The 144179-nt window shown below is 46.1% G+C and overlaps 2 protein-coding genes and 3 pseudogenes across 7 annotated transcripts; 3 read left to right on the forward strand and 2 right to left on the reverse strand.

The window, feature by feature from the left end:
* Positions 1 to 45762: 45762 nt before the first annotated feature.
* On the reverse strand, positions 45763 to 45859 carry LOC141581701 (small nucleolar RNA U13; annotated as a pseudogene).
* Positions 45860 to 51116: 5257 nt separating this feature from the next.
* Positions 51117 to 111946, reverse strand: LOC120363164 (uncharacterized). The gene is made up of 11 exons (XM_074387349.1): positions 111941 to 111946; positions 110577 to 110874; positions 110078 to 110205; positions 109833 to 109906; positions 108669 to 108706; positions 107996 to 108145; positions 103018 to 103079; positions 101581 to 101709; positions 98577 to 98738; positions 65926 to 66016; positions 51117 to 63635 (listed from the first exon to the last, which is right to left on the reverse strand). Exons 1-6 carry the CDS (start codon positions 111944 to 111946, stop codon positions 108018 to 108020), a joined length of 672 nt encoding a protein of 223 aa, XP_074243450.1. The 3' UTR covers positions 51117 to 63635; positions 65926 to 66016; positions 98577 to 98738; positions 101581 to 101709; positions 103018 to 103079; positions 107996 to 108017.
* On the forward strand, positions 59718 to 73439 carry LOC141581633 (apolipophorins-like). Of its 6 annotated transcripts, none has more exons than XM_074387722.1 (4): positions 59718 to 60108; positions 60588 to 60697; positions 60903 to 61025; positions 72825 to 73439. In XM_074387722.1, exons 1-4 carry the CDS (start codon positions 59718 to 59720, stop codon positions 72960 to 72962), a joined length of 762 nt encoding a protein of 253 aa, XP_074243823.1. In that variant the 3' UTR covers positions 72963 to 73439. The 6 variants fall into 6 exon arrangements, with proteins under 6 accessions (XP_074243823.1, XP_074243824.1, XP_074243825.1 ...); XM_074387723.1 differs by having other exon boundaries at positions 72751 to 72950; XM_074387724.1 differs by having other exon boundaries at positions 60903 to 61019; positions 72751 to 72950.
* On the forward strand, positions 92348 to 92439 carry LOC120363165 (small nucleolar RNA U13; annotated as a pseudogene).
* Positions 111947 to 115205: 3259 nt separating the features above from the next.
* On the forward strand, positions 115206 to 115302 carry LOC120361020 (small nucleolar RNA U13; annotated as a pseudogene).
* The last annotated feature ends 28877 nt before the right edge of the window (positions 115303 to 144179 follow it).

Raw genomic sequence — 144179 nt, forward strand, 5'->3', positions numbered from 1 at the left:
CAGTCTCACTGTATGTTGAGGAGCATCTATACTCAAAGTGGTGTCCGGGAACAGGATCTCGAAGCCTTCTCTCCAGGGAAGATCATAGTCTTTTCTCCCTTGGTTGATCCTAGATACACCCTAAGCTTCTTTACTTCCTTTTGGGCACATCAACCCACTGCTGCTCAAATTATTAACAGTATTTATGGCCGGGCGCGGTGGCTCAAGCCTGTAATCCCAGCACTTTGGGAGGCCGAGGCGGGTGGATCATGAGGTCAAGAGATCGAGGCCATCCTGGTCAACATGGTGAAACCCCGTCTCTACTAAAAATACAAAAAATTAGCTGGGCATGGTGGCGCATGCCTTTCATCCCAGCCACTCAGGAGGCTGAGGTAGGAGAATTGCCTGAACCCAGGAGGCAGAGGTTGCGGTGAGCCGAGATTGCGCCATTGCACTCCAGCCTGGGTAACAAGAGCGAAACTCCGTCTCAAAAACAAACAAACAAACAACAACAACAAAAAAACAGTATTTATCCCGTTGTAAGCTGTCAGTACATTTGTCAGGCTCTGTGTTAAGTGCGTTAAAGACATGGCATTCCATTCTCTCAAGGAGCCTTTGGGGCATGAGGATTTTGTGTGCGCTTACACTGCATGAGTGCTCATTTGGAGACGAGGGAATTGCAGTGTAGAAAGAGGCACCTGCACCCACTTGCTGAGGGCACACAGCCGCAGGGCATCAGAGCTGTCTTGACTTAGAACCTATGCACATGACTCCTCATTCTCTTCCTGCCACCTCTTTGCTTCCAAAGTAATCATCCTCACACACTGCACCGACCCCACTAGCCCAGACCATGTCTCTCTGTGCTTCCTATTCCTGCCATGAACCCTGCAATTGATTCAGCTCTGCAGACTGCAAGGCACACTCCAAACACCATACTCTTTCACTCCGCCCCACTCTTGCACATCCTACTCTCCTTACAGGAATCATTGTCCATGCCAGACTCAAGTCCAGACACCCAGCATCTTCCCATAGGGAAACTCCCCCGCAGCCAGCAGGAGCCCCTCAGAACTTCACTCCTCCCTGAAGTCCACCTGACTTCCCACTCACTCCTGTCTTCTTTCATAGCTGTGCGTTTCTTGGTTACAGTACCTAACACATATCACCCTCAGAGGGCTGTGCATGTGCTTTGAGACAATTTGTCTGCCTGTCTGGTGCTCTCACCAGCCTGCAAGCTTCCTGAGGAAAGGATGATTTCATCTGTGTCTTCAGGGCATGGCACAGGAGTGTCTCAACAGGTGTTTATTCAAGATAGATTAGATGTGCACGGGTTATAGTGATATGACTGCCATTACTAACATTTATTTGATGCTTCTGCAGCCTTTGGAAAGTCCAAATTTGTGCCTTTGCTGGTTTCTTAAGACAGGTTCAGTTCTCATCTTTACAATTCAGTGGGTGCAGGATTTCTGCTTTTGTGCTCTGTATGGACTGTGAAAATGCCCTTTAATGAGTGAAAGAGAATGAGAAAGCACTTTGTCTGTCTCAATTATAGAGTCTTGGGAAAGGTCTCAGTTGGCTCAATTCTGACACAAGAAAGATCACCACCAGCGATCACATTATTTTAATGTGACTGCCTTCATAACAACCATGTCATTGGGAGGAAGAGGCAATTCCATTATGTGAGGTGGGGGGCTGAGCAAACGAAACAACAAATGTCTGCTCAGGCCACTAATATCAAGCAGTGGAAAGAAATCCTATTAGTGGGGTTAGCAAAACGTTGCTTCTGCAGTCACCCTTCTCAATTACCTAGACATTTCAATAAGGACCTCTTAAAGACCAAAAGGTCACCAAAACTCGGAGACATGCTTTTCTGATGGAGGAATTGCAGACACTGATGGATGAGATATTTACAGGCATAAAGCCTTGTCCAGATTCTTCAAATTAATCCAGGTAGATAACTATGCAGTTCCTTTACTCATAAAGCCAGAGAGCTCTGCTTATTGACACAGACACTTGGGCCACTGGTAGCAGTGACTGGGCATTAGGTTCTAAAAGTAAAACTGTGTCAGCACCAACGTATGGAAAGTAAGTGGAATCTAGAAGCACGGGAAATGCTGGGCTCAGGTCATCATGCTGTAGCTTGCTTACTCTCTGAACTTCTCTGTCCTCAACTGTGAAAAGGGTAAAACCCAAAGCTATTTTAACTGATTGGCAGAATCCCGTGAAACGGCGAAAGCCTAAAGTTATACAAATGTTATTTACTTGTTCTACTGTATGGGGAATATGGAACATAATTGATATACTTATTTAGAAGGAGATGTTAAATAAGTTGTGTATACCGTAGATCTCCCTTATCCATGGGAGATATGTTCCAAGATTTCCAATGAATGCTTGAAACCACAGATAGTACCAAACCCTGTAGAGACTAGGTTTACTCCTATACATACATACATACATACATGCATGTTGGAAATAGATGCTCTGTGCTGCAAAGAAAAATTAGCACTGAGACAAAGGTTTTTTCAGCAACGCAATTTTTACTTCCTGGACTGCAGGAAGGGCACTCTCACTAGCCATTGTGCCATAAGAGTACAAAGAACAAAGGAAAATACACAAATATGTTCCTTGCACATTTGGGGGCATCCTTACTGCGGTGTCTGATCTCCACTGGCTGGAGCCAGACCTCACAATTTAAACTAAAACCCAATTAGCTAATAACTTAAAACTTTTCTAAAGAGGTAAAAGCAATGGAGAGCTGGGCCATGCTTGTGAGCACATCCAGCGCAGATACCTTGGTTAAAGTACAAGGACACAGAATGTACTACGCGCCTGTGAGCGTGTCTAACGGCACCATAGGATAGGGCTTAGCAAAGTTATTAGCACACTTATTCTTTAACAAGAAAGGAAACTTTAAAAAGGAACTTTACTACTTCCCACAATGTAACAAAGTTTAATTTATAAATTATGCACAGTAAGAGATTGACAAGAACAGTAATTTAAATAGAATAATTATAATACTATATTAGGTTGGTGTAAATGTAACTGCGACTTTTACCATTACTTTCAGTGGTAAAAACTATGATTACATTTGCACCAACCTAATACTATCATAAAAGTGATGTGAACGTGGGCTCTATCTTTCTCTCGGAATATCGTATTGCACTTTACCCACCTATTTTTGGACAGTGGTTGGCTGCGGGTAACGAAAGCTGCAGAAAGTGAAATCATGGCTAAGGAGGGATGACCGAAACTACTTATATTTTGACATTGCATTTTTTGCACTAATTAAAATGAAAATGATCGACAAAGACACTGTGGGGAAATATCTGTAATACAGTTTAAATCTTCTAATATTAACTAGTTACAATACTAACACTAATAATTATTAAGAAGAATATTAATAAGATTTGATTCTACTATAATTTCATAAGCAATATGAATGCATATGCAAAAGAACTAGAAGGGAAGTCAAACAAAAACAATTTGGTGTTTTGGAGGTGGTAGGATTGACTGAAATATTTTTGCTTCTGGTTTAATTTCTGAAAATGTTGTCTGTGATTACCATTGTATTTTTAGGCTGGGCGTGGTGGCTCATGCCTGTAATCTCAGCAATTTAGGAGGCAGAGGAGGGCAGATTACCTGAGGTCAGGAATTTGAGACCAGTCTGGCAAACATGGTGAAACCCCATCTCTACTAAAAATTAAAAAAAATTAGCCGGGCATAATGGCACGTGACTGTAATCCCAGTTACTCAGGAGACTAAAGCAGGAGAATCCCTTGAACCAGGGAGGCAGAGGATTCAGTGAGCCGAGATTGCACCACTGCACTCCAACCTAGGTGACAGAGTGAAACCCTGTCTCAAACAAACAAAAATACATAAATAAATAAAATGAAAGAAATTAAGTTTTGAGTGTCATCCCTCATAGGAATTCTTCTCTTAGATGGTCTGTGGTGGCCGTGGGATCCTTGGCACTTTGCCTGGGTCCTAAGGAATTCTGTTAGTCTTCATGGGGTCCTGGGCCCAGTGAACACAAGTGAAGGTGAAATTGGATTAAGAGGTACTGCATCTTTGTTTAACAGATAGTGCACAGGAGGGTCATATCAAATTGGCATAATTCCCATTTCCTTCCCCCCCACTTTCTATGTGCCCTTCTGGGATCTGTGAATCCTCTTCTGCAAAGCACCTCCTTCCCTCCGCAGTCAGTGTGTTCCTGATGGAGTTGAGTTGGAGCAAGGGATGGCGTAAGTCCATCAGTGTATCTCTCAAGAGCTCTGAAAAGTCTGAGATGTTACTCTCCCTGCAAAATAGCAATGTGGCCTGCCACTCTTTCAGGGATGCTGACAGATCATGTAAGACTCCCTGACAGAGACAGACACACAAAATGTAGTACAGCAAAAGCAGGCACCAAACTGTCTGTGTATTTGTGCTAGGACCTCAAGCTCCAATTCCACAGGGTGACACAGAGGATCAGAGGGCATTTGCTCATACCCTGGGCTGTGTTGCAGGAGGAAACTCGGGGCTTAGGACTCAGGACATTTTGAGCAAGCAGAGAACGTTTCGGTCAGCAATAAATCAGTCAGTCTCCCCTCCTCCCCAACCCGCCCACCATGCAAGCTGCGGTCTGGTTGTTCCCTTGACCTGCTCAGTTACCTGTGTGAGGAGCTGCGGAGGTGCTCAGTATCAGGGGAGGGAGGCCCTGCAGCCTGGCACAGCCAGCAGGTGCTTGCAAGGTGCCCAGGGCCATGCACTCCCAACAACATCACATGTGACCTGATCAGAACTACTGAGATAAAATGAAACCCTTTGCTTCAGGTGAGGGCATCTTATTTCCCCGAATGAGAATCTAGAAGATTCATATTGTGACCAACAGAGAAAAGCCTGTGCAAGAACGGAGTCAACCCAAAGAAAGCAGAATTGAGAAATGGAGAGAGCAGGAAAGTGGAATCAGTGTCGTCATCTGATCCACTGTATGGAGCCAGGTGGAAGACTAAGCCATCCCCCTCCAGAATAGCCATTTGTGGGTGGTGATTTGTCATGTGTCACTCATAGAGTCTTACTGAGCACAAATATCAATGTATACCAGTAATAGTCAAGGTTTTCCAGGGAAACAGAACCAATAGGATTTATATGTGTCTCTGTTCGTATCTGTATAAGAAATCAGCTCACATGGTTATGGAGGCTGACAATATGTGCAATTGGCAAACTGGAGACCCAGGAGAGCTTGACGGAGGCGTTCCAGCCTGAGTCTGAAGGCCTGAGAAACAGGAGGGCTGATCGCGTAGTTCCAGTCTGAAGGCCAGCAGCCCCAAGACCCGGGAAGAGCTGATGTTTCCATTTGAGTCTCAAGGCAGGAAAACACTGATGTTGCAGCTCAAGACAGTTAGGCAGGAGGAAATTCTCTTACCCAAGGGAGAATCAGCCTTTCTGTTTTATTCAGACTTTCAACAGCTTGTATAAAGCCCACCCACATTATGGAGGACAATGTGCTCAGTCTACCCATTCAGATGTTAATCTCATCCAGAAACAACCTCACAGACACACCCAGAATAATGTTAGCCCAAATGTGTGGGCATCTAGTGACCCAGTCAAGTTGACACATAAAATAACCATCACAAAAAATGTGTTATTAAATTACAGGCATCAAATGTTATGAATGTGCTTACGTCTTTTTCTTGGCGAGTGTTTCAAGTCCCTAACTGATTCAACTCTGCAGTGTTTATTCTTTCAGACTTGTAAAAGTTGGGCTCTTTGATGAATCATCTGTGGATTCATTTCATCCAAGGTTCAATCAGTGGTTTGAAGAACTCAGAGCTGTATTTTCATGGTTCTGTTGTTCCTTGGACCTAACCTAATATGGGGTAGACCCTTTCCCTTTGTTATGTGTGTTATTCCCCATACACAGCTCTCCTCTCCTCTTCCTAAAATAATGACAGGGAAAGAGAGAGAGAGAGAGAGAGAGAGAGAGAGAGAGAGAGAGAGAGAGAGAGAGAATATTTCAAGATAAAAATCTCTTTGGATTTTCTCATGCTATTTTAAGTTCACAATCCTATTCATTTGATATTCATTTTACTCCCCGGCTTTCATCACCATCATTACCCATTTAACTACATTTTGGCTGAAACCTAGGGGAAACAGCCAGCTCGAATTTCAGTGAAATTATCAGAGGGAAGACTGAGCCTCACTTCCTGGCTTTTCTGAATCATTATATTTCTCTGTGTTAACTTTAAATCAGCCTTTAAGAAAAAAGCAACAATGTAGATAATTAACCTTCTAAAAGTGTCAGGTACATTAAAAAATGGCTTGATTTAATTTCGGCTCCAGATTAAGTATTTATATTATACATAATTCATCTAAAAAAAATTCCCTCTTTTTAAGAATTTCCTTCTCATGGAGGTCCACAATCCATCTGCCAGGGAACCAATTAGTCAGGAAGCAAAGCATAGGAATGACTCCCAGGAAGTGCAAACTCCTTGCCTCACCAGAAGATGCTTCTGCCCTGTTGATGCAGTACTGGGTGGACATACCCACTCTCCCTCACTCTTCATCGCAAGGGAGAGATCCGTGAGAATGGTTTGATTATGGCTCAGCCGTGCGCCCTCTTCGCCCTCCCTTTCTGCCAACAATCAGAGAAGGTCTCTTCCCTACTTCCTCCTCTACCTGGGTAAGCTCACCAGAGAGATTTTCCACCAGAGAGGTTTTCCACCTGAGTCCTCTGCTGTTCAGTTACTGACTGGCTGGTTGGTCAGGAAGAATAGGAAGCTCTGGTCCAGGCTTGAGTCAAGCTGCATTCTCTAACCCACTAACTTTACCTTAAACAAAGCTGATATTGTATTACATCTATATGTGGCTTCTTCTGTCTGTTTTAGATTGGCTCCGAATCTGGAAGGGAAGATGGATACAATCACCTCCTTTTAAATCTCCATACACCAAGGACTTGAGAGAAATGGTCAAGTAGGTTCCTGTAATAACATGATCCCAAATTCCCAAGAAAATACGTGCTTGGAAGATTATAGCTGTATGGAGTCTGAGATACCTTTTTCTCCTCCATCCTATCAAACATATAAAGTAGTTCTGGCTGCAAGATACTATAGACAGCATAAATTGGAAATGTTTTAGTCAGAAGACGGACCTTGAAGTGTCTCTTTACCTCTAGCATCTGTGGTCCAACTGTAAACGAGTAAGCAAAAACCACACATACAGTGTCTGTTTGCAAAGTAAGTTACTTTCATTTTGTGTTACTACTAACCTTATGAATATGGTACCCATTATTACAGAAATCTAAAAATATTTTACTAAGAGATATAAAAGAACACTTGAGTAGAGAAACGTGGATGGAAAGAAACACTCAATTTCATAGGCATGTTAATTATTTCCAGTTAACTTATTGCTTTAATGCAGTTCAAATCAAAATCTCAATGCATTATTTTGGAAACTTCACAAAATGTTTTCACTTTTTCCCCTCAACATTTTATTCTAAAAAGTGTGTGTGTGTGTGTGTGTGTGTGTGTGTGTGTGTGTGTGGTTTATTTATTTATTTATTTATTTTGAGTCTCAGTTTTGCTCTTGTCATCCAGGCTGGAGTGTGATGGTATGATACAGGTTCACTGTACCCTCTGCCTCTGGGATTCAAGCAATTCTCCTTCCTCAGCCTCCTCAGTAGCTGGGAACACAAGCATGAGCTACTGTTGGGGTTCATGGGCTCAGGGGTGCCCTCAGCTCCCCTGAGAGGACGTTTCTCCAAGGTTCTTGGTCTCCTGCTCACTCAAGAGTAAGAGAGTGGACCAGGTGTGCTCGCAAAGTAAATACTAGACCCCAAACAGAGTATTTGCAGAAAGTGAATTTATTTAGGTAGAGAAAAAGGAGAAGAAGAGAGGAAATGTCCATGAAGAGTGTGGAAGGGGACTCCAGAGGGGAAATCCAGGAGAGAGAGAGATGGCTTCCACGGAGTGTTTGTGGAAGGGGACTCAAACATGGAGTCCAACGGGGTGAGGAAGAAGGAGACTTTTAACCTGGGAGGAACCCCAACCTTCTCCAAGACCCCTGGCCAATGGAAGGAGTTCCTTAGGACTTCCACTGGAGTGATTGATTTTTGGTTCTCCTCATACCCAGGAAAATCAAAACAGAGACCATTAAATCTCCCAGATGGAGAGAGATGGGAGAGGGCATGGTGCTGGGAAGTTCTTGCCCTTTAAACACCCTCTTGTGCACCCAGAAAGAGAACACATTCCCTCATTGGCCCCTTCTGAACAGGAAAGCCCAACTTCTGTTGGAACACGGGCGTTGATTCTCTTTAACTACTTCCTGCTGAAATGGAGCATAGAAGGGGTCTTGCAGGTGAGGTTCCCTCCAGAGGGGAGCCTTTCAGGGGTGCAGGCTGATCCTGAGGTCCACGATAGAGCGCACAAGCCAAGGACATCTGGGGTTCCAGCGGCAGGATTATCTGTGACCTTAGAGTTCTAGAAGAAACAAATGTGACAAAAGGGTTAAAGATGCGAGGCCCAGAGGCCAATAAATATAGAATGGTTATAAACGACCCCAGGAGAAAATAGAGCCAGGTCCTTGAAGGTCTTTAGTTCTGTGTTTGATTGATTCCTGAGTCCTTTAACTAGGTTTAAAGCCATACTTAAGGGGTTTGGAAAGTAGCATCATTTCCTCCTGCATTTTCCTAGAAAGAGGCAGTTTTCTTTCCCACTATGAAAAGGATAATCAGAGTTTGAGAGAGAGCAAATTTGAGGGCTATAGTCGTATTAATACCAGGATATAAATTAGACTTATGTATGGTTAATTCCCTGAGCATCTTACTGGAAAAGCAGATGTAGATCTTCTAAGGGCTCGCAGGGATATGAAGGGTTGTCTCCTGGAACTTCAGGCTCTGGAGCGGAGGGTTTATGACTCTCTTCAGGAAGTGTCCAAGGCTTCAGCCGAGTGTGATGAATCCATGAGTCAGTTTCCATGACCTTAACTGCCGTTGGGGTAGACAGAATGACCGAAAATGGCCCTTCCCAGGATGGGCCTAGAGAGGGAGAGTCTGAGGGGGGATACTTAACAAGCACCAAGTCTCCAGGGCAGAAGAGAAATACTGAGAGGTCCATGCCAGTGTTCAGAAGATGGACTTCCTGGACCTCTGTGGTCAACTTTACCTGGGGCTCTGTGAGGGTGATGGCTCGTGCTGGCACTTGCCCCAGGCACCCTCAGTCCTGTCATTGTGTCATCTGGTCAGGCACCTCAGGCCCTGGGAACCTTCATCCCCTGGGACAGTGTGCTTTCCAGTGATTCCCTTGGCACAGCGGGCAAGGACGAGATGGTGGGCCATTCCTCTGGGGACAATTTCTTACAACGTCCTTTTAGACCACACTGGTAATAAGCTCTGCCAGCCTTTTCCTCCTTTGAGCCCCTGGGGTCTGCTTGCCTGAAGGCCGTGACCAAGGCTGCTGCCTTTCTCCGAGCTCTCTGTTCCTTTCAGCCTGTTCTTCCTGGTCTCTATTATAAAGCATCGAGGTTGCCTGGTTCAGTAATGATTCGAGACTCTGTTCTGGCCCCAAGGCCCATTTCTAAAGCTTCCTCATGATATCTGCTGCTTACTGAGTAATGAACTTGTCCTTTAGTATTAACTGATCCTCAGTGGAGTTTGGTAACAGGGACATGTACCTTCTTAAGACCTCCCACAATAGCTCTAGGAAAGCTGTTTTCTTCCCTTCCCTTTAGGGGCTAGGTTTTCTACTGGGCAGAGGGTAATTTGGCCATGCTGTGCGAAAGAGAAAATTGAGCTGCTGCTTCTTTAAAGACTGTGTGTCAAATTGGTCCCAGTTTTCCGGGATACATTTTAATGAGGACTTTAGCTTGGGAATAGAAGCCCCCATCTGAAATTAAACACAAGGGATGCCCACACCCCAGTTAAAGAAATTACAGCCTCTTTGACCTAAGGCATTCCTTAGGTAAAACGGGTACTGAAATGAAACATTTTTCAGTCAGTACTCCGAAATTTTGTGTGCCCACGATGCGTGATCCATCTTATCAGAGGGCCTCGCACGTAACGGATTTGAATCACGCCCTAGCAGCATCACAGGACCACTCTCACTGTCGGCATGACCTCCAGTGACTACCAGTGAGGGAAAAGGGGTCCCAGGGAAGGACTGGGGTTGGGGAGAAGGGGTCCCAGAGGAGCACTGGGGGGAATAGGGGTCCCAGGTATGGACTAGGGTTCGGGGAAGGGGTCCCAGGGTGGAAAGTGGTGGAAGGAGGGGTCCCAGAAAGGACTGGGGTTGAGGGGAGAGGTTCCAGAGGAGAAATGGAGAGAAGGGAGGGGTCCAAAGAAGAACTGGGGTTGGGGGAAGGGGTCCCAGGGGAGGATGTGGAGGGGGAGGGAAGGTTCCTGGGATGGACTGGGGTTGGGGGGTCCCAGAGGAGAAATGGGGGGGAAAAGGGGGTCCCAGGGAAGAACTGGGGTTGGGGGAAGGAGTCTCAGGGGAGGAATGGGGGAAAGAGGGGTCCAGGGATGGACTGGTGTTGGGGAAGGGGTCCCAGGGGAGGATGTGGGGGGAAAGGGAAGGGTCCTGGGATGGACTGGGGTTGGGGGGGTCCCAGAGGAGAAATGGGGGGAAGAGGGGTCCAGGGATGGGCTCGTGTTGGGGAAGGGGTCCCAGGGGAGGAATCGGGGGAAGGAGGGATCCCAGGGAAGGAGGGGTCCAGGGAAGAACTGGGGTTGGGGGAAGGGGTCCCAGGGGAGGATCTGTGGGGGAAGGAGGGGTCCAGATAAGGACTGGAGTTTGGGGTAGGGGTCCCAGGGGAGAAACCGGGGGAAGGAGGGGTCCCAGGGAAGGACCACGGTTGGAGGAAGGGGTCCCAGGAGAGGACTCCACGGGGCAAGAGCGTGCAGGGAAGGACCAGGCTTGGGCAGAGAGTGGTCTCTGGACAGCACAGGGGCTGAGTCAGGGTCAGCAGCTCACAGTGAGGCCAGCCACCAGCGCCCCCTGCAGGAGGCCAGCAAGGATGTCTCTCCAGTGGTGCTTGTGATCAGACACGCGGTTGTAGCCCACATAGAGGGCAAAGGCCACCAGGAAGAACTGGACCATGGGCCGCAGCAGCCACGCCCACTTCCAGCAGAGCCGCCTGCAGGTAGAGCTGGGACGGGAGAGGACGCCTCAGCCTGTGCCCTGCCAGGCCCTCCCGCGCCCACTGCACAGATGGCAGCTCCGAGGCCGGGGGCACAAAACCGGCCAGCCCAGGGCCTCCTGTCTTTACAAAGTCAGTGAGCGCCCCCATGACCACCAGGAACCACCCATTTTACAGCTGGAAAAACCGAGGTCCAGGGAAGGGAGTGACTGGACGGGCGAGCCCCAGAAAAAAGGAGGCACCGCCAGGAACACCACGCAGTACATCCCAAAGGAGGCGTGTCCCGAGTAGAAAGACAACCTGGGGAAGGAGAGGCAGCAGGTCGGAGGGCAGGCGGTTCAGTCGGCATCTTCCAATCTGCCCTTGCCCCGCTCCTCCCGCAGAAGGGAGGGTTCAACACCGGAGCTGCCGACGTTACAGGCCACCAAATCCCAGGAGCACAGGCTGCTCCCTCTGTCCTTTCCAGTGATCTGATGATGGAATCAGAGTCTCCAGTTGGGGCTGCGGCATGAGACGCCTCACCCGTGAAGACTCTGAACCCAACGCCCGGGGTGGATGGTAGTGTCCAGCAAGCAGGCAACACCGGTTTCGTTTTCACTGCGTTTCTTTTCAGGATTTTCTCCCATCTGTGGAAGTGAGGGAAGATTTCTTTTTATACAAATTCGAGATCCCGTGAAGGACATGAATGAAACACAGAAAATAGGAAACAACAAAAAACTGGCAAAAAAGTCACAATCAACGTTTTTGGACCTAATCAAAAGCTTGCAGGCACCAGAGGAGCACTTCATTAATATAATCCAGTTGAGGCCGGGCATGGTGGCTCACGCCTGTAATCTCTGCACTTTGGGGGGCTGAGGCAGGTGGATCACGAGGTCAGGAGATCAAGACCAGCTGACCAACATGGTGAAACCCTGTCTCTACTAAAAATACAAAAATTAGGCAGGCATGGTGCCACATGCCTAAAATCTGAGCTACTCGGGAGGCTGAGGCAGGAGAATCACTTGAACCCAGGAGGCCGAGGTTGCACTGAGCCAAGATCATGCCACTGTACACTGCACTCCAGCCTGAATGACAGAGTGAGATTCTGTCTCAAAAAATAAAATAAAAATAATAATAATGAAAATACAAAAATGAACCAGGTGTGGTTGTACACACCTGTAATTCCAGCTACTGGGGAGGCTCAGACAGGAGAATTGCTTGAACTCAGGAAGTGGAGGTTGCAGGAAGCTGAGATTGAACCACTGCATTCCAGCCTGGGCAACAGAGCCAGACTCTGTCTCAACAAAAAAAAAAAAAAAAAAAAGAAAAAAAGAGAGAAAAAGATGATTTAGCCTGAATGGGCTCAGGAGCTCACGCCTGTAATCCCAGCACTTTGGGAGGCCGAGGAGGAAGGACTGCTTGAGACCAGGCATTCTAGACCAGCCTAGGCAACATAGTGAGACCCTATTTCTAAAAAAAAAAAAAGTAAAAACCAGCCAGATGTGGTAATGTATGCCTGTAGTCCCAGCTACTTGGAAGGCAGAGATGGTTTGAGCCCAGGAGTTCAAGCCCTGGGCAAGATAGCAAGACCCTCATCACTAAAAGAAAAAAAAAAAATTAAAGGCAAATAAATAAATAAATAAATAAAGACATTGACAAGGAACTCAAAAAGGAAGACATAACCTAGGCCTCAGCATCCCAAAGTGCAGGGATTACAGGCGTGAACCACCTAGCATGGCCTAATTTTTTGATTTGTCATAGAGACGGGGTTTTGCCATGTTACCCATGCAGAGGTCTGCCTCGAAGGGCAGAAAAGGCAGAGGGACTGCAGAACAGAACGGGCAGGGCAGGGGCCCAGAGCCAGGAGGGTGCCTGGAGAGGCGAGCGCTGGGGCAGAGGGGGCTGGGGTGCAGGGGCGGCTGGCGCCTCTGTGAGTGAGGGCAGAGACCAGGGAGGAGGCTTTTGCAATTGCCGTGCCTGGACTCCAGTCGCTCCCCACGTCTCTCAGCAGGCAGAGGCTCACACCGGTTGGCCTCTGTTTCCGACCTCCCTGCCCCAGTAACTCCAGCTAGAGACTCAGACCCCCCCATGACTACCGGCCCCGGGCTTCCCTCTGCCTGGAAAGCTCCCCCTGGGATCCCCGGAAGAGGCACCTTCTCTTCATTTGACCCCCTACAGCACTGTGACGGGCCGGAGCTCCCAGATGGAGGTGCCCTCGGCCTGGCTGCCACCCCTGGCACGCAGCAGCCACACCCAACCCCACCCCTGCGGCACCTCCCAGCTGTGTGCCCTCCTGCAGGCGACTCCGTGCGGCTGCTCCTCCCTCACAGGCCATTTAAGGGAACTGTTTCGGTTATCTGCATGCTGCTGAGCGCCTGGCAGCCAGAAAGTGCCACACACATGTTTAAGTGACAGCACAGCTGCTCAGGACATGGCACCCAGGGCTGGCAGACACCCACGGGGACCTCGTGCTGTCCCCTGCCGCCCCCCAGGAGAGTCTACTTCGGAGGTCAGAGGGCTTGACCAGAGAACCAGGGCTTGAACAGAGAACGTGCTGGGGAGGGGTGCACCCCCGCCCCCTGCGGTGACAGAACTGCGGGGGCGGGGGGGGGGCGGCCATTGTCCCTTCAGCCACAGAGCAAACAGTTGGCCTTTGTTCCCGGGACCCTGGCGGGCGGCCCCTTCCACCATCCGGCCCGAAAACTTGAAGGACAGGTTTGGGTCTCCCGAGGCCCCGAAGCCTGGGACCCAGCTTTTCTCTCCAAGTGTCTCCCCTGCCTGAGGCGCAGGGGTTCGAATCCCACCTATGCGTAGGGCCTATGCCTATCTATTATTATTATTATTATTATTTTTTTTTTTTTGAGATGGAGTTTCGCTCTTGTTACCCAGGCTGGAGTGCAATGGCGCGATCTCGGCTTACCCCAACCTCCGCCTCCTGGGTTCAGGCAGTTCTCCTGCCTCAGCCTCCTGAGTAGCTGGGATTACAGGCATGCTCCACCATGCCCAGCTAATTTTTTGTATTTTTAGTAGAGATGGGGTTTCACCATGTTGACCAGGATGGTCTCGATCTCTTGACCTCGTGATCCACCCACCTCGGCCTCCCACAGGGCTGGGATTACAGGCGTGAGCCACTGTGCCCGGCTTATTATTATTATTATTATTATTATTTTGAGACGGAGTTTCCCTCTTGTTACCCAGGCTGGAGTGCAATGGCACGATCTCGACTCACTGCAACCTCCGCCTCCTGGTTCAGGCAATTCTCCTGCCTCAGCCTCCTGAGTAGCTGGGATTACAGGCACGTACCACCATACCCAGCTAATTTTTTGTATTTTTAGTAGAGATGGGGTTTCACCATGTTGACCAGGATGGTCTCGATCTCTTGACCTCGTGATCCACCCACCTTGGCCTCCCAAAGTGCTGGGATTACAGGCGTGAGCCACCGCGCCCAGCCCCAATTATTATTATTTTTGAGACAGGGTTTCCTTCTTGTTGTCCATGCTGGAGTGCAGTCTTGGCTCACTGCAACCTCTGCTTCCCAGGTTGAAGCAATTCTCCTCCCTCAGCCTCCCAAGTAGCTGGGATTACAGGCACATGCTTGGCTAATTTTGTATTTTTAGTAGAGGTGGGGTTTCTGCATTTTGGTCAGGCTGGTCTTGAACTCCTGACCTCAGGTGATCCATTCAACTCGGCCTCCCAAAGTGCTGAGATTACAGGAATGAGCCACACACTGGGTTTTGTTTTTTTGTTTGTTTGTTTGTTTGTTTTTTGTTTGTTTTTTGAGATGGAGTCTTGCTTTGTCTCCCAGGCTGGAGTGCAGTGGGATGATCTCGGCTCACTACAACCTCCACCTCCCAGGTTTAAGCAATTCTCCTGCCTCAGCTTCCCGAGTACCTGAGACTGTAGGCACATGCCACCACGCTGGGCTAATTTTTGTAGTTTTAGTGGAGTCAAGGTTTCACCATGTTGGCCAGGCTGGTCTTGAACTCCTGACCTCAGGTGATCCACCCGCCTCAGCCTCCCAAAGTGCTGGGATTACAGGCATGAGCCACCTCACCTGTCCACTATGCCTATCTCATTGTATTTCTAAAAGGAGAGGGAAAAGAAATAATTGCATTTCCATCCTCACAGTAACTCCATAAAGGAGATAATATCATTTACCTTTTACAAATGCGAAACAATAGCACCAGCTTTTTTTTTTCTGAGACAGTGTCTCACTTTGAAGCCCAAGCTTGAGTGCAGTGGCATGACCTTGGCTCACTGCAGTCTTGACCTCTGGGACTCAAGTGATCCTCCCACTTTAGCCTCCTGAGTAGCTGGGACTACAGGGGGGACACTGCCACACCTGGAAAAATTTTTGAAATTTTTTGTAGAGATGGGGTCTTGCTAGTTGCCCACGCTGCTCTCAAACTCCTGGGCTCAAGCAATCCTCCCACATCGACCTCCCAATGTGCTGGGATTACAGGCATGGTCGCTCCAGCTTTTTTTTTTTTTTTTTCCCAAGGCCACATTAAGTTGTTAGCGGCTGAGTCAAGAGAGTCCTGGGGTCTGCTGACTCCTACTTCAGTGTTTCTTCAGCTAGACTACAGCCACTGTCATTCCTGGAAGTTGTCTGACAGTGGACTGAGATGGATTATTTGGGTGTGTAGCACAAACAGAGGAACATCTCTTAGGAGACTGAACCCTGAAGTTCTGATGGGGTCAGCATGTATTCTGGGGAAAGGTTCCATAACTCCCATCCGTGACCAGTAAATAGGAATTAGGTACCAGGCGTGGTGGCTCACGCCTGGAATCCCAGCACTTTGGGAGGCTGAGGTGGGTGGATCACTAGGTCAGTTCAAGACCAGCCTGGCCAATATGGTGAAACCCCGTCTCTACTAAAAATACAAAAAATTAGCTGGGCGTGGTGGCGCATGCCTGTAGTCCCAGCTACTCAGGAGGCTGAGGCAGGAGAATTGCCTGAACCCAGGAGGCGGAGATTGCGGTGAGCCGAGATCGCGCCATTGTACTCCAGCCTGGGTAACAAGAGCGAAACTCCGTCTCAAAAAAAAAAAAGAGAAAAAGAAAAAGAAAAGCCTCTGCTGCATATTTTCCAGGCACCAAATAGCATAAAAGGTCAGTATGATACTACAAACTTTGGCTAATAAAACAAAGTGACACAATTAAATGACTATTGAAAATAAACATTGTGGTTTCAAAGATTCATTGATGATTTAGGGTGAAGTTTTTATATTATGCACTGTCTTAATGTGGGACGATTCCCTTTCTTTTTGTTTAATAAATATTTGTGAAGCACCTGAATCCACTAGGCACTATTTTAGGTGCTGGTGCTTCAGTGGTAGACAGAGCCCCTGCACTCATACAGTTATCACTTTGTGCGTCAAGTTGCAGACAGCAAATCAGTAAACACACACAAATACATGACACAATTTCAAATGCCGGGTGTTTAAAGCATTCCACCTGATTTTTCTGAAGGAGGGGGCAAATAACTTTCTGCTGGCTTAGATTTGTGCTGACTAGGACACAGACCTACACAGATCTTACAAACTATGATGTGTAAGAAACTATGGTTACTCAGAAATATACAGGAGTATTTATATCTTTATGACACATATACAATCAATAAGGGCTTTTGCGAGGAAGACAAAAGTCTAGTGGCAACGTCAGCTCTGGAGGTAGGTTACTTGAATTCCAACCTACTTAGTTGTGTGTTCTTGGACAAATTACGTAACTTTTCTGTGCCTCAATTTATTTGAAAGATGGTGTATAATAGTATCTATCTCACAGCGTAATTGTAGGATTATTGAGCTATTCTACGAAAAGTATTAAAACATGTGGTTAAACTCCCAGTAAACACTATTTTTACCCGAATTACAAACTGCCAAACCCTTAAGTCTTGAGCTACAAAGGGGGATTAGGAACCCTCCCGTGCCATTCCTCTTCTAAAAGTCTGCTGAACAAAAGTTGATGTTGCATTTTCAAAGAGCTCAAATGGACAACTTTTATGAAGTTTGGGGCAAATGAATTATACGTATATATCACCCTCCCTCAACACCCAGAAGGTATGTGGACATGCAGAATTCAAAAGTCTGAGCGTGACTGTGCTCAGGCGGTGAAGGGACGCTTAGAAACTGACCCTTTGAGGAGGAAGGCAGGACGTTCAATAAGAGCGGCTGGTGACCAAAGAACTAAACTTTATAACAAAGGTGAGTTGGTCTCCCTGCGACCACAGGCGTCCAACCCAGGAACACCTTCCAGCTGGAAGGCCCAGGTGAGGCTGGAGGGGGACTGAAAGGGTCAGACCACGGGATTGTTCTCAACTTTGGGCTTTTTTTTTTTTTTTTTGAGACGGGGATTCGCTCTTGTTACACAGGCTGGAGTGCAATGGCGCGATCTCGGCTCACCACAGCCTCCGCCTCCTGGGTTCAGGCAATTCTCCTGAGTAGTTGGGATTACAGGCACGCGCCACCATGCCCAGCTAATTTTTTGTGTTTTTAGTAGAGACGGGGTTTCACCATGTTGACCAGGATGGTCTCGATCTCTTGACCTCGTGATCCACCCGCGTCAGCCTCCCAAAGTGCTGGGATTACAGGCTTGAGCCACCGCGCCCGGCAACTTTGGGCTTTTACACAGCAGTTTCGAAGACAAAGGGGCTTTTCAGCTAGGATTGGTTCACTGTCCTCCTCCTCCCAGGCCCAAGCTTGGTCCCCAATGTCAGCAGCAATGCTTGGGACGTCCCTCACTTTGCTCCTTTTTCTTGGGGCCACTGCCCACCCCTACGTTGCCTGCTGTCCCTCCTAGAGAGAGGTGGATGGCGGTAACATTCCTGGGAGGACAAAGGGAAGGCTGAGGGGGCAAAGACGCCCTTCTAAAGCCCCACCCCGGAAAGGCATCCCACCACACCGGTGAGGCGCCCTCAGGCTACAGCCTCCACCTGAACCTCCTTCCCTCGCCCCGCCCCTTGGCACGGGGCACGGGCGCTGTGCGGCCGGCGCTCTCTGATTGGCTGCCGCGTCAGGGTCCCCCGCCGTGATGGTGCCGTGGGAGGCCGTCGGCCCTCTCTGATTGGCTGCCGGGTCAGGGTCCCACGCTGTGCTGGTGCCCTGGGCTGCCGCCGGCGCCTCCGTGCACAAGGTGGGGAAGCTGCGTTGGGAGTTGCTGGAAGTCGGAGGCGGGGAAGCGGTCACTGGCAGCGAGCGCAGGCAGCGGCAGGGCGCAAAGTTGAGAGCAGTCCCTAGTCTAAGCCTTTCTGTCGCCCTCTAGCACCGCCAGGACCACGGACTCCACCCTGCCGCGGCCCCTTGACCAGGTGGGTTCAGGTACCGCAAGGCACCCAGGCGTCAGGCACACGCCTTCGCCGCCCAATGCGGCCGTGGTGCCGCCAGACCGGGGCCCTGGGAGAGGGGTGGTGACTGGGACCCGCTGCCCCTGGAAGGGAGGGGAAGGCAAGCCTGTCCCGGTGACCTCTGCTCCCACCGGCCTCCTCTCTGCCTCTCCGGTGTGCCCCCCAGACCCGCATCCGCCGCCCAGGGCGGTGGTGGTCCCAGCGTTGGTGCCGGCGACAGCCCCGGGGAGGGTCTTTATGTAGACTTGAGGGTGTGCGTGCTGGTCCCTGCCCTCCGCTGCAGCGGGGCTGGACTCAGCGGTTGGGTTCCTTCGGGTGCACAGGCTGTGTTTCGGAGAGGCTGGCGTGGTGGTGCCTGCCCCGCAGGTGGCTCTGAACGACCCCCGGAAGGTGATGCGTGGGTCTAGGTGTGAACGGTGCATTAGAGATGGCGCTGATGGGTGCGAGGGGCACAGAGAAGCTTAAGTGCTGCTGCACTTTGGGGACAGTTTGCATTGGAGTGTGGTTTAAGGGAGACAAAGGCAACAGTTTTGGGGGAAGGCAGAGGTTATGAAGAAAAGTGAGAGGGAGTTATCCCCAGGATTCTAGCTGAGAAAGTTGCAGCCTTGTAGATAGAAGCGGCCACCCTTACCTCCTGGCCCAACCCTCAAAAAAGCACTTGGCAGTGTTCAGGGAAGGGTGGCATTTAAATGAGGCCAATTGCGGTTGATGGTTAAAGGCTCTAAGGATTACTGAGAAATCAACAATATTGGGATGGGAAAAGCAGCGCCATTTTTATTCAGCAAAGAAAGCTTGGAAGTAGCATAAGATTTAAGGAACTTGTTGATGCCAGCTGTGGGAGGTAGAGTTAAGTGATTGCTCTAGCCCCAAGCTAAAGATAGTTGACTTTGGAAATTTTGCTTACAATTGTTTTAACCTAGAAGTAAGTGTTTGCACTTTGCAGGGGATACTGGTTCACTGTCCTTAGCTGGAATGTGCGCATGTTTAGTCTTAGGGGATTTCACTTATACTACAGATTCTCTCTTACCCAGACTGCTTTTCCTAGCAGCAAGCTGGAAACATGACATTAGGGTACAGGCTGCCTTGCACTTTACTCTTTTAAATAAACTTATGTGGAACGAGTGTCAACTAAAAAATAATTAAATAGAAAAAAAATAAATAATTCTGCCTTCTCTTAAAATCTCATTGCGGTCATCTCCACCTATCTTTAACAGCAGTTATAATGTGTATCCTGCGAATAAAGTATTGGTAGTGAAATTCATCGTGTATTTGAAGAAAACACTATTCTCTGTTTATTAATCAATTGATCAGAATTTAGTGTTTTTCATCTTCTCAGCCGTGTGGAAGATCATCGCTGTTTACCACCCTGACATGCAGTGTAACATGTCACACTTGCTGCCGCCCGTGTATCAGCAAATGCAGGGTAGGTGTCTGTAAAAAAAAAAAAACATACTGCTGATGAGGATCAAGGGAGATACCCATATACATTTACATTTCTTTTAGGGAGACCGGCATGTGTTCACATTCTCTTTCTCTTCCCTCTTTCTTTCCTTTCTCTGAACCCCGCCTCTGCTATAGGCTTACCCCTCCCTCTCATGCCAAAATATTTTCTTTGTTATGCTAATAATACCTTTTAATTTACATAATGCTTATAACTTTTTAGAAGTGATTTCATAGTAATGAACTCATTTAAACATCTCAGCAACCAGAGAAAGTTCTGTTCAGTACTGAAATAATCAGGAGAACCATGGGAAGGAGACAGGACTTCAAACTTTTTGACATGTCTTTTTTTGTTTAGCTGAAGGTCTTGAGTTTGTAGCTTGGGACTACTATAAATTGGTACAGCCACGTATATACTACACCTAATTTGTGTAGTACAGTTATGTACTGCATAGTGCCAATGAGGTCATCAGAGCTCATATATGATTTTGGTCTCATGGAGTATAAGGGAGCTAAAAAATTCCCATTGCCTAGTGAAGCTGTAATATTCAAAATTTCTTAATGACTCATGTTTTTGTGGTGCTGCTGGTATAAAAAAACTCACTGTGCAGCCAGTCCCTGTAAAAGTGTAGCAACTTTTAGTCCTGCAGTCTCCATTCACGGTGAGTGCCCTATATATGTATACCATTTTTTATCTTTTATGCTGGTTTTTTTTTTTTTTTTTTTTTTTTTTTTTTTTTTTGAGACGGAGTTTCGCTCGTTACCCAGGCTGGAGTGCAATGGCGCGATCTCGGCTCACCGCAACCTCCGCCTCCTGGGTTCAGGCAATTCTCCTGCCTCAGCCTCCTGAGTAGCTGGGATTACAGGCACGTGCCACCATGCCCGGCTAATTTTTTGTATTTTTAGTAGAGACGGGGTTTCACCATGTTGACCAGGATGGTCTCGATCTCTCGACCTCGTGATCCACCCGCCTCGGCCTCCCGAAGTGCTGGGATTACAGGCTTGAGCCACCGCGCCCGGCCTTTATGCTGTATTTTTACAGTTATCTTTTCTATGTTTAGATACACACATACTATTGTATTCATTACAGTAAGCTGCTGTATAGGTCTGTAACCTAGGAGTAATAGACTGTACCATCTAGACACATGTGTAGTAGGCTAGACTGTCTAGGTTTGTATAAGTCCACTGTGATGTCCACAGTGAATTGCCTAATGATGCATTTTTAAGAACGTACCCCCATTATTAAGCAACACATGAGTATATATTTACAGTTGTTTTCTATTTGAGCAAGTCTCAAGAATATTTAATTAATACAACGTACGCCTTAACTTTTCTTTCTTTCTTTTTTTTTTTTTTTAGAGACAGAGTTTCGCTCTTGTTACCCAGGCTGGAGTGCAATGGCGCGATCTCGGCTCACCGCAACCTCCGCCTCCTGGGTTCAGGCAATTCTCCTGCCTCAGCCTCCTGAGTAGCTGGGATTACAGGCATGCGCCACCATGCCCAGCTAATTTTTTGTATTTCTATTAGAGACGAGGTTTCACCATGTTGACCAGGATGGTCTCGATCTCTTGACCTCGTGATCCACCCACCTCGGCCTCCCGAAGTGCTGGGATTACAGGCTTGAGCCACCGCGCCCGGCCTGACCTGTATTTTTAAATGTCAGACTGGTAATGTGCTGCTGCTGTAGAAAGGTTCACGCAGGTTTGAGTGTGGAAACCCAATTGTCACACTTGGGAATAAAAAAGAACTAAAATAGACTTTAAAAAAAAATGCACATGGGTACTTTTTAACCAGTAGTACCAGGCACCCAGAAATGAATGCTTTCAAGTGAAATAAGCAAAGATCACAGTTCTTATTTGGGTAATGCTTCTGATAGGCATAGCAGGAATGAATGAATGAATCAATGAATCAATGAATTTTATTAGCATATATAATAAATAAAGAACTTTACAAGATAATTTTCGATAGTGATGAGTACCGTAACATCAGTATAGTGGGGTCTATGATAAGTGAATTAAATATTCACTTGAATACCTAATACATTTCTAAACTTATTGTGGCCAAAGGGCTCCTGATTCATTCCCCTCACCACCAGCTTCTCATCAGAGGATGCTTCTGTAGATTGTGAGGTCTGGGAAGCTTTTGAAGATGTTATTTGAGTTGAGATATGAATGGTGAAGTATATGTGTGCATTCCAGGTATGGAGGTGGGAAAGCGTTGGCTTTGGGGTGGAAATAAGTTTAGTGTGTTGGAGACGGTCAGTATGAAATGTTGGAATGTATCCAGAGAAGAAATAGTGGTAGATGAGGCTAGAGAGGTGGAAAGGGCCTTGATCTTTTAGGGCAGAATAAGGAGTTAGGATGTCACTTGAATGACGGCAGCAAGTCTGTAGAGTGTTCTAGGTCTGGGGATTGATGGCCTTGTTACTATGGCTACTGTGTAGTGACTGACTGGTAGAGGCAGAAGAAGACGTGGGGACCTTTCAGAGCTGTTGTCTGGGTAAAAAGACATCGTAGCTGTGTAGATAGAGCCTGGGCCAGCTTTGGCAATATACTTTGCAGACAGAGCTAAGAACTGAAGTGTGGATTCTATGTGGAAGGCAGGAGATGAGTAGTCAAGAGTTGATTTCTAGGCTTTAGTTGAACAACTGAATGTGTGAGGGTTCAATTACTAAGATGGGGAAAATTGGAGGAGAAGTTGGTGGTGAGGGGAATCAGAAGACAACATTTTGGCCACAATTGGTTTTATATACTTATGAGATAGTGAAGTGACGTGATTTAGTGGGCAGTGGAATAAATGTCTGTAGTTCAGTGGGGAGGTCAAGATTAAAATGACAAATGTTGGTGTCGGCAACATAAAGCTGACTTCAAAGCCATGAGACTGGATGAACTCCCTATAAGGGGAGGGGCTAAGTTTACTTCCTTAAATTGAGAAAGTTAGACAGGATGGTGTTTAAGGTCCCGTCTTTTCCAAAAAGTTAAATGTTTGTTGAATTTCAGAGTCTCTCTAAGAAACTTGAAGTGATGGGAATTTTTTATGAAATGCTTTAGCTCCTTTTAAATCATGAAAAGGATGAATGGGAAGAAATCGAGACATTTAAGTCTTTGACATCTGTATTTATTCTGAAATTGCTTGTCCACAAAGCATGATATGTAACTGCGATCAGATATCCTTCTGAAAGTGAAAATAATCTTCATTTTGTAAGGTTTCAGTTAATCCCGATTGGTGGTCAATGTGAACTTATTTTTTTTTTTTTTTTTTTTTTTTTTTTGAGACGGAGTTTTGCTCTTGTTACCCAGGCTGGAGTGCAATGGCGCGATCTCGGCTCACCGCAACCTCCGCCTCCTGGGTTCAAGCAATTCTCCTGCCCCAGCCTCCTGAGTAGCTGGGATTACAGGCATGCACCACCATGCCCAGCTAATTTTTTGTATTTTTAGTAGAGACGGGGTTTCACCATGTTGACCAGGATGGTCTTGATCTCTCGACCTTGTGATCCACCCGCCTCGGCCTCCCAAAGTGCTGGGATTACAGGCTTGAGCCACCGCGCCCGGCCTAATGTGAACTTATTTTTATCAAGAAATTTTAGACAGCTTTATTGAGGAGACAAGTGACACCCAAGCTGCACATATTAGAAGTGTAAAGTTAGATGTTTTCACACAGGTATCCAGCCATAGAGCTGTCACCACTAGAGATAGTAGATGTACTTGTCATCCCAACGGTTTCCTTGTACCCTTCAGTACTGTCTCCCTCCTGCCTCTGATCCACAGGCAACCACTGATAAGCTTTTTGTAACTGCAGATTAGTTTTCATTTTCTAACATATAAATAGAATCATACAGTAGGTATTCTTTTTTTCTGGCTTTTTTCATTCAACATTATTATTTCGAGATTTATCTGTGGTGTTTTTTGTGTCAGTAGTTCTTTTCCTTTTATTTGCTAAGTAATATCCTACTGTATGGATATCCCAGATTCATTTTCGTAGTCATAATGAAGTTAGACTACCTTCTTTTTCCCTTCAGCGGGTCTACTGATTTGCTGGTATTATTTGTAACCCTGAAAATTTGAGACAAGTTTCAGTTAATTTGGAAAGTTTATTTTGCCAAGTTTGAAGATGCGCGCTCTTGAGACAGCCTCAGGAAGTCCTGATGACATGTGCCCAGGGTGATCGGGGCACAGCTTAGTCTTACACATTTTAGGGAGACGTGAGACATCAGCCAACATATGTAAGAAGTACAATGGTTGTGTCTGCAAAGGCAGAACAGCTTGAAGGAGACTTGAAGCTGGAAGGAGCTTCTGGGTCACAGATAGGTGAGAGAGGGGAATGCTTGCATTCTTTGAGTTTTTGATTAGCCTTTCCAAAGGAGGCAATCAGCTATGCATCTATCTCAGTGACAGGCAGGTTGTCCCTAAGCAGTTCCCAGCTTGGTTTTTCCCTTTAGCTTAATGATTTAGGGGCCCCAAGATTTATTTGTCCTTCACACACCTAAGAGACTAAAACTGTGAGTACATATACACACAGAGACACACTCCAAACTCTCTTCATGGAAGGGCTTCCTTGTTCTTGTATTCATCCCCCTTCATCCTGTTCAGGGATGAGCTTCCTGGCTTTCATTTACCAGAGCAAGCTTGACAGTGTTGTGGATAGGAAGCAGGCCCACCTTTCTATGTGTTGGTGTTCTGTGTAATTTTCTGGGGATGTGTGTATGTTGTTGAGCTTTATTTTTTTATTTTTTTATTTTTATTTTTTGCCCGGCCAAATTTTTATTTTTTATTTATTTGTTTATTTTTGAGACGGAGTTTCGCTTGTTACCCAGGCTGGAGTGCAATGGCGCGATCTCGGCTCACCACAACCTCCGCCTCCTGGGTTCAGGCAATTCTCCTGCCTCAGCCTCCCAAGTAGCTGGGATTACAGGCACGTGCCACCATGCCCAGCTAAGTTGAGCTTTATTTTTTATCTAGATTGTGTTTATGTCAGGAGGTTGCCTGATATAAAACTGAAGCTTCATAATTTAGCCTTTAGTTGTGTTTCATAGTTTAGCAGTTATGGATTCAGTTAATCTAATACCTCTGATTTCACAAGGGAGTATAATAAATCTTTTCTCAGTTCATAGGAATTTTGTATAGTTGGTTAAGACAGAGATAAATACGAGACAAACACTCATTCACGTGGTAAGTAGATGCTTACCTTGAATCTCTGTGGTGTCTTGATTAAATCACTTGCTTTCTGCTTCTGTTTCTGTGCACTTGGAAAAGTTCACTGCTTTTTGGTTCCTGTGGATGATCTGAGAACACACTTGGGGATTCGTGAGTTAATCACCCTCTGGCTGTTTTTTAACATCATGAGCTTACAGGGAGTTTAAGGATGTCTGAGCTCTCTGGGGTTGTCTGAGGAGGAAAAGAAGCAGATTTGGTAGGATGATGAGACAGGTTAGCGTGCAAGTGCAGTAAAGAATTCCATTTTGGATGTTCTGCATTACCTTACCAAAGATGATTCTACCAGCAGTGAAGCCAACAAGGAAAAAGATCTGCTGCTCTGGGTATCTAAAAGATCACTTCGTCTTGGTACTGACAGGACTGCCTCATTCTTTGCGATGGCTGTAGAGCATTCACTCCATCCACTGAATGTAACATGCCTTAGGAGTCCCCACCACTCTTCCTGTTTATATCAGTGCTGAAGGACATAATACTTACATGTACATACATCATCTCCCACATTTCCAAATTGTTCTCCATTAACATTTTATCGGTATGTACTTCCACCAACAAGGTTTTAGTGTGTCTGTTTCCTTATGCACTTAACAGTACAGAGTGCTACTAGAGTTTATCTGATTGGTGAAAATGTTATTCTGATTTTTAACTTATATATCTCTTATTACAGACTTTGGGCATCTTTTCGTGTGAACGAGTCATTTGTAATTCTTTCTCTGAGAGCTCACTGTTCCTATATGCTACCTATTTTTCTATTATATGTTACTGTTTTATTATTGATATGTAGGAGCTTTAGCTGTATTAAGCAAATTAGCTCTTGGAGATATGACTTATACTGTTGCTTTTAAGTTTGTTGTTTGTCCTTTGACTTTGCTTACCGTGTTTTGCCATGAGGGAATTTTTTATATTGATGTAATGGAATTACATCTAATTTTAAAATTTGCTTTCAAATTTTGTGTTACCCTCAAAACATTTCAGATATTATGTTTATCATATTCTGAATACCCACCTCAGCCTCTCAAAGTGCTAGGATTACAGATCCAACAATGGCTGGAGCCACTGCGCCCAGCTACTCAAGGCAAATATTGAGCCAATGTACTTGGCCATCCAAGCTTCCACCCTAGGTAGGGGAGCTCTGAGCACTGGCGTCAGAGGCAGCACAGCTTCTCGGCTGAACTCTGGGATAGACACATTTCCTGATGGGCAGAGCATTCCAAGGCTTCTCACTCACATCTTCTACAACTCCAAGTCTTGGGATGCTGCAAACCCATACTCTACATGGGCCAGCCTTCATTGAGCAGCTAGTGTGAGACAGACAGGCCAGGGTGGGCACGCAAGAGGAAGGAGACCCAGACTTTGCCTCAAGGAGACCACATTCAAGCAGGGACAGAATTACTCCAGAATGTGGCAGACTAAGGGACCAAAGCCTCTGATTTTCTTCCTTTCTTTCTTTCTTTCTCTCTCTCTCTCTTTCTTCTCTCTTTCGCTCTCTTCCTCTCTTCTTTCTTCCTTCCTTTCTCTCTTTGTTTCTCTCTTTCTTTTTTTCAAGACAGAGTTTTACTCTTGTTGTCCAGGCTGGAGTGCAATAGCCTCAGGTGATCCACCCACCTAGGCCTCTCAAATGCTGTTGCATGTGTGAGCCACTGTATCTTGCCACCTCCAATTTTCACAGAAGGAGGCACAGAGAAGTTTGGCACCCAAGAGAAATGAGTTCAAATATCAATTTCCCTGGTTCTTGGCTCAAGCTTTTCTGGTTCTCAGTGACTTCCTATGAAAGGGAATGAGAGGGGTCTGTGGTGACAAAATGATGCCAGGCAAGGTGACACTCACCTGTAATCTCAGCAACTCAGTAGGCTGAGGTGGGAGGATCACTTGAGGTCCTACCTGGGAAACATAGGGAGATCCCAAATTAAAAAAAAACAAAAACAAAAACAAAAAAAAACGGGCATGGTGGTATATGCTTGGAATCCTAGCACTTTGGGAGGCAGGGCAGGTGGATCACTGGAGGTCAGGAGTTCGAGACTATCCTGACCAATATGGTGAAACCCCATCCCTACTAAAAATACAAAAATTAGGCAGGCATGGTGATGCATGCCTGTAGTCCCAGCTACTTGGGAGGTTGAGGCAGAAGAATCGCTTAAACCCAGGAGGTGAAGGTTGCAGTGAGCCAAGATCACACTGCGGCACTTCCAGCCTGGGAAGCTTCAGAGAGCGAGACTCCATCTCCAAAACAAAAAGAGAGAGAGAGAGAGGAAGAGACATCAACAAATATTGGTGATGAATGGGATAGGTGTGGCACTGCCTGGCTAAAATATATATACATATATATGTATGTATGTATGTACATGTATATATCTATATATATGCATATATTTGTATATGTATCTATTTGTATTTTTAGGAGAAACTAGGTTTTTTCATGTTGACTAGGCTCGTCTCAAACTCCTGACCTCAGGCGATCCACCCACTTAGGGCTCCCAAAGTACTGAGATTACAGGTGTAAGTCACCACACCTCGCCCTCTCTTTTTTTTTTTTTTTTTTTTTGAGAGGGAGTTTCACTGTGTCTCCCAGGCTAGAGGGCAGTGGAAAAATCTCAACTCACTTCAACCTCCCCCTTCCAGGTTCAGACATTTCTCCAGCTCAGCCTTTCCTCGAAAGAGTAGCTGGGATTACAGGAGTGTGCCACCATGCCAGGCTGTTTGTATTTTTGATAGAAATGGGGTTTTGTCCTGTTGACCAGTCTGGTCTCAGACCCCTGACCTCAGGTAATCCACCGGCATTGGGCTCCCAAAGTGCTGGAATTACACACGGGAGCTCACCCCACCCCCATCCAAATAAATTTCTTGATTGCGCAGAATGTATGGTGATATTGGTGGACTTACAGACATCCTCTCCAGCACTGAGTGTTGTGTTTTGGGTGTGCTGTGCTTTTTTTTTGTTTTTTTGAGACAGAATCTCACTCTGTTGCCAGGCTGGAGTGCAATGGCATGATCTTGTCTCACTGCAACTTCCACCTCCCAGGATCAAATGATTCTCCTGCCTCAACCTCCTGAGTAGCTGGGAATACAGGCCCATGCCACCATGCCCAGCTAATTTTTTTAAAAAGTATTTTTAGTAGAGATGGGGTTTCACCATGTTGGCCAGGATAGTGTCAATCTTTTGACCTCATGATCCAACTGCCTTGGCCTCCCAAAGTGCTGGAATTACAGGCATGAGCCACTGTGCCTGGCATGTGCTCTGCTTTTAAACTCTTTTCTTTTTAATGTGGGGCAGATTGGAAAGTGTGCCCTGTTTTCATGGCCCTCATGCAGCTTGTTGTGAACTGTTTTATGTTCACAGTCTGGGATATTTGAGGCAATATTGCTGAGCTGTCCTGTCAACCTGAATTTGAGCCCTTTATCTGCCACTAACTTTTCCATGTGACTGTGAGCAAGGTACCTAGTATATCTGTTTTTCAGTTTCTTTATCTGTAAAATGCAGATTATGCCCAGCTCAAAGCACTAGTGTGAGGAATAAATGAAGATATGTGTCGATCATTTTTACATGGTATGTGACACTTGGTAGGCACCAAATCATTATTGCTGGGAGCATCAGTACATTCTTGCTTGTCTACACACACACACACACACACACACACACACACACACACACACACACACAGAAAGAGAGAGAGAGAGAAATTGCAGAGATCAAAGAGTTCCCATGTACCTGTACCCAGCTTCCCCTATTATTAACATCTTACATTAGTATGGAGCATTTGTTAAAATTAATGAACAAATATTGAGATGCTTTTATTAACCCAAGTCTGTACTTCATTCAGATTTCTTGGGGTTATTCCTAATGTCCTTTCCTGTTCTAGGGTCCCATCTGAGACACAGCATTCCATTTCATCATCATTTCTCCTTAGGCACTCTCCCTGACTGGGTCACTCGATGAGTTTCTTTTGATTACATTGAAATTAAATTTTGGTGCAGACAATGAGATCTCTGCTACATAATTCTTAGGTTAAATTTAGTCACAGTGGCTGGGTGCAGTGGCTCCTATCTGTAATCCTAACACTTTGGGAGGTCAGGCAGACTAATCACTGGAGGCCAGGAGTTTGAGACCAGCTTAGGCAACATACTGAGACCCTATCTCTACTAAAAATAGAAAAATGTTTGCCAGGCATGATGGCACACATCTGTAATCTCAGCTACTCTGAAGGCTGAGGCATGAGAATTTCTTGAACTCAGGTGGCGGAGGTTTCCGTGAGCTGAGATCGTGTGACCCTACGCCTGCCTGGAAGATGAAGCCAGATTCTGTCTCAGAATAAATAATAATAATAAAAGGCAAACGTTATTCACAAAATTATTATAGGGCACCTGGTAGTATATGAGCTGGATGTGTAGTAGACTCCTGAGATCTTAACCTGAAGTCTGCCCTACTGTGGTGAACCCTGCTTGTATGCCAGAAAGCAGACCCAAGCTGCCGAAAACCACCTGCACCATATCCTGCCCCACTCGTCCTCCCCCAACGTCTGGTAAATAATGTCCATTGAAAAGTGCTGGTTGGGCTGACGTGGTGGCCTGAGTGATAACACATCTCAGGAATGTGGGGCGGGGGGAAGGAAAAGGGGGCCACTGTGTTTTTTTCTGACAGTCACCCCAAAACTGCTGGTGGCTTGGTGCTGGAAGGGTGTCACCCCAGCATGTTAGCTGAGCTGTGTGGTTTCTCTGAATGTTAATAACTTTCACTGCTTTGGCTTGTGTTTCCTCCTTGATATCACCAACTGAAAATATAGGTCAGAAGTTTTTGGTTTCTGGTGCCGAATCCAAGGTGGTTTATCAGCAAACAGCCCCCGCCAGACCATGGAGTCTGTGTGCTGGGGCAGAGCTGCTTTCCCTTCGACACTGGCTCTTTTCTACGAACTGAAAATAAACTGTAGAGGCTGTGACTTCACTTTTCTTGGAACTGCTTTACATTACCCCCCAAAACTGCAGAAAACCCTCATTTAGCAGCTTTTGGATTACTGAGTTCTCTAATTCTTTCTGTTGCATATTCTTGCAATGCTTAAGTTTGACTGACAAACTATTCCGCATCAGGCGAAGAGAGAGGGGGAAGGAATGACCGTGTGAAGGAACTGGGTGCTTTGTCACTTGGCCTGTTTGTGGTTTAATGGTTGATGAGAAACAGCACCTAGAAGAGACACTGTGTAGAATGGCTTCCAATTCCAAGGGTCACAACCCTGCGATCTGTTTGCCAGCAGTTGGCTAGGACTGGGGTAGATGAACATCAGGCCACAGCCCAAGCTTACAGAGCAGCTGCAAGGACAAGGGGAAAAAATGCATTTTCAGCCCTAATGACCCACATTTAGTAGATACTTCGGAGCTTGTGCAGAAGGACATCTTCAAGGGGCCTCTGCCTCCTTGCGATAAGGGAGATAGTGATGTCAGCAGAACCTGGGGTCCGGTCCTTGTCCTGCCAGTTTCTGTTTGACTTTGGCCTTGAAAGTAAGTCTGTGAAGTGGAGACCACTCTTCCTTTGAAGGGTGGTATCTGGTAGGTTCTTGGGAACTGAATTAGGTTTCCCCTCCTGAGAGTGGGTGTCTGTCAACAGGCACATACGCTGTTCTGAAATCATCTGTTGCTATCTCTGTCTCTGTTGGAGGTGCTTCCAGGTGATGTGTGATTGTGTCTTATCTCAGTATCCCTGCCCAGCATGGGGTCTTATGTAACATACATGGCAGTCAGTCAATGTTAGGACTGGCTGGGTTTTAGGCTGGAAGACAGTGGAAATATACAAGCAACGGCAGTGTCTTGAATTTACACGTGGCCTGCAGCAGTTTTCAAATGAAAAGAGCACCCTGCTTAGGAGGGTCTTTTGAATTGGGCCCCCTGTATAGTTTATAGTAAACCTGAGGGTGATGGCTAGACTGTTGGGGAGTGCTCTTTAAGTACAGAGGGAAGAATTGGTAAAGACATAAAAGTGTGGAGAAAAAGGAGATAGCCAGCTGAGTCCAAAAAATGATTCATGTGGTTTGGGCAGAATCTGAAATGAGAGTCCTTTGAGATTGACTCTTGATAAAGAATGCAAATTCAGCTGCGCTCAGTGGCTCACACCTGTAACCCCAGGACTTTGGGAGGCTGAGGTGGGCAGATCAACTGGAGTCAGGAATTCAAGACCAGACTGGCCAACATGGCAAAACCATGTCTCTCATAAAAGTGCAAAAATTAACCAGGCATGGTGTGTGTGTGTGTGTGTGTGTGTGTGTTGGGGTGGTGCCTGTAATCCCAGCTACTCAGGAGGTTGACACAGAAGAATCACTTGAACCCAGGAGGCAGAGGTTGCAATGAGCTGAGACTGTGCCACTGCACTCCAGCCTGTGCAACAGAGCAACACTGTGTCTCAAAAAACAAAACAAAAAGAATAGAAGTTCAACAAAGAATTAAGTGCCAAGGACTGTGCTAGAAGCTGTCTCATGAGTTGCTTCATTTTACTGTCCCAGTACCCCTGGGAGGTCTGTTTCCCCTGTCCCCTTTCACAGCTGTGAAAACTGCAGCCATGGAGATGAAGTCCTTTGTCTAGGGGCTCTGTCTAGCCACAGAGCCAGGTTATGAACCAGTAGGTGCCCCTCATTATTAAGGACACTTGTGGGTGGTCAGGAGCAGGCCCTTCCCTACAGCAGCTCTTCTGCACGGCAGCTCCTGAAGGTGTCTGCATGGGCACTGGCACCCTCTGCTGGTCTGTGCTCACGAAATGGGATGACAACCAGTCACCAGAAAACAAAGGCACAGAATGAAGCAAAGGAACAATGGGGCCGTGAGAAGCTTCACTCCTGTTTACCCGGGAGTTCTGCCCATTGTAGCCAGGCCGAGGTGGGGGTCGGGGGCTGCTGGATTTGTCAACCAGAAGGGTTCCAAAGGGCTTACAGTGGGGCCAGCCTCACTGTTCATTCATTGGATAACATTGGTTGGTTTATTTCACTGCCTTTCTGATATCCATAGAAACGGGATGACAGGGGGTCAGAGAGGTTAAATAAGTCACCCACATGGCTGCTAGCTGGAATCCAGTGCTTGAAAGTTCACTTTAGTGGCTCACACCTGTAATCCCAGCACTTTGGGAGGCTGAGGTGGGTGGATCAGCTGAGGTCAGGAGTTCGAGACCAGCCTGGCTAACATGGTGAAACCCCATGTCTATTAAAAATACAAAAAATTATCCAGGCGTGGTGGCACATGCTACTGGAGAGGCTTAGGAGAATTGCCTGAATCCAGGAGGCAGAGGTTGCAGTGAGCCAAGACTGCACCATTGCACTACAGCTTGGGCCACAAGAGCAAAACTCCATGTCAGAAACAAAAAGAAACCACAAAAGTTCACTTTATCTGGACTTTCTGTGGCTAAACACCTGCTTGGTTCCAGGCTCTGGGGATACACGAGGTGAACAAGACTCATGGTTGCTCCCTGTGTGGCATGGTGACTTCTCGGACTTCCCATTCCTCCTTATCATTCCTGTTTAAGCCCAAGAAAGTCCTGTGCTTTTAAGAACATATGTGGTTAGATTGGGCTCACCTGGGTATCCAGGCCAATCTCCTCATCTCAAACCCATTGCTAATTTCACGTGCAAAGTCCCTTTGGCTACATAAGGTGACATATTCAGAGGTTCTTGGAGATTAGGGCATGGACATCATTGTGTGGGGAGAGACAGTCTGCCTATCTAGTCAGCGCTCTAGACCCCAAAGATGTATGTTCAGTCCAAATACAAAATACATTCACCCTGCCCCAAGGCCTCATCCCATTGTAACATCAACTCGGGAGTCCAAAATCTGCTCTAAATCTTGTCACCTGAATCACCTCAATCTGGCATGGGGGAGGCTCTGGGAATAACCTATCCTGAGCAGTTCCTCTCCCTCTGTGAACCTGGAACTCCCTAAACCAGTTACCTGGCCCTAAAGTGTAGTGAGCGGCCACCCAGAGGGGTACAATCTAGTTCTGTCCCTGATCCAAGGGACCTGATATGTGATATGGGCAAGAAAGATAAGGAAGAAACAAGGAGGCTGCACACCCAGAAATACCAGACCACTAAGCCTCCTTTCCTCCTGGTCACAGAGGACAGGGAAAGGCGTTTCTCTGAAGGGTCTGTCGGCACCTCATTCCATGTCCTGTGAGCTTGGGAGAAGGCTGAGCTAGACACTCCTTCCACGGGTACTGCTCATTTTAGAAAGTGAGTCAAGCTGGGTGCGGTGGCTCACATCTATTATCCCAACACTTTGGGTGGCCAAGGCGGGCAGATATGCTGAAGCCAGGAGTTCAAGACCAGCCTGCCCAACATGGCAAAACCCTGTCTCTACCACAAATACAAAAATTAGCCAGGTGTGGTGGTACACGCCTGTGGTTCCAGCTATTCAGGAGGCTGAAGCAGGAGAATCACTTGAACCCAGGAGGTGGAGGTTGCAGTGAGACGAGGTTGTGAACCTGCACTCCAGCTTAGGTCACAGAATGAGACTCTGTCTCAAGAAAAAAGAGAGTTGGAGTCAGGGCCTGCCCTGGGGTCTTCCATCAGACAGCTGTGTATTACTTGCAGGTGAAAATTTTGCCAGAGCACAGCTGAGCCTGGTTGTCCTGCTTGTAGGACTCTGGCAGATAGCTAATTATCAGCTCCACCTGGGCTGTCTTTACCTGGTCTCTATCCATACCTTCAATTAGGATCCTCGTGCTGGGGGCTCAAGAAGGTCTAAGCTTTTAGAAACCTCTCCGGTGAGTCTCATCATCAACCAGGTTTGGCAGACACGGATCTACAGCTTTGTGGCCCAGAGACACCTGGGGCGCAGGAGGGCTCAGAGCTGCCCGTGATGCTGGTTGTGAACTGGTGAAGGCTCCCTCGAGTGGGGACCCTGGAGCCCAGGGGACCAGAGCCAAGGGGTCCCTGCCTGCCCCAGGCTCCTGAGGAGGAGAGGAAAGGAAGGCTGGCAAAGCCCCTGTGGAGGAATAGAGCTGCTCTAGCTCCTAGACGTCCAGGGCCATCCTTGATACTGGGCCGTTGCAAGGTAGTGATATCAAGTTCCATTTTGAAAAAGCTCTGTGACTGGGTGCAGTGGCTCACACCTGTGATCTCAGCACTTTGGGAGGCCAAAGCGGGCAGATCCCCTGAGGTCAGGTGTTCGAGACCAGCCTGGCCAACATGGCGAAACCCTGTCTCTACTAAAAATAGAAAAATTAGCTGGATGTGGTGGTGTGTGCGTATATTCCCAGCTACTTGTGAGGCTGAGGCAGAAGAGTCGCTTGAACCCAGAAGGCATAGGTTGCAGTGAGCTGAGATCACTCCATTGCATTCCAGCCTGAGTGTCACAGTGAGATTCCATCTCAAAAAAAAAAAAAAAAAAAAAAAAAAGTGAGCCCTTTTACAGAAAACTATTAAGTAAACAATAGTACAGTGGTACCTGAGAGACTGATGTGTGGCTACTTGCGTTCCCTTGATGTTCTAGAGTAGAGCTGCACTGTCTAATGTGATTGTCAGCAGCCTCATGGATATATGGAGTACTTGGAATGTGCTGGTGTGACAGGCAGAGTTGCCAAACTCAGTAAATAAAAATTGAGGGTGCCTCCTCCATCAGTGTGGGCTGTGCACAGTGACTTTCTTCCAGAACGGAAAGGGGGATAAAAGAGTAACTTTACAGTGGCAAAACCTGACAGACTGCCCCAGCCAGCCAGCCAAGGTTAACGTCAAGTGATACACCACGTTAACAGCACACCTGGGTAAGACACCTGAGGCCCTGGGGGGCCAGGACTTAGAAGCTTCAAATTCAACAGCCACTCCTCTCCTCACTGCTCTCACGTGGCTCCTGCAGAGAGTAGTGACAGTGCCCTAAGGGGCCTTTAGGAGGCTAATGGGACCACAGGAAGTCTCTTGGAGGCCTGGAGAGGCATATGAGGACTTGGCATTTTCAACAGGTATGACCGCTGGGGTTGGTGCTTGAGACCTCTGGTCAGAGCTGGCAATGCTTCCTAATGAATTGCCACAAACTTAGGAGCTTAAAAACACAAATGTATTGGCCGGGTGCAGTGGCTCACAACTGTAATCCCAACACTTTGGGAGGCCGAGGCAGGCGTATCACCTGAGGTCGGGAGTTCAAGACTAGCCTGACCAACATGGAGAAATCTTGTCTCTACTAAAAATACAAAAACTTAGTGGGTCATGGTGGTGCATGCCTTTAATCCCACCAATTTAGGAGGCTGAGCAAGGAGAATCGCTTGAACCAAGGAGGCAGAAGTTGCAGTAAGCCAATATTGCACTACTGCCCTTCAGCCTGGGTAACAAAGCAAGACTCCATCACAAAAAAAGAACAGCTTTGTTAAATTCCTCCCATGTGTGGATGTACTTGCTGTAATATTTATTCCTGCTATTATGAGTCACGTGCTCCCAGGGCGGCCCTGGCCATTGGGAGACCTCTTCTGTCTTCCTAAGTGTGAGACAGTGTTTTCCCTGCCTTTACCACATTGTCTGCCTCTCTGGCTGGTGTCACAGCCCTTTAAGGAGAATGAGCACATTGGCTCTGGGATCTTGGTCTCCCCAGTTTGCCAGCAGGCCCCGACTTGGCATGAGAAATAAATGTCAGTGGAAAAAAATCTATTTTTTGAGATGGAGTCTTCCTCTGTTGCCAGGCTGGAGTGCAATGACACAATCCCGGCTCACTGCAACTTCTGCCTTCCAGGTTGAAGTGATTCTCCTGCCTCAGCTTCCTGAGTAGCTGGGACTACAGGCACGTGCCACCATTCCCAGCTAATTTTTGTATTTTTTAGTAGAGATGGGCTTTCACCATGTTGGCCAGGATGGTATTGATCTCTTGAGCTTGTGATCTGCCCACCTCAGCCTCCCAAAGTGCTGGGATTGCAGGTGTGAGCCACCGGGTCCAGCTAGAAAAGTCTTTTAAAGATGCACGTATATAGTAAAATGCATATCCCAAGACAAAAGGTGTTGCACCTGTTGATGTGTGTCTTAAGAAGCCTGAGGAGCCGGGAGCGGTGGCTCAAGCCTGTAATCCCAGCAGTTTGGGAGGTCGAGGCGGGTGGATCACGAGGTCAAGAGATTGAGATCATCCTGGTCAACATGGTGAAATCCCGTCTCTACTAAAAATACAAAACATTAGCTGGGCATAGTGGTGGGTGCCTGTAATCCCAGCTTCTAAGGAGGCTGAGGCAGGAGGATTGCTTGAACCCGGAAGGTGGAGGTTAGAGTGAGCCAAGATCACGCCATTGCATTCTAGCCTAGGTGACAGTGAGAGACTATGTCTCAAGAAAAAAAGAAAGAAAGAAAAAAAAAAGATTAAAGCAGCAGAGCATTCAAGCAAGCGTTAGGGACACTTTTGAGCACAGGGCCCTGGCTGTGTACTTTGTACACTGGCCCAGGTCTGGAGACAGTGCAAGGCAGGCAGCTGGCCTGCACCATGTGGGTCAACTGTGTCACCCTGCCCTTTGCGGGGGCCGATGGGAATCTTTTCTAGGCCATTGGCCTAGGCAAGGCTGATGATATGAGTGGGGCTTACCCTGGTCTGGGCTGAATATGATACACTGGGACAAGTTGAAGGGAGGGGGATTGGCACGGGGTGCTCCAGAGAGCATCATCTGTGTACAACGGGAAGCCCCTGAGCTTGGACACATGACTTAATCATCTATCACGAGGTTCAGAGCAAAACCCAGAAGACCAGGTAATGATGCATTGAAACTGTCACTACCCAAGTGAGCATTTTCCTGTATCATTAAAAAATGTTTTATAGACGAGGTCTCATTGTGTTGGCCAGGATGGTCTCAAACCCTTGGTCTCAAGTGATCCTCCTGCCTTGGCCCCCCAAGGTGTTGGGATTATACTCATGAGCCACTGCCCCTGGCCTCCAACACTGTTTTAAAGTTTTTGATATATCTGTGATTTTTTGGTCATACCTATTTTGTTATTTCCATTGGAGGAAATTGACCTGGCCAGGTGAGGTGGCTCACACCTGTAATCCCAGTATTTTGGGAGGTTGAGGTGGGCAGATCACATGATGTTTCTCCTGTGAGCGTTTGAGACCAGTTTGGACAACATGTTGAAACTCTGCCTGTACTAAAAACACACAAATTAGCCAGGCATGGTGATGGGTGTTTGTAATTCCAGCTCCTCAGGAGGCCGAAGCAGGAGAATCTCTTGAACCCATGAGATGGAGATTGCAGTGAGCTGAGATTGTGCCACTGCCCTTCTGCCTGGGCTACAGAACAAGACTAAAACAACTGCAAAAGCAGATTTTTGTCACTGCACTAATCACTAACCATGGGCATATAAGGACAAATGAAATAAGAGCAAAATAATTTATGCCTTGTTTTGCCTTTGACCTTCAGCCCCATGCGTTCCCGCAAATGCTTTGCCCACAGCAAACCCTTGAAAACCTTAACTTTTCTGTTTTAAGTGAGATTTCCAAGTGAATTGATGTTGTCTGGAAAGACAGTCCCTTTACTGGAGAGCAATTGGTATTTGAAGAGAATGAGATCAGGTTGCTAAGGACACCCTTGTTTGCAATTTGGTTTATATAAATTATTGGTGAGTAAGAAAAATAAGTTTATTCTTTCTTTCAGATGGTAAACCAGAGGAGAGGCATGTTATGGGGTAAAGTGAGTCATGGGGCGTGGGAGGCTCAGATGGAACAGGGCTCTGGAATGCCTCTCTTTCTTGACTTGGGACTTCTAATTTACCTACCAGGCCTCAAATTAAAGGACAAACAAAGGCTTCTAATCTGGTTGGGTGGGAACAGATAAAAGTTCCTCTGGGTGGATGGATAGGGGAGGGAAGGAGAAAGTTTGCAGCAACTGAAAGGGGACATTTTGGGGGGAGAAAGGAAGAAACCTGTTGTTTAATTACAAAACCAAAATATAATTTTCAGTGCCTTCCTTCTCCTACCAGTCGTTTAAGAAATTGACATGTAATTCACCTACCACAAAAAGCAGCAGTTTAAGGTGTACCATTCTCTGGTATTTGTTTGTTTGTTTTTGAGATGGCGTCTTGCTCTGTCACCCAGGCTGGAGTATGTGGTATAATCTCGATTGACTGCAACTTGTGCCTCCCAGATTCAAGCCATTCTCCCATGGCAGGCTCTCAAGTATCTGGGGTTAAAGACACCTGCCATCGTGCCTGGCTAAGTTTTGTATTTTTAGTAGAGACAAGGTTTCACCATGCTGGCCAGGCTGGTCTTGAACTCCTGACCTCAGGTGATCTGCCCACCTTAGCCTCCCAAAGTGCTGGGATTACAGGCCTGAGCCACTGCACCAACCTCATATTCTGTTTTTAATTGTTCCGTGAAAGAAGTAGGAAGCCCACATATTACTTATCTATTTATCTAATGTTAATAGAGCTTTCTTATAACTAATGTTTACGTAGATATCTTTTTTCATCCTGTTGTTTTCATCTTATCTGTGTTTTTGTATTTAAAGGGTGCCTCCTCTACACATTTGATAGATGGGTCATGTTTTTGTTTGTGTTTCTTAAAATTCAATCTCACTATCTCACTTTAATTTGGAGTGTTTAGTTCACTTACAGTTCAATAAAATTTCTAACTTACACTATTTTTGTTCATTTTTTTTTTTTTTTTTTTTTTTTTTTCCTTTTGAGGCAGTCTTGTTCTGTTGCCCAGGCTGGAGCACAGTGATGTGATCTCGGCTTATTGCAATCTCTGTCTCCAAGATTCAGGCGATTCTCTTGCTTCAGCCTCCCAAGTAGCTGGGATTACAGGTGTGCGCCACTGTGCCTGGCTAATTTTTTTTTTTTTTTTTTTTGTATTTTGAGTAGTGAGCCAGTGTGCCTGGCCTATTTCTCTTTTGTTTTTTGTTCCTCCTTTCCTCACACAAGCCTCCCCCATTTTCAGCATGATTACAGATGCTCCTTGACTCATGACGGGGTCATATCCCCATAAATCTATCAAAAATTGGTAATAGCAGCCAAGTGGAGTATCTCAGGTCCATAATCCCAATACTTTGGGAGGTCAAGGTGGGAAGATGGCTTGATCCCAGGAGTTCAAGACCAGTCTGGGCAACACAGCGAGATCCTGTGTCTCCAAAAAAAAAAAAAAAAAAAAAAAAAAAAGTTGAAAATATACTAAGTTGAAAATGCATTTATTATTTTTTGAGACAGTCTCACAGTGTCATCTAGGCTGGAGTGTGGTGGGGCAATCTTGGCTCACTGCAACCTCTGCCTATCAGGTTCCAGTGATTCTCCTGCCTCAGCCTCCCGAGTAGCTGGGATTACAGGCGTGAGCACTAGCTAAATTTTGTATTTTTAGTAGAGACAGGGTTTCACCATGTTGGTCATGCTGGTCTTGAACTCCTGACCTTGTCATGATCCACCCATCTCAGCCTCCCAAAGTTCTGGGATTACACGTGTAAGCCACTACACCTGGCCAAAATTTTTAATTTTTTTGAGAGATGAGGTCCTGCTCTGTTACCCAGGCTGGAGTGCAGTGGCATGATTATAGTTCACTGCAGCTTCAGCCTCCTGGGCTTAAGTGATCCCTGCTGCCTCAGCCTCCCAAGTAGATGGGATTACAGGTGCACATGACTGCACGTGGCTAATTTTTATCTTCTTTATAGAGACAGGGTCTCACTATGTTTCCCAGGCTGATCGCTAACTCCTGGGTTCAAGTGATCCTCCCACCTGAGCCTCCTGAAGTACTGGGATTAAAGGCACGAGCCACTGCACCTGGCCATCATCCAACTTATTGAATATTATACTAACAGTAAAAATGGAAAGGTTGTATTAGTACTGGAAGCACAGTTTCTACTGAATGTGATCATTTTTGTGCCATTGTAAAGTCAAAAAATTGTGTGACCATCTGTACTTGCGACTAATGCTAGGCTTAGACACTTGGATTTTAGATCCAGAAACATCCAAACACTTCCTACTGCGTGGAGGAAGGTCATAGGGGTCAGAGCTCTTAGCTGCTAGCAAGAAAAGCCCACTCAAGCTGAGTTTAAAAACTGAGGCCGGGCACTTTGGTTTATACCTGTAATCCCAGCACTTTGGGAGGTTGAAGTGGGGTGGATCACTTGAGATCAGGACTTTGAGACCAGCCTGACCAACATGGTGAAGCCCTATCTTACTAAAAATACAGAAATTAGCCAGGTGTGGTGGCACGTGTCTGTAATCCCAGCTAGTTGGGAAGCTGAGGCAGGAAAATTGCTGGAAAATGGGAGGCAGAGGTTGCAATGAGCCAAAATCATGCCACTGCACTCCTGCCTGGGTGACAGAGCAAAATTCCATCTGAAAGAAAAAAAAAGAAAAGAAAATGAATTTATGGGCAGCTGAGAAGGATAGAGGAGGCACAGAGACAGCATTAAAGATGACAGGCAGCCAGCTGGACAGTCACAGCCTCATCGAGCCCAAACATGCAGAGGCTGGCCTAGGGGGATGACACAGAAATGGCCAGGTGCGGTAGCTCACACCTGTAATCCCAGCAATTTAGAAGGCCTAGGTGAGCAGATCGCTTGAGACCAGGAGTTCAAGACCAGCCTGACCAATATGGCGTAACCCTGTCTCCACTAAAAATACAAAATTAGCCAGGCATGGTTGCAGGTGCCTGTAACTCCAGCTGTTTGGGAGGCTGAGGCAAAAGAACTGCTTGCACCTGGGAGGTGGAGGTTGCAGTGAGCTGATATCACACCATTGAACTACAGTCTGATGGACAGAGTGACTGTCTCAAAAAAAAAAAAAAAAAAGAGACAATTTCTACACAGAATTGCGAGTGAGCATCTCTCCTTTTCGGGGGGATGTCAGGGGATTTCCAGAATCTGGGAGTGGACACCGAGCATGTGGCTGAGAATCCTGGACAGCAGAAACATCCAGATGTACTTAGCAGAGGAATCAGGGATGTGCCTGGCTTGGGTATCAACAAAACCGTCAATTCCAGCTGGCTGTTCATGTTGATGCTATACATCCTGTATATGAATTCTCCCATCAGAAACTCGATCTAGTTAGAAAGGCAAAGAAGAAATAAAATCAGGTTCCCCAAAGGAGAGGGCAAGAAGGCGGGAAGGTGGAAGGGAACTTCCTGGTGCTGCAGCCTGAATCTCCACTTGTGCTGCTGTCTTCCCCACTAGACTCTGTACTTCCAGAAAGGGCTGGAGACGGGCACAATGCCAGCCCCTCTCTTTGCTCCAGAAGTATTCCCCAACCCTGACATTCACAGTAATTGTTTCTTTCTGTTCCTTTCTCTTTTTTTTGAGACAGTTTCTTGCTCGGTCACCCAGGCTGGAGAGCAGTGTGGCTCTCCAGAAGTCATGGCTCACTGCAGCCTTGACTTCTTGAGCTCAAGTGGTCTTCTCCCCTCAGCCTGCTGAGTAGCCAGGACAATAGGCATGCACCACCATTCCCAGGTAATTAACAAAAAAAGGTTTTTTTTTTTTTTTTTTTTTTTTTTTTCCCCAGAGACAGGGTCTTACTATGTTGCCAGGCTGGCCCCAAACTCCTGGGCACAAGCGATCTCCCCTCTCAGCCTCCCAAAGTGTTGGGTGTTACAGGTGTGAGCCACCACACCTGGCCTCTTTCTGTTTCTTTAGAGTAGAGCTGCCCTAGTATGCTTCTCTAGCCTATAACTGTTAGCCAGCATTGTTTTGTCTTTTAAGCCTCTTTCAATCTCCAAGTTTGTTGGCTGGGTGAGTGCTCACTCCTGTAATCCTGATGTGAGAGGACCATTTAAGTTCAGAGGTTTGAGACCAACCTGGACAACACAGGAGACTCTTGTCTCTACAAAAACTATTTTTTTTTTTCACTCCACTCAGGCTGCAATGCAGTGGTGCGATCTCGGCTCACTGCAACCTTCGCCTCCTGGGTTCAAGCCATTCTTCTGCCTCATCCTCCCAAGTAGCTGGGATTACAGGCACATGGGACCATGCCCAGTTAATTTTTGTAATTTTAGTAGACCCGGGGTTTTGCCATGTTGGCCAGGCTGGTCTCAATCTCCTGACTTCAGGTGATCTGCCCACGTCAGTCTCCCAAAGATTGGGATCACAGGTGTGAACAACCGTGCCCGGCCAAAAACGAAAATTTTAAAAAAGACACAATCTACAAGTTTCTCCTCTATCCCTTTTCCTTATTATTTATTTATTTATTTATTTATTTATTTATTTATTTATTTAGAGACCGTCTTGTTCTGTCACTTAGGCTGGAGTGCAATGTCACAATCTCGGCCCAATGCAACCTCCGTCTCCCAGGTTCAAGTGATTCTCTTGTTTCAGCCTCCTGAGTAGGTGGAATTACAGGCATGTGCTACCACACCTGGCTGATTTTTGTATTTTTGGTAGAGACAGGATTTCTCCATGTTGATCAGGCTGATCTCAAACTTCTGACCTCGTGATCCACCCAGCTTAGCCTCCCAATGTGTTGGGATTACAGGCGTGAGCCTCCTTGCCTGGCCTATCCCTTTTCCTTTCTGTGGATTTTGGAAGACTCCACACTGTTGGGCCTCTAATATTCCTTTTTTTTGGAGACAGTTTCATTCTTGTTTCCCAGGCTGGAGTGCAATGGCGCGATCTCGGCTCACCACAACCTCTGCCTCCTGGGTTCAAGCAATTCTGCTGCCTCAGCCTCCTGAATAGCTGGGATTACAGTCACGTGCCAACATGCCCAGCTAATTTTTTGTATTTTTAGTAGAGACGGGGTTTCACCATTTTTACCAGGATGGTCTCCATCTCTCGACCTCGTGATCCACCTGCCTCGGCCTCCCAAAGTGCTGGGATTACAGGCTTGAGACACCGCGCCCAGCCTCTAGCATTTCTTTTTCTTCTTTTTTTTTTTTTTTAGGCGGAGTTTCGCTTGTTACCCAGGCTGGAGTGCAATGGCGCGATCTCGGCTCACTGCAACCTCCGCCTCCTGGGTTCAGGCAATTCTCCTGCCTCAGCCTCCTGAGTAGCTGGGATTACAGGCACGCACCACCATGCCCAGCTAATTTTTGTATTTTTAGTAGAGACGGGGTTTCACCATGTTGAACAGGGTGGTCTCGATCTGTCGACCTCGTGATCCACCCACCTCAGCCTCCCAAAGTGCTGGGATTACAGGCTTGAGCTACCGCGCTCGGCCGCCTCTAGCATTTCTTAAAGTCTGGATTTCCCTGGTGCAGGTGAACCCATTCTCTGTCTTTTGTATTTGTGGCATATTTGCAGCTGGATTAATGCTCACCCCATCAGATTAGAATTTGATCGTGTTGGCAAGATTCAGTGGGTGATGTGATTGATCTCTTACTGGTGATGGATACTATCTTATTGTCTCTCTTATTTTGTTAATTTTTTAAATTCGTTTTCTAGAAATAGGGGTCTCATTTTGTCACCCAGGCTGGAGTGCAGTGACTCCACCATAGCTCCCTAAAGCCTCAAACTCCTGGGCTCAAGCGATCTGCACACTTTAGCCTCCTGAGTAGCTAAGACCACACACCACCACACCCAACTTTTTTTTTCTTTTTTGAGATGAAGTCTCACTCTGTCACCCAGGCTGGAGTGCCTTGGCGTGATCTCAGGTAGTTGCAATCTCTGCCTCCCAGGTTAATGCAATTCTCTTGCCTCAGCACTCCAAGTAGGTGAAATTATAAGCACCCGCCACTGCACCCAGCTAATTTTCATATTTTTAGTAGAAATGGGCTTTCACCATGTTGGTTAGGCTGGTCTGAAACTCCTGACCTCTAGTAATCTGCCTGCCACAGCCTCCCCAAGTGCTGGGATTACAGTTGTGAGCCATGGCCAATGCTAGCATTGTTTTTTTTTTTTTTTTTTTTTTTTTTTTTTTTTTTTTTTTAGACTAACTGTTGTTTTGTCACCCAGGCTAGAATGCAGTGGTGTGATCTCAGCTCGCTGCAACCTCTACCTCCTGAGTTCAAGTGATTCTGCTACCCCAGCCTCTTCAGTAGCTGGAATTACAGGCACCTGCCAACATGCCTGGCTAATTTTTGTATTTTTTTAGTAGAGATGGGGTTTCACCATGTTGACCAGGCTAGACTTGAATTTCTCGCCTCAGGTGATTTGCCTACCTCAGCCTCACAAAGTACTGTGATTGCAGGCATGAGCCACCGCAGCCAGCCACTCAGCATTTTTTTTTTTTTTTTTTAAATTCTAGAAATGGGTCTATGTTGCCAGGCTGGTCTTGAACTCTTGGCCTCAAGCAACCCGCCAGCCTTAGCCTCCTGAGAGAGAAGCCTTAGCCTCCTGAGGGTGGTACCATGCCCAGCTTGAATTTGTCGTTTTAAAAAAGAGTGCATTGAACATTGGTGTAAACAGTTAGGATCACATACATTGCACCTCCCAATGTGGAATTCAGGATACATGAGAAGTGCCTGGATATTCACAAGGCACTTCTGGAATCAAAAGCTGAAAGGCTGCCCCCTGCAATGGGTATTTCCACAATCCCTGGGCTCCTGAGAATCAGGGCCACTTCCTACCACATGGGTTGGTCTGCAAACTAACTGATTTCTGAGATCCAGTCATTCTAATTGTAATTTTTTTTTTTTTTTTGGAGATTTAAATTTTATTTCATGATGCAGACTTAAAGAAGGTAGAGAGAAGAAAGAAAGAAAGAGAAAGGGCCAGGTGCCTGCCTCACGCCTGTAATCTCAACACTTTGGGAGATCAAGGCAGGTGAAATCATGAGGTCAGGAGTTTGAGACCAGCCTGGTCAACATGGTAAAACCCCATCTCTATTAAAAATAGAAAAGTTAGCTGCATGTAGTGGTGGGTGCCTGTAATCCCAGCTACTCAGGAGGCTGAGGCAGGAGAACCTGGGAGGTGAAGGTTGCAGTGAGCCAAGATTGCGCCACTGCACTCCAGCCTGGGTGACAGAGCAAGACTTCAACTTGGGGGTGGGGGAGGGAAGGAAGAGATTAAGGGAAGGCGAGAGGGTTGGGGGCAGGAAGAAACACAGTCATAAGGACAACAACTTGTGATCTAACTACTCTTCAGCTTCATTCATCCTTTGGTAATTATTATTATTTTCTGTTTTTGAGATGGAGTCTCTGTGGCCCAGACTAGAGTGTAGTGGTACAATCTCAGCACACTGCAACCTCTGCCTCCCAGGTTCAAGCCATTCTCCTGCCTCAACCTCCTCAGTAGCTGGGATTACAGGCATGTACCACCACACCTGCCTAATTTTTGTATTTTTAGTAGAGAAAGGGTTTTACCATGTTGACCAGGCTGGTCCCAAACTCCTTATTTCAGGTGATTTGCCCTCCTGATTCTACCAAAGTGCTGGGGTTACAAGTGTGAGCCATTGTACCTGGCCTTTTTTTTTTTTTTTTTTTTTTTGATATAGAGTTTTTCTCTTGTTGCCCAGGCTGGAATGCAATGGCGTGATCTTTGCTCTCTGCAACCTCTGTCTCCCAGATTCAAGAGACTTTCCTTCCTCAGACTCCCAAGTAGCTGGGGTTACAGGTATAAGCCACCATGCCAGGCTAATTTTTGTATTTCTAGTAGGGACAGGGTATCTCTATGTTGGTCAGGTTCGTCTCGAACTTCCGACCTCAGGTGATCCACCTGCCTCAGTCTCCCAAAGTTCTGGGATTACAGGCATGAGCCATTGTGCCCGGCTCACCTGTTAGGAACTGGGCAGGCAGCACAGCAGGTGAGCAGCGGGTGCGTAGGGCTTCAACGTCTTTCAGGGAGACACAGGACAATGCATAACACTATAGATTTGCAAATATTTTTAGTTTGAGTTTCTGGGTTTTATTTTTTATTTTTCGCATCAGGTGGGTGATGTGATGATACCATGACAAGTTTTGAGGAGGGCGTATATCATAAAATAGCATGAAAACCTAATCATCATGCTTAAGTTTTGATTTCTTAATTTTACTTTTAATTTTTCTTGAAGCAGGGTCTTGCTCCATTACTCCGGCTGGAGGGCAGTGGTGCAAACATGGCTCACTGCAGCCTTAACTTCTTGGGCTCCAGCGATCTTCTCACCTCAGCCTCCCAAAGTGCTAGGATTATCAGAATGAGCCACCACCCCCAGCTGTTCTCTACTTTTTGTTTCTACGTTGTTCTTTTTACTCAAAAATACACCTTTACAGCTGGGCATGCTGGCTCATTCCTGTAATCCTCAGCACTTTGGGAGGCCGAGGCAGGTGGATCACTTGAGGTCAGGAATTCAAGACCAGCCTGGCCAACATGGTGTAATGCCTTCTCTACTAAAAATACAAAAATGAGCTGGATGTGGTGGTGCGTGCCTGTAATCCCAGTGACTTGGGAGGCTTAGGCAGGAGAACCACTTGAACCCTGGAGGCAGAGGTTGCTGTGAGCCAAGTTCATAATACTGCACTCCAGACTGGGTGGCGTAGCGAGACTCTGACTCAACAAAAAAGGAAATACACATACATATATATATATAGATACACACTTAATGCACACACACATACACACACACACACACCTTGGCAATCTTTTTATATATCAGCATTTGCTATTACAATTTAAATTCTATGGTAGATTTCATTTAGATTAATAGTCTAAATACTATCCTAGTAAGTTCTACAACTAAAGAAAATAGGCAATGCAATTAAATGATTCAAAGTTCAAAACCTATGAAAGAGTATAGAACTGAGTCTCCCATATGGCAGTCAGTGGCATCTGTGTTTCTTGAAATCGAAGTGAGGCCAGATACGGTGGCTCATGCCTGTAATCCCAGCACTTTGGGAGGCAGAGTCAGGTGGCTCTTCTGAGGTCAGGAGTTTGAGATCAGCCTGACCAACATGTTGAAACCCCATCTCTACTAAAAACACAGAAAGAAGCCAGATGTGGTGGTTAGCCCCTGTAACCCTATCTACTTGGGAAGCTGAGGCAGGAGACCTGCTTGAACCTGGGGACAGAGGTTGCGGTTAGCCAAGATCATGCAGCCTCACTTCAGCCTGGGCAACAGAGCTAGACTCCATCTCAAACTAGAAAAAAAATCTAAATGAATTAACATTAAAGAAGATGAAGGATTTGGTTCTTTGGCTTCATCGGCCACATTTCAGGTGCTCCACAGCTGCAGATGGTCCTTAAACATGGTCCTCATTTCAAAAAGTTCTATCGGTTGGTGCTGGTGCCGCCTTAAAGCCGCTCTCCCTCCTCTCCTGAAAGCCAACCACTGTTAGGGTTTTTTTGGTGATTCCTCTCCGAGATGATCTATGCACACGATCAGCACGTGGAGTATCTACCTAAAAAAAAAAAAAAAAAAAAAAAAAGTGCGTCCCCTGTAGTGCGAATGACCATGTAAAAGTCCATTTAATGGAATGTATTCAGCTAGTTTCATAATGAAGTCTCTTGAGTTTTTCCCAGGTTTCCTCTCTTACAATCATTCTGTGGTGAACACCATTCTCTCTGCAGAGTACATTCTTAACAGTGGAATTCCCTGGCCACAAGGTTTATGTTTTTCTCTTTTCTTTTCTTTCCTTTCTCTCCCTCCCTCTATTCCCTCTTTCTTCCTTTTCCTACCTCTTTTCTTTCCTTTCCCCTCTCTCTTCCCCCGCTTTTTTTCTCACCCACTTTCCTCTTTCTTTCACAAGGTCTTCTTTGCAATGGTATGTTCCCAGATGACTGCAGCCTTGAACCCCTGAGCCCAAGCGATCCTCTTGCTTCAGCCTCCCAAGTAGCTGGATCTAAGGCCTGTGCCATCATGCCCTTCCGTTTTTTTCTTTTTGTGGGGATGCGGCTTACTGTGTTGTGCAGGCTCATTTTCATCTTAGTAGGTGCTTTTCAAGCGTTCTTACCCAAGGGTACCTGGATAGAACTTAGTCACTTGAAGCCCTTGTCGTTGTGTTGAAGTTTTGTGTCTGTTTCCTCCATCCCGGGGAGAAGATTTAAATCTTTTATCCCCTTTTCAAGCAGAACAGTGACTTCAAAAAGTGTACAAATGTTGGGAGGTGAGGTGGGAGGATCACATGAAGTCAGGAACTTGGGACCAGGCTGGCCAAGAAGGTGAAACCCTGTCTCTACCAAAAATACAAAACTTACCTGGGCGTGGTGGTGCACGTCTTTGGGCCCGGCTTCTCAGGAGGCTGAGGCAGGCGGATTGCTTGAGTTTGGAAGGTGCAGGTTGCAGTGAGTCGAGATCGCACCACTGCACTCCAGCCAGGGTACAAATAGCACCTTTAGCCTTGATCCCACCAGGCATGACCACTGGGCACGTTCAGCAGTGGATCACCCAATTCTGCCTCACTTTGCAGTGTCTTCTCAGATGGCTGGAGTGGCGCATCTAAAGATGGGGCTGGATGTCTTGCTGCATAAATATTCTCTCCATTTCCACCTGTGCCGTCAGCCTGGGTCGGGAGAAGACCCGTGTCAGGGGAGAGCCATTTTCTTCCTAAAGTCCCACCTGTCTGATGGCTGAGACATCTGCCTCATTTCCAGAACTCCCAGGGGCCCTTGAACGTCTTATTTGCTAAATATGCAAGCACAGATTGCCTGTACCTCCCCTCGGACCTTCCTGCCACTCCCTGCCCTATAGAGCTGTCTGAAGCCTGGAAATATTTATTTGCCTTTGGAGAAATTGTAGTTCTATCTGCCCCAGACTCATTAAAATTACAGTAACAGCCTGCGCTCTATAACTTTCTGGAGCCTGTTCCAGCAATCCCTTCTTCAAGTCTTTTTTTCTAACCCCGTACAAGATGGGGAAACTGCGGCAGATGAGCTCATGAATACAAAGTGCCAGAGCTCGGGTTCAACCTCGAATCCCTGGGCCCAGGGGTTTGAGGCTTGGGTTCAACCTTAAAGTTTGTGGGATTTAAGGTTGATGTGGGAAGTGTTCTGTTTGGCACCCCCTACCCAGGGGTGTGGGGGTTGGTCCGGTGTTGCCTGGAGAGCCCCAGTTTTCTCCCGCTGACCTGACGCATTTGTGGCTAGTGTTCTCTTTAACTGCAAAGTGTGGTTTGGGAGAGAAGTTCTGTGCTCACCCTGTTCACCTGCACCCTGAGGAAGCTCTGAGAACACCATGCAGCCTCTGATACACACTGGAGAAAGCCGGCGCTAGGATGTGCCTGCCAGCAGGAGGAGCTGCGAGCATCTACATCCACATGTAGACATATTTGTACACATACATTCAAATACAAACATCCACATATATACACGTCTTTACACACATCTGCACACTCGTCTGTATACACACACATTCATACACATGTCTACATGTACACACATCCATATCCACACATTCATACACACATATCTGTATTTCCATATATCTGTATACATACACATCTACACACATCCATGTACAGATACATCTGTATACAGATGCATACACATACATACACATCTGCACACATGTCGGTGGGGATCAGGGAAACATAGCATTAAGTAGCGACGGTCTGGCAATAGCGAGTATTGTTTTGACATCTTTTGGGTGAACTGACCAGCTAGTGGCTATCAGAGGGGTGTGTGGGGTGTGTATGCAGCTTGGTAGGGTCATCAAACATGGTATTTATTGTTGCACAAGTCTTTTCTAGAGGATCTCCCATGTGGGGCCCCGGAGTGTAATGAGCTGTCCCCGTGGCCCACCTGCCAGTGTCTGCACCAGTGACCAACAAAGTTCTGGCTTCACAGGCCTCAAGGACTTTGGATTGTACTGTAAGAAACGCTAGTGTGCCATCATTGGAAGTGTCTGGTCATCACGTGGAGATCCATTGCCAGCGGCAGGTTAGGAGCCGGGAGAGCTGGGAGGATGTTTCAGTCAGATAGGCTCGATGACCAGGGCTGGAGCTGGTGGGCAGCGGAGATGGCAGATGGGGTTGACTCTAGTCACGTTCCATAGTGATGGTCGACAGAGTTCCTGATAGATCCAACGAAGGGGTTGTCATTTGAGAGAAGAGGAGTCCTTTGTGTTTATGTCTGAGTTTATAACAGGTTTCTAATTTTGAGAAATCCAGAGTTTAAAAAATTGGGGAAGGGCTGGGCATAGTGGTTCCCACCTGTAATCTCAGCACTTTGGGAGGCCAAGGCAGGCAGATCACTTGGGCTCAGGAGTTTGAGACCAGCCTCGCCAACATGGTGAAACCCTGTCTCTACTAAAAATACAAAAATTAGCTGGGCACTGTGGTGTGCATCTGTCATCCCAGGTACTTGGGAGGCTGAGGCAGGATAATCACTTGAACCCAGGAGACGAAGGTTGCATTGAACCAGGATCCTGCCACTGCACTCCAGCCTGGGTGACAGAGTGAGACGCTATCTCAAGGAAAATCAAAACCGGGGAAGGATCAGCATACAAAGCCATTAGTTGGGCTGTCTCCTGCCCTCTCTCCAGTCCCAGCTTGTGTGATCATGGCTGGGCTTGCTGGCCAAGCCTGTCATTCCGGGTGACACCACAGCCTTTTCAGGACTAGAGACATGCAGCCACCCATGGTCGGCAAGGCTGAGTGGTTCCAGGAGCAGCTGGAGATGAAACTGGTCATGGGGGCAGCCCTGTCATCTTTACAGGGAACCTCACGCAGCAGGCGGGCTGCAAGCTGGCCTCTCTGCATCACTGAGCCATCTGCTGAGTGACCAAGCCCACCTGACAGGTAGGCTATGAAACCCCTTGTGCCCTGTCTCCCCCGTGGCCAGGCTAGGGTGTGGGCCAAATGCCTCCTGATGGTCCTCATCAGCCCAGCCTCTCAATATCAACAACCCATCTAAGGACAGATGTAGGTTCAGTGTGAGCCCCCAGAACCTCCCCAACCTCCAACTGCCCCCACAAACCTTAAAATAGCAGCTTTAGGGTAGTTTTTATTCTCACCCATGGTCAGAAACACATGTAACATTTTGACCTAAAATACACAGGGCATTTAAAACACACACCCAAGCTGAGCAGGTGCTGGGCCGGTGCCAGAGCTGGGGTGGTGGCACCTGGGTGTGCTGCTTATGTGTTCTGAAAGATTCCAAGGTAAGGACAGGAGCTGAGGCTGGGGGCACTTGGAGCAGTGGCTGTTGACTACCTCATGTGGGTGTTTGCGAGTCATAACATAACAGCTGGCCCATTTCCACCTGTGTGTTCTGGATGACCTTCAGTGTTGCAGAAGCAGAAGCTTCAGAAGGTGAAATTTACCCAACAACCCATGATGTGTGGTTAATTCTTTTGTCATCTGTCCTATTTGATTTTGTTTCATTCTATTTTTTTTTTTTTTTTTTTTTTTTTTTTGAGACAGTCTCACAGTGTTGGGATTGGATGCAATGGTGCAATCTTGGCTCACCACAGCCTCTGTCTCCTGGGTTCAAGCGATTCTCCTGCATCAGCCTCCTGAGTAGCTGAGATTACAGGTGCCCACCACCACACCTGGTTATTTATTTTGTATTTTTGTAGAGACAGGCTTTCACTGTGTTGGCCAGGCTGGTTTCGAACTTCTGACCTCAGGAAATCTGCCTGCCTTGGCATCCCAAAGTGCTGGGATTACAGGCATGAGCCACTGTGCCCAGCCTCATTCTACTTTATTCTTGGGCCAAGCACAGTGTCCCATGCCTATAATCCCAGAACTTTGGGAAGCCAAGGCAGGAGGATTGCTTGAGTCCAGGAGTTCAAGATCAGCCTGGACAACATAGTGAGACCCCTGTTTCTAAAACATATGTACACACACACAGCCAAGGTGGTGGCACGTCTGTAGTTCCAGCGACTTGGGAGGCTGAGGTGGGAGGATCAATTGAGCCTGGGAGGTCAAGGCTGCAGTGAACCATGATCAGGCCTGTCTGTGGGCTGTAGTGCAGGGCACAGGTGTTGACTCTTCAATGAGCCCCCCAACCCCAAGGCCCCTGGCATATCCCGAGTCCCATCTTTGCCTGGGGCTCAGGCTGTTGGTCCCTGGGGGCTGACACCTTCTCCTGCCTGCTCTCTGTCCCGGCAGCACTGCTGGAAAGGAAGGAGGAGGATGGACGCTGGGCGGCCACACTGGGTGCCGAGCTCGTCGTGTCAGGACTGGCGGGGCTGTGTGCCCTTAGCCTGCTGCAGCAGCGAGGCCGGCTCTGGACCAACTCCCTGAGGATCCAGTGCAGCCTCCTGGGTAAGGCACTGCACACCTGGCTGTGGGGCAGTTGGAGGTGGCAGAGTCTGCCCTGTTTCTCAAGGCTGTGGTTCTGCAGGCTAAGATATGCTGTCACCACAGGATTTTCCATTAGTCATTCTGTGGGCTCTGAGTAGGACTTAGTACCTGCTCATTAGAAAAGAAATGAGTGTTTTTTGAGGGGACATTCATCCATCTCTTAAGAGCTCCCCAAGAGCAGGTTCTAATGGAGTGACAGGTGAAGCAGACCACAGGGCTGGGAGGACACGGCTGAGGGCAGGCTGGGCTGGGCCCTCCTCCTCTTGGAGCCCTGGTGGAGGGCTGCCTGGCAGAGGAGGGCAGGGGTCCGCTGATCAATCTTCACAGCTCAGGCAAAGCAGCCAGCGCACCAGTGCAGCACCGGCCAGAGGCTGCCGACAGAGAGTGGCTTAGATGGCACTTACCAGCTGGAGCTGGGCCACGAGCTCCACAGCACACAGATACCGGCCTCAGCCACAAGGTGGGTGCCCAGGCCAGGTGGGACATCCAGAGAGAGCACCAGAGTCTGGCAAGGTGATCTGAGTACCCTAAGCTCATTCCTAAAGAGATGAACTTGCTCCTAATAGCATAGCCACATAGGAGTGGATCCAGGGCTGCCACTTCAGCCTCAGTCTTATGTCTCTTCATCCAGGGTTGCTTCAGTCCAGGAGGCAGAGGTTGCAATGAGCCAAGATGGTGCCACTGTACTCCAGCCTGGGCAACAGAGTGAGATCTTATCTCTAAAATAAATAAGTTGAAAAAAAACACACACACAAGGCCAGGCGCAGTGGCTCATGCTTGTAATTCCAGCACTTTGGGATGCTGAGGCGGATAGATCATGAGGTCAGGAGTTCAAGGCCAGCCTGGCCAAGACAGTGAAACCCTATCTCTACTAAAAATACAAAAATTAGCCAGGCGTAGTGGCGGGCATCTGTAATCCCACTTCTCCGGAGGCTGAGGCAGGAGAATCGCTTGAACTGGAGGTGAGTTATGGGAAGCACTGGGATGAGAGCAGCAACAAGAGGCATCTCTGTGTCAGCCAGACCTTCAAGAATGACTCGGGACCCACCCTGAGCAATCACTTCATGGAGGTAAGCCCGGCCACTGCAGCAGAGCCGTGCCGTGTGATTCCAGCGTGGACGGCGGGAGCTAGGGAGCCCCTCATGGCCCTCTGGCCCTGGCTGCAAGGATGCAGGCAGCTGGAACTCAGCCTTGGTGACTTTCCCTTTTGCATCTCCAACCCCACGTCCTCAGAAGTAAGAAACGCTTGTCACAGTGCCAAGGACTGGAAGGAGGGCTTGGGAAGCAGATTTTCAACTGTAAAAATGCATTTTGGAAACAGCAGTTCACTTAAGTTTTTCCCAGAGCAGGGGTTCTTTTGCTGAGTTAGGAATCACGGTGTGCTCAGCTGCTGAACAGGTGGTAGTTCTTCTGTAGCACGCATTTAACCTTATACATATTTTTTTTCTTTTCACATCCAGTCCTGCAAATGGTGGTGGTTTTTATTTTTTTTTCTCGCTGTGTCACCAGGCTGGAGTGCAGTGGCATGATCTCAGCTCACTGTAACCTCTGCGTCCCGTATTCAAGTGATTCTCCTGCCTCAGCCTCCCAAGTAGCTGAGACCACAGGCATGCACCACAACGCTTGGCTCATTTTTGTATTTTAGAAGAGATAGGGTTTCACCATTTTGGCCAGGATGGTCTTGATCTCTTGCCCTTGTGATCCACTGGCCTCAGCCTCCAAAAGTGCTGGGATTATAAGTGTGAGCCATAGTGCCTGACCCAATCTTCTTTTTTTCATGGGCTTCTGTCTTATTCTTACAAGGTCTCCAAGCTAATATTCCTTATGCCTGCTGCCTCAGTTTCTTCAGTCTTCTGCCTGCTTTCTTTTGAGTGTACAGCCTTGTTTCTGTGATGCTTAGTGCCACAGGATCTCTTTCTGGTTCCACAATGAGCTCTTTGTGGCCGCGTGGTCATTAAATGCTCACAGCGGCTTCCTCGACTGTCCTCCTGGCAGGACTAGGAACTTCTGGCCTCTCCACCATCTGGGGCTAAGACCGTGCCCCATGCCAGGGTAGGTGTCCCTCTGACTGGCTATTGAATGCCCCCTCTATATCCTCTCTGCTGTGCCAGAGTCCCATGGCCACCCACAGGGCAGCGAATTTGAAAGAGTGCTCCATGACTGTGCTGTTCACAGCTGTCATTAACTACAGTGAGAGAAAGCAGGAGTGTCGGCACAGGGAAAGGGTCCAGGGCGGAGTCCAGGGGGAACCAGGGCCAGCACCCAGTGTCCTCTCCCAGTCCAGCGCCTTCACATGGGAGGCACTTGGCTGTCCCAGCACTATGTCACCCAGGGTGTTTAGTGGGGCTGCCTAATTGGCAGGTGCTGCATGGCTCAGAGCACACTGTCAGACTCCTAGGACGCAAGCAGGGGTTCAGCATAAACCCCGTTTGTGCAAACAGTTCAGGTGCAGAGAGCCTCGTGTCACTTCTAGGAGTGGGGGAAACCCTCCCCCAATCCAAGTTCCCAGACAACTTGGAAGCAGGCCATGCAGAGGCGGCTCGGGTTTACTGTAACAACTCACCTGCAATCTTCAGTGCCTTCTACTCTATTTCTTTTCCTCCACTTCCCCCACCATTTTAATCCCAGGAACAGGCCCTATCTTCTCCAGACCTGGGCTGGGCCTCTGAGCTCCCCAGAGGCCTCATGGTGGGTGGTGGCTGCCTTTTGCAGGGCCCCTGGCCACACTGAAGAACGCCTTCCTGGAAGTGATGCTGCAGCCCCTGGAGGAGGTGTGGCAGGAGTAGGCAGAGGAGGCCATGTGGTGGCTACAGGCCTGGGTTTCCGGGATGCCAGTCAACCGGGGTCCCAGGCCCATTAGGGTGGGCCGAGGGGCTGTGAAAGGCACCCTGGAGCTGGAGACTGAGGGCAAGGATGGGGCGTGGCTGGCAGTTGAGGACGACAGAGACAGCTCTCTCTGTCCCCTCCCTCTCCAGGTGGCCCACCCAATGCTGTCCGGAGCTGAGGCCACATTTTCACGGGCACTGAAGAGGCTCTGCAAGCCCCTGCTGGACCTGTATGACCTCATAACCAGGTAATGCAGGGTTGGGAGTGGCACATCCGGCATTCCTGCCACATATCAGGTGCAATGCTGAACGCTTTGACACGCTCTGACTCACTGACTCCTCTGACCACCCCATTTCACAGGAGAGGAAGCTGGGGTTTCTTCCTTACTCCATGGAGACCTCACGAGCATGGTCCCAGTGCAGGCAGGATTTTAGGAGCTGCTGCAGAGGGCCACCGTGGGCCAGGCTGACCCCTGCCTTCAGGAAGCTCAGTTTTACTCAGACACAGACATGAAGCATGAGAAATCTACAGCAGGGTGTGCACCGCTCCCTGCAGAGAGCCTGAGAGTCACCTCTTAAGTAGGCCGTTCTTCTCTGTCACATTTCCTTGCTTTTGTTTTGTAATCATCTTTTTTTTTTTTTTTTTTTTTTTAGATGGAGTCTCACTCTGTCTCAGTGGTGTGATCTCAGCTCATTGCAGCCTCTGCCTCCTATGTTCAAGTGATTCTCCTGCCTCAGCCCTCTGAGTTGCTGGGATTACAGGTGTGTGCACTACTACACCTGGCTAATTTTTGGAATTTTTAGTAGAGACAGTGTTTTGCCACTCCAGGCTGGTGTCAAACTCCTGACCTTCAGTGATGCAACTCCTTTGGTCTTCCAAAGTGTTGGGACTACAGGCACGAGCCACCACTCCTGGCCTGTTTTGTAATCTTTTACAAACACATAAAAGCCCTTCTTTCTTGCAGGCTGTGCAGAAGATGACCACAGGCTGGGTGTGGCCCACTGCCCATCATTTACCACTACTGAGCCATACATTAGGTGGCAAATGCCAGAGAAGTGACATTGTTGAGATGGTGGGCAGAGGAACCTATGGTGTGTGGCCATGGCCAGCGTTGAGAAGGTACAGTTTGAGCAAGAGCCATGGGGCCAGTGTGGGAACAGAGCTGCAGGTGGGGGCACCACTGCACAGAGGCCTGGGAGAGAGATGTGCCTGGCCTGTTTTTGAGATGGAGTCTCGTGCTCTGTCACCCTGGCTGGAGTGCTGTGGTGTGATCTCAGCTCACTGCAACCTCTGTCAAATTCAAGTGAATCTCCTGCCTCAGCCTCCCAAGTAGCTGGGATTACAAGCATTCATCACCATACCTGGCTAATTTTTGTGTTTTTAGTAGAGACGGGGTTTCACTATATTTGCCAGGCTGGTCTCAGAATCCTGGGCTCCAGAGACTCGGTGCTGGGATTACAGGCATGAGCCACCTTGCCTGGCCTGTATGAATAGCAAGGTGGTGGGGCTGATGTAACTGGGAGAGACTGGGAGGTCCCAAGGCTGGGGTGGTGAGGGGAGGACTCTGGCTTCTGCTCTGACCTAGGAAGGATGTGATCACCCTTTCACTTCAAAAGGTCCCTTTGGTCCCTGTTTTGAGAACAGTGGGGTGGTGGATAGAAGTGGGGAACCCAGTCTAGAGCAGGAGCCTGGGGCCCAAACATGCTTTTCCCTCACAGCCATGAGGCCCACCAGGACCCAGGACCCAGGCTCCAGGCAAGGGGGCCACCCCTTCTTCCATGCTGGTGTCCTTGCCGAGGATCTGGACTCCAGCTCTGCCTCTTACTGGGATTCCTCTGCAGCGGCCCTGTGTGCCTCAGTTTCCCCAGCTGTAGAACAGGGGCCAAATCCGCATCATGGGGAAAAGGCTCCATGTAACACAAATTTCCGCTCCTGCCATCTTGCAGTCAGAATGTAGGCTGAGGAAGGGAAGAGCTCCCAGGGCGGGGCTTTGGCTTGGTTGAAGAATCACCTGTCTGGTTATTCGCCTACCTGGTGAGTGGGATCTGGTGGGAATGCCAAACAAATGGATTCAACTGGCAGTGAGGGTGTTGAAGCTGCTTCCTGCCCCCAGCTGCAGGGCCTCTGAGCTCCCTAAAAGGTAAGTGAGGCTACCTGTCCCTCCCCCTCACTGGCCCATCAACAACAGACTGTGCAATGTTCCTCTTCCCATTCCGCCCCCACCGGAGCCAAGATCTTCCTAATCATTCAGATCTCACAGGCTTGAGCCTACTCTACATATTGAGAAAGTTCCAGTCCTCCGCTCAGCTGTAGAAACTTCCTAGACCTGTTGGTCGGGCACACTGGCTCATGCCTGTAATCTCAGCACTTTGGGCAGATCACTTGAGGTCGGGAGTTCGAGCCAGCCTGGCCAACATGGTGAAACCCTCACTCTACTAAAAATTCAAAAATTAGCCAGGCATGGCAGTGAGTGCATGTAGTTCCAGCTACTCTGGAGGCTGAGACAGGGGGAGCACTTAAACCCAGGTGGCAGAGGTCGCAGGTAGTCGAGATCATACCACTATACCCGAGTTTGGGAAACAGAATGAGATTCTGTCTCAAAAACCAAAACAATCTCCTACACCTTCCAGCTCCTGTCCTTGGCATCCCCACACACAGGCCCTATGCTACCCAAGACGCGGGGTGGGGGGGGGGCGCAGATCAGACATGACATCAGACATCTGTGTCCTCAAAATAGGGCAGCTTGTTTCTGTCCAAGGCTCAGCCATCGCCTCTACTGTCAGGCCAGCGTCTGTCCTCCTCCACCTCATTATGGGATTTTCTAGAACAAGGACAGCCCCTCCCCAAGAGGCAACCCAATGCTCTCCATGGCAAGGCTCTTCCTGTGGACCTGTGAGCTCCCCCTCTGCAGCCAAAAGGAGCAAGGCTCGGCTAGGCATAGCGACTCGTCCTGTGTGTTCCCTCTAGGAACTACTTAGCGGTGGTGACACTGCCACTGCTGCCTCGGGGCGGGGGGGATGAGCCCTTGGACATGGGCTGGGTGGCCAGCTACCTGGTGGTGTAGAAGCTGCTGCAGCCACTCTGAGAGATGTCCATGGCCAACATGCTCTCGTGTTCTACCAGCTCAGATGCCGCCTGCTGCATGGTCTCTGAGAGTTTGAGTCCTGCCCCGAGCTGTGCCACCTTCCTCCCTGGGAGCCCCCTGCCCCATGGGCACAGCAGCAGACCATGCAGGGGCAGGTACTGTGGGAGCACATGGAAGCCTACAGAGGCTTGTGGCATCACAGTGCCAGGCCCAGAGCTTATTGGACTTCCCAAGGTCTTACGGGACTAGAGCTGAGGCTTCACATCCTGCTTTTCTCCAGATTATAAGGCCTGGCCCAGCAGTGCAGCCAAGGGGGGTGCTGGGATGACTGGCTCTGGGCTCCTGGGGAGCTTGCATGTGGCTCGGGTGAGTCTGCTAACCTCTATGGACTCAGCTTCCTCTACTGTGAAATGCAGGTAATCACGTGGCTCACTCATATGGGTAACGGGCATGTACAGTTCTTAATGCACGAGGGAGCCCCTCATGTCCATGGGGAGCCAAGGTACCCAGGCTTGGCAAGGAGCGGTTTATCTGTGTGAGACTCACATGGAGGCCTACGGCTCCCTAGAAGCATGGGTGTAGTCAGGTCTAAGCAGCACACTGATCTTTTAGAAAACAGCCTGGTCTTCAAGTTGTGTGTGTGTCACCATGGGCTGCTCTGTGCCCTCAGTTCTGACAGCTGACCACGGCGCTGGTAGTGTCTCCCTTGGGATGCTGACCCTGGCCAACAGGTGTCTGGCTGTGCACGATGGATGGTGCTTTCCCGCCATGGGCACGAGCACCCCCAAGGCACCGCTCAGGGGCCGCGCTGGCTGGACTGGTCACACTTGCTCCTTCACAGGCCATCCCTTCCGTACCCTGAAGAGGGCAGGTCAGCAGGACACTGCTGTCATGTTTGAGGGAGCCATTGGCCATCCACTTAAACAGTCAATGCTTTTCTCTCCGCGGCCCTCCCAACCCCCACCAGTAGCTTCCTTGAGATTAAATGGATGACTGGTATGATTTTTTTGACTCTAGGTCTCACTCTGTTGTCATGGTTGGAGTGCAGTGGTGCAATCTCGGCTCCCTGCACCCTTGACCTCCTGGGTTCAAGTGATCCTCCTGCGTCAGCCCCGCCAAGTGCTGGGATGGCTTAGCGCCACCATGCCTGGCCGATGTGTGAAATTTAAGTGCACCATTCAGTGGCTTCTAGTTTATTCAGAGCGGTGCATGCCTCACCACAATTGATTTTATAACATTTTTATCATCCTCAGCTGAAACCCTGCAGCTGCCAGCCTGCCTGCTGTGTCCAAGGCTGTGCCTGCTGTGGACATCTGATGTAAACAGAGGTATGACTGGCCTCTGAGCCAGGCTTTTGTTACTTAGCACAGCAGTTTTGTAGCGGTTCTGGGGACTCCATTCCTCGTTAGGGCTGAATTGGTCCATAGCCCTTCAGCTCATGTCATCCTGAAGCAGGTGAGGGATCGCTGGGCCGCTGGCTGCTGCACCAGGAGAGGGGGACTCCTGGCCTCAGGGCAGGCTAAGCTGGGGCTCTAGGCATTGGGGTGCCCAGCAGGCATTGGGCTCCTACTGTGGTGGGTGGAGCTGGCTCCACTCACCCTGCCTTTGGGGCTGCTTCTCCCCAGACCATGCCCTGGTTGCCCGGGCCCAGCATGTGGTGACTTTCGACAGCCAGGTGTGGGACCTCAGCACCCAGTGTGGCAGCATCCTGCTGGCCCAAGACTTTGCTCACAACACATTCTCCCTGATGCTGAGTCAGACAGGCTCGGGGCTCACCGCCCTGATTGTGGAGTTGAACCACGTGACCCTCATCTTCTACCCCAGCCTGCAGGTGAGGAGGAGAGGCCCGAGCTTCCCCCCGGAGACCTGTGCCTGTGACAGGTTGCCTGGGGAGATGGCCCTTTCAAACTTGTCCGCTGGCTATGGGTCAGCCCTCCTGCCTACCCCCTCTGGTCCACAAGCCTACAGGCTGTACAACTCCTCCCTGCCAGGGGAGAGCTGTCCAGACCTCCAGCTGCTTCTTGCCATGAAAAGGAGGGACGTCCCCAGGATTGAGCTGGCCAGTGAGGATGGGGTCTCCATCTCCTGTGATGTGCCCACTGGCCTCTGCAGCCTGACTCTGGGCCTGTGGCACCACGGTGAGTCTGGGCCCTGGCGGGGTTGGCCCCACCACCAAGATCCTTTTCGGGATGCACCATTCTCAGCTTCCAGTGCGACAGGTCCCCGGGCTGTAGGCAGCTACTGTGGTTGAGATGATGGCACTGAGGTCCAGGGCTTTCTGCCCCCACCCCTGGGATATGTGGCTCCGAGGTGGATTGGCCTTTCTATGGTCCCTCTGCCAAGGAACATAAAGGGTGGGCCTGGATTCTGGCCACTCGAGCTGAGGCCATTGGGAGGGGATGGGGGCGGGGGGAGACACATGCTGTTCTTAGACCCTGTGCTTTCTCTCCCGCCTTTGATGAGGGTATGGAGCCAGAGCCCTGGGCTCTGGGAGACTGGGGTGGAGGTGGCAGGATTCTACCGCTTCTCAGTGTGCCTCAGGTTTGTCTCTCATACAGGTCCCCAGGGGGAGGATCACGGGCTCTCAGGACCTCCTCAGCTTCCCTCCTCCCCACAGGCATATCCACTGGCCTTCTGGGCACCACCGACAATAAAGCAGGCAATGAGCTGATGTTGCCGGATGGCTCTGTGGCCTGCAGCGTGGAGGAGCTCAGCCTGGCCTGGCAGGTGAGCAGGTGCACCTGCCCTTCCTCCCTCTGGGTGAGGCTCTTGAGGGCTGCTGGCTGCAGAGTCCCAGGAGAGGCAGGTGGCCTGCTGGCTCTGCAGAGGTCTTTGCAGACCCAGGGTTGGGGGAGTCTCCTGCTGAGGTCGATGTAGGTGGGGGAGCCACATGGTCCAGCGGGAGGCCTACGTCTTGTGTCTGTCCCACCAGGTGGATGGTGACTGTAGGGCCGCCGAGAAGACTCAGCCGACCTGCCCAGGACAGAGCCCCACCTGCCCGGCCTTCTTCCAGGGCCCCGGCTCCAGCTTGGGGAACTGCTTCTGGGTGGTGAATGTAAGCCTGGGCCCTGGGACACAGAAAGCCCCTTCCCCAGTCTACCCTGGGGAGTGGCAGGGAGGAGGGGCCTAAGATAGAGAGAGTGGGTAGCCCTGATTTCAGGTGGACCCTGCACCATTCCTCAGCCTGTGTGTGCAGGACCCCTGTGGCACCGGGGAGCTCCAGCTTGCCTGCACTCTGGTGGCTGCCTACAGCCACCTGTGTGCCTGCAGCTTCATGTCCCTGGCCCCTCCTCCACAGTGCGGTCAGCTGGCTGGCACTCTGCCCCCTGTCTGGTATCTGCCTTCCAGCCGGAGGGAAAACCCATCTCTCTCTCTTGCCAGGGAGGACAAATAATTGGCATTCAAGGAGCTAAGAGTCGAAACAAAACATTTACAGCCTGACACAGCGTGGATGTGTGTTCCCTCCAAATCTCATGTTTGTTAGAGGGGGTACCTCCCTCATGGATGGCTTAGCACCCTCTGTTTGGTTTGGTGAAGCATGACTTCTTGCTCTATTAGTTCACATAAGAGCAGTTTGTTTATAAAGAGCCTGGCCCCTCCTCTCTCTCTTTGCACCCCCTGCTGTTTCTGCCATGATCATAAGCTTCCCGAGGCCTCACCAGAAGCCAAGCAGATGCTGGAGCTGTGCTTCTACAGCCTGTAGAACTGTGAGTTAGTTATATCTTTTATTTATGAACTGTCCAGGCTGGAGTGTAGAGGCACAATTTTGCCTCATTTCAACTTCCACCTCCCAGGTTCAAGCAACACTCCTACCTCGGCCTCCCAAAAATACAGTCAGGTATTTTTGTAGAGATGGTGTTTTGCCGTGTTGGCCAGGCTGGTCATGACTTCCTGACCTCTGGTGATCCACCTGCCTCGGCCTCCCAAAGTGCTGTGATGGCAGGCGTGAGCCACCATGCCCAGCCTCACTAGGGATTTGAATGTACACTCCCATTTAGAGAAAATGCTCAGCCCCTGTTTTTCCTCTGCTCTCATAGTGCAAAAATCATCATCAACACAGAAGATGACTTCTGTGAGCAAATGTGTGGGGGTTTGTCCCCACTACCAGGGTGGACCTCTAATTCAGTTCTAACAGTAGCTGCCTTGAGATTCTTTAGCCCATGCTGCATATGATTGCTACAGCCAAAGCCCCACTAAAAGGGCATAGAGGTCAGTATCAACAAGAGGACTGGAAAATATGACAAAGGGAGGATGAAATGCGAGGATCCAACATGTCTCAAAGAAATTCCAGGCCGGCTGTGGTGGCTCATCCCTGTAATCCTAGCACTTGGAAGGCCAAGATGAGTGGACCACCTAAGGTCAGGAGTTTGAGACCAACCTGGCCAACATGGTGAAAACCCATCTCTACTAAAAATACAAAAATTAGCCAGGAATGGTGGTATGTGCCTTTAATTCCAGCTACTTGGGAGGCTGAGGCAGGAGAAATGCTTGAACCCAGAAGGTGGAGGTGGCAGTGAGCCAAGATCTTGCCTCTGCACTCCGGGCTGGTGACAGAATGAGAGTCTCTCAATAAAAATTCCAGAATGAAAATAGAGACAGGACCCAGGACCCTTTAGAGTCAGGAGGCACAATCCCCAATACAATAAATCCATCCATACCTAGACCCATCCAAACACAATTGCAGAAAAGACAAAGAACAGCTCCTAAAAGCTACTGAGGAGGGTGGAAAGAAGGAAGAACATGTTGACAATTGCTTTCCCACCCGCAGCAACAGAAGACAGTGGAGTAAGAGAAAGTAAGCATGAGGTTAGAGATGATCCCCAGCTCAACTATTACTGAATGAAATAACCTCTCAGCACCGATCTGTCTAGAGATCTCTTTACCTCAAACGGACACTTTCTCAAGGGACACATCCCCATGTTCATTTACGTACTGTCTGTGTCTGCTTTTCTGCTATAGTGGCAGAGTATCTGCAAGGGAGACCACATCTTTGCTCTCTGAAAGACTCAATTAGGAAGATGGAGAGATAAGCTACTGATTGGGAAAAACCCAATTGGTGGTTTACAAACCACCGATCAGACCAAGGACTCATCTATCTCCAGAGACTCATCTCTAGAATCCATAAAGAACTCAAAGCTCAAAAGTAGGCCAGGTAGAGTGGCTTACGCTTGTATTTCTAGCACTCTTGGAGGCTGAGGTGAGATGGCTTGAACCCGGGAGGTCAAGGCTACAGTGAGCCATGATTACACTCCTGGCAGCATGACAGAGTGAGGCCTCGTCTCACAAAACAAAACCTCCAAAGTAAAAAAATGGGAAATAATGCATGAACAATGTTTTCACTCCCAATCATAGAGAAACAAGGTAGTGCTACACACCTGAGCTCCGGTGAGTTCCAGCACGGGTTGGTGAGTTGCAGGGACTCCGCAGCATAAAGCATTAGTTGAACATCCAAATGGCCAGGTTGTGATTTCAGCATCCACTGATGAGTGCATTATAAAAAGCACTGTCCTAGTGCCAAAATGGTGGTGGTTGATGAGAAAAAAGTGAGGCTTAGGGGCAGGAATCAAGGTCACGGTCTACCAACCAGATCCTCTCGGGAAGCAGCGTTCAACTCATGAAGTGCCAAGACAGGAGATGGTGTCGCTCCAGTGGAAGCCTGGAGAATCTGGAATCAAGCAGAAGCACTCATTGTTCTGACCGTGTAAGCTACTACAGCGATTAACAGAACATCTGGGACGACAGGCAACTCAGAAGATTTACAGCCACAGGGTAACAATGGAGTCTTATCTGCAGTTAAGGTCCTCTGTATTCCTGTTAGGGTTTATTTATTTTTTTGAGACAGAGTCTTGCTCTGTCACTCAGGCTGAAGTGCAGTGGAGCAATCTCAGCTCACTGCAACCTTCTCCTCCCGGGTTCCAGCAATTCTCCTACCTCAGCCTCCTGAGGAGCTGGGATTACAGCCATGTGCCACCACGTCCCGCTAATTTTTTTGTGTTTTTAGTGGAGACAGGGTTGCACCATGTTGGCCAGGATGGTCTCAAACGTCGGACCTCATGATCCGTCTGCCTTGGCCTCCCAATGTGCTGGGATTACAGGTGGGAGCCACCGTGTCTGGCCGGCTTTACTTGTGTTAAATCAAGGGCTAAATTCTTCCCCTCTCTTGGACACCGGTGAAGTATTTAAGAAAAGCAGTCACCAATTACAGTTAACATTTGAAGGACAAATTTAAAGGTGGTTATAAGTTACAAAATAAAGCCGTCTTATGAACTCTCATAAGAAAAAAAGAATATTAAGACACTTTTTGTTATCTTTTTGGGATAGGGTCTTGCTCTGTCCTCCAGGCTGGAGTACAGTGGTGCAGCCTCCCAAGTAGTTGGGATTACAAGCATCCACCACCATGTTTTTGTCTTTTTAGTAGAGACAGGGTTTCACCATGTTGGCCAGGCTGGTCTCAAACTTCTGAGCTCATGTGATCCTTCCACCTATCACCTGACCAGAGAAATTAAGACATTCTCAGATAAACAAAAGCTGAGACAGTTCATTACATTGGGACCTGTCCTGCAAGAAATGCTAAAGGGAGTTCTTCAAGTCAAAACAAAAAGATGCTAGGTGGACATTTGAAGCCGCATATAAAGACCTGTATTATTGGAATTTTGATTCACATCTCTGATTTTAATTATTTTACTGGATTTAAAAGAGATGTGTAACCATAAGCCTATGTTAAATATGTAATTTATTTTAAAAAATTAGGCATGGTGGCGTGCACCTGTAGTCTCGGCTATGGAGGATCACTTCAGTCCAGGGGCTTCAGGTTACAATGAGCTACGACAGTGACACTGCACTCCAGCCTGGGTGACAGAGTGAGACCCTCTCTCTAAAATATAGAAATACTTTGTAATGAAAACATAGGACGGGGTAGAGCTGTCGAGGAGTTGAATATTTGTTATGTGATTGAACTTACTAGTTTAAAATCAATTGCTATATCTTCAGGATGTATTATGTAATCCTCATGGTAATTACAAAGAAAATATCTATAGAATGTACACAAAAGGAAGTAAGAAGGGATTCTAAGTGTATCACACACAAAAATTAAACACAAAGGCAGGCAGAAGGAAGGAAATGAGAAAGAAAACAAACCATAAGCCATGCAGAAAACAATCCACAGAGTGGCACCTAAAAGCCCCGTAAATGGGGTGCTGGAGTCCTCCCAGAACAACTGCTCACCTTAGTCCCTGGCTGTGGGCCTCATGGCACAGTCACCCACCAGGCTATTGAGTTTCATCAGATGATAATCTTTAAAAGTGCAAATTATTTCCACAATCTAAAGACAGTAAGAGACTTACACATAGGATGACAAAAAAGATACTCCATGGAAGTGGTAACTGAGAAAAGGAGGGAGGAGCTAGATTAATCTCAGACTAAGTAGACTTAAGGTCCAAAGCTGTTGTAAGAGATAACAATAGTCCATTCACCAAAAAGATGCAACAGTTATAAAGGTATGTGCAACGCACCTCAGAGCTCCTAAATATACGACTCAAACACTGACAGAATGAAAGAAGAAACAGTTCTATGAAACTTGTAGGAAACTTCAACACCTCTTTTTTTTTTTTTTCCCCCCCAGACAGAATCTTGGTTTCCCAGGCTGGAGTGCAGCTGCAACCTCCTGAATTCAAGTGATTCTCGTGCCTCAGCCTCAGAGTAGCTGGGATTACAGGTGTATGCCACCATGCCCAGCTATTTTTAGTAGAGACAGGGATTCACCACATTGGCCAGGCTGATCTTGAACTCCTGACCTCAAGTGATCCACCCACCTTGGCCTCCCAAAGTGCTGGGATTACAGGCATGAGCCTCTGTGCCTGGCCCAGTAATTGACTTTCAATAATAGATACAACACCCAGACAGAGGATAAAGAAGGAAAGAGAGCTTGAATGATACTACAGACAAATTGGACCTACCAGACATACACAGATGAGTTCACCCAGGAGCAGAATACACATTCTTCAAAGTACATGTGGAATGTTCTCTGGGAAAGGTCATACATTAGGCCTGAAAGCAAGATTTGATACATTTTAAAGGACTGAAATCATAATAGCAGAATGAAAACTGGAATATTCACAAATCTATGGGAACTCAACAACATACTACAAAACTATAAATCAAAGAAAAATAAGGAAAATTATAAAGTATTTTGAGACAAAACAACATATCAAATCTGTGGGATGCAGCAAAAGCAGTGCTATGAGGGAAATTTATAGCTGTACATGCTTACATTAAAAAAAAAAAGCTGGCTCTAGGTAGTGGCTCACATCTGTAATCCCAGCACTTTGGGAGGCCAAGATAGGCAGATAACCTGATGTCAGGAGTTCAAGACCAGCCTGGCTAACATGGACACCCCATCTTTACTAAAAACATAAAATTAGCCAGGTGTGGTGGCAAGCACCTGTAATCTCAGCTACTTGGGAGGCTGAGGCAGGAGAATCATTTGAACCCATGAGGAGGAGGTTGCAGTGAGCCAAGATTGTACCACTACGCTCCAGCTTGGGAGAGACAGCTAGACTCCGTTTCCCCCCACCCCCGCGCCCCACACACACAAAAGCAGCAATAGCCAGGCATAGTGACACTGTTCTATAATCCCATCTACTTGGAAGGCTGAGGCCAGGAGATTGCTTGAACCCAAGAGTTTGTGACTAACTCAGCAAGTGGCAAGACCCTCTCTCAAATAAAAGAAAAAGGAAAAAGCTCTCAAACCGCAATCCTAACTTTGTACCTTAAATTATTAGGAAGGGAAGAACAGCCTAAACCCAAAGTAGGAGAAGGAAGGAAATACTTAAGGTTAGAACAGAAATAAATGAAATAGAAGATGAATCAGTGACCAAAAACTTGACAAGAAAGTACAAGAACAGATGGCTTCATGGGTGACTTGTACCAAACATTTACAGAATCAATACCAATCCTGCTCATCTTCTTCCAAATTATGGAGGAAAGAATACCTCCAAACTCATTCTGTAAGGCCAGCATTACTGATACCAAAGACAGACAAAGCAGAAGAAAACACACCACAATTCCTGATCAATACAGATGCAAAAGTGCTCAAGAAATTACTAATGAGAATTCAACAGCATCATAGAAAGATTACATAACATGATCAAATAAGATGTATGCCTGGAATGGAAAGGTGGTTACCATATAAACATTAGGGTAAGATACCACATTAACAGAATGAAGAAAGAAAACACGTGATAATTTGTTTCAATTAGTACAGGAAAAGCATTTAATGAAGTTTAATATCCTTTCATGATTAAAAACATACTGACTAGAAATTAAAACAACCTCAACCTAATAAAAGTCATATGAACAACCTCCAGCTAGTATCATTCTCAATGATGAGAGAAAAAGTTTTCCAAGAGGAGGAATAAGAACAGTGATGTCTGCTTTCATAATACTGGAAATCCTAGCCAGAGCTACTAAGAAAGAAAGAAAAAAGAAAACGCATCAAAACTGGAAAGGAAGAAGTGAAATTTTCTCTGTTAACAAATGACATGATTTTCTTTGTAGAAAATCCTGAAGGCTGCACAAAATAAACTGTTAGAACTAATAATTTGTTCAAGAATCAGAATTATGAAATCAACACACAGGAGTCAGTTGCATTTCTACACACTAACAGTCGATGATCCAAGAAGAAAATTAAGAAAACAGTTCCTGCTGTCTTGGTTGTGGAAGCCTATAGTCCCAGCTACTTGGGAGGCTGAGGTAGGAAAATCGCTTGAGCCTGGGAGGTCAATTCTGTCAGTTTTTATAACGATTATGCCTGTGAATAGCCAATGTACCCTAGCCTGGGCAACATAGTGAGATACTATCTTAAAAAAAAAAGAAAAGGTCAGTTTACAATAGCATCAAAAAGAATAAACCAGGAATAAACTCAAGCAGGAGGCAAAGACTTTGGAAGGATTTTGAGTTCCAGAGACCGGTTGTGTAACAAATGTAAAGGCATCTCATACTTATGTATTATAAGGCTTAGTTTCCTTAAGATGTCAATATGACTCAAAGTGATCTACAGGTTTAGTTTAATTGCTCTCAAAATCTGTGACATTTTTTCTTCAATTATAGAAAAATCCATCCTTATAAATTGTGTAAAGTTTATACACAATTTCAAGAGATCCCAAATGGCCAAAGCAATCTTGAAAAAGTAACAAAGTTGGAAGTCTTTTATTTCTCAATTTCAAAATGTATTATTAAAAGCTACAGTGGGCTGGGCATGGTGGCTCAAACCTGTAATCCCAGCACTTTGGGAGGCCGAGGTGGGCAGATCACAAGATCAAGCGATCAAGACCATCCTGGCCAACATGATGAAACCTCATCTCTACTAAAAATACAAAAATTAGCCAGGTGTGGTGGCACATGCCTGTGGTCCCAGCTACTCAGGAGGCTGAGGCAGAAGAATCCCTTGAACCCAGGAGGCAGAGGTTGCAGTGAGCCGAGATTGCACCACTGCACTCCAGCCTGGTGACAGAGCAAGACTCTCAGAAAAAGAAAAAAAAAAAGAAAACAAGCTACAGTGGTCAAAAGTGTGGTATGACAGTAAAGACATACAGAGAGACCAGTGGAATGGAATACAGAGTGCAGAAGGAAACCCTTACACATGTGGTCAAATGAGTTCAATAAAGATGCCAAGATTTTTCAATCAGGGAAGGAATAGTCTTTCAACAAATGGTGTGGGAAAACTAGATATCCACATGCGAAAGAATGAAGTTAAAGCCTTACCTTATATCATGTTAAAAAAAACAAACAAAAACAAACAAAAAAAAAACCACAAAAAAAACCCTCAATAATGAATCAAAGACCCAGGTGTAAGATCCGAAGCTATACAATTCTTGCTCTTTTGAGACAGAGTCTCACTCTGACACTGAGACTGGAGTGCAGTGGCGTGATCTTGGCTAACTGCAACCTCCGGCTCCCGGGTTCAAGCAATTCTCTGCCTCAGCCTGCCAAGTAGCTGGGATTACAGGTGCCCATCACCACACCTAGATAATTTTTGTATTTTTAGTAGAGACAGGGTATCTTGGTCAGGCTGGTCTTGAACACCTGACCTCATGATTCACCCCCTTTGGCCTCCCAATGTGCTGGGATTATAGATGGGAGCCACTGTTTGCAGCTGACAACTCTTAAAACATAGAAGGAGAGCTTCCTTTGGCGATGATTTCTTGCATATGACACCAAAGGCCCAAACAACAAAAGGAAAAGTAGACAAATTGGATTGCTTCAAAGAATACTATTAACAGAGTAAAAAGGCAAACTGCAGAATGATAGGACAGAGGTGCAAATTACATGTGACTGAGTTCCCATCTAGAATAGATAAAGCACTCTCACAATGCAACAACAAAACCCAACTAAGGCAGTTCAAAGATGCGCAAAGGATGTGAATAGACAGTCCACCAAATAAGAGATGCAAATGGCCGTTCAGCATATAAAAAGATGCTCACCATTACTATTAGGGAAACAAACCAAAACCACAGGGAGAGGCTGGGCATGGTGGCTCACGCCTGTAATCCCAGCACTCTGAAAGGCTGAGGTGGGCAGATCACTTGAGGTCAGGAGTTTTGAGACCAGCCTGGCAGACATAGTAACACCACATCTCTACTAAAAATAGAGTAAAAATGAGTGTGGTGCCATGTACCTGAAGTCCCAGATGCTCCGGAGGCTGAGGCAGTAGAATTTCTTGAACCTGGGAGGTGGAGGTTGCAATGAGCCAAGATTGCACCACTGCACTGTAGCCTGGGTGACAGAGCAAGACTCCACCTCAAAAAAAGAAACATAAGAAGACCTACATGGAGAGGCCACCTCAGACTCATTAAGATTACTGTAATCCATACAGAAAATAAAGTGTTAGCGAGGATGCTGAATTGTTGGCAGCCTTGTGTACTCTTACTGGGAGTTTAAAGTGGGGCTGTAGCTATGGAAAACAGTGTTTAAACTTTTCATCAAAAAATTAAAAACAGGCCAGGCGTGGTGGCATACACTTGGAATCCCAGCACGTTGCGAGGCCGGGGCAGGAGGCTAGGAGTTGAGGCTAGGAGTTCAAGACCAGTCTGGCCAACATGGTGAAACCCATCTCTACTAAAAACACAGAAACTCACCAGGCATGGTGGTGTAGGCCTGTAATCCCAGCTACTCGGGAGGCTGAGGGGTAAGAATCACTTGAACCCAGGAGGCAGAGGTTGCAGAGAGCCAAGATTGCACCACTGCATTCCACCCTGGGTGACAGAGTGAGAGACTGTCTCAAAACAAAGGATTACCATATAATCTGTCTTGAAACAAAGAATTACCATGTAATCTAGCATTTCCACTTCTGGGTATGTACCCCCTGCAATTCAAAGGGCCGCACACATTTATACACTGATGTTCATAGCAGCGTTGTTGAGAGCAAATTCTGACATGTGTGAGAAATCATATTGTTTGCTGAGAAATCCTATTGAGATCAGCGGCAAGAAAAACCAAGTCAGCCCCCCAAAGCGGAAAACTGCCCCCAAAGCAGCAAACTGCTCAAAGCATAAAACAGCATCCAATATAATTATGTCTCATGCCAGATGAATGAGTTCTTTGAACACAGGATGTGTGACCCTTTCCTTTGTTCCCTCGTAAAAAGCATTTTCTGGTTCATCTTTAAACTATAGTAAACACACACTAGCTTCCTGGTTAGTTTACCTTTAACCAATGAAAGAACACAGAGCATCTGCTTGTAAAACTTGTCACTGGAAAGTCAAGAATAAATACATAGGTCAGAGTCTGGTCTGGACTCAGCTGGAAATGCTGTGAGACCCCTGGTGCTCCACTCTGAACCCACCTTTTGCTATCTCTGTGTCTGTTTCTTAATTCCTTCAGTGCCGCATGACTGGGGGTCTCCAAGGCTGAGCTGGCCTCAGCACAGCGTTATTCATAGGAGCTGCAAGATAGCAGCAACACAAGTGCCCACCAACAGATAAACAAATGTGCTCTCTCCATACAGTCAAACATTATTCAGCCTTAAAAAGGAAGGAAATTCTGACGCATGCTAGCACACAGATGAACCTTGAGGATGTTATGCAAAGTGAAATAAGCCAGTCACAAAAAGAGAAATACTGTATGATTCCACTTATGGGAAGGACCTAGAGTAATCAGATTCACAGAGACAGAAAGTAGAGTGGTGGCAGCCAGAAGCTGGGAGAGCCAGTAATGGCTTATTGAATGGGGACAGAGTTTCAGTTCAGCAGGATTTAGTGAGTTTCAGAGTTTGGATGCACAAAAATATGAATGTACTTACACTGGTGTACTTTAAATGGTTGTGGTAGATTTTTTGTGTTTTACCACATTGAAAATTTTTGACATTGGAAATGTATATTTATTGAGCACCTCCATGCTGGGCATGATGATAGGATTATGGACACTGTAGTTATAAAAAACACTCATAGGGAGGTACAATTCTAAGTGTAAAAACTAGCACAGACAGACAATAATAGATACAGACCTACAGGACTCAGATAGTAGACTTATTAGACAGAGATCATAGATTTCAGCAGGGAACCAGAAATTATTAAAATTACTAATCATTAAATTTATAGTTTAGTAATTTAGGCAATCAGCTAATTTACTAATTACTGAAAATTACATACTGAAAAAGAACCAGAATGTAGTAGAAAGAGATGGCAGAAAAGGTCACCTAAAGCTCATCTTTTAGACATTGCTCTTAGCAGATGAGGGATAGAAGGGCACTTCCTGGCCAGGCGTGGTGGCCCATGCCTGTAGTCCCAGCCACTCAGGAGGCTTAGGCAGGGGAGCCACTTGAACCCAGCAGGCAGAGGTTGCAGGGAGCTGATACTGTGCCACTGCACTCCAGTCTGGGCAACAGAGTGAGACTCCATCTCAAAAAAATAAATAGCAGGATGTGATGGCTCATACCTGTAATCTCAGCACTTTGGGAAGCCAAGGTGGGTGGATCACTTGAGGACAAGAGTTGGAAACCAGCCTGGCCATACCCTGTCTCTAATAAAGATAGAAAAATTAGCTGGGTGTGGTGGCAGGCATCTGTAATCTCAGCTGCTCAGGAGGCTGAGGCAGAATTGCCTGATCCCAGAGGCAGAGGTTGCAGTAAGCCATTGCACTCCAGCCTGGGTGACAGGGTGAGACTCCATCTCAAAAAAATTAAATTAATCCCATCTTTTAAACAGTTCTCCTAGCAGATGAGGGATACAAGAGCACTTCCTTACCGTGGTAGCTCTGAGTGTCCAGTCTGTGCCCTTGACCACCACACCTAATGGGGAAACAGTAGAGCAGCCTCCACTGCAAGCTGTACTGAAGATCCCATCCACACAGTGAGAGTTCCCTTTAGCCTGCACTTTGGGTTGCATGCATCCCGAGCTCTCAATGCATCATGTGCTAAGGTTCCACCCTCCCCTGGGCTGGGAAGTATGTCTTGGTCTTCTTTCTCCAGGGTGCTGGTGGCAGAGGCTCACATGGAGTGTGTGCTCCATAGACGCTTGTTCAGTTTCCTAGGAACTCGGCAAGCTGGGCCTAACACCACTGCCTGCAAAGGCCTGGCAGGTGTAGGGGCTCATCAACCCCTGCCTGCTGCTCTTACAGAAAGAGGAGAGAAAAATGGGTGGGAGTGGATGGAGAGTTGTCCTTTTAGTAATGAGGGCCAGGAGCTGTAACAGGGGCCCCAACATAATTGATCTCAGGAAACAGCAGGGGCCCCTCTCCTCTGGGGCCCATAGCCTGGCCTTACTTCTCTTCTCACTTCTTTTCAGATTGAGATTTCATCTAAGCCAGCACTAGGCTGCCAAAAACTTCAAACTCCTTCACCCTTCTACTCTAATTCCAGCTCCTTAACAAGGACAAGATTCTTGCCTGGGACAGAATAACCAGCATGGAATGCCAGGAAACTCAAAAGCACACGTTCTTCAAATGCAGGGAAGAAGGGCTGTTTGCCATTGCGCTCAAAATACTTCTGAGGACATGAAACTCTCCCACCGGCCTGGGTAATTCTCCCCTTTCCACTGTAATCCAAGAGACAGCATGGCCAGCGAGTCTCAGCGCTGCAGAGAGAGCTCTACCCGCTCCTGTTCATGCCCAAGGTATTTATTAACTTATTCAACAGCCATGTGGGAAGCACTGCTTCAGAACGCTGACTGTGCTCAGGGGGACACAAAGTCAGGTTCTCAGCTGCCTGGTCCTGGCTTTCCCTGCCTGACCCAGGGGTCTCCTGAGGCAGGAGCTTTTATGAGGGGAACTGACAGCTCTTCAGAAGCCTGATAGAGAACTGCGATCTGGGGTAGACACACGAGGACTGAAGGCTTTCGAGGGCCTCTGTTTCGGTAGGGACACCTGTGAATTCAGGCTCCCAGGCTAGAGCATTCAAAGTTTTTCTACTTTCTTTTGGAACATAACTTTTCCTTTGAGTTTTCAACTGAAGAATAAACCTACCAGAATCCAAGAATGTGTATCTGGATTGCTGGGGCTGATCAACTCAGGAGATGGGGAGATGTGGGCATTTATGTAATCTTCTCACCGATAGGGGGAGCCCTCTTTAGGCTGAGCATTTGGTAGTAGATTGCAGGGTCCAGATTCCAGAGCAAAGGGCCAGGTGTCAGCCACAGGGACTGAGGCAAGTTGAAGGCCAGATGCCAGACTTAGCTGTCCCTGGCCTCCACACCCATGAATCCCTGGTGCACAGCAGGTGCTAGGTGAAGTTCAGAAGAAAGAACTCCAGGGTAAATGGGAATGAGCAGGTTGGTCCTCCACATTCCCATGCTGGAGGAAAGAGAAGGGAAGGTGGCTGGGATCTGAGTGTTTGCTATGGTTACAGCCTGAAGACCCCGGAGCCCAGGCACTACTCCAAGTGCCTTGAAAGATGTTTGATCTTAAGCCTTACAATAGTCCAAGGAGGAATGGATGATCTCCTTAATGAGGGAAGAAACAAAGGCTCAGAGAGTTGAGGGGAATCCCCAAAGTTAATATAACCTACAAATGGCCAAGATGGTGCTGATGCGGGCCTGTCTGCCTCCCAATGCTGTCCAAGCTCAATCACGCCCCCACCACTTCTGCTTTTGTAGTAATAGCCTTACGCCACATATTCTACCAGTTACTTTATGAAAGAAAGTCAAGTAAACTTTAGCCATATCCCAAGCCATAATAGGTAGCTCCTGTTCAAAATACCCTGTAAATCAGGTCATGCAAGATCAGAAATGCACACACAACTGTTACAGGTGCTGTGCTGGCCACTGTTTTGGGGAACTCAGCCTAGGAATATGAGTGAAGAGATAAGCAAATCACTGGCGTGCAGGGGGCCCTGAGCAATTCAGAGTCAGACGCAACTAGGGTGTGCAGCCACCTGACCTGCTGGTTTCCCAATATGCTTAGTGGATTCGTGATGTGGGGTCCACAAAGGAAACGCAGAAGCCTTCCCTTCCTGCCTCCCACACTCTGTGGGTCAAGTATTTACCAAAAACACAGCAGTGGACTGGACACCAGCAGAGATACAAAGAGGGAAAAGCAGTTCTCCCTTCACAAGGCAGGTTGGACAACATCTATATTTTGCAGTTAGGAGGTACGGGCGGAGTGTGTGTGCATGCCCAGAATTTAAAGACAAACAGATGGGAGAGGGAATGATTCCAGCAGAAAGACAAATAAATATTCATATCGACAATATACACTGAACTGCAGCCTAGACAACACAGCAAGTCTGTCTCTACAAAAAATTTAAAAATTAGCCAGGCATGGTGGCACATGCCTGCAGAGTCAGCTACCCAGGAGGCTGAGGTGGGAGGACCACTTTAGCTCAGGAGTTTAAAATTACAATAAAGTGTGGTCACATCACTGCACCAGCCTGGGCATCAGAGCGAGGCCGTATCTCTAAAATAAAACAAGATAAGACATTTACATAAAAATCAATGTATGAAAATCCAAAATAATATATTAGCAAATAAACCCCACTGGGGCTTTTTAAAAAACTTACCTAAACTAAGAGAAACTTGTACAGTGTGAAAAGGATGGCTCAAAATTAAAACATCTTTCCATTTCATTTATATTAGTATGTTGAAAATCATAATCACCATAGATGTTCAAAAGACATTTGACTACAAAATTTATAAAAGAAACTTATCAGATTAGAAAGAAGGATACTTCCTTACATTACACACAATAAAGAAAATTACACCCAGATACACACCCATCAAGGCAAAGCCCAGCATCATTTGTAAGGGACGGAAGCAATAGAAGCTTCCATCAACCTTTGGAATGAAAGAATGCCCTCTGTTACCACTATTATTTTGGAGGCCCGAGCTGATGCAACCAGGCAAGGAGCAAAGTAAGACATTAAAGAAAAAAGCAGAAGGTGAAATAGTTATATTTACTCTGAAAAATGAGGCACAGATTTTGCTAAGGAGTTAGGTACAAAGGAACATACTAAACAGCTTTCTTTTTCTTAGTTGATAAACTATAGAGATGGGGCTGGGCACGGCTCATGCCTGTAATTCCAGCATTTTGGGAGACCAAGGCAGGCAGATTGCTTGAGGCCAGGAGTTCCATACCAGCCTGGCCAACATGGCAAAAAGCTGACTCTACTAGTAATACAAAAAGTAGTTGGGTGTGGTGAAACACCCCTGTCAGACCAGGTACTCAGGAGGCTGAGGCATGAGAATTGCTTGAACCTGGGAGGTGGAGGTTGAAGTGAGCCAGAACTGCACTACTGCTCTCCAGCCTGGGCTACAGAGCAAGACCCTGTGTCAACAAAATAAAAATAGGTATGGGGTCTTACTACGCTGCCCAGGCTGGTCTCAAACTCCTTGGCTCAAGCAATCCTTCTGCCTCAGTCTCCCAAAGTGCTAGGGTTACAGGCCTCAGCCACCAAGCCTGGCCACAGACAGTCTTCCTATGTACAAACAAGGAGTTAGAAAAAAGATGAAAACATCCCATTTGCAACAGCACACCCCAAAAAAACAAAACCTTCAGAAATAAATATGCAAAAATATACACACACAATCCATATGAAGAAAGAGTTCAATGAAATGCTTTGAATGCAAAGAAAGCCATGCTGCACACGTCATCGAGAAAGGTTCAATATCAAAAAGATGTCACAACCAGATGTGGTGGCTCACACCTGTAATCCCAGCACTTTGGAAGGCCAAGGTGGGTGGATCACAAGGTCAGGAGTTCGAGACCAGCCTGAGCAGCATATCGAAACCCTGTCTCTACTAAAAATACAAAAAAATTAGCCGGGCACAGTGACCTGCATCTGGAGTTCCAGCTACTCAAGAGGCTGAGGCAGGAGAATTGTTTGATCCCGCAGGCAGAGATTGCAGTGACCTGAGACTGCGTGACTGCACTCCAGCCTAGGTGACAGAGACTCATCTCAAAAAAAAAAAAAAAAAAAAATGTCACTATCAGTATCAAGTTGTGGAGCCTTCACACATGCTGGGGAAATACAGGACAGCATGGCCAGTCCAAAAGACAGTTTGGCAGTTTCTTAAAAGGTAAATAGAAATTTACCTTATGGAGTTGGATGCTGTGGCTCAGACCTATAATCATAGCATTTTGGGACGCCAAGGTGGGTAGATCACCTGAAATCAGGAGTTCGAGACCAGACTTGGCCAACATGGTGAAACCTCATCTCCTCTAAAAATACAAAAAAGTAGCCCAATGTGGTGTCGGGCACCTTTAATCCCAGCTACATGGGAGGCTGAGGCAGGAGAATCCCTTGAAACTGGAAGGCAGAGGTTGCAGTGAGCTGAGATCACGTCACTGCACTCCAGCCTCAATGACAGAGCCTGACTCTGTCTCAAAAGACAAAAAAAAATTTAGGTGCAGTGGCACATGCCTGTAATCCCAGCTACTCGGGTGGCTGAGGCAGAACTTAGGAGGTATAGGTTGCAGTGAGTCAAGATTATGCCACTGCACTCCGGCTTGGGCAACTCAGTGAGACTGTCTCCAAACAAATAAATAAAAATCAAGTGTCAACATCACTGGCTCTTTCTATACTCACAGAATGGTGCATCCATCACCACCATCGATTTTAGAACATTTTCATCTCCCGAACAAGGAACCCTGTTATCCTTCATCATCACCCCTTCCAATTCTTCCTTCCAACCCCAGCACTAGGTAACCAGTAATCTGCTCCCTGTCCCTCTGGATTTTTCCATCTGGGCATTTCATATAAATGGGATGATACAGTATGTGGCCCTTGGTGACTGACTGCTTGGACTCGGCATACAGTGTCAGGCTTGCCCACATGTGGCCCATGTCTGTGCTTCATTCCTTTTCACTGCCTTACTGCCCAAGTGGCATCATAAGCACTGCAGGTGAACTGTGAAAAGTCAGGGTATGTGTCATAATCCCTAGAACAATTGCTAAAGGAAGCATCTCTAGCTAAAAACAGAGCAAAAAGACAGGCAAAAAGCCGCTAGAGATGAAAGGATACATGAACAATCACTCCATTCATCCAAAAGAAGGCAGGAAAAGAGGAACAAAAAACAAGAGAATAGGCCAGGCACGCTGGTTCACTACTAAAAATAAAAAAAATAAAAAAATAAAAATTAGCGAGGCACAGTGGCACACACCTGTAATCCGAGCTACTCAGGAGGCCATGGCAGGAGAATCACTTGAATCTGGGAGGTGGAGATTGCAGTGAGCCGAGATCATGTCACTGTGCTCCAGCCTGGGTGACAGAGCAAGACTGTCTCAAAAAACAAAACAAAACAAAGAAAAACAAAAACAAAAAGAAAACCCACACAAATGGCATAGGTTAGAAATTCCATTGAACTGTAAGTGAATTAAACACTCCAAATGAAACTGAGATAGTGAGACTGAATTTTAAGAAACACAAACAAAAACATGAGCCATCTATCGAATGTGTAGAAGAGGCACCCTTTAGATACAAAAACACAGGTAAGATGAAAACAACAGGATGAAAAAAGATATCTACGTAAACATTAGTTATAAGAAAGCTCTATTAACATTAGATAAATAGATAAGTAATATGTGGGCTTCCTACTTCTTTGATGGAACAATTAATAACTGAGAATATGAGGTTGGTGCAGTGGCTCAGGCCTGCAATCCCAGCACTTTGGGAGGCCACGGTGGGCAGATCACCTGAGGTCAGGAGTTCAAGACAAGCCTGGCCAACGTGGTGAAACCTTGTCTCTCCTAAAAACACAAAAATTAGCCAGGCACTATGGAGGGTGCCTTTAACCCCAGCTACTCGAGACCCTGACATGGGAGAATGGCTTGAATCTGGGAGGCGCAGGTTGTAGTGAACCGAGATTACACCATATACTTCAGCCTGGGTGTTAGAGTAAGACGTCATCTCAAAACCAAACAAATACTGGAGAATGGTAAACTTTAAATTGCTGCATTTTGTGGTATGTGAATTACATGTCAATTTCTTAAACGACTGGGAGGAAAAGGAAGGCACTGAAAATGATATTTTGGTTTTGTAATTAAACAAGAGATTTCTCCCTCTCTCTCCAAAAAAAAAAAAAGTCCCCTTTCAGTTTATGCAAACTTCCTCCTTCCCTCCAGTATCCGTCCACCCAGAGGAATTTTTATCTGTTCCCATCCAGATTAGAACATTTTTCTTTTAATTTGAGGCCTGGTAGGTAATTTAGAGGTCCCAAGTCAAGAGAAAGGCGTCCAGAGCCCTGTTCCATCTGAGCCTCCCACGCCCCATGACCCACTTTATCCTGTAACACTCTTCCCTTCCGGTTTACCATCTGGGAAAAAAAGAATAAACTTATTTCTCTTATTCACCAATAATTTGTATAAGCCAAAGATTACAAACAAGGGTGTCCTTAGCAACCTGATCTCATTCCGTTCAAATACCAATTGCTCTCCGGTAAAGGGACTGTCTTTCCAGACAACATAAATTCACTTGGAAATCTCATTTAAAACAGAAAAGTTAAGGTTTTCAAACGTTTGCCATGGGTGAACCATTTGCAGGAATGCATAGGGCTGAAGGTCAAAGGCAAAGAAAACAAGACATAAATTATTGTGCCCTCATTTTGTTTGTCCTTGTATGCCCATGGCTAGTGATTAGTAAGGTCACCTGGCAGTGACAAAAATCTGATTTTTGAAGGTTTTTTTTTTTTTTTGGAGACAGAGTCTTGTTCTGCGGCCCAGGCAGAAGTGCAGTGGCACAATCTCAGCTCCCTGCAATCTCTGTCTCATGGGTTTAAAAGATTGTCCTGCCTCAGCCTCCTGAGTAGCTGGGATTACAAACACCCATCACCATGCCTGGCTAATTTGTGTGTTTTTAGTACAGGCGGGGTTTCACCATGTTGTCCAAACTGGTCTCAAACTCTCACAGGAGAAACGTCATGTGGTCTGCCCACCTCAACCTCCCAAAGTGCTGGGATTACAGACATGAGCCACCTCGCCTGGCCAGGTTAATTTTCTCTAATGGAATTAACAACATAGGTACGATCAAAAAATCACAGATACATCAAAAATTTTCAAACCATGTTGGAGGCCAGGGGCAGTGTCTCTGCAGTGTAATCCCAACACCTTGGGAGGCTAAGGCAGGAGGATCACTTGAGACCAAGAGTTCAAGACCATCCTGGCCAACACAGTGAGACCTCTTATCTGTAAAACATTTTTTAATGATACTGGAAAATGCTAACTTGGGTAGTGACGGTTTCAGTGCATCACTGCCTGGCCTTCTGGGTTTTGCTCTGAACCTCATGACAGATGATTAAGTCATGCGTTCAAGCTCAAGGACTTCCTGTTGTACACAGATGATGCTCTCTGGAGCACCCCACTCCAATTCCCCTCCCTTCAACTTGTCCCAGTGTATCATATTCAGCCCAGACGTGGGAAAGCCCCGCTCATGTCATCAGCCCTGCCCAGGCCAACAGCCTAGAAAAGGTCCCCATACGACCCGCAAAGGGCAGGGTGACTCAGTTCACCCACATGGTGCAGGCCAGCTGCCTGTCTGGCACTGTCTCCAGACCTGGGCCAGTGTACAAACTACACAGCCAGGGCCCTGTGCTCAGAAGGGTCCCTAATGTTTGCTTGAATGCTCTGCTGCTTTAATCTTTTTTTCAGACATAGTCTCTCACTGTCACCCAGGCTGGAGTGCAATGGCATGATCTTGCCTCACTGCAACCTCCACCTCCTGGGTTCAAGTGATTCTCCTGCCTCAGCCTCCTGAGTAGCTGGGATTACAGGTGCCCACTACCATGCCCAGCTAAGTTTTTTATTTTCAGTAGAGACAAATTTCACCATGTTGGTCAGGCTGGTCTCGAACTCCTGACCTCATGATCTGCCTGCCTCAGCTTCCCAAAGTGCTGGGATTACAGGTGTGAGCCACTGTGCCCAACCCACTTGAATCTTAATTTCTGAATATTATTGATTTTTGTTTTGTGTGAATCCATGCAAATTAAGTAGCAGTTCCTACTTCAGAACCACTTAATGAAGATTCTTGGGTGGCCGGAGTAGGCTGGGATTTAAATTAAGAGCCTGGCCAGGCACAGAGCCCCTCCAAAAGGGAGATCTTTCCCTTGTTCTAAAGTAACCCTCTCAGAGCCATTTCCTAATGGAGTCTGAAAGAGCCTGGTGAACTGCCGTCAACTATTTTAATCACCGGCTGTCCCTCTCTTCAAGAGCGGGTGCATTTCACCTAAGTGCATAATTAATACTAACAAGAGGGGCTATGCCCATGGGCTGGGGTCCTGTCATGGGCATTCTGTGTTTGGGGTCCCTGGGAGGCATAGGATCCAGATCTGTCCTTAGAGTGTGACAAGAGATCACTCTTCAGTGGCCTGTCCTGAGCAGGACAAGACCCAGCAACCCTTTTGGTCAATGCTGGAATGTCTCCTAGGCATGAGCAATGGTGGCATTTGCAGGATGGTTGGCAGCACTTGGCAGTGAGCCAGCTGTCCCTCAGTGGCTTTGGTGGTTCAAACCCACAACGCAGCCAACTTACCCTGGGCTCCAACCAGCCTGGCTCACTGGGAACAGCCATTCCCAGCTGCACTCAGCCATCTGAAAGACCCTTCCTTTCCCACGAAGCCTCTTGCAAGGTTTCAGGAAGGAAGTGGAAACAGTAATGGGAAACTACAAACCCATATAACTCTAACAGCATCACCTCTTGGTCCATGGGTGTAGGGGGAGGGTGCTTCCCATGTTGAATTTTAACCTGACGGCACCCCTGTGGGGGTAGGGGCAATGCCAGTTTGCTCCATCTCATAAACGACATGGGATCAATCCCCCAAGAGATGAAGCCAGGGACTGAGACTGGCTAGCAAAGCCACAACCGGGACCAACCAGACCTCTCCGACTTTGGAGCCTCAGGGCAGGCTGTTGGTGTCTGCAGATCCTGGCCTAGTGTAGCCTGTGTGATCAGCCAGGGGTGAGGTTCTCTCTGCTGACAGAGCTTTCCCTCTTAAGGACACTGGTGGGCCGTGGCCCCGGCAGATCATCTGTACCTGGGAACACTCTTCTCCAGAGAACTCTAATGAGGAAGAGGAAGTGGGTCCACTGACTTCCATGTTTCTGAAAATAACTTCGTATAAGTACATAAGGACCCAACACTGCGCTTATAATCAGAAAGTTCGGGACCCTCCGCTCTGAGAGCATCAACATTGGCCATCTCCTTCTCCTGTCTGGGTCTCAAACTCTGCCTCAGGAACCTTGTTTCCAAGGCTAAGTTTCCAGCCAGAACAAGTGCCCACGCTCTGCTCTCTCAACCCCATGCCCCTGCCATAGCCAGGAAGGCTGAGGACAGACAGGGTCTTTGCTCCCCTAGATAGAGCTGGCCATGACTGAAGGACCCTCATATGCAAGCAGAATGCTTTGTCCTTTTTTGTTACTGTGATCACCCTGGGAGCTGATTCTGCTCCTTCAACCTTCTGGGAACACTTAAGGCCCCCAGCACTGCAAAAAGGATTAAGTCAACTGAAATGTGACATGTTTTTCCAATTAGTTATAAACCACCCATGTTGGACTTTTTGCAAAACTGGCCGGTTGCTTTCCCATTATCCAAGATTCCTCATTCGTTCTTTCTGCATATATAATTTCACAAGGTTTTCAAGTAAATTTGGTACTAAAGGCCCATGACCATGGAATAAGCAGGACGCTCACAGTGAAGTGCTAAAGCCAAAATCTTTGCTTCCATGTGCCATGCTATGAGAAAGGAGATGGCAAGTAACTTCCCCCTACCAAACTTCCCTACCTCAGGCTTAAGACACCCATCAACCGGTGCAACGACGTTTGTGTTGGGATATGCATTTTACTACATACGTGCATCTTTAAGAAGACTTTTCCCGGCCGGGTGCAGTGGCTCACACCTGTGATCCCAGCTCTTTGGGAGGCCGACAAAGGTGCATCCTTTGAGGTCAGGAGTTTCAGATCAGCTTGGCCAACATGGCAAAACCCCTTCTCTACTAAAATTTTAAAAATTAGCTGAGCATGGTGGTGCATGCCTGTAATCCCAGCTACTCGGGAGACTGAAACAAGAGAACTGCTTGAAATGGGGAGGTGGAGACTGCAGTGAAGCCAAGGTCGGACCACTGCACTGCAGCCTAGGGGATCAGGAAGGGGAGTGACTCTGTCTCATAAATAAGTAAGTAAGTAAGTAAATAAAATTAAATAGGCTGGGCACTGTGGCCTTATGCTTATGATTCCAGCACTTTGGGAGGCATAGGTGGGCGGATCAGGAGCTCAGGAGTTCAAGACCAGCCAAGCAAGATGGTGAAACCCCCATGTCTACTAAAATACAAAAAATTAACCAGGTGTGGTGGTGGTCGCCTGTAATCCCAACTACTTGGGAGGCTGAGGGAGAGAATTACTTGAACCCAGGAGAAGAGGTTGCAATTAGCTAGACTGCACCACTGCACTCCAGGCTGGGCAACAGAGCTAGACTCCATCTCAAAATGGAGTTTGAGACCAGCCTGGGCAACATAGGGAGACCCTGTCTCTACCTCTCCCCTGTCACACACACACACAAATTAAAAACGTAGCCAAGTGTGGCGATGCCTACCTACTTGGGAGGCTGAGATGGGAGGATTGCTTGAGCCCAGGATTTTGAGACAGAGTGTAACTGTGTCTCACAAAGGAAAGCCTGAAAGCGTACATGGCAAGCAATCTGGGTCAGAGCAGCAGGTTCCACTCCAGCTGATCTCCACAACCACTGAAGGAGCTGCTTTCCCTCCCACTTTCAATTTCTGTGTATTTTTACACTACAAAACAAAGAGTAATTACTTAGAAGCATTCTAGGACAACATGCATGTAGAATTTTATAAAATTTTTGCAATCACTTCTTTTCAACGTTGTCACCTTTCAGATAAAGAAAATGACAACAGGCCTCACTCCAGATACCAAATCAAAATTTTGGGAGGAATAGGCCCAAAAGTATATATTAAAAAATAAAACACAGGTTTGCATAATCCCCAACATGTGAGAACCACTGTGTTGGACAATAACAGAAAGTACATTCTAATGAAGGAAGGACTTGGCCATGATAGTGCAAATGAGCACAGTGGGAAGGGATCTTTGAAGATGAGGCTGGAAGGTGGATGATTCAAAAGTGAGGTGCTTTCTGTGCCACACTAAAGCATTTGAGTCCGTAATGATGACAAAACCATTGAAGATTTTTAAAATAAGAAAGTGATGTGACTGGCCCTCTGCTTCCACAAAGGAAGGAATGGACACTGAATGTGCAGAGGCAGGTCAGGAGGCTGCCGTTCCAGTCCCCTCGAGAAAAGAAGGCAGCAAACCACATCACCACGTGTGTACCTATGCAATAATCCTGCATGTTTTGCACATGTACCCCAGAACCTAAAGTGGAATGAAATATTTTTTTTTTTAAAAAGGAGGAGGCCTGGAGCTGCTAGAGGATGGAAAAGAGGACCAATTCAAGGAGTACTTGGGACTGGATCTGTCAGGACTGGTCACCAAATGAGGGGGATTAAGAAATGGCAACATTCATAGATGATGACAACCTTAATCAAGATTGGCAAATGCAGGGGGAGAGAGTAGTTCCAGGGGAGGAATGATTCCACCTTGGGTATGCTTAGTTTGAGTGCGCCCAGGGACACATGTGTGTGCTTCACATGCGTTTTGGGAAGACTGGTTTGGAGCCATCAAGACAGATGTGAATTTGGAAGTAATGAACACAGCTGAAGGAAAGCTATGGAAAGACAAGATGTAGGGCAGAATCCCAAAGACCTGCAAAGGACACATCCAAGGCCAAGTACCAAGAGCAACAGAGGATCAGTCTTCTAAGAAGTGTAACAATGAGCAGAACTGGGGGGTAGGAGGTCAAGAAGCAAAGGTCACTGTCTCATGTCATAGGACAGAAAGTCCAAAGCCGGTCATCTGATTTGGCAATTGCAACTTTATTGATGACCTTAGTGAGAGTCAAGAGGCAGAAAGCCACATTTTATAGATCAGGAGACTAGGTCTCAGTGCTTAAGTGACCTATTTAAAGTCATGAAGCTTAAAGTCATACATTTATCCAGTAACTGCCAGGTAACTGTACAGGAGATATGAAGATATGGTTTTGAAAAAACAAGGGGAGGAAGCCACAGACACAAAGCTGGAGTACAACTTATTAAATGCTAGCTAAAGAAAAGACCTAGGAGCAACCCAGAGGAAAAGCAGCCAGTTCCCTGACAGGAAGCAGGTTGGTGGTGGGGATGGGGGAAGGAGGACCCTCCCAAAAGTATACCTGGCAGTGGGTCTTATAACTGAGCTATGAAGGATAAGGACAGTCAGACCATGGCAGGGGCTCTAGGAAGAGGGAGCAGCATCAATCATATCAGGAAAAAATTCTGTAAGTCATTCAGATGGGGAAGTCAAAGCTGTTACATCACCAGAAAAGATGGGATGATACATAAACCTAGACATTCAAATAACTGTTCTGAAAGGTCTTCAATGTGAAACTTTCCCAAACAAAAGTATCTTAATCATCGTTTTATGGGTGGGGAAGGCCTGAGGAGGCAAATGCATGCAGGACAGAGAGAAACAGTGAGAGAGAACACAGGAGTGTACTTCCAAAAATTGAAAGGAAAGTTTTTTGCCCTGAAGACTAACACAAAGGTATGGCTTACGTGTGTGTGTGTGTGTCTGTGTGTGTGTGTGTGTGTGTGTGTATATATATATAAATTTATAATAAACAACTGTTATTACATTTCACAAAATCTAAGTTATCCTCAATGCTCATGTGAGATCAACCTCTGGGCTCTCCATCTTACAGAGTTTTCCTTTTAGCTCCAAAGTTGAACCTGATCTTACCATTTTCTTATTTTTACTAAGGGTGCTTACACTTTAAAGTGTGGCTGAGAAAATGTAAAAATGTTACAAATTCACATGCTGTCTCTACAATAAATTGCATATTTTCTCTACCTTTTTATGCTTAATCTCTTACATGAACATGAGAAGGGAGTTTCTGGCACATTCAAAATCTCTATCAAATGATACACTTCTACATAATTGAGCAATTTTGTGACACATTGAAAGCATATCGCTGTTCAATATGATAGCATCTAGCCACATGCAAAACAACTGTCACATATGCCCAACAAAAGCTTGTAAATTACCTCTACATCAGAATGAGGCATTCTACAAGAAGTCAAAAATTAATGTAATTTAAACTAAAAAAGCTTTAAGTTTCAAGACAGCGCAAAGTGATTACAACCTTCAACAAATCAATAAAAGCAGCCAAAAAAAAAAAAAATCCATGGTTATATCCACACCTCTACTGATGGAATACAAAATATGTTCTAATGTTATCTTTTTAATAATATAAATTGATTTTTGGATAACATACTTACACTTTTAACTACTCCCTCCCAAGATGAATGGTGAATGGCCAGTCTTTGTGAGGCCCTGCTTTGATGGGAAGGGAGTGGGGAGGCATGAACCTGATGCCAAAGATCAAACTGCATATCAAAGTTTAAAATGCATGCCATACTATACACTCTGATCATTAAGCAATTTTCTAAACAGATCTGCACAGTTCAATATAATAGCCGCTAGCCATATGGGGCCATGAGCACTTCTATGTGACTATTACAAATACAGGTGTGTTTTAAGTGCTAAATACACAACAGACTTGGGAAAAATAGTATAGACAGACAGAACAACCTTCAGTTTCAAGGGCCCTGTGCTCGAATCTATCTAAGTCTAGCTGTGTAATAATCACTCAGACAGCTAGTTAGAAATAGATTCTTGGATACTAGCTCCAAAACTTTCTATTCTCCAAGTTTGAAATGGGAGTTGGGAGTCTTTGTAAATTTTCCAGGCAAAATTCTGTGTAGCTATGTTTAGAAAACAAGTATCCTCATCAACAAAGCTCTTGACCACAAACTAACCTCAAAGTTAACTAGAGAGGAAAGGGCCCAAAGGCAAAGGAAAGAACCACTTTTAAAATCTTTAAAACACAAATTAAACAGACATAAGACACTATTATAGACCCATCAGATTGCCAAAATTTTTAAGTCTCACAATACCAAGACAGACTATGATGTTAGAGCAATGAGATTTTTCACACATGGCCAAACACTACTTTAGAGAAAACCTCAGTATTTTCTTACAGGATTGAAAATAGTCCTATCCATGACCAACCACTCCAATATCCACATGTCTAACATGGGGTACGAGATACATGTGCAGGAATATTCAGCACAATGTTGTTCATCATAGCCAAATGAGAAAAAAAAATTAACAGCAAAATGCCCAAATATATAGTGGTATATCCACACAGTAAGAAACTACACAGAAAAATGGAAGTGAAAGAACTATAACTTCTTACAAAAATATGAACTGAATTCAACACATAATGTTGTGCAGAAGAAACCATACATCTCTTGAATCAATTCAGAAGGATACATTATAACATATAAATCTATTTCACAGACATTCCATAAAGCAAGTAACAAACCATTTGTCTAGGAACACCTACAACATTGATAAAATTATAAAGAACATGAAAGGGATTGCCATTGAAGTCATTAGAATATTGCCTATGAAAGGAGAGAACAGGTTACAACAGTGACAGACAGAGAACTTTTGTGGGCTGGTAATCTACTTTTGCCCAGGGTGGTCACACAAATACTGGCTTTTTAGTTTTTTGTTAAATCTTATGTACTAGTTTTAGTAACACTAGGTACTATAATAAATGGACTCAAAAATATTTAATGGCTGTAATGAAAACAGGTTAATATAACTGTCCAAAGCAGATACCACTCTGAAAGAGCTTCACTTGAATAAATGGAAAAGCACACCATTCTTGGATAGGAAGACGTAGAATCATAAAGATGTTCATTTCTCCTTATTTTCATCATTAAGTCCATGCAATAAAAATGTCAATACGGTTTTCCAAAACAAAATTATTTAAAAAATAGAGAACTATAAACGTGAGATATAGCCAAGAAATTTGTAATGAGGGTGGATTGATTGCCTTTCAGAGACTAGAACAAATTTTTTTAAAATCTAGAATGATGAGCAGATAAAACAGATAAATAAAATGTATCTGGAATTCCCAAGATAAATCCAAACACATAATGGGTATTCAGAATATTATAAATGTTGTATCTGAAATGTTTTGAGTGTAACACAAAATTTGAGAGCAATTTTTAAAATTAGGTAGAATTCCATTACATAAATATTAAAAATTCCCTCATGGCAAAACACAGTTAGCGAAGTCAAAGGACAAACAAACTTAAAAGCAACAGTGTAAGTCATACTGCCAAGAGCTAATTTCCTTAATATATCTAAAGCTCCTACACCTCAATAATAAAACAGTAATCATATAGTACAAAAATAGGTAGCATACAGAAACACTGAACTCTCAGAAAAAGAATGACAAATGACTCATTCACATGAAAAGATGCCCAAACTCTGTAAGAGAAATCTAAGTTAAAAATCAGAACAAAATAACATTTTCACCAATCAGATAAACTCTACTAGCACTCTGTACTGTTGAGTGTATAAGGAAACAGACACACTAAAACCTTGTTGGTGGAAATACATACCGATAAAATGTTAATGGAGAACAATTTGGAAATGTGGGAGATGATGTATGTACATGTAAGTATTATGTACTTCAGCACTGATATAACAGGAAGAGTGGTGGGGATTCCTAAGGCATGTAACATTCAGTCGATGGAGTGAATGCTCTACAGCCATCACAGAGAATCAGGCAGTTCTGTAAGTACCAAGATGAAGTGATCTTTTAGATCCCCAGAGCAGCAGATCTTTTTCCTTGTTGGCTTCACTGCTGGTACAGTCATCTTTGGTAAAGTAAGGCAGAACATCTAATTCAAGAATATGACCTCCCATAAATACTGAAGAAGAATTCAATGCTACCAATTGGGGAAAGACCTTTTTATAAAACAGTGTAACAATCTACAAATTGCCTGGAAAATGTAACATCCTGCAGAAAATTCTAACGAAATCCATCCAAAACTGAATTCTTTACTGCACTTGCATGCCAACATGTCTCATCATCCTACCAAATCTGCCTGTCCTCTGAGATCTCCTGTTTCACTTAATGCTGTCACTTCCACCCAGATCCTCAAGCTACAAACAAGAACCTTCATTCGTACTTTCTGGGTTCCCAAAATTTTTCAAATAATTTCTCTAAGTACTTATATTCAATTATCACCGGCCTGTAAGTTTGACTTTCCCTTTAGATTGTGAGCTTCTTAAGGCTTGAGAACAACTTTATTCATCTATGCGTTCCTACCAATCCCTGAGTGGAAGACCTGGCTCCATATATGCTTTTCATTCACTGGAAGAAAAAAATGGGGGAGGGGGAGAATTAGGCCTCCACAGTTTGCTTAAAGTCAAGGAGAGCACGCTAATAAAACAGTTCACATTTCCCTTCCAAATTTCTTCTAATAATTGCTACAATTAGAAACCCTAACTACAAATGTAAAATAAATACAAGAAGCATAAAGACATCTTATTCAACATTCAGTAAGTACTTCCTGTGTGCGTACAATGGATGAACACAAACATGGTTGTCCCTGCACTCACAAAAATTACAGGCCAGTAAAAGGACAATTAAGTGAAGAATACAAATGACAGATTACTAAGTCTTACACTACACAGAGAGCAAGCATCATGAGAACATCAAGTAGAGAGATTTATTTGACATTACGCTCTCAGAACTATTACTTGTCTCCTGAATTGTACGGCCAATGGCACATTCTAATCCCATATAAACCAAACACACTTGGCTTAGCCAGTGAGAAGCCCGGTTCTGCCAGGACAGGCCTATTGCCATCAGACACAACAGCCTCTATTCCTCCTCAAACAACCCCAGATAACAGCAGAGAGCCCAGACAGACTTAAACTCTATGGTAAACTCATGATGTTAAAAATAGCCAGAGTGTGATTAACTCACGAATCCCCAAGTGTGTTCTCAGATCATCCACAGGAACCAAAAAGCAGTGAACTTTTCCAAGTGCACAGAAACAGAAGCAGAAAGCAAGTGATTTAATAAAGACACCACAGAGATTCAAGGTAAGCGTCTACTTACCACGTGAATGAGTGTTTGTCTCATTTTGATCTCTGTCTTAACCAACTATACAAAATTCCTATAAACTGAGAAAAGATTTATTATACTCCCTTGTGAAATCAGAGGTACTAGATTAACAGAATCCATAACTGCTAAATTATGAAACACAACTAAAGGCTAAACTATGAAACTTCAGTTTTATTTCAGGCAACCTCTTGACAAACACAATCCAGATAATAAATTAAAGCTCAACAACATACACACAGCCACAAAAAATCATACAGAACACAGACACATAGAAAGGTGGGCCTGCTTCCTATCCACAGCACTGTCAAGCTTGCTCAGGAAGCTCATCCCTGAACAGGATTAAGGGGGATGAATACAAGAACAAGGAAGCCCTTCCATGAAGAGAGTTTGGAGTGTGTCTTTTGTGCATATGTACTCACATTTCTAGTGTCTTAGGTTTGTCAAAAGAAAATAAATCTTGGGACCCCTAAGTCACTAAGCTAAAGGGAAAAGCTGATCTGGGAACTGCTTAGGGAAAACCTGCCTGTCACTGAGATAGGTGCATAGCTGATTGCCTCCTTTGGAAAGGCTAATCAAAAACTCAAAGAATGCAAGCATTCCTCTCTCTCACCTGTCTGTGACCCAAAAGCTCCTTCCAGCTTCAAGTCTTCTTCCTGCTTTGCTTCAAGTTGTCTTACCTTTCCTGACACAAGCATTGTACTTCTTACATATGTTGACTAATGTCTCACATCTCCCTAAAGTGTGTAAAACTAAGCTGTGTCCTAACCACCCTGGGCACATGTCTCAGGACTTCCTGAGTCTGTCTCAGAAGCAGGCATCCTCAAACTTGGCAAAATAAACTTCCTAAATTAACTGAGACCTATCTCAAATTTTGGGGGTTACAAATAATACCAGCAAATCAGGAGACCTGGAGGGAAAAATAAGGTAGCATAACTTCATTATGACTGAAAATTAAATCTGGTATATCCATACAATAGAATATTACTTAGCAAATAAAAGGAAATGAACTATTGACACAGAAAACACCATGGATGAATCTCAAAATAATCACATTGAATTTAAAAAATCCAGGAAAAAGAGTTCCTACTGTATGATTCTATTTATAAAATATATAAATTAGAAAATGGAAACAAATCTACAGTTACAAAAAGCTTATCAGTGGTTGCCTCTGGATCAGAGGCAGGAGGGAGCCAGTACTGAAGGGTACAAGGAAACTGTTGGGATAACAAGTATGTCTATTGTCTCTAGTGGTGACAGCTCTATGGCTGAATACCTGTGTGAAAACATCTAACTTTACACTTCTAATATGTGCAGCTTGAGTATCACTTGACTCCTCAATAAAGCTGTAAAAATTTTTTGATAAAAATAATTTCACATTGACCACCATTCAGGTTTACCTGAAACTTTACAAAATGAAGGAGATTATTTTCACTTTCAGAAGGATATTTGATCACAATTACATATCATGCTTTGTGGACAAGCAATTTCAGAATAAATACAGATGTCAAATACTTAAATGTCTCTATTTCTTCCCATTCATCCTTTTCATGATGTAAAAGGAGCTAAAGCATTTTACGAAATAATTCTATCACTTCAAGTTTCTTAGAGAGACTCTAAAATTCCACAAACATTTAACTTTTTTGAAAAGACAGGACCTTAAACACCATCCTGTCCAACTTTCTCAATTTAAGGAAGTAAACTTAGCCCCTCCCCTTATAGGGAGTTCATCCAGTCTCATGGCTTTGAAGTCAGCTTTATGTTGCTGACACCAACATTTGTCATTTTAATCTTGACCTCCCCACTGAACTACAGACATTTATTCCACTGCCCGCTAAATCACGTCACTTCACTATCTCATAAGTATATAAAACCAATTGTGGCCAAAATGTGTCTTCTGATTCCCCTCACCACCAACTTCTCCTCCAATTTTCCCCATCTCCATAATTGAACCATCACACATTCAGTTGCTCAACTAAAACCCAGAAATCAACTCTTGACTACTCATCTCCTGCCTTCCACATAGGATCCACACTTCAGTTCTTAGCTCTGTCTGCAAAGTATATTGCCAAAGCTGGCCCAGGCTCCATCTACACAGCTACGATGGCTTCTTACCCAGACAACAGCTCTGAAAGGTCCCTACTTCCTCTTCTGCCTCTACGAATCAGTCACTACACAGTAGCCACAGTCATGAGGCCATCAATCCCCAGACCTAGAACACTCTACAGACTTGCTGCCATCATTCAAATGAAATCCTAACTCCTTATTCTGCCCTAAAAGATCAAGGCCCTTTCCACCTCTTTAGCCTCATCTACCACTATTTCTTCTCTGAATACATTCCAACATTTCATACTGACTGTATCCAACACACTAAACTCATTTCTACCCCAAAGCCAATGCTTCCCCACCTCTATACCTGGAATGCACACAGATACTTCACCATTCATATCTCAACTCAAATAACATCTTCAAAAGCTTTCCAGACCTCACAATCTACAGAAGAACCCCTGTGGAGAAGCTGGTGGTGAGGGGAATCAGGAGCCCTTTGGCCACAATAAGTTTAGAAATGTATTAGGTATTCAAGTGAATATTTAATTCACTTATCATAGACCCCATTTTACTGATGTTACGGTACTTATCACTATCGAAAATTATCTTGTAAAGTTCTTTACTTATTATATATGTAAATAAAATTCGTTCATTCATTTATTCATTCATTCATTCCTGCTATGCCTATCAGAAGCATTAGCCCAAATAAGAACTGTGATCCTTTCTTATTTCACTTGAAAGCATTCATTTCCAGGTGCCTGGTACTACTGGGTAAAAAGTACCCACGTGCATTTTTTTTTTTTAAATCTATTTTGATTCTTTTGTAATTCCTAGGTGTGATGATTGGGCTTCCACACTCAAACCAGAGTGAACCTTTTTACAACAGCAGCACATTACCAGTCTGATGTTTAAAAATGAGGTCAATTTCAACTGTCCTGTTCATTTTAAAAGATTCCAAATCTCCTTCCTCAAACCTTTTTATCTCAGCACATTACCTGTCTGATGTCTAAATTTCAATTTCCACTGTCCTATTAATTTTACAAGTCTTCAAATTATGCTTCTAAAGAACTGAAAAATTTGACTGCTGGCCAGCCTCATTATCATGAGATTTCTATTTGATATAATATCAACTTATCAATGTACAGGAATGTTGTTGATTTTGAGATTGCACTGCCTGTCACTAAAATAGTACACTTTTCAATAAGGATCAAGTCAATATAAAAAGTATTTACTTTTAATGATTAAATTGGGATCTCTAATATCTTGCCATTGGGATACTTAGCAAATAGTCACTTACATAATATACTATCTAAATGCACCAATTTCAACATTTTTAATTCTTTTATTTTCTTTTTTAGAATTTCAAAGCTTTCAGACACTCCTACCAAAAAAATCACAATAGATTTTTTACCTGGTTGTTACACATTATAAATAATCTCATAGTAAGTCATTAATCACTGGGATGTCCATTTTATAAGGACAGAGATCTTTTTCCAGTTTGTTCATTGTAGCCCCCAGCAGCTATTCCTGGCATACTATCAGCTTAAAATAATATGTGTTATTAAATACCTGCAGGCTCCTGTTTTATCTTATGGAGATCACCATATTACTTCCACATTTAGAGCATACTGTTGATGCGTGTAATCTCTTCTCACTATTGCTTGATGCCATGAAAATATTAAGCATGATCTGAACAGCAATTCTAAATTACAAATTCTTGACTTTCAAGTTATATAGAGATGTGTGGCAAATGGGTGGCAAGAGATCAACATAGATTTTCACATAAGGTGTGATCAACATAGATTCTCTTATGTTGTGCTGAGGAGGCAAGACTCAATATGGAGTCTGGATACATGGACTGCTCTAGGGCTAGGGAGAAAGCCACTGATGGAAGATCGTCTGTCTGTGCATGAGAGTATCAACTTTTATACTGATGCCAAGGTGAAATAGTGTTACAGGGCTGATAATGAACGTTGCCATAATAAAATCATCAGAAGCCTCAATTGTGAATCCTAGGAAAGCAGCTCAGTTTTGGTGTGCTGCAAGTAATTTGTACTAATGAAAATTAAATTAGTCAATTTCATGAACTATCATTCTTGAATAATCAAGATTATTCCTGAAACATTACCCTTGCCCTCACATTTTAAAGAAAAAAGCAGCAGAGATACAACTAGTACATGTAACACAGTGAACACGAGTGGGAATGTGTGTCATCTGAATGCCACCTGTCATGTCAAAGTAGGCTGACGCTGCAGATCAGAAGCAAGCAGCTCTCTACCACCTAATAAATCCTAAATACAAATCACTGTTCCAACTTCAACCAAGTAGCCTCTGGCATTTATAACCTGTTTCTTAAAATTAAAATAAGAATAATCCCTGTCTAGATTTGTAAATAATAGAATTTATCAAGAAAAAGAAAAATAAACATACTTCTGATCCTTTGACCAACATGGTCTGCCTACCTGGCTGGCTGGACTGAGGTAGATCAGGTTCAGAATCCACTGGGAAAGCTCCCATACAAGGTAACAAGACAAGTAAACAGGCCATTATTTAACCAACAAAACAGCCTTTTCTAAAATATATATTATACCACTTCACACCTATAATCAAAAAGATAGTAAGTGTTGACAAGAATGTAAAGAAATTGGAACCCTCACACATTGCTGGTGAGACTGTAAAATGATACAGTCACTTTGGAAAACAGTTCCTCAAAATGTTAGGTATAGTTATCACATAAGCCGGCAATTCCACTCCTAGGTATGCACACAAAAGAACTAAAAACAGATCTACACAAAAGCTTCTAGGCAAGTGTTCACAGCAGCATTTTTCTTAATTGCAAAAATGTGAAAACAATCCAAATAAATGTCCAACAGACAAATAAAATATGGCATATATCCATATAATGGAATATTTAGCAATTAATAAAAAATGCATGATGATACGCAAAGATAGATAAACCTTGAAAACATGCTAATGAAAGAAGTCAGACACAAAGACCACAAGTCGTCTGACTGCGCTTACATAAAATGTCTAGAATAGGCAAATCTATATAGAGACAGAAAGTAGATGAGTGGTTGCTTAAGGCTGAGAGATTTGTAAAAAATAGGGAGTGACTGAATGGGTACAAGTTTCCTTTTTGTGATAGAAATGTTAGATTAGACAGTGGTGATAGCTGTACAACCGTGAATACATTAAAAACCACTGAACTGTACACTTTAAATGGGCGAGTCCTATGGTATGTGAACTATATCTTGATAAAGCTATTAAAATATATTGTGCATTATCTTTAAATAATGATAGCTTTCAACCATCAAATGACATGTCTTATCAAGACGAAGTATGGACATGTCACCTCAACAGCTACATTCCATTGAGTTCACAAAGTCCTCTCACAGCCCCCAGTCTCCATGACCAAGAGTATTCCCCAGAGCATTTCTGCCAGAGCGCCCAGAGAAGATGTTTTCTCTTCCTAGAATCACAGATGGAGCTGGGTTCAACTGGGGCTGCTCCTGTGACAAGAGAGAATGGGCCAACACTCTAAGAAAAGCAGAATGAGAGAGAGAGTGGGGCAGTGGGATAAAGAAGGAGGGGGAAAGAGGAAGGTGAGAAAGGAGGAGACACAGAGTGGAAGAGCACAGTAATTATTGTTGGAGCATCTGCCTCGAGCCATGCTGGCCAGTTTAAAGTGGGTTTCTGTCATTTGCTATTAGGAGAGTCTTAATATGTTACTTCATTACAAACTTTTTCCCTACTTAACTGATAAACTTTCCAAGGATATATACACAAGTAAAACTAAACCCTGGGCCATAAAAAGACATATGAAACACTGGAAAGAGCACACAGCTCAGTGGTTAAATGAAGTCAGACACACTTAGATTCAAATGTGAGTCCCAGGCTTACCTAAGTGACCTTGGGTACACACAGCTTAACTTCCCCAAACCTTAGTTGCCACTTCTGTAAAATGGGATCCCTAGGTTTGGTTTTCTTACAAACAGGCCACTGCCCACATTAAATGAAATAACTCATGGCAGGGTCTCAATACAGTACCTGGCATATGAAAACACAACAGTATAACCCACCATTATTAGTGGTAAACTCATGATTTATCACAGATATATTTAGAGCATAGAAAAGTATTGTTTTAAAGCAAAGAGAGCATGAATAAGACTAGTAGGTAAGAGCCAGAGAAAACTGTACTATGCTTCGCAAAAAAATACTTATTTATTTCAAGAGCATCATTTTTAAAAGAAGTTAGAAACTAAACCTAGTAATGGTAAAGACAACAGCCAGAACCAAAAATGCTAATTTATAAAAATCAATTCTGGTTCTTAGCTAACCTTGCCCAATACATACTTTGGTCAGAGTTATTTCTTCTTAGCCTTCAGTCTGCAATCACTTTTGGAAACCACTCCCCACTAGCAAATAGACAGATTTAGACAACTATTTAGATTGCTAAGCTTTCTGTCCTTCTACAGCACTGCATATTATTGCGTCCACAGGAGAGAGTTCCCTCCACTCATCTACTGCCCATAGATATCACTAACTTGGCTCGGACACAAGTCCTATCCAAAAGTGACCCTGTGATCACCCAGTTCTGAGTTCATTCATTCATTCAACAAAGACTTAGTGAGAACCTACTATGTGCAAGGTACTGTACTAGGTACCAGAGATGCAGAGAATAGAACAGATACCTCTTTGTGTTTTCATGGGGAGTTGTTGCCTCCTCATCAGAACACAGACCACACTGATTTCTGATTTCCTAATTACTTCTCTGCCACTCATACAGAGACTCTAAGCAACCTGAGGTCAGGCACCATAGCGAATCTGATTTGCACTGTATCACATGATTTTGAATAAGTCATGGAAAAATAATTGAAACAGAATGAGGTGTCCCCAAAATATAGCCACAGTATAGCTATCTGCATGGTCAGAGACTCATGCAGAGCAAACTGAAGTGTGTAAAGACACAGACTTTACAAGTCACTGAGTCTCCCATCAGTAGTGAATATAGCCTGCCCCCTGAGATCTTGGCTACATCTAGAGCTCAATCCAAAGTATATAATACAGATATAAAATTATGTGATACAGATGTAAAATATGCTTTTTATAAGTATTTGTAATAGATTGTCTTTTCATTGAAAATATGTCTATATAAGGTAAGGAAGAATAAAACTGCACATAGATTAGCTAAAATGGAATTTCTTAGATGAAATGCACCAATTCCAGAAAAAACACAATTACAACTCATCCAATATGAATTTAAATAGACCTGTAACTGTTAAGAAAACTGACTTTGTAATTTAAAATCTCATAAACGTCTCTAGGCCAGTGAGGTGCAGTGGCTCACACCTGTAATTCCAGTACTTTGGGAGGCTGAGGCAGGTGGATCACCTGAGGTCAGGAATTCAAGACCACTCTGGCAAACATGGTGAAACCCATCTCTACTCAAAATACAAAATATTAGCTGGGCCTGGTGGTGGGTACTAGTAATCCCAGCTACTCAGGAGGCTGAGGCAGGAGAATCCTTGAACCCAGGAGGTAGAGGCTGCAATGAGCCAATTTCAGGCCATTACACTCCAGCCTGGGCAACAAGAGCAAAACTCCATCCCAAAAAGCAAAAAACAAAAACCAAAAAACTCAGCCCAGATGGTTTTACTGAAGAATTCTATCAAATTTTTTAAAAATAATTAACACGTGTTTTATACAACGCCTCCCAGAAAATGGAAGGGGAAGGAATACATCTCAATTCAATAAAGGGAGTGGTCTAGATGTAAGGAGACTAAAGAGAGTTTAGAACCAAATGCAACCTGTAATTCCAAACTAGATCCTGTTGTTAAACAGAACTTGATGAGATAACCAGTAAAGCTCGAATGAAGTAGAAGTTGCGATGATAGAAATGTATTAATTTTCTAATTCTGACAGTCATTTTGATATTACACAGAAGAATGTCCCTTTTTTAGGAAATGCCACTAAAATATTTGGAACCAATGGATCATCAAGTCAGCAACTTATTATCAAATGGTTCAAGGAAAAGCAAATGTTATCTGAATTGTACTGGTAAGCTTCCTGTAAATTTAATCTTGTTTTAAAACAAAGAAAAAATATTTCTTAAAAATATAGGAGGCTATCTTTATGATCTCAGGATACAGAAGAATTTCCTAAACTAGTTATGAAAACATTGCAAATATGAATGTTATAAATTCAGTCACATGAATATTAAGAAATTTATAAATGGATTATTCAGCTTTTCAAAAGAAAAGAAATTCTGGCTTTTATGAGTCATAAAACATATATGTGACAACACAGATGAACCCTGAAAACGTGCTAACTCAGATATGTCACTCACAAAGAGACAAATGCTATAAGTTTCCACTTATATGAAGTATCTAGAAAAGTCAAATTCATAGAAAAAAAAGGCCAGTGGCTGGGCCTGGAGGAAATAGAGTTGATAAATTAATATATAGTTTCAATTCTGTAAAAAGAAAAACTGGAGACCTAGTACTCAAAGTTGTGAATGCACTCATCACCACTGAACTACCCATTTAAAGATGGTGAAGATGGCAAATTTCATTATTACCACATACATATATACATTTGTGGATAACACTTGAAGAAAGGAAATGGTTAACACAATATTGCAGAATTCTCCCCTCTCTGGGATGTGATCTGAAAAGGGCACACAAGGAACTTAAAAAATCTTTTAAGTTCAAGTACAAGTGGTTTTCATCATCCTCTAAAAGGATAAGCTCTTGCAAATCTAATTTTTAAAATCAACTCCTCAGGAAAGGGAAGATGTGCCAGTACAAAAGCTCTAAAAAGAAAAAACTAAAGGACAGGGAAGGGGAAAGGAAGGAACCATGAATTCTCTCAGTATTATTAAATTTAAAGTCTGTTTTCTAAATAATAAAGGATCAATTTCTGTACAACAACTTAAAGTTGTAAGTGGTACTGTTCAAACTAGACATAACTTTACGTAATTACCAAGTATCTTTTAAAAATATGGAGCCAAATAATATCAATCCCTCAGTGTCCCTATATTCTCACCACAACAGGAGTCAGACAGGACAGCGGCAGTCCTCAGTGGTCTGAACAAGGGGAAGCAGAAAGAGGCACTGAGGGCCAGCGTTCTGCCTCGAGAAAGCAGAAGCTGGCGGCTTCACAGCGTACGGCTTGTTCAGAGGCCTCCCAGTTCAGACTGGTTTCCTGCTAAGAAAAAAAAAAAGATAAGGCTCACAAATATATTCACAAGGTTCCTTATGGGGGTTGGGGGAGAAATTAAAATGTCTAATTATTCTTCTCAATAGCTTTAAAACATGCAAATCAAATTCTGAGTTTTCTACTGTCTACTGGCTTTATCAGCTGGGACTCAGGTCAGATACAGACAGGTCACTGATGTTGACTGAAAATCACCTACCTTTTACTCTTATTTTTATTCACAATGCTTTAAAAAAATTAAAATTTTTCTCATCATTCTACTCAAAATACCACTGGCTCTTTATTCTATCAAATGAAATTTTTACTCTGAAAAATACAATGGAATTCTTTCAAGATAAAATGTGCAACCTCCAAATAGAATCTTGAGTCCTGCCCTATTCCCTGAACTCGATTCACATCTTCAATGTTCTTCACATTTCTACTTCAAAGTCTAGCCAGCATCTGAAACTTAACACAGTCGAAAGGAGTATCTTTCATATCCACCCTTTCTCATATTCCAACAGCCATTTCTCTTCCAGGCTGGTGTAAAAGGCTGTCACACTTACCTTCCACTGAGCTGCTAACACTTAAACTTCCCTCTTTCAGCAGGGAAGCTGAAAGAGCACCGATTGTAACACTCCTTCTGAGGCTTCAGGGCCTGCACAGAGTTTTCCTCCTCCTGGTGTGTGTGAAGTGGGCATGGTATGTGTGTGGTGTGTGTGCTGCATATGGGTTAAGTGTGTGGGGTGTGTGAGGTGGGCATAGTGTATAATGTAGTGTATAGTGTGAGGTGGGTATATGTGTGCTGTGTATGGTGTGTATGGGGTATGGGTGTGGTGTGTGTGAGGTGGGCATGGTTTGTGTGTGGTGTGTGTGTGCTGTACATGGGTTAAGTGTGTAGGATGTGTGAGGTGGGCATGATATATATGTAGTGTGTGGTGGGTAGATATGTTGTGGGAGGTGGGTAGATATGTAGTGGGAGGTGGGTAGATATGTTGTGTATGGTGTGTGGAATGTGATGTGTGGTACAAGTGATGTAATATGTATATGGAATGTGGTGTGCTGTGTATGTGGTACTTACGAAGTGTTTGTGTGCTGTGTATGAAATGCATGTGGTGTGTGTGAAATGTATATGGTGTATGCATGGTATGTGGTGAGTGTGGTATGTGTGTTGTGTGTATGGTGTATGTGTGCAGTGTGTGGTACGTGTGAAGAGTGCATGATGTGTAGGAAGTGTGTGTGTTATGTTTGTGAAGTAGACATCGTATGAGTGTGGTATATAAAGGGTGTGTGTGGTGTCTGTGATGTGAGTTTAACGTGTGTGGTGTGTGGTGTACATAGGTTAAGTGCATGGTGTGTGTGAGGTGGGCATGGTAAATACGTGGTGTGAGGGTTACATGCACGTGTTGTGTATGGGCTATGTGTGTGGTGAGGGTGGTGTATATGGGTTCAATGTGTGTGGTGTGTGAGGTGTGCATGTTGTATATGTGGTATGAAGTGTGTGGGGTGTGTGAAGTGGGCATAATATGTGTGTGGTGTCTGTAGTACATATGAGTTAAGTGCATGGTGTGTATAAGGTGGTCATGGGATATATGGGATGTGTGCATGGTGGTTATAATATGCATGTAGTGTGTATGGGGTATGTGTGTGAGGTGGGTATAATACGTGTGTGGCATCTGTGAGGTGGGTATGATGTGTGTGGGGTGTGTGAAGTGAGTATGGTGTGTGTGGTGCATATGGATTAAGTGTGTGGTGTGTAAGGTGGGCAGGGCATATATATGGTGTGTGGTGTGTGAGATGGATATATGTGTATGGTGTCTGTGTGATGTATATAGGGTGTGTGGGGTGCATGAGATATAGTAGGTGTGTGGTGTGTATGTAGTGTATATAGGTTAAGTCTGGTGTGTGGGAGGTGGGTACGATATGTGTGTACTGTGTGTGAGGTGAGTATGACATAGATGTGGTATGTGTAGTGTATATGAGCTAAGTGTGTGTGGTGTGTGTGAGGTGGGTATAGGTGTTGTGTGTGGTGTGTATGGGATGTGTGTGTGAAGTGGGTGTGATACATGTGTGGTGTGTGAGGTGGGTATGATATGTGTATGGTGTGTGTGAGGTGGGTATGTTATGCATGCTGCATGTGGTATCTATGGGTTAAGTGTGTGGTATGTGTGACGTAGGCATGGTATATATGTGGTGTGTGTGGTGGGTATGTTTGTTGTGTGTGGCATGTATGGGGTATGTGTATGAAATGAGGATGATACATGTGTGGTGTATGAGGTGGCTATGCGTTCTGTGTGTGGTGTCTATGGGTTAAGTGTGTGGTGTGTGTGAGGTGAGCATGGTATATATGTGGTATGTAAGGTGTGTATGTGTGTTGTGTGTGGCATGTATGGGGTGTATGAGGTGGGTATGATATGAGTATGGGGTTTGTGTGTGAGGTGGGAATAATGTGTGTGGTGTATATGGGTTAAGTGTGTGGGGTGTGTAGGGTGGGCATGGTTTATAAGTGTTATGTGGTGTGTGAGGTGTCTGTATATGTGTTGTGTGTGGCCTGTATGGTGTGTGTGTGTGTGTGTGTGTGGTGTGAAGTAGATGTGACATGTTCCTGGTGTGTCAGATGGGTATGATATATGTATGCTGTGTGTGAGGTGGTTATAGTATGTGTGTGGTATATGTTGTGTATCTGTACAAATTCAACGTGTGGGGTGTATGAGGTGGGCATGGTGTATAACGTAGTGTATGGTGTGTGAGGTGGGTGTATGTGTGTTGTGTATGGTGTGTATCATGTATGTGTGGTGTGTGACATGAGCATGGTATGTGTGAGGTACATGTACATATGCGCACACATGCATACCTTTGCACTGCAGAGGATAGGCAGGCCAGTAGCCCGGGACACACAGCAGTCACCAGCTCAGCCAAGGCAGGGCTCAGGACGGGAGTGGCCATGCCCCTGGAAGCTCAGGATCTTGGATGCACTGAGAACCTAGGAGGAGAGAACAAGCTGTGTCATCACCTCCACCCAAGTTCATCACTAACATGAACCTATAAGCTGCACTGAAACTGTTTTACCTCTGATTAGAATCAGAAACATGGACAGATCCAAGATGGCTGATTAAGAGCAGCTCAGTTTGCAGCTCCCAGCAAAAATGGGAGGGTGAGTGAACGCCACATTTCCAGATGGATTTTTATTGCCCACAGACCAGGAGATTCCCAGGCAGAGGAGCCCCACAGCTCACCAGCATGGCTGTTTTGGCAGGCACAGCTGTTTTAGCCAGTGTGGCTGCTTTGGCTGGTGCCCCAGTGCAGCAGTTATCTGTACAAAATACACGGGTCCAGGTGCTGCTTAAGCTGGAGACTGGAGCTCCAGGGAGATAGAGTTACCCATTCATCTGATTAAAAAGGGGACTGAAACAGGGAGCCAGGCCAGGAGATTCCCAGGCCAAAAAGTGACATGAATCTCAGTGCAGCTGTTTCAGCCGGCACGGTGGGTAACCGCATGGGAAATAACACAGATCCTTGCGTCTTGTCAACAGGCAACTGGAACACCTGGGAGACAGTTGAACGTTCAACTAAAAAACAACAAAAAAAAGGCTCTGAGGCAGAGAACCAGGGGATCAGGCTCAGCTGGTCCCACCCCCACAAAAAAACAGCAATCTGAAATGCTCTGGATTCAGAGTTTCACAGCAAGCACAGCTGAACCCAGGATGGCAGAGCTCTGTGGAGGAGGGGCATTGGCCATTACCAAGGCATTCCACCATTATGGAAGTAGTCTGCCATTGCTAAGGCAGCCTGCCATTACAGAGAGAGTCTGCCATTACAGAGCTGGCTGCCATTGCAGAGGCAATTCTAACTATACTCTTATAAAGAGGACTGCAGGGAAGTTCACATGGCAGCTGGACGGAGCCCACAGTAGCTCAGCAAAGCCTCTGCAAGCAGACAGTGACTAAGCTGCCTCCCCATTGGGCCGGGCAGCCCTGAAAGAATGCAGGAGCACAATGGAAACTCATAAATAAAGCCCTCACTCCCTGGGACAGAGCACCTGGGGAAAAAAGCGGGGGTGGGTTATGACTTCTGCTGCAGCAGACAAACATAAAAGCCCAGCAGCTCTGAATGAACAGCGGAGCTCACAGCTCAGCACTTGAGCTCCTATAAGAGACAGACTGTCTCCTCAAGCAGCTCCCTGACCCCTGTATATCCAAAGAGTCACCTCATAAAAAAGCTCAGATTGACATCAGGCAGGTATCCTTCAGGGAGAGAGATAGCAGAAGAAGAAAGTGGCAGGAACCCTTACTGTTCTGCAGCTGCTGCAGGTGATCCTGAGGCAAGCAGGGCCTGGAGTGGACCTCAAAAGTCCTACAGCAGAGAAGCCAGACTGTTAGAAGGAAAACTAAGAAACAGAAAGAAATAAACTCATCATCAACAAACAGGACGTCCACTCAGAGACCCAATCTGAAAGTCAACAACTACAAAGATGACAGGTGGATAAATCCACAAAGATGGGAAGAAACCAGCGCAAACAGGATGAAAACACCCGAAACCAGAACACCTCTGCTGCTACAAGGGTTCACAACTCCTCACCAGCAAGGGAACAAGGCTGGATGGAGAATGAGTGTGATGAATTGACAGAATCAGGCTTCAGAAGGTGGGTAATAAGAAACTTCCGTGAACTAAAAGAACATGTTCTGACCCAATGCAAAGAAACTAAGAACACTGAGAAAAAAAATCGACAAAATGTTAACAAGAATAAACAACTTGCCGGGCACGGTGGCTCAAGCCTGTAATCCTAGCACTTTGGGAGGCTGAGGCGGGTGGATCACGAGGTCGAGAGATCGAGACCATCCTGGTCAACATGGTGAAACCCCGTCTCTACTAAAAATACAAAAAAATTAGCTGGGCATGGTGGCGCGTGCCTGCAATCCCAGCTACTCAGGAGGCTGAGGCAGGAGAATTGCCTGAACCCAGGAGGCGGAGGTTGCGGTGAGCCGAGATGGTGCCATTGCACTCCAGCCTGGGTAACAAGAGGGAAAACTCTGCCTCAAAAAAAAAAAAAAAAAAAAAAAAAAAGAATAAACAACTTAGAGAGGAATATAAGTAAATTGATGGAGCTGAAAAACACAACACAAGAACTTCATGAAGCATACACAAGTTTCAGCAGCCAAATTGACCAAGCAGAAGAAAGAATATCAGAGGTTGAAGATCAACTCAATGAAATAAAATGAGAAGGCAAGATTAGAGAAAAAAGGGTAAAAAAGAATGAACAAAGTCTCCAAGAAATATGGGACTATGTGAAAAGACCTAATCTACATTTAATAGGTTTACCTGAATGTGACAGAGAGAATGAATCCAAGCTGGAAAACACTCTTCAGGATATTATCCAGGAAAACTTCCCCAACCTAGCAAGGCAGGCCAATATTCAAGTACAGGAAATACAGAGAACACCACGAAGATATTCCTCAAAAAGAGCAACCTCAAGGCAGATAATCATCAGATTCACCAGGGTTGAAACAAAGGAGAAAATGCTAAGGGCAGCCAGAGAGAAAGGTAGGGTTACCCATAAAGGAAAGACCATCAGACTCACAGCAGATCTCTCAGCAGAAACTCTACAAGCCAGAAGAAAGTGGGGGCCAATATTTAACATTTATAAAGAAAAGAACTTTGAACCCAGAATTTCATATCCAGCCAAATTAAGTTTCATAAGTGAAGAAAAAATAAAATCCTTTACAAACAAGCAAGTACTCAGAGATTTCATCACCACCAGGCCTGCTTTACAAGGGCTCCTAAAAGAGGCACTAAACATAGAAAGGAACGACCTGTACCAGCCACTTTAAAAACATACCAAATGGTAAGGAGCATCAACACAATGAAGAAATTGCATCAACTAATGGGCAAAAGAGCCAGCTAGCATCAAAATGGCAGGATCAAATTTGCACATAATAATACCGACCCTAAATGTAAATGAGCTAAATGCCCTAATCAAAGTACACAGACTGGCAAATTGAATAAAAAGCCAAAATCCATGGGTGTGCTGTATCCAGGAAACCTATTTCATATGCAAGGATACACATAGGCTCAAAATAAAGGGATGGAGGAAGATTTACCAAGCAAATGAAGAGAAAAAAAAAAAAAAAAAAAAGCAGGAGTTGCAGTTCCCATCTCAGATAAAATAGACTAAACCAACAAAGATCAAAAGAGACAAAGAAGGACATTACATAACGGTAAAAGGATCAATGCAACAAGGAGAGCTAATGATCCTAAATATGAATGGACCCCATACAGGAGCACCCAGACACATAAAGCAAGTTCTTAATGACTTACAAAAAGACTTAGACTCCCACACAATAATAGTGGGAGACTTTAACACCCCATTGTCAGTATTAGACAGATCAACCAGAAAGAAAATTAACAAGGATATCCAGGACTTGAACACAGACCTGGACCAAGCAAATCTAATAGACATTTACAGAACGCTCCACCCCAAATCCACAGAATATACATTCTTCTCAGCACCACATCACACCTACTCTAAAATTTACCACATAATTGGAAGTAAATCGCTTCTCAGCAGATGCAAAAGAATGGAAATCCTAACAGTCTCTCAGACCACAGTGCAATCAAGTCAGAACTCAGAATTCAGAAATTAACTCAGAACCACACAGCTCCATGGAAACTGAAGAACTGGCTCTTGAATGTTGACTGGATAAACAATGAAATGAAGGCATATATAAAGTGGTCTCTTTGAAACCAATGAGAATGAAGACACAACATACTAGAATCTCTGGGACACATTTAAAGCAGTGTCTAGAGGAAAATATATAGCAGTAAATGCCCACATGAGAAGCAAGGGAAGATCTAAAATTGACATCCTGTCATCAAAAGTGAAAGAGCTAGATGAGCAGGACCAAAAAAAAAAAAAAAAAAAAAAACCACTAGCAGAAGACAAGAAATAACTAGGATCAGAGCAGAACTGAAGGAGACAGAGACATACACAAAAAATCAATAAATTTTCAAAAAAAATCAATAAATCCAGGAGCTGGTTTTTGGAAAAGATCAACAAAATAGACCACTAGCCAGATTAATAAAAATGAAAAGAGAGAATAATAGATGCAATAAAAAATGATAAAGGGGATATCACCACAGAGTACACAGAAATACAAACCATCAACAGAGATTATTACAAACAACTCTGTGCACATAAACGAGTAAACCTGGAAGAAATGGATATATTCCTGGACACTTGCATCCTCGCAAGCCTAAACCAGGAAGAAGTCAAAACCCTGAATAGACCAATAACAAGGTCTGAAGTTGAGGCAGCAATTAAGAGCCTACCACCCAAAAAAAGCCCAGGCCCAGATGGACTCACAGCCAAATTCTGCCAGACATAAAAAGAGGAGCGGGTACCACTCCTTCTAAAACTATTACAAACAATCCAAAAAGAGGGAATCCTTCCCAAATTATTTTATGAGACCAACATCATCCTAATACCAGAACCCGGCAGAGACTCAGCTAGAAAAGAAAACTTCAGCCCAATATCCACGATGAACATAGATGCAAAAATCTTCAATAAAATACTGGCAAACAGAGTGCAACAACCCATCAAAAAGCTTATCCACCATGATCAAGTAGGATTCACCCCAGGGATGCAAGGCTGGTTCAACATACACAAGTCTATAAACATAATTCACCACATAAACAGAGCCAAAGACAAAAACCATATGATAATCTCAAATGATGCAGGGAATGCCTTTGACAAAATTCAACAGCCTTTATATTAAAACCCCTGAATAAACTAGGTATTGACGGAACGTATCTCAAAATACTAAAAGCTATTTATGACAAACCAACAGCCAATATCATACTGAATGGGCAAAAACTGGAAGTATTCCCTTTGAAATCTGGCACTAGACAAGGTTGCCCTCTCTCACCACACCTATTCAATATAGTACTGGAAGTTTTAGTCAGAGCAATCAGGCAAGAAAAAGAAATAAAGGATATTCAAATAGGAAAGGAGGAAGTCAAATTGTCTCTATTTGCAGACGACATGATTGTATAACTACAAGACCCCATCATCTCAGCCCAAAATCTCCTGAAACTGATAAGCAACTTCAGCAAAGTCTCAGGATACAAAATCAATGTCCAAAAATTACAAGCATTCCAATATACCAATAACATACTGAAAGACAGCCACATCAGGAATGAACTGGCATTCACAATTGCTAAAAGAGAATAAAATACCTGGGAATATAACTAACAAGGGATGTAAAGGACCTCTTCAAGGAGAACTACAAACCACTGCTCAACAAAATAAGAGAGGACACAAACAGATGGAGAAACTTTCCATGTTCATGGTTAGGAAGAATCAATGTCATGAAAATGGCCATACTGCCCAAAGTAATTTACAGATTTAACCCTATTCCCATCAAGCTACCAATGACCTTCTTAACACAACTGGAGAAAAACACCTTAAACTTCGTATGTAACCAAAAGAGAGCCTGCATAGCCAAGTCAATTCTAAGCAAAAAGTACAAAGTGGGAAGCACCACACTACCAGACTTCAAACTATACTACAAGGCTGTAGTAATCAAAACAGCATGGTACTGGTACCAAAACAGAAATAAGTACCAGTGGAACAGAACAGAGGCCTCAGAGGCAACACCACACACCTACAACCATCTGATCTTTGAAAAACCTGACAAAAACAAACAATGGGGAAAGGGGTCACTGTTTAATAAATGGTGTTGGGAAAACTGGCTAGCCATGTGCAGAAAGCAGAAACTGGACCCCTTCCTGACACCTTACACTGAAATTAACTCCAGATGGATTAAAGACTTAAACATAAGACCTAACACCATAAAAACCCTAGAAGAAAACTTAGGCAAAACCATTCAGGACATAGGCATAGGAAAGGACTTCATGACCAAAACACCAAAAGCATTGGCAACAAAAGCCAAAATAGACAAATGGGACATAATGAAACTTCACAGCTTCTGCACAGCAAAACAAACAGTCATTAGAGTGAATCGGCAAACAACACAATGGGAAAAAATATTTTGCAGTCTACCCATCTGACAAAGGGCTGATACCCAGAATATACAAAGAAGTAAAACAGATTTACAAGAAAAATACAAACAAGCCCATTCAAAAGTAAGCAAAGGACATGAACAGAGACTTTACAAAAGAAGACATAACATGAGGCCAACAAACATACGAAAAAATGCTCATCATCTCTGGTCATTAGAGAAATGCAAATCAAAACCACATTGAGATTCCACCTTACGCCAGTTAGAATGACGATCATAAAAAAATCTGGAGACAACAGATGCTGGAGAGGATGTGGAGAATTAGGAACACTTTTACACTATTGGTGGGAGTGTAAATTAGTTCAACCATTGTGGAAGACAGTGTGGCGATTCCTTCAGAACCTAGAAATAGAAATTCCATTTGACCCAGCAATTAATTCCATTATTGGGTATATATCCAAAGAATTATAAATCATTCTACTGTAAGGACACATGCACATGCACACAAATGTTCATTGCAGCACTGTTTACAGTATCAAAGACCTGGAACCAACCCAAATGCCCATCGATGATAGACTGGACAGGGAAAATGTGGCACATATACACCATGGAATACTATGCAGCCATCAAAAATGATGAATTTATGTTCTTTGTAGAAACATGGATGAACCTGGAAACCATCATTTGCAGCAAATTGACACAAGAACAGAAAATCGAACACCACATGTTCTCACTCATAGATGGGTGTTGAACAATGAGAATACATGGACGCAGGGAGGGGAGCATCACACATTGGGGTCTTTGGGGGGAAATAGCAGAGGGACAGTGGGGGGTGGGGAGTTGGGGAGAAAGAGCATGGGGAGAAATGCCAGATATAGGTGAAGGGGAGGAAGGCAGTACATCACACTGCCATGTGTGTACCTACGCAACAAACTTGCATGTTCTTCACAGGTACCCCAAAACCTAAAATGCAATAAAAAATTAAAAATAAAATAAACAAATAAATAAATATAAAGAAGGTTGGGCCAAGCACCGTGGCTCACACTTATAATCCCAGCATTTTAGGTTGAGGCCAGTGGATTATGAGGTCAAGAGATCAAGACCATCCTTGCCAAAATGATGAAACCCCATCTCTACTGAAAATACAAAACTGAGCAGGCATTGTGATGCATGCCTGTGGTCCCAGCTACTTGGGAGGATGAGGCAGGAAAATTGCTTGAATACAGGAGGCAGAGGTTGCAGTGAGCCGAGATCATGCCACTGCACTCCAGCCTGGTGACAGAGCAAGAATCCATCTTAAAGAAAAACCACAATTTGCAGAACTGAATGTGAAAAGGAAAAAAAAACGTAGAAGATTAACTGCATGCGGTAGAAGAACCGCCACCTGTTCATCTGATGAGCACATCGTGATTCCTAACTCAGCAAAAGAATCCCCACTCCGGGAACAACTAAGTGAACTGCTGTTTCCAAAATGCATTTTTACAGTTGAAAATCTGTTTCCCAAGCCCTCCTTCCAGTCCTTGGCACTGTGACAAGCGTTTCTTACTTCTGGGGACGTGGGGTTGGAGATGCAAAAGGGAAAGTCACCAAGGCTGAGTTGAGCTTCCTGCATCCTTGCAGCCAGGGCCAGAGGGCCATGAGGTGCTCCCTAGCTCCCGCCGTCCACGCTGGAATCACACGGCACGGCTCTGCTGCAGTGGCCGGGCTTACCTCCATGAAGTGATTGCTCAGGGTGAGTCCCGAGTCATTCTTGAAGGTCTGGCTGACACAGAGATGCCTCTTGTTGCTGCTCTCGTCCCAGTGCTTCCCATAACTCACCTCCAGTTCAAGCGATTCTCCTGCCTCAGCCTCCGGAGAAGTGGGATTACAGATGCCCGCCACTACGCCTGGCTAATTTTTGTATTTTTAGTAGACATAGGATTTCACCATGTTGGCCAGGCTGGCCTTGAACTCCTGACCTCATGATCTATCCGCCTCAGCATCCCAAAGCGCTGGAATTACAAGCATGAGCCACTAAGCCTGGCCTTTTTTTTTCTTCTTCTTTTTTTTTTTAACTTATTATTTGTTTATTTTAGAGATAAGATCTCACCCTGTTGCGTAGGCTGGAGTACAGTGGCACCATCTTGGCTCATTGCAACCTCTGCCTCCTGGACTGAAGCAACCCTGGATGAAGAGACATAAGACTGAGGCTGAAGTGGCAGCCCTGGATCCACTCCTATGTGGCTATGCTATTGGGAGCAAGTCCATCTCTTTAGGAATGAGCTCAGGGTACTCAGATCACCTTGCTAGACTCTGGTGCTCTCTCTGGATGTCCCACCTGGCCTGGACACCCACCTTGTGGCTGAGGCTGGTATCTGTGTGCTGTGGAGCTCGTGGCCCAGCTCCAGCTGGTAAGCGCCATCTAAGCCACTCTCTGTCGGCAGCCTCTGGCCGGTGCTGCACTGGTGCGCTGGCTGCTTTGCCTGAGTTGTGAAGATTGGTCAGCGGACCCCTGTCCTCCTCTGCCAGGCAGCCCTCCACCAGGGCTCCAAGAGGAGGAGGGCCCAGCCCAGCCTGCCCTCAGCCGTGTCCTCCCAGCCCTGTGGTCTGCTTCACCTGTCACTCCATTAGAACCTGCTCTTGGGGAGCTCTTAAGAGATGGATGAATGTCCCCTCAAAAAACACTCATTTCTTTTTTAATGAGCAGGTACTAAGTCCTACTCAGAGCCCACAGAATGACTAATGGAAAATCCTGTGGTGACAGCATATCTTAGCCAGCAGAGCCACAGCCTCAAGAAACAGGGCAGGCCCTGCCACCTCCAACTGCCCCACAGCCAGGCGTGCAGTGCCTTACCCAGGAGGCTGCACTGGATCCTCAGGGAGCTGGTCCAGAGCCGGCCCTGCTGCTGCAGCAGGCTAAGGGCACACAGCCCCGCCAGTCCTGACACGACGAGCTCGGCACCCACTGTGGCCGCCCAGCGTCCATCCTCCTCCTTCCTTTCCAGCAGTGCTGCCGGGACAGAGAGCAGGCAGGAGAAAGGGTCAGCCCCCAGGGACCAACACCCCCAGGCCCAGGCAAAGATGGGACTCGGGATACGCCAGGGGCCTTGGGGTTGGAGGGCTCCTTGAAAAGCCAACACCTGTGCCCTGCACTACAGCCCACAGACAGGCCTGATCACGGTTCACTGCAGCCTTGACCTCCCAGGCTCAATTGATCCTCCCACCTCAGCCTCCCAAGTCGCTGGAACTACAGACATGTGCCACCACCTTGGCTAATTTTGTATATATATACACATACAGATATTTTTTGTAGAAACAGGAGTCTCACTGTGTTTCCCAAGCTGGTCTTGAACTCCTGGACTCAAGCAATCCTCCTGCCTTGGCTTCCCAAAGTTCTGGGATTATAGGCATGAATGTCACCCAGGCTGGAGTGCAGTGGAGAGATCCTGGTTCAATGCAACCTTCATCTCCTGGGTTCAAGTGATTCTCCTGCCTCAGTCTCCCAAGTAGCTGGGATGACAGATGCACACCACAGTGCCCAGCTAATTTTTGTATTTTTAGTAGAGACAAGGTTTCACCATGTTGGCGAGGCTGGTCTCAAACTCCTGAGCCCAAGTGATTCGCCCCTGCCTTGGCCTCCCAAAATGCTGAGATTACAGGTGGGAACCACTATGCCCAGCCCTTGCCCAATTTTTTAAACTCCGGATTTCTCAAAATTAGAAACCTGGGTTATAAACTCAGACATAAACACAAAGGACTCCTTTTCTCATTGACAACCCCCTCCTTGGATCTATCAGGTACTCTGTCGACCATCACTATGGAACGTGACTAGAGTCAACCTCATCTGCCATCTCCGCTGCCCACCAGCTCCAGCCCTGGTCATCGAGCCTGTCTGACTGAAACATCCTCCCAGCTCTCCCAGCTCCCAACCTGCCGCTGGCAACGGATCTCCACGTGGTGACCAGACACTTCCAATGATGGCACACTAGTGTTTCTTACAGTACAATCCAAAGTCCTTGAGGCCTGTGAAGCCAGAACTTTGTTGGTCACTGGTGCAGACACTGGCAGGTGGGCCACGGGGATAGCTCACTACACTCCAAGGCCCCACATGGGAGATCCTCTAGAAAAGACGTGAGCAACTATAAATACCATGTTTGTTGACAATACTCGCTATTGCCAGACCATCACTACTTAATGCTATGTTTCCCTGATCCCCACCGACATGTGTGCAGATGTGTGTGTATGAATGTGTATGCATCTGTATACAGATGTATCTGTACATGGATGTGTGTAGATGTGTATGTATATAGATATATGAAAATACAGATGTGTGTATGAATGTGTGGATATGCATGTGTGTACAGTGATGTGTACATGGATGTGTCTACATGTAGACATGTGTATGAATGTGTGGGTATACAGACGTGTGTGTGGATGTGTGTAAAGACGTGTGTGTATATATATGGATGTGCGTTTCTGAATGTATGTGTACAAATATGTCTACATGTGGATGTAGATGCTCGCAGCTCTTTCTGCTGACAGACACATCCTAGCGCCGGCTTTCTCCTGTGTGTATCAGAGGCAGCGCGGTGTTCTCAGAGCTTCCTCATGGTGCACGTGAACAGGGCGAGCACAGAATTTCTCTCCCAAATTACAACACTTTGCAGTTAAAGAGTACACTAGTCACAAATGCGTCAGGTCAGCGGGTGAAAACTGGGGCTCTTCAGGCAACACAGGACCCAAACCCCACACACCGGGGTAGGGGGTGGCAAACAGAACACTTTCCACATCAACCTTAAATCCCACAAACTTTAAGGTTGAATCCAAGCCTCGAACCCCTGGGCCCAGGGATTCAAGGTTGAACCCGAGCTCTGGCACTTTGTATTCATGAGCTCATATGCCACAGTTTCCCCATCTTGTACGGGGTTAGAAAAAAAGACTTGAAGAAGGGACTTGCTGGAACAGGCTCCAGAAAGTTATAGAGCACAGGCTGTTCTGTAATTTTGATGAGTCTGGGGTAGATGGAACTAGAATTTCTCCAAAGGCAAATAAACATTTCCAGGCATCAGAGAGCTCTATAGGGAGTGGCAGAAAAGTCCGAGGGAAGGTACAGGCAATCTGTGCTTGCATATTTAGCAAATAACAAGACGTTCAAGGGTCCCTGGGAGTTCTGGAAATGAGGCAGATGTCTCAGCCATCAGACAGGTGGGGCTTTAGAAAGAAGATGGCTCTCCCCTGACACGCGTGTTCTCCTCACCCAGGCGGACGGCACAGTTGGAAATGGAGAGAGTATTTATGCAGCAGGACATCCAGCCCTGGCTTCAGATGCTCCACTCCAGCCCTCTGAAAAGACACTGCAAACTGAGGCAGAATCGGGTGATCCACTGCTGAACGTGCCCAGTGGTCATGCCTGGTGGGATCAAGTCTAAAGCTGCTATTTGTACCCTGGCTGAAGTGCAGTGGTGCGATCTCGACTCACTGCAACCTGCACCTTCCAGATTCAAGCAATCCGCCTGCCTCAGCCTCCTGAGAAGCCGGGCCCACAGACGTGCACCACCATGCCCAGGTAAGTTTTGTATTTTTATTAGAGACAGGGTTTCACCTTCTTGGCCAGCCTGGTCCCAAGTTCCTGACTTCATGTGATCCTCCCACCTCACCTCCCAACATTCGTACACTTTTTGAAGTCAGTGATCTGCTCGAAAAGCAGATAGAAGTTTTAAATCTTCTCCCCAGGATGGAGGAAACAGACACAAAACTTCAACACAATGACAAGGGCTTCAAGTGACTAAGTTCTATCCAGGTACCCTTGGGTAAGAACGCTTGAAAAGCACCTACTAAGATGAAAATGAGCCTGCACAACACAGTAAGCCGCATCTCCACAAAAAAGAAAAAGAAAAGAAAAAAACGGAAGGTCATGATGGCACAGACCTTAGATCCAGCTACTTGGGAGGCTGAAGCAAGAGGATCGCTTGGGCTCAGGGGTTCAAAGCTGCAGTGATCTAGGATCATACCATTGCATAGAAGACCTTGTGAAAGAAAGAGGAAAGTGGGTGAGAAAGAAAAGACAGGGAAGAGAGGGGGAAAAGGGAAGAAAAGAGGTAGGAAAAGGAAAAAAGAGGGAATAGAGGGAGGGAGAGAAAGAAAAGAAAGGAGAAAAACATATAAACCTTGTGGCCAGGGAATTCCACTATTAAGAATGTACTCTGCAGAGAGAATGGTGTTCACTACAGAATAATTGTAAGAGAGGAAACCTGGGAAAAACTCAAGAGCAATTCATTTTGAAACTAGCTGAATACATTCCATTCCATAAACTTTTACATGGTCATTCGCACTACACGGGACACACCAATTTTTTTTTTTTTTTTTTTTTTTTTTTTTAGGTAGATATATGAACTCCACGTGCTGATCGTGTGCATAGATCATCTCAGAAAGGAATCACCAGAAAAACCCTAACAGTGGTTGGCTTTCAGGAGAGGAGGGAGAGCGGCTTTAAGGCGGCACCAGCACCAACCAATAGAACTTTTTGGGGCTCACCACCACATCTGGCTTCTTTCTGTGTTTTTAGTAGAGATGGGTTTTCACCATGTTGGTCAGGCTGCTCTCAAACTCCTGACCTCAGAAGAGCCACCTGACTCTGCCTCCCAAAGTGCTGGGATTACAGGCATGAACCACCATATCTGGCCTCACTTCGATTTCAAGAAACACAGATGCCACTGGTTGCCATGTGGGAGACTCAGTTCTATACTCTTTCATAGGTTTTGAACTTTGAATCATTTAAATGCATTGCTTATTTTCTTCAGTTGTAGAACTTACTAGGATAGTATTTAGACTATTAATCTAAATGAAATCTACCATAGAATTTAAGTTGTAATAGGAAATGCTGATATATAAAAAGATTGCTAAGGTGTGTACCTGTGTATATATATGTATGTATATTTCTTTTTTTTTATTTATTTTTATTTTTTTGTTTTTTGAGTCAGAGTCTCACTCCGCCACCCAGTCTGGAGTGCAGTATTATGAACTTGGCTCATTGCAACCTCCGACTCCAGGGTTCAAGTGGTTCTCCTACCTAAACTTCCCGAGTCACTGGGATTACAGGCACGCACCACCACGTCCAGCTCATTTTTGTATTTTTAGTAGAGAAGGCATTACACCATGTTGGCCAGGCTGGTCTTGAACTCCTGACCTCAAGTGATCCACCTGCCTCGGCCTCCCAAAGTGCTGAGGATTACAGGAATGAGCCAGCATGCCCAGCTGCAAAGGTGAATTTTTGAGTAAAAAGAACACGTACAAACAAAAAATAGAGAACAGCTGGAGGTGGTGGCTCATTCCGATAATCCTAGCACTTTGGGAGGCTGAGGTGGGAAGATCACTGGAGCCCAGGAGGTTGAGGCTGCAGTGAGCCATGTTTGCACCACTGCCCTCCAGCCGGAGTAATGGAGCAAGACCCTGCCTCAAGAAAAATTAAAAATAAAATTAAGAAATCAAAACCTAAGCATGACGATTGGGTTTTCATGCTATTTTATGATATGCGCCCTCCTCAAAACTTGTCATGGTATCATCACATCACCCACCTGATGCGAAAAATAAAAAATAAAACCCAGAAACTCAAACTAAAAATATTTGCAAATCTATAGCGTTATGCGTTGTCCTGTGTCTCCCTGAAAGACGCTGAAGCCCTATGCCGCAGGGTCTGTGGATGCGACCTTATTTGGAAATAGGCTCTTCACATGTGATCAAGCTAAGCTGAGGTGATGAGAGTAAATCCTAATCCCATGTGCCTGGTGTCCTTATAAAAAGGGGATGTGTGGACAAAGACACCTACCAAGGGAAGACAATGTCAAGACAGAGACAGAAGACCACCTACAAGCCAAGGAACTCTGGAAGCTCTGAGAATCCAGGAGCCAGACCTGGGACAGACCCTCCCTCACAGCCTTCACGGGAAAAACAAACAAACAATAAAAAATCCCTTGATTTCAGACTCCTGGCCTGCAGAACTGTGAGAATAAACCTCTGTGGTTGAAGCCACACAGTTTAGGGTACTCTGTTAAGGCAGCGCTGGGAAATGAATGCAGATTTCTTGGGGCGTGCATCAACACTTGTGAAGGAAATTTGGGACATGGCATACTTGAACTTACAATTCATACTTTTCTCTACTCTGAATTCTTTTTTTTAGAGACAGCGTCTCACTCTGTCACCCAGGCTGGAGTGCAGTGGCACAAGCACGGCTGACTGCAGGCTCCACCTTCTGGGCTCCAGCAATCCTCTTGCCTCAGGCTCCTGAGTAGCTGAGACTACAGGCACATGCCACTGTGCCTAATTTTTTAAAAAATGTTTTGTAGAGATGGGGTCTTGCTATGTTGCCCAGGTTTACACCTGGAACTCCTAGCCTCAAGTGATCTTTCCACCTTGGCCTCCCAAAGTTCTGGGATTATAGGTATAAGCCATTGTAACTGGATTGCCTTTTTTTTTTTTTTTTCTTTTAAAGACAGAATATTGCTCTATTGCCCAGGCTAGAGAGCAGGGACATGATCTCAGCTCACTGCAAACTCCACCTCCTGGGTTCAAGCAATTCTTATCCCTCAGCCTCCTGAGAAGTTCAGCTTATAGGCTTTTAGCACCACACCCAGCTAATGTTTGTATTTATATTACAGGCGGGGCTTCACCAGTGGGCCAGGCTGGTCTCAAACTGCTGACTTCAGGTGATTCGCCCACTTCATCCTTCCAAAATGCTACGATCGTGGCTCACTGCAATTTCTGGCTCCTGGGTTCAAGCAATTCTCCTGCCTCAGCCTCCCAAGTAGCTGGGATTACATGTCCTGCCACCATGTCCGGCCAGTTTTTATACCTTTAGTAGAGACGGTGTTTCACCATGTTGGCCAGACTGATCTTGAACTCCCGACCACAGGTGATCCACCTGCCTCAGCCTCTCAAAGTGCTAGGATAACAGGCATGAGCCACTGTGCCCGGCCTACTTCTATTATTATTACATTGTAATATATAATGAAATACTTACACAACTCACCGTAACGTAGAATCAGTGGGAGCCCCGAGCTTGTTTTTCTGAAACTAGATGGTCCCTTCTGGGGGTGATGGGAGACAGTGACAGATCAACAGGCATTGGATTCTCATAAGGAGCACGCAGTCCAGCTCCTTCTAATGTGCTGTTTACAGTAGAGTTTGCCCTCTTATGAGACTCTAACAATGCCACCGATCTGACTGGAGGTGGAGCTCAGGTGGTGATGCCAGCAATAAGGCGTGGCTGTGAACACAGATGAAACCTCCCTCACGCACCCGCTGCTCACCTGCTGTGCTGCCTGCCCAGTTCCTAACAGGTGAGCCGGGCACAATGGCTCGTGCCTGTAATCCCAGAACTTTGGGAGACTGAGGCAGGTGGATCACCTGAGGTCGGAAGTTCGAGACCAACCTGACCAACATAGAGATACCCTGTCCCTACTAGAAATACAAAAATTAGCCTGGCATGGTGGCTCATACCTATAACCCCAGCTACTTGGAAGTCTGAGGAAGGAAAGTCACTTGAATCTGGGAGACAGAGGTTGCAGAGAGCCACGATCACGCCATTGCATTCCAGCCTGGGCAACAAGAGCAAAACTCCATATCAAAATAAATAAATAAATAAAAAGGCCAGGTACAATGGCTCACACCTGTAATCCCAGCACTTTGGGACAATCAGGAGGGCAAATCACCTGAAATAAGGAGTTTGGGACCAGCCTGGTCAACATGGTGAAACCCTGTCTCTACTAAAAATACAAAAATTAGGCAGGTGTGGTGGTACATGCCTGTAATCTCAGCTACTCAGGAGGCTGAGGCAGGAGAATTGCTCGAACCTCGGAGGTGGAGGCTAGATTTACCTGAGATCGCACCAGTGCACACACTGAGACTCTGTCTCAAAAAAAAAAAAAAAAAAAAGAAAAGAAAGAAAAACAAAAACAAAACAGGATACAGACTGGTACTGATCCGTGGCCAGCAGGGTTGGGGACTCCAGCTGTAGACAATATATAATGATCAAATCAGGGTAACTGAGATAGTCATCGCCTCAAATATTTTTCTGGTGTTTTGGGAACATGAAAATCCTTCTCTTCTATCTTGAAATATTCAAATAAATTCTCATTCACTGTAATTTCCCTTGTGCACTATCGATTACTGTAGCTTATTCCTTCTATCTAGGCCTTCTTGTCTTTCATTCATTCTTTTTGTAAATTATTTTTATTTATTTCTGAGATAGTCTCTCTCTTTCTGCCAGGCTGCAGTGCAGTGACATGATCTCGACTCACTGCAACCTCCACCTTCCGGGTGCAGGCAATTCTCCTGCCTTAGCCTCCCGAGTAGCTGGGATTACAGGCATGCATCACCATTCCTAGCCTACTTTTTTATTTTTATTAGGGATGGGGTTTCACCATGTTGTCCAGGCAGGTCTCGAACTCTCGACCTCAAGCAATCCGCCCACCTCGGCCTCCCAAAGTGCTGAGATGAGCCACAGCACCCGGCCATTTATTTTAACATTCATTTATTCTATAAATAACTACTGCATGGTTGTCATATACCTGGCACGGTTCGAGGCTCTGGGGAAACAGCAACGAGCAAAACAAAGTTCCTGATCTCTTACTGCAGGCGTCCCCAAACTACGGCCCGGCCTGCAGGCCGCATGTGGCCCCCTGAGGCCATTTATCCAGCCCCCGCCGCACTTCAGGAAGGGGCACCTCTTTCATTGGTGGTCAGTGAGAGGAGCACAGTATGTGGCAGCCCTCCAATGGTCTGAGGGACAGTGAACTGGCCCCCTGTGCAAAAAGTTTGGGGATGCCTGTCTTAATGGATCCATCATTCTAATGAGAGAGAAAGAGGCGATCCATAAACAAACCATTAGCACCGACAGCACATCAAGTGGAGAGTGCTATGAGGAATAAATACTAAAGCAGGTGCAGCCAGGTGCGGTGGCTCACACCTGTAATCCCAGCACTTTGGGAGGCTGAGGTGGATGGATCCCTTGAGGTTAGGAGTTCAAGACCAGCCTGGCCAACATGGTGAAATGCCATCTCTACTAAAAGTACAAAAAAAAAAAATGACCCAGGAGTGTTGGTACCTGCCTGTAATCCTAGCTACTCGGGAGGCTAAGGTGGGAGGATTGTTTGAACTTGGGAGGTGGAGGTTGCAGTGAGCTGACATTGCATCACTGCACTCCAGACTGGGGAACAGAGCAAGACTCTGTCTTCCAAAATAAAAAAGTAAAGAGAAATCAGGTGCAGGTGTAGAGTGCACTACACGAGCAGGGGTACTGTGACGGTGGAGAAGGTGGTCAGGAAGGGCCTCTCTATGAAGGTGATAGACATGAGGGCTGAGCCTGGGGACTCCTGGGGAGAGCAGCACGGGAGGGCTCTATGTGTTGGTCCCATTTATGGTCCTTTTTAGTTTTGTTTTGTTTTTGAGACAGTCTTGCTGTGTCACCCAGGCTGGCGTGAAGTGGCACAATCTCGGCTCACTGCAATCTCCACCACCCGGGTTCAAGCCACCTCAGCCTCCCAAAGAGCTGGGATGGCAGGCATGAGTCACTGCACCTGGCCTATGCATCGACATGTTCAAATTCTTCTGAAAGCTGTGCTTCAGGAAGAGTGTTCTGACGGCCATCGGAAATAAATGACAGAATGGCAGGACAAGGATCACGTCAGTGACAGGGTGGCTGTGGACGACTGCCGGCCAGCAGCAGGAAAGCCACTCAGACCCTGGATTCTACCTCTGCAGCCCACCTGCACCTGAACTCTCCTCCCCACATTGGTAAAAGCCTGGAAATCTCAGAACAGCAGACCTCACCAGCCATGGAACTTGATAGTCCTCAAGTTCCTGAGGATGGAGCTGGTGAGCTGGGCTCGAAAGTCCTTCTGCCTCATTTGCTCTCCTGGGATTGGAGGGGAGAGAGAGATGAAGACACGGCTGGTACAGAATTCTCCCCTGCACCCTGACAGTCACCCTGCAGCAAATCCCACTGATCTCACCAAGTGTGTCCCAAAGCTGCCTGCCTCTCCGCATCTCTGACCCTCAGTCCTGATCCATCCACCATCATCCTGTGTCTGGACTCCTGCAGGAGCTGACCCAGGAGCATTTCCCCGGGGAGGCAGCTTCTGATGCCCAGAGAACAGAGGCTGCCCCTGAGCCCACCTGTAGATGACACTATCAGAAAGGCTACTTGGAGGTGAGTAATGCCTGAGCTACATCTTTTCTTCCTTTCACATTTTTGGTGGGGTTTGGGGGGGGGGTCTCACTATGTTGCCCCGGCTGGCCTCAAGCTCTTGAGCTCAAGTGATCCTCTGCTCTAGGCCTCCTAAAGTGCTGGGATTACAGCCTGAGCTACACATTACATGACCAGGAGGTGGGCACCGGGCAGGCAGAGGATGGGGCTGGGAAGAGGGAGGGGAGGCTTTGAGACAGGGAACAGCATGACTCAGAGGACACAGTGCGGCCAGAGGAGTGCGTGGGCAGGGTCACTTGGCACTTTTGGGTCAGGCAGGAATTTGGGGTCTCCCGTGCTTCACTGGGTGAGGGGGGCATCATCAGAAGGCAGCTGCCTGGAGAAGAATTTTTATTTTTTGAGATGGAGTCTTGCTGTTACCAGGCTGGAGTGTAGTGATGCAATCTCAGCTCACTGCAACCTCCGCCTCCTGTGTTCAAGCGGTTCTCCTGCCTGAGATTCTGGAGCAGCTGAGATGATAGGTGCCTGCCACCATGCTTAGCTAATCTTTGTAGTTTTTAATAGAAAGAGCATTTTGCCATGTTGGCCAGGCTGCTTTTGAACTCCTGATCTCAGGTGATCCGCCTGCCTCCACCTCCCAAAGTGCTGGGATTACAGGTGTGAGCCACCATGCCTGAAGGGGGCCATGCAGGAGGCTGGAGAAACAGTCCAAGTGACAGATGGACATTGGGACAGCTGGGCCTAGAGAGGAAATAAACTCCTTCCCTTCATGCCCCTTGCCTCCCTCCCTCTCTCCCGCCTTTCTTTCCTTTCTTCCCTACTCCTTTCTTCTGCTCTCCCGCCCTTCCTTTCTTCCCTTTTTTTCCTTTCCTCCCTCCCCCCCTCTTCCTTCTCTCCCTCCTTCCTTCTCTTCCTCCTCCAACTCTTTCCTTCCCTCCATCTGTCCTCCCCTTTCCTATGTGTCCTTGCCTCCCTCCTCTTCACTCCTCCCCTCCTCTCCTTTCTCCCCTCCCTCCTTTCTTCCCTTCATCTCTCCCTCCCTTCTCTCCACCCTCCTATCTTCTGTAGTTCTCAAACACTGATCCAGCACCTTCTGCCTGCGGAGCACTAACTAGATACTGAGTCTGCCACAGGGAGTGGCCCGTGCTGCTGTGGAGCTTCCAGTCTAAGGAGAGCGAGGCCATCGGCCCCTGCCAGGAGCCTCCTGCAGGGCCCTTTAGGAAGTGCGAAGTGCTGGGGAAAAGCAAAAACAAACCCAGGACAGGCCAAGGAAGGGAGCTGCTGGGAGGAGAGGGATGGGCGGGCCATGTCCTTGCTGGATGGTGGTGAGGGAGGCGGCCCTGACTGCAGGGGGTGCTGGAGGGGACAAGGGTCTTCTGGAAGGAGGGTGGTCCAGGTGGAGGGAACAGCTAAAGCAGATGCCTGGAGGGATGTGTGAACATCAGGCAGGTGTGAGGACGGGGAAGGGTGGTAGGTGGAAAACGGAGGGAGACTGGTGGAAGGTGAGGCTGGAGGCAGTGAGGCAGCCCAGGGCGAGCCTGGTGGGCCACTGTGGGGCCTTTGGCTCAGATCCAGGAAAATGGGGTCGCTGTGGGTCTGAGCAGAGGATGCAATGGATTCAGCTCACACAGGTCTCCTGTGGCTGGAAGGGCAGAGAGGCTGGGACAGAAGTAGGGAGTGAGCCAGGGCCTTGCTGCTGGATACATTTTCAAGCTGATGCCAAGCAAATCTGCTGACTAATGGGGTGCAGGAGAAAAAGGCATTGATCTGACCCAGGGTCTGGGGCCTGAACACTAGAGAGAGGAGTCCCCATCCATTGCGATGGGGAAGGAGCGGGGCAGATCTGCACAATGGGCAACTCACAGAGACGAGAACAAAGCCAGACCCACCGGCTCCCACTCAGCTCTCCCCTCCCCATCGCCCATGCCAGGGCCTGTGTCTCCCTCCCTACTGCCTGCCTGGTCCATCCCTTTCCCAAAAGCCAAACCTAACAGTGATTCCTCTTCTTGGTGATGAAGAAATTCAGAAGGAGGAAGCTCAGGAAGACAGCGATGGCAGTGAGGGAGGAGGGGACAGAGGGCACAGAATGTCAGGAGATCCCAAGGAGCCCAGCTCCCTGAGGTGTGTGAACCACAGCAACTGCATCTTGAATAGGAGCTGGGTAAAAGGAGGCTGAGACCTACTGGGCTGCGTTCCCAGGCGGTGACGGCATTCTAAGTCACAGGATGACATAGGTCAGCACAGGATACAGGTCACAGAGACCTTGCGGATAAAACTGTAAAGAAGCCAACCCAAAACCCATCAAAACCAAGATGGCCAGGAGAGTGACCTCTGGTCGTCCTCACTGCCACATTGCCACCAGTGCCATGACAGTTTACAAAGGCCATGGCAACATCAGAAAGTTGCCTGTATGATCTAAAAAAGGGGAGTCATGAATAATCTACCACCCCGTTCAGCACGTCATGAAGAAATAACCCTAAAGATGGGCACCAGCGCCCTCTGGGCTGCTCTATGGAGTAACCATTCTATCTTTACTTTCCTAAAACACTTGCTTGTCTAGGAAAGCATAAACCTGCTCTGTGGCTCACACCTGTAACCCCAGCACTTTGGGAGGCTGAGGGAGACGGATCACCTGAGGTCAAGAGTTTGAGATCAGCCTGGCCAACATGGTGAAACCCCATCTCTACTAAAAATATAAAAATTAGCCAGGTGTGGTGGCAAGCACCTGTGATCCCAGCTACTTAGGAGGCTGAAGCAGAAAAATCACTTGAACACCAGAGGTGTAGGTTGTAGTGAGCCATGATCACACCACTGCCCTCTATCTAGCCTGGGCAACAGAGAGGGAGACTCTATCTCAAAAACAAAACAAAACAAAACAAAACAAAAAAAACAAAACACCAACCAAACAAAAAAAATGTGCTTTCACTTTATGTACTCACCCGGAGTTGTTTCTTGCACAAGATTCAAGAACCCTCCCTTGGGGTCTGGATCGGGTCCCCTTTCCTGTAACACAGCTGCAGATCCTGAAGGGGGTCAGACTTGGGTCCTAAGATGCAGTCGGGGAATGTCATAAGGGCAGCCACCAGGTCTCAGGGATCTGGGCTCATGGGGGTCTGCTGGGTCAGGAGGCACTTGCTGAATACGGGGTCCTTCAATGTCAGGGAGGGGAATGGCCCACTTACACGATGGGGAGAGGGTTATATTCAAGACAGAACATGCACGCACATGGAGGACTATGAGATGTTCCTGGCCACAACAGTGAAATTGAGACCTCTGGAATCAGGACCGGGTTCAAATTCTGACTCTGACGCTTGTGAGTGTGGCCTTGGGGCAAGCCACCTCCCTAATGTGCAATTCTCTTGTCTGCACAATGGGAACAGAGTTGTCTTTATTTTGCATGTTTGCTTATTACATTTAATTATTTCCCTAATCTTCATTTTACCCTCATGAGGGTTGTCAGACTTAGCAAAGCATCATACAGATGCACAGTTACCTTCGAAGACAAAGAGTGAATAAGGTTTTAGTTTAAGTCTCGTGCATTATTTGAGACATACACGAAGAGTCCAAAACTCACACTTCACTGGATGTCCTGTGTTTTCTCTGGCAACCCTGCTCCCCACCGACGTGATGCTTTTGGGATAGTTATCTCCCCCTCTCAGCTTCGGTTTCTATATCTGGAAAATGTGGAAGTGGGAGGTAGAATAAATGATTTTTAAGTTGCTGTGACTTTCTGAGAGTCCTTCACAGGTTACTTGAACCCATTCTTTTGCCAAGCCCAAGCCCCAACCCCCCAAAAAATGGAGTCTCGCTTTGTTACCCAGACTGGAGGGCAGTGTCACGATCTTGGCTCACCGCAACCTCTGCTTCCCAACCAATTCTGTCTCAGCCTCCCGAGTAGCTGGGATTATAGGCGTGCATCATTATGCCTGGCTAATTTTGGTATTTTAAGTACAAAAATTAGGGTTTCACCATATAGGGTTTCACCATGTTGCCAGGCTGGTCTCGAACTACTGGCCTCAAGTGAACTACCCATCTCAGCCTCCCTAAGTACTGGGATTACAGGTTTGACCCACTCCACCCAGCTCAAAGAAAATAGAACACTATTTTCTTTTTTCTTTTTTTTTTTTGAGACGGAGTTTCGCTCTCGTTACCCAGGCTGGAGTGCAATGGCGCGATCTGGGCTCACCGCAACCTCCGCCTCCTGGGTTCAGGCAATTCTCCTGTCTCAGCCTCCTGAGTAGCTGGGATTACAGGCACGCGCCACCATGCGCAGCTAATTTTTTTGTATTTTTAGTAGAGATGGGGTTTCACCAAGTTGACCAGGATGGTCTCGATCTCTTAACCTCGTGATCCACCTGCCTCGGCCTCCCAAAGAGCTGGGATTACAGGCTTGAGCCACCGCGCCCAGCCCACTATTTTCTAATCTTGAGTCAGTTTGTTTCACTTATGCAGCAATGGCGCCACCTTGTGGTTCCATGGAGAAGTGCCCTGAGGGTAAACCACCCACAGCAGGGATCGGGAAAAACACTCAAAGGAATCTGACAGAAGATTCGCATCTCTGGGAGAAAAAATGGTTCAATAAACTGTAGCAACCCCAGTATCCACACCTCCTTCACCAGGATCTCATGGTGATGTTAGAAGCTGTCTACCAAGAGGCAGGAAAAATGCACAGGGAAAGTGACACAGTGCATTATCTGAGGATATCTCGGTCTTCTCTGATTTTTTTTTTTTTTTTTTTTTGAGGTGGAGTCTTGCAATGTCCCTCAGTCTGGAATGCAGTGGTGTAATCTCATCTAACTGCAACTTACACCTCCCAGGTTCAAGTGATTCTCCTGCCTCAGCCTCCTTAGTAGCTGGGATTACAGGGGCCTGCCACACCATGCCTGGCTAATTTTTGTATTTTCAGTAGAGATGAGGTTATGCCATGTTGTCCAGGCTGGTCTTGAACTCCTGACCTCAAGTGATCCACCTGCCTCAGCCTCCTAAAGTGCTGAAATTACAGGCATGAGCCACCACACACAGCCTGGTCTCCTCTGATTTTAGCAATGATGGTGTTGACCTGATCAATTGCCCTGAATTTTCCCTTGTTCTTCCTCTCTCTGTCTCTTTCTTCCTAATGATGACATGTATGCACTGCGTATCAAGCACTGTCTGAGTGCCTTCTATTGCATTTGCTAAGCACCTATTGTTTGCAAGGCCCTAGAATGCAAGGTGAAGGAATTAGAAAAAAGTCCTGGCCCCTAGTCCTGGCAAAAACAATCATATGTATGCGCGTTTGATTTTTTTTCAAGTATTCAATTATAATCAAAATGCCACCAACATTTTCACAAGGCCAGGCATAGTGGCTCACACCTGTAATCTCAGCACTTTGAGAGGCCAAGATGGGTGTATCATTTGAGGTCAGGAGTTGGAGGCCAGCCTGGCCAACGTGGTGAAACCCGGTGTCTACTAAAAATACAAAAATGAGCCAAACCCAGTGGCACACGCCTATAATCCCAGCTCCTCAGGGGGCTGAGACTGGAAAACTGTTTGAACCCAGGGGGCAGAGGTTGCAGTGAACTGAGATTGTACCACTGCACTCCAGCCTGGGTGATGTAGCAAGACTCTGTCTCAAGAAAATAAAACATTTTTTTACTGTTTTTAGAAAGAGTGTCTTGCTCTGTCTCAGAGCTGGAATTCAGTGGCGTGATCACAGCTCACTGAAACCTTGAACTCCTGGGCTCAAGGGATTCCCCTGCCGCAGCCTCCCAAGCAGTTAGTACTATAGGTGCACACTACCAACATGCCCAGTTGATATAAACAAATTGTTTTTGTAAAGATAGGATCTCTCTGGTTGGTATGTTACTCAGACTAGCCTTGATCTCCTGGCCTCCAGTGATCCTCCCACCTCAGCCTCCATATGCCATTATACCTTAAAGGTACCTAGCCAGGGCTTAGTACTTAAATGTACTTAGCCAGAATCACCTATACTTGTGATCCCAGTACTTTGGGAAGCTGAGGTAGGCTGATCACCTGAGGCCAGGAGCTTGAGAGCACCTGCCCACCATACTGAAACCACATCTCTACTAAAAATACAAAAAAATTATCTGGGTGTGGTAGTGCCTGTAGTCCCAGCTACTAGGGAGGCTGAGGCACAAGAATTGCTTGAATGTGGGAGGTGGAGGTTGCAGTGAGCTGAGATCACACCATGCATCAGCCTGGCCAACAGAGGGAGACTCTGTCTCAAACAAACAAACATTTAGCCAGGGCTCTGGAAACCATGGCATATAATATCTACACAGGAGACATAGAGATCCCACCATCTGTTTTTATACAGCTCATGAGCTGCCCAAGAATGTTTATTGGTTTTATATTTTTAAATACTTGAAAAAAATCACTGGGCACAGTGGCTCACACCTGCAATCCCAGCACTTTGGGAGGCTGAAGTGGAAGGATCACCTGAGATCAGGAGTTGGAGACCAGCCTGGCTAACATGGTGAAACCCCATCTCTACTAAAATACAAAAATTAGCCAGGCCTGGTGGCACACACCTGTAATCCCAGACTATAGTGCAGTGGTTCAATCTTGGCTCACTGCAATCTCTGCCTCCTGGGTTCAAGTAGTTCTCCTGCCTCAGCCTCCCAAGTAGCTAGGACTACAGGCGTGTACCACCACCATGCCCACCTTTTTTTTTTTTTTTTTGAGAGAGGGTCTCACTCTGTGGAGGCACAGGCTGTGCTGAGTTCTGACTGTACTACTGCACCCAGGCTAGAGTGCAGAGGTGACATCATGGCTCACTGCAGCCTCCACCTTCCCTGGATTCAAACAATCCTCTCCCCTCAGCCTCCTGAGTAGCTGGATACAAGAACATGCCACCATGCCTGGCTAATTTTTTTGTGTTTTTTGTAGAGACTGGGTCCCTCTATGTTATGCACGCTGGTCTCAAACACCTGGCTTCAAACAGTCCCCCTGCCTTAGCCTCCCAAAGTCCAGAAGTCCGGATATTACGGCTGTGAACCACTGTACTCAGTCTGTTTTATCCTTGCAAACAGATTTTTTTTTTCTTTTTTGAAGACAGGGTCTCAGTCTGTCATCCTGGCTCACTGCAGCCTCCACCTCTCAGGCTCAAGCAGTCCTCCTGCTTCAGCCTCCCAGTAGCTGGGACCAGAGGTGCACCACCATGCAAGACTAACTTATTTTTTGTAGAGATGGGCTTTCACCCTCCTGCCTGGGCTGATCTCAAACAGCTGTGCTCAAGTGATCCTCCAGCCTCCCCCTCCCAAAGTGCTGGGATTACAGATGAGAGCTGCCAAACCCTGCCTATTTTATTGCTTATAGTAGTTACCTGTATTAGAAGACATTCAATTGTGTTCAAGCCCTTGGCTGACCAAAAACTCCACGGCCATCACTCTGAGCCTGCTTATAGAGAAGACTAGTAGGGGTTGCGTTGCCTTTTCTTTTTTCTTTTGAGATGGAGTCTTGCTCTGTCCCCCACGCTTGAGTGCAGTGGCGTGATCTAAGCTCACTGCTACCTCCACCTTCGGGGTTCAAGTGATTCTCCTGCCTCGGTCTCCCAAGTAGCTGGGATTACAGGCACATGCAACCATGCCCGGTTCATTTTTGTATTTTTAGTAGAGCCAAGGTTTTGCCATGTTAGCCAGGCTGATCTTGAACTCCTGACGTCAAGTGATCTGCCCACCTCCGCCTCCCAAAGGGCTGGGATTACAGGCATTCACCCCCATGCCTGGCAGAAGGATCAGATCTTCTCATTTTATTTTTATTTTTTAGATGGAGTCTCACTCTGTCACCCAGGCTGGAGTACAATGGTGTGGTCTCGGCTCACTGCAACCTCCACCACCCGGGATTCTCAGGTCTCAGCCTCTTGAGTAGCTGGGACTACAGGCATGTGCCACCACACCTGGCTAATTTCTGTGTTTTTAGTAGAGATGGGGTTTCACTATGTTGGCCGTGATGGCCTCGAACTCCTGACCTCTGGTGATCTTCCCATCTCAGCCTCCTAAAGTGCTGGGATTACAGGCGTAAGCCACCATACTTAGCCATGGGTTTTCTTGAACCAAAGCATATTCCTTGTCATGTTTAACAAAATTGTGCCCCAGCCCTGTGCTTTCCTCGATTCATCCTCCTTTGAATAGCGAACCTCTCAAAAGCTGTAAGGAACATGGAAGAGCCACTGGCCAGGTGGGCTGGGTGGTGGCAGGTGAGGGGGCTGGGGTCCCAACAGTTGCCACCCCCTTTCCCAGGATGTACATGGGGCTTCATGTACCTGTCCTGTTATCTCCTAGGTCAGCTCGTCAACACCGTCTGGGTGAAAAAAGGAGACCAGACCTTGTTTTCTTCGAGGTTCAAAGCCAGTACCACCATCCACAACATTGTGTGCCTGACCCACCAGTAGCCTGGAAATATTTAGACCTGGTTTATTAACCATACACCTGCCAGACCCAACCCAGCCAAAACACGAAATTAACTGAACGCACTGACCCACACCTGTAATCCCATCACTTTGGGAGGCCGAGGTGGGTGGATCTCCTGAGGTCAGGAGTTTGAGACCAGCCTGGCCAACATGGTGAAACCCCATCTCTACTAAAAATATAAAAATGAGCCGGGTGTGGTGGTGCACACCTGTAATCCCTGCTACTTGGGAGGCTGAGGTGGGAGAATCACTTGAACACAGGAGGTGGAGGTTGCAGTGAGCTGAGATTGAACCACTGCACTCCAGCCTGGGCAGAGCATGAGACTCCATCTCAAAAAACAACAGTAACGAGGCTGGGCGCGGTGGCTCACGCCTGTAATCCCAGCACTTTGGGAGGCCGAGGCGGGTGGATCACGAGGTCAAGAGATTGAGACTATCCCGGTCAACATGGTGAAACCCCGTCTCTATGAAAAAATACAAAAAACTAGCTGGGCATGGTGGCGCATGCCTGTAATCCCAGCTACTCAGGAGGCTGAGGCAGGAGAATTGCCTGAACCCAGGAGGCGGAGGTTGCGGTGAGCCGAGATCGCGCCATTGCACTACAGCCTGGGTAACAAGAGTGAAACTCCGTCTCAAAACAACAACAACAACAACAACAACAACAACAACAACAACAACAACAGTAACAACAACAAGAACACAAACTCAAACTCCAGCCCTTTTTTTGTTTTAAGAGATAGATAGGGACTTCCTGTGTTGTTCAGGCTACAGTGCAGTGGTATAATCATAGCTCACTGCAGCCTCTTACTCCCAGGCTCAAGCAGTCCTCCCACCTCAGCCTCCTGAGTAGCTGGGATTACAGGTGAATGCTACCATGCCCAACTAATATTTGTGTGTGTGTGGAGATGGGGTCTCACCATGTTGGCCAGGCTGGCCTCGAACTCTGAGCTTCAAGTGATCCTCCCATCTCAGCCTTCCAAATTGCTGGGATTACAGGTATGAGCCTCTGCTCCTGGCCAAAACCTAATTACACATTCGTGAATATCAGAGAGCATGAGCTTCTGTGTCCTTTAACAATGAAATGCAAAACCCATTGGTATGCTGCATCCAGACCCATCTCACATGCAAGGATACACAATGACTCAACATAAAGGGATGGGGAAAGATTTACCAACCAACTTGAGAGCAAAAATAAGTTAATTAATAAAAAGCAGGAGTTGCAATTCTCACCTCTGATAAAATAGACTTTAAAGCAACAAAGATCAACAGAGGCAAAGAAGGACTTTACATAATGGTGAAAGGATCAATGCAACGAGAAGAGCTAACGATCCTAAATATATACGCACCCAATACAGGAACACCCAGATTACGTAAGACTTATAAAGAGACAGACTCCCACACAATAATAGGGGGAGACTTCAACATCAATATTAGACAGATCAACGAGACAGAAAATTAACAAGGATATCCAGGACTTGAACTCACATCCGGAACAAGTAAACTTAATAAACATTTATAGAACTCTCCACTTTAAATACACAAAATACACACTCTGATCAGTACCACATCACACCTACTTACAGGTTTAAATGAATTATTGGTTGGCTGCTTGTTTGTTACTTTCTTTCCTCATTTTTTTCCTGTCTCCATTATTAGCACAATTACTGGCATAAAAGAGGTTTTCAATACCTGTTTTTAGACTGCATTCTAGCCTGGGCAATAAAGCAACACTCCCGTTCTCTCTCCCTCTTCCTCTTTCTTCCTCTCCTTCATTCTTTTTTTTTTATTATTATTTTTTCTCTTTCTTTCTTTCCTTTTTTTTCCCTTAACAACAACAACAACAACAACAACAACAACGAAATGGATTATTCCTTGGATATAACTTTGCTGGGGATGCTGTAACAAAGTGCCACAAACTAAGTGGCTTAGAATAAGACAAATTTGTTGTCTCAGGCCAGATGCCGTGGCTCATGTCTGTAATCCCTGTACTTTGGGAGCATGAGTGAGAGGATAACTTCAGGTCAGGAGTTCAATACCAGCCAGGCCAACAGGATGAAACCCCACCTCTACTAAAAAAAAAAATACAGCCGGGAGTGGCGGCTCACACCTGTAATCCTAGCACTTTGGGAGGCTGAGGTAGGCAGATCAAGAGGTCAGGAGTTTGAGACCAGCATAGCCAACATGGTGAAACCCCATCTCTACTAAAAATATAAAAACTAGCTGGCTGTGGTGGCGCACGCCTGTAATCCTAGCTACTCAGGAGGCTGAGGCAGGAGAACTGCTTGAACCCAGAGATGGAGGTTGCAGTGAGCTGAGATTGTACCACTGAACTCCAGACTGAAGGAAAGAGCAAGAATCCATCTCAGAAAAAAAGATCACACCACTGCACTCCAGCCTGGGTGACAGAACAAGACCCTGTATCAAGGAAAAAATATTTTATTCTTTCTTTTTCTTTCACAGGCCACAAATTTTCCTTTTAGTAAGGACACCAGTTATAGAGGATCAGGGCCCAACCTTCATGACTCATTTTAACTTGATGACCTCTGTAATGACCCAGTCTCCAAATAAGGTCATGCCTGTAATCCCAGCACTTTGGAAGGCTGAAGTGGGAGGATTATTTGAGGCCAGAGTTCGAGACCAGCCTTGGCAACATAGTGAGACTTCACCTCTACAAAAACAATTAAAAAAAAAATTAGCTGGGTGTAGGAATATGCACCTGTAGTCCCAGCTCCTTGGGAGGCAGGAGCACAGAGCCAGTCCAGGAGGTCGAGGCTGCAGTCATCTGTGATTGTGTCACTGTACACCAGCTTGGGCAGCAGCAAGACCTAGTCTGTCTCAAGAGGGGGAAAAAAAAAAGTTTGCTGATCCAATTTGGGGTAATTTTTAAAAGCTTTAACTCTGTATTTTTTCATATTGCTTAGCTTTTCTACATGAACTCTGTGATTATAACCAGAAAATAGCAGTCACATTACTTTTTATTTGTTTTTTGAGATGGAGTTCTGATCTTGTTGCCCAAGCTGGACTGCAGTGGCATGATCTCCGCTCACTGTAACCTCTGCCTCCTGGGTTAAGCGATTCTCCTGCCTCAGCCTCCTGAGTAGCTGGGACTGCAGGTGCACGCCAGCCCGCCTGGCTCATTTTTGTAGTTTTAGTAGAGAGGGGGATTCACCGTGTTGGTCAGGCTGGTCTCGAACTCCTGGCTTCAAGTGATCTTCCCGCCTCAGCCTATCAAAGTGCTGGAATTACAGGCATGAGCCACTACACCTGGCCATACTTATCTTTTTGTCCACAGAAATGACCAGCATTTCAATTTTTGTTTTGTCTTGTTTTGTTTTTCTAAGATGAAAAAAAACCTGGCAGTTATAATTGGGGAGGACAATTTGCATTATGGGAATCTGGGCATCGTGCCAAGTTCCATAATCCAAGTTGGTAAAAAGAAACTGGGGTTATGGGCTGGTGGGGTGGCACACGCCTATAATCCCAGCACTTTGGGAGGCCGAGGTGGATGGATTACCTGAAGTCAGGAGTTTGAGATCAGCCTGGTCAACATGGTGAAACCCCATCTCTACTAAAAATACAAAAATTAGCTGTGCCTAGTTGTGGGTACCTGTAATCCCAGTTACTCATGAGACTGAGCAGGAGAATCACTTGAGCCTGGGAGTGGGAGTGAGACTCTGCTGCACAAAAAAACAAAAAAAAAAAAAAGAAAAAAAAGAAAGAAAGCAAAAGGAAAATTGAGGTTATGAATCAGTTGGTAAGGAATAATGGTCTTGTTCACAAACTTGTGATCCTTTTTTTGCAGGCTAGAAATCACTCCAGTTAGTAAAATAGTAGCAACAGCAGCCAAAAGGGAAGAGTATTTAAAATGCAGGAGGTGCTGGTCTAGGCACGTTGATGGATTACATTATTTAGCCTTGAGCATCCTCTTACGAGTACATCCTGATATGGTTCCTATTTGACAGGTGGAAAAACTGAGGTACAGAGACCTATGTCATCTGTCCGGACTCAAAGTGGTACTAAGTGGTAGTGCGGGTGTCACCTGACATTATCTTGTGCACTATGCCTATCTAATTATTGTTTTTGAGACAGAGTTTCCTTCTTCTTGTCCATGCTGGAGTGCAATCTTGGCTCACTGCAACCTCCGCTTCCCAGGTTCAAGTGATTCTCCTGCCTCAGCCTCCCAAGTAGTTGGGATTACAGGCATGTGCCGCCATGCTTGGCTAATTTTATATTTTTATTAGAGATGGGGTTTCTGCATGTTGGTCAGGCTGGTCTTGAACTCCTGACCTCAGGTGATCCACCTTCCTCGGCCTCCCAAAGTGCTGGGTTTACAGGCGTGAGCCACCACATCTGGCATTTTATTTTGAGATGGAGCCTCGCTCTGTCATCCAGACTGGAGTGCTGTGGGATGATCTCTGCTCACTACAACCTCCACCTCCCAGGTTCAAGCAATTCTCCTGCCTCAGCTTCCTGAGTAGCTGCGATTGTAGGCATGTACTACCACACTAGGCTAATTTTTGTAATTTTAGTGGAGTCAGGGTTTCACCATGGTGGCCGGGATGGTCTTGAGCTCCTGACCTCAGGTGATCCAGCTGCCTCAGGCTCCCAAAGTGCTGGGATTACAGGCATGAGCCACCTCACCTGGCCACTATGCCTATCTAATTGTATTTTTAAAAGGAGAGGGAAAAAAATTGTATTTCCATCCTCACAGTAACTCCATGAAGGAGATAATATCATCCACCTTTTACAAATGAGAAAACAAAAGCTCCAGCTTTTTTTTTTTTTTTTTTTCCCTGAGACAGTGTCTCACTTTGAAGCCCAAGCTTGAGGTCAGTGGCATGATCTTGGCTCACCGCAGTCTTGACCTCTCCGAATCAAGTGATCCTCCCACTTTAGCCTCCTGAATAGCTGGGACTCCAGGGTGACACCACCACACCTGGATAATTTTTTGATTTTTTTTGTAGAGATGGGGTCTTGCTATGTTGCCCAGGCTGCTCTCAAACTCCTGGGCTCAAGCAATCCTCCCACCTCGACCTCCCAAATTGCTGGGATTGCAGGGGTGGTTGTTCCAGCTTCTTTCTTTCCCAAGGCAACACTAAGTTGTTTGTGGCTGAGTCAAAAGAGTCCCGGGGGTCTACTTCAGCATTTTTCCAGCTAGACTCCAGCCACTGTAATACCTGGAAGTTGTCTGACAGTGAACTAAGATGGATTATTTGGGTGTGGAGCACAAAGAGAGGAACCATCTCTTAGAAACCTTAACCCTGACGTTCTGATGGGGCCAGGATGGTTTCTAGGAAGAGATTTCATAGCTCCCATCGACGACCAGTGAATAGGAATTAGGTACAAGGCATGGTGGCTCATGCCTGCAATCCCAGCACTATCAGAGGCCAAGGTGGGCGGATCACTAGGTCAGTTCAAGACCAGACTGGCCAATATGGTGAAACCCCATCTCTGGGCCGGGCGCGGTGGCTCAAGCCTGTAATCCCAGCACTTTGGGAGGCCGAGGCGGGCAGATCACAAAGTCAAGAGATCGAGACCATCCTGGTCAACATGGTGAAACCCCGTCTCTACTAAAAATACAAAAAATTAGCTGGGCATTGAGGCATGTGCCTGTAATCCCAGCTACTCGGGAGGCTGAGGCAGGAGAATTGCCTGAACCCAGGAGGCGGAGGTTGTGGTGAGCCGAGATCGTGCCATTGCACTCCAGCCTGGGTAACAAGAGAGAAACTCCGTCTCAAAAAAAAAAAAAAAAAAAAAAAAAGAAGAAAAAAAGAAACCCCATCTCTACTAAAAATACAAAAATTAGCTGGGTGTGGTGGCAGGTGCCTGTAATCCCAGATACTTGGGAGGCTGAGGCAGGAGAATCCCTTGAACCCGGGAGGCAGAGGTTGCAGTCAGCTGAGATCATGCCACTGCAGTCTAACCTGGGTGACAGAGCAAGATTCGGTCTTAAAAAAAAAAAAAAAATTAGGCTACATGTAGTGGCTCCTGCCTGTGATCCCAGAGCTTTGGGAGGGCAAGGCAGGAGGACTATTTGAGGCCAGGGGTTCAAGACCAGACTGGGTAAGACAGGGAGACCGAGTCTCTAAAAAAATAATTTAAAATTTTGACTGGGCACAGTGGCTCATGCCTATAATCCCAGCACTTTGGGAGGCCAAGGCGGGCAGATCACCTGAGGTCAGGATTTTAAGACTAGCCTGACCAACATGGTGAAACCCCATCTTTACTAAAATATAAAAATTAGCCAGACATGGTGGTGGGCTTCTGTAATCCCATCTACTTGGAAGGCTGAGGCAGAAGAATTGCTTGAGCCCAGGAGGCGGAGGTTGCAATGAGCCCAGATTGAGCCACTGCACTCCAGCCTGCACATCAGAGAAAGACTCTGTCTAAAAAAAATAACAAAAACAAAAACAACAACAAAAAACCCATTAGCTGGCTGTGGTGGTGCATACCTGTAGTTCCACCTACTTGAGAGGCTGAGGCAGGAGGATCACTTGAGCCCCAGAGGTTGAGGTTTCAATGAGCTATGGTTGCAGCACTGTGCTCCAGCCTGGGTGACAGCATGAAACTCTGTCTCTTAAAATAATCATAATTTTAAAAACTAACAAAAATGTTAAAAGAATTATTTTGGCCCGGCACAGTGGCCCCTTCCTGCAAATCCCAGCACTTTGGTTCCAGGAGATTATCACCAGCCTGGGCAACACAGTAAGACCCCATCTCTACTAAAAATGTGAAAATTAGCTGGGCATGGTGGTGTGCACCTGTAATCCCAGCTACTTGTGAGGCAGGAGAATGGCTTGAAGCTGGGAGGCAGAGGTTGCAGTGTGCTGAGATTGTACCGCTACACTCCAGCCTGGGCCACAGAGACTCCATCTCAAAAACAGAAAATAATAATAATTACCAAAGGATGAATGAAGCTGAAGAGTAGTTAGATCACAAGTTGTTGTCCTTATGACTGTGTTTCTTCCTGCCCCCAGCCCTCTCTCCTTCCCTTAATCTCTTCCTTCCCTCCCCCACCCCCAAGTTGAAGTCTTGCTCTGTCACCAGGCTGGAGTGCAGTGGCGCAATCTTGGCTCACTGCAACCTTCACCTCCCAGGTTCTCCTGCCTCAGCCTCCTGAGTAGCTGGGATTACAGGCGCCCACCACTACATGCAGCTAACTTTTCTATTTTTAATAGAGATGGGATTTTACCATGTTGACCAGGCTGGCCTCAAACTCCTGACCTCATGATTTCACCTGCCTTGGCCTCCCAAAGTGTTGAGATTACAGGCGTGAGGCAGGCACCTGGCCCTTTCTCTTTCTTTCTTTCTTCTTTCTACCTTCTTTAAGTCTGCATCATGAAATAAAATTTAAATCTCCAAAAAAAAAAAATACAATTAGAATGACTGGATCTCAGAAATCAGTTAGTTTGCAGACCAACCCATGTGGTGGGAAGTGGCCCTGATTCTCAGGAGCCCAGGGATTGTGGAAATACCCATTGCAGGGGCCAGCCTTTCAACTTTTGATTGCAGAAGTGCCTTGTGAATAACCAGGCATTTCTCATGTATCCTGAATTCCACATTGGGAGGTGCAATGTATGTGATCCTAACTGTTTACACCAATGTTCAATGCACTCTTTTTTAAAAAGACAAATTCAAGCTGGGCATGGTACCACCCACAGAAGGCTAAGGCTTCTCTCTCAGGAGGCTAAGGCTGGAGGATTGCTTGAGGCCAAGAGTTCAAGACCAGCCTGGTAACATAGACCCATTTCTAGAATTAAAAAAAAAAAAAATGCTGAGTGGCTGGCTGCGGTGGCTCATGCCTGCAATCACAGTACTTTGTGAGGCTGAGGTAGGCAAATCACCTGAGGCGAGGAATTCAAGTCTAGCCTGGTCAACATGGTGAAACCCCATCTCTACTAAAAAAAATACAAAAATTAGCCAGGCATGTCGGCGGGTGCCTGTAATTCCAGCTACTCAAGAGGCTGGGGCAGCAGAATCACTTGAACTCAGGAGGTAGAGGTTGCAGCGAGCTGAGATCACACCACTGCACTCTAGCCTGGGTGACAACACAACAGTTAGTCTAAAAAAAAAAAAAAAAAAAAAAACACAATGCTAGCATTGGCCAGGTGTGGTGCCATGGCTCACAACTGTAATCCCAGCACTTGGGGAGGCTGTGGCAGGCAGATTACTAGAGGTCAAGAGTTTCAGACCAGCCTAACCAACATAGTGAAAGCCCATTTCTACTAAAAATATGAAAATTAGCTGGGTGTGGTGGCGGGTACGTATAATTTCACCTACTTGTAGTGCTGAGGCAAGAGAATTGCATCAACCTGGGAGGAGGAGATTGCAACTAGCTGAGATCACACCAAGGCACTCCAGCCTGGGTGACAGAGTGAGACTTCATCTCAAAAAAGAAAAAAAAAGTTGGGTGTGGTTATGTGTGGTCTTAGCTACTCAGGAGGCTGAGGTGTGCAGATCGCTTGAGCCCAGGAGTTTGAGGCTTTAGGGAGCTATGGTGGAGTCACTGCACTCCAGCCTGGGTGACAAAATGAGACCCCTATTTCTAGAAAATGAATTTTAAAAATTAACAAAATAAGAGAGACAATAGGATAGTATCCATCACCAATAAGAGATCAATCACATCACCCACTGAATCTTGCCAACACGATCAAATTCTAATCTGATGCACCCCATCAGATTAATCCAGCTGCAAATATGCCACAAATACAAAAGACAGAGAATGGGTTCACCTGCACCAGGGAAATCCAGACTTTAAGAAATGCTAGAGGCCGGGCGCGGTGGCTCAAGCCTGTAATCCCAGCACTTTGGGAGGCCGAGGTGGGTGGATCATGAGGTCAAGAGATTGAGACTATCCTGGTCAACATGGTGAAACCCCGTCTCTACTACAAAAAAACAAAAAATTAGCTGGGCCTGTTGTCGCGTGCCTGTAATCCCAGCTACTCATGAGGCTAAGGCAGGAGAATTGCTTGAACCCAGGAGGCGGAGGTTGCGGTGAGCCAAGATCGCGCCATTGCACTCCAGCCTGGGTAACAAGAGCAAAACTCCGTCTCAAAAAAAAAAGAAATGCTTGAGGCCCAACAGTGTGGAGTCTTCCAAAATCCACAGAAAGGAAAAGGGATAGGCCAGGCAAGGAGGCTCACGCCTGTAATCCCAACATATTGGGAGGCAAAGGTGGGTTGATCACGAGGTCAGAAGTTTGAGATCAGCCTGACCAACATGGAGAAATCCTGTCTCTACCAAAAATACAAAAATCAGCCAGGTGTGGTAGCACATGCCTGTAATTCCAGCTACTCAGGAGGCTGAAACAAGAGAATCACTTGAACCTGGGAGACGGAGGGTGCAGTGGGCTGAGATTGTGACATTGCACTCCAGCCTGGGTGACAGAGCAAGACGGTCTCTAAATAAATAAATAAATAAATAAATAAATAAATAATAAGGAAAAGGGATACAGGAGAAACTTGTAGATTGTGTCTTTTTTAAAATTTTCGTTTTTGGCCGGGCACGGTTGTTCACACCTGTGATCCCAATCTTTGCACTTTGGGAGACTGACGTGGGCAGATCACCTGAAGTCAGGAGTTTGAGACCAGCCTGGCCAACATGGCAAAACCCCGGCTCTAATAAAATTACAAAAATTAACTGGGCATGGTCCCATGTGCCTGTAATCCCAGCTACTTGGGAGGATGAGGCAGAAGAATGGCTTGAACCCAGGAGGCGAAGGTTGCAGTGAGCCGAGATCGCACCACTGCATTGCAGCCTGAGTGGAGTTAAAAAAAAAAAATTAGTTTTTGTAGAGACAAGAGTCTCCTGTGTTGTCCAGGTTGGTCTCAAACCTCTGAACTTAAATGGTCCTCTCACATCAGGATTACAGGAGTGAGCACTCACCCAGCCAACAAACTTGGAGATTGAAAGAGGCTTAAAAGACAAAACAATGCTGGCTAACAGTTATAGGCTAGAGAAGCATACTAGGGCAGCTCTACTCTAAAGAAACAGAAAGAGGCCAGGTGTGGTGGCTCACACCTGTAACACCCAACACTTTGGGAGGCTGAGAAGGGAGATCGCTTGTGCCCAGGAGTTTGGGGCCAGCCTGGCAACATAGTAAGACCCTGTCTCTGGGGGAAAATAAAACAAAAACCTTTTTTCGTTAATTACCTGGGAATGGTGGTGCACGCCTATTGTCCTGACTACTCAGCAGGCTGAGGGAAGAAGATCACTTGAGCTCAAGAAGTCAAGGCTGCAGTGAGCCATGACTGCACCACTGCTCTCCAGCCTGGGTGACCGAGCAAGAAACTGTCTCAAAAAAAAGAGAAAGGAACAGAAAGAAGCAATTACTGTGAATGCCAGGGTTGGGGAATACTTCTGGAGCAAAGAGAGGGGCTGGCATTGTGCCCGTCTCCAGCCCTTTCTGGAAGTACAGAGTCTAGTGGGGAAGACAGCAGCACAAGTGGAGATTCAGGCTGCAGCACCAGGAAGTTCCCTTCCACCTTCCTGCCTCCTTGCCCTCTCCTTTGGGGAACCTGATTTTATTTCTTCTTTGCCTTTCTAACTAGATCGAGTTTCTGATAGGAGAATTCATATACAGGATGTATAGCATCAACATGAACAGCCAGCTGGAATTGACGGCTTTGTTGATACCCAAGCCAGGCACATCCCTGATTCCTCTGCTAAGTACATCTGGATGTTTCTGCTGTCCAGGATTCTCAGCCACATGCTCGGTGTCCACTCCCAGATTCTGGAAATCCCCCGACATCCCCCCGAAAAGGAGAGACGCTCACTCACAATTCTGCATAGAAATTGTCTCTATGTGTCTTTTTTTCTTTTTTCTTTTTTTTTTTGAGACAGTCACTGTGTCCATCAGACTGTAGTTCAATGGTGTGATCTCAGTTCACTGCAACCTCCACCTCCCAGGTGCAAGCAGTTCTTTTGCCTCAGCCTCCCAAACAGCTGGAGTTACAGGCACCTGCAACCATGCCTGGCTAATTTTGTATTTTTAGTGGAGACAGGGTTACGCCATATTGGTCAGGCTGGTCTTGAACTCCTGGTCTCAAGTGATCCGCTCACCTAGGCCTTCTAAATTGCTGGGATTACAGGTGTGAACCACCGCACCTGGCCATTTCTGTGTCATCCCCCTAGGCCAGCCTCTGCATGTTTGGGCTCGATGAGGCTGTGACTGTCCAGCTGGCTGCCTGTCATCTTTAATGCTGTCTCTGTGCCTCCTCCATCCTTCTCAGCTGCCCATAAATTCATTTTCTTTTCTTTTTTTTTTTCTTTCAGATGGAATTTTGCTCTGTCACCCAGGCAGGAGTGCAGTGGCATGATTTTGGCTCATTGCAACCTCTGCCTCCCATGTTCCAGCAATTTTCCTGCCTCAGCTTCCCAACTAGCTGGGATTACAGACACGTGCCACCACACCTGGCTAATTTCTGTATTTTTAGTAAGATAGGGCTTCACATGTTGGTCAGGCTGGTCTCAAAGTCCTGATCCCAAGTGATCCACCCCACTTCGACCTCCCAAAGTGCTGGGATTACAGGTATAAACCAAAGTGCCCGGCCTCAGTTTTTAAACCCAGCTTGAGTGGGCTTTTCTTGCTAGCAGCTAAGAGCTCTGACCCCTATGACCTTCCTCCACGCAGTAGGAAGTGTTTGTATGTTTCTGGATCTAAAATCCAAGTGTCTAAGCCTAGCATTAGTCGCAAGTACAGATGGTCACACAATTTTTTGACTTTACAATGGCACAAAAATGATCACATTCAGTAGAAACTGTGCTTCCAGTACTAATACAACTTTTCCATTTTTACTGTTAGTATAATATTCAATAAGTTGGATGATGGCCAGGTGCAGTGGCTCGTGCCTTTAATCCCAGTACTTCAGGAGGCTCAGGTGGGAGGATCACTTGAACCCAGGAGTTAGAGATCAGCCTGGGAAACATAGTGAGACCCTGTCTCTATAAAGAAGATAAAAATTAGCCACGTGCAGTCGTGTGCACTTGTAATCCCATCTACTTGGGAGGCTGAGGCAGCAGGGATCACTTAAGCCCAGGAGGCTGAAGCTGCAGTGAACTATAATCATGCCACTGCACTCCAGCCTGGGTAACAGAGCAGGACCTCATCTCTCAAAAAATTAAAAATTTTGGCCAGATGTAGTGGCTTACACCTGTAATCCCAGAACTTTGGGAGGCTGAGATGGGTGGATCATGACAAGGTCAGGAGTTCAAGACCAGCATGACCAACATGGTGAAACCCTGACTCTACTAAAAATACAAAATTTAGCTAGTGCTCATGCCTGTAATCCCAGCTACTCAGGAGGCTGAGGCAGGAGAATCACTGGAACCTGATAGGCAGAGGTTGCAGTGAGCCAAGATTGCCCCACCGCACTCCAGCCTAGATGACACTGTGAGACTGTCTCAAAAAATAATAAATGCATTTTCAACTTAGTATATTTTCAATTTTTTTTTTTTTTTTGGATAGACAGGATCTCGCTGTGTTGCCCAGACTGGTCTTGAACTCCTGGGATCAAGCAATCTTCCCACCTTGACCTCTCAAACTATTGGGATTATGGACCTGAGATACTCCACTTGGCTGCTATTACCAATTTTTGATAGATTTATGGGGATATGACCCCGTCATGAGTCAAGGAGCATCTGTAATCATGCTGAAAATGGGGGAGGCTTGTGTGAGGAAAGGAGGAACAAAAAACGAAAGAGAAATAGGCCAGGCACACTGGCTCACTACTCAAAATACAAAAAAAAAAAAAAAAAAATTAGCCAGGCACAGTGGCGCACACCTGTAATCCCAGCTACTTGGGAGGCTGAAGCAAGAGAATCGCCTGAATCTGGGAGACAGAGATTGCAGTGAGCCGAGATCACATCACTGTGCTCCAGCCTGGGCAACAGAACAAGACTGCCTCAAAAGGAAAAAAAAAAAAAAAAAAAAAAAGAACAAAAATGGTGTAAGTTAGAAATTTTATTGAACTGTAAGTGAACTAAACACTCCAAATTAAAGTGAGATAGTGAGATTGAATTTTAAGAAACACAAACAAAAACATGACCCATCTATCGAATGTGTAGAAGAGGCACCCTTTAAATACAAAAACACAGATAAGATGAAAACAGGATGAAAAAAGATATCTACGTAAACATTAGTTATAAGAAAGCTCTATTAACATTAGGTAAATAGATAAGTAATATGTGGGCTTCCTACTTCTTTCACGGAACAATTAAAAACAGAATATGAGGTTGGTGCAGTGGCTCAGGCCTGTAATCCCAGCACTTTGGGAGGCTAAGGTGGGCAGATCACCTGAGGTCAGGAGTTCAAGACCAGCCTGGCCAGCATGGTGAAACCTTGTCTCTACTAAAAATACAAAACTTAGCCAGGCACGATGGCAGGTGTCTTTAACCCCAGATACTTGAGAGCCTGCCATGGGAGAATGGCTTGAATCTGGGAGGCACAAGTTGCAGTCAACCGAGATTATACCACATACTCCAGCCTGGGTGACAGAGCAAGACGCCATTTCAAAAACAAACAAATACCAGAGAATGGTACACCTTAAACTGCTGCATTTTGTGGTAGGTGAATTACATGTCAATTTCTTAAACGACTGGTAGGGGAAGGAAGGCACTGAAAATTATATTTTGGTTTTGTAATTAAACAACAGGTTTCTTCCTTTCTCCCCCCAAAATGTCACCTTTCAGTTGCTGCAAACTTTCTACTTCCCTCCCCTATCCATCCACCCAGAGGAACTTTTATCTGTTCCCACCCAACCAGATTAGAAGCCTTTGTTTGTCCTTTAATTTGAGGCCTGGTAGGTAAATTAGAAGTCCCAAGTCAAGAAAGAGAGGCGTTCCAGAGCCCTGTTCCATCTGAGCCTCCCATGCCCCATGACTCACTTTACCCCATAACATGCCTCTCCTCTGGTTTACCATCTGAAAGAAAGAATAAACTTATTTTTCTTACTCACCAATAATTTATATAAACCAAATTGCAAGCAAGGGTGTCCTTAGCAACCTGATCTCATTCTCTTCAAATACCAATTGCTCTCCAGTAAAGGGATTGTCTTTCCAGACAACATCAATTCACTTGGAAATCTCACTTAAAACAGAAAAGTTAAAGTTTTCAAAGGTTTGCTGTGGGCAAACCATTTGCAGGAACGCATGGGGCTGAAGGTCAAAGGCAAAGAAAACAAGGCATAAATTATTTTGCTCTTATTTCATTTGTCCTTATATGCCCATGGTTAGTGATTAGTGCAGTGACAAAAATCTGCTTTTGCAGTTGTTGTAGTCTTGTTCTGTAGCCCAGGCAGAAGGGCAGTGGCACAATCTCAGCTCACTGCAATCTCCATCTCATGGGTTCAAGAGATTCTCCTGCTTCGGCCTCCTGAGGAGCTGGAATTACAAACACCCATCACCATGCCTGGCTAATTTGTGTGTTTTTGGTACAGGCAGAGTTTCACCATGTTGTCCAAACTGGTCTCAAATGCTCACAGGAGAAACATCATGTGATCTGCCCACCTCAACCTCCCAAAATACTGGGATTACAGGCGTGAGCCACCTCACCTGGCCAGGTCAATTTTCTCTAATGGAAGTAACAAAATAGGTATGACCAAAAAATCACAGATATATCAAAAACTTTAAAACAGTGTTGGAGGCCAGGGGCAGTGGCTCATGAATATAATCCCAACACCTTGGGAGGCCAAGGCAGGAGGATCACTTGAGACCAAGGGTTTGAGACCATCCTGGCCAACACAGTGAGACCTCTTGTCTATAAAACATTTTTTAATGATGCAGGAAAATGCTCACTTGGGTAGTGACAGTTTCAATGCATCATTACCTGGTCTTCTGGGTTTTGCTCTGAACCTCGTGATAGATGATTAAGTCATGTGTCCAAGCTCAGGGGCTTCCCGTTGTACACAGATGATGCTCTTTGGAGCACCCCGTGCCAATCCCCCTCCCTTCAACTTGTCCCAGTGTATCATATTCAGCCCAGACCAGGGTAAGCCCCACTCATATCATCAGCCTTGCCTAGGCCAATGGCCTAGAAAAGATCCCCATTGGCCCCCGCAAAGGGCAGGGTGACTCAGTTGACCCACATGGTGCAGGCCAGCTGCCTGCCTTGCACTGTCTCCAGACCTGGGCCAGTGTACAAAGTACAGAGCCAGGGCCCTGTGCTCAAAAGGGTCCCTAACGCTTGCTTGAATGCTCTGCTGCTTTAATCTTTTTTTTCTTTTCTTTTTTTTTGAGACATAGTCTCTCACTGTCACTTAGGCTAGAGTGCAATGGCGTGATCTTGGCTCACTGTAACCTCCACCTTCTGGGTTCAAGCAATCCTCCTGCCTCAGCCTCCTTAGAAGCTGGGATTACAGGCACCCACCACCATGCCCAGCTAATGTTTTGTATTTTTAGTAGAGACGGGATTTCACCATGTTGACCAGGATGATCTCAATCTCTTGACCTCGTGATCCACCCGCCTCGGCCTCCCAAACTGCTGGGATTACAGGCTTGAGCCACCGCGCCCGGCGCCTCAGACTTCTTAAGACACACATCAACAGGTGCAACACCTTTTGTCTTGGGATATGCATTTTACTATATACGTGCATCTTTAAAAGACTTTTCTAGCCGGACCCGGTGGCTCACACCTGCAATCCCAGCACTTTGGGAGGCTGACGTGGGCAGATCACAAGCTCAAGAGATCAATACCATCCTGGCCAACATGGTGAAAGCCCATCTCTACTAAAAAATACAAAAATTAGCTGGGCATGGTGGCACGTGCCTGTAGTCCCAGCTACTCAGGAAGCTGAGGCAGGAGAATTACTTCAACCTGGAAGACAGAAGTTGCAGTGAGCTGGGATTCT

Source organism: Saimiri boliviensis, chromosome 16, assembly GCF_048565385.1.
Source record: "Saimiri boliviensis isolate mSaiBol1 chromosome 16, mSaiBol1.pri, whole genome shotgun sequence".
Classification (NCBI taxonomy): domain Eukaryota; kingdom Metazoa; phylum Chordata; class Mammalia; order Primates; family Cebidae; genus Saimiri; species Saimiri boliviensis.

Coding starts and splice junctions, on each gene's coding strand:
- LOC141581633 (XM_074387722.1), top strand. CDS start 59,718: ATGCTGAGTCAGACAGGCTCGGGGCTCACCGCCCTGATTGTGGAGTTG. Junction 60,109..60,587: donor TCTGGGCCTGTGGCACCACG/GTGAGTCTGGGC, acceptor TCCTCCCCACAG/GCATATCCACTGGCCTTCTG. Junction 60,698..60,902: donor AGCTCAGCCTGGCCTGGCAG/GTGAGCAGGTGC, acceptor CTGTCCCACCAG/GTGGATGGTGACTGTAGGGC.
- LOC120363164 (XM_074387349.1), bottom strand. Junction 110,206..110,576: donor GATCCAGTGCAGCCTCCTGG/GTAAGGCACTGC, acceptor TTCACAACTCAG/GCAAAGCAGCCAGCGCACCA. Junction 108,707..109,832: donor ACTCCAGCCTACGCAACAGG/GTGAGATCTTAT, acceptor ATTGCATTTTAG/GTTTTGGGGTACCTGTGAAG.